Source organism: Anomalospiza imberbis, unplaced genomic scaffold (assembly GCF_031753505.1).
Source record: "Anomalospiza imberbis isolate Cuckoo-Finch-1a 21T00152 unplaced genomic scaffold, ASM3175350v1 scaffold_79, whole genome shotgun sequence".
In the NCBI taxonomy this organism is placed as follows: domain Eukaryota; kingdom Metazoa; phylum Chordata; class Aves; order Passeriformes; family Viduidae; genus Anomalospiza; species Anomalospiza imberbis.
In genome coordinates, this window is record NW_027100406.1 from 11089 (window position 1) to 153130 (window position 142042).

General features: G+C 53.1%; 2 protein-coding genes across 2 annotated transcripts; one reads left to right on the plus strand and one right to left on the minus strand.

Moving 5' to 3' along the window:
• Positions 1-62331: 62331 nt before the first annotated feature.
• LOC137467788 (maestro heat-like repeat-containing protein family member 9) lies at positions 62332-63626 on the minus strand. The gene is made up of 4 exons (XM_068179215.1): positions 63481-63626; positions 63011-63158; positions 62578-62765; positions 62332-62488 (listed from the first exon to the last, which is right to left on the minus strand). The coding sequence occupies exons 1-4, from the start codon at positions 63618-63620 to the stop codon at positions 62347-62349; spliced, it is 618 nt and encodes a 205-aa protein (XP_068035316.1). The 5' UTR covers positions 63621-63626; the 3' UTR covers positions 62332-62346.
• A 25657-nt stretch (positions 63627-89283) lies between these two features.
• On the plus strand, positions 89284-103045 carry LOC137467784 (serine/threonine-protein kinase pim-1-like; the record flags this gene model as incomplete). Its single annotated transcript, XM_068179211.1, has 5 exons — positions 89284-89870; positions 90512-90726; positions 102209-102280; positions 102452-102502; positions 102707-103045. Coding segments are annotated over exons 1-5 (933 nt in total), but the record flags the coding sequence as incomplete, so codon positions are not given.
• Between the last annotated feature and the right edge of the window lie 38997 nt (positions 103046-142042).

The following is a 142042-nucleotide window of genomic DNA, read 5'->3' on the forward strand; positions in this document are numbered from 1 at the left end:
ACAGGGGGAGGTGGGACCCACTGAGGCTCCCCCAGGTCACCCCAGGACCCCCAGGCCCCGTCCCAGCCCCCCCAGTTCCCTCCACAGCCCCGGCTGAGGGGGGCTCAGCCCAGGAGCCGCCGTCGTTCGGGGCTCCCCCGAGGGCAGCCGCCAACGGGAGAGCTCCCGGCTCGGAGAGGCCCCAGCAGAGGAGGGGATCTTGTCCCTCCTCGAGTGCCCTGAAGGGTCTTCAGGCCCCTCTGAAGAGGAGTTTTTCTCTTTTTAGGGATGTTTGGGGGGACCTCACCCCTCCAAGGGTGTTTTTTCCTCCCCATTTTCAGGTGTTTGTGGGGCCACAGCCCCACAAGCCCCTTTTCAGGGGTGATCATGACAGCTTTAAGTGACATTTTTCTGGGGGACTCACTCCAAGCCGCTGTAGGGGATGTTTTGCCCCCCAGGGTGGATTTTTGGGGTTTAAGGGCCCCCGCTCTGGTCGGGTCCCACTCTAACTCCCCTGAAGAGGCCAACACCACTCCTGCTGATTCCGGCAGCGGAGCCCTAGGAGGGTTGTAAGAGTTGAAATTTTTAAATTTCATTTTTATTCTATTTTATTTAAATTCAAATTTATTGATTTTTAGTTTTATTATAACTCGTTGAGAGGACAGCAAGGACATTCAAGGGCAGGAACATTTTTTCCTGGCTGGTGACTGGAATTTCAGACCCTGGCAGTGTGTGCAGAACCACACAGACTGGGATCAAACATGGGCTGGGATCACCTGGACTGAGATCCTATGGACTGGGACCATATGGAATGGGACCATAGGGATCAGGACGGTACACACTGGGATAAACTGGGTTGAGATTCTATGGACTGGGACCACATCGACTGGGATTGCACAGACTGGGATCCCATGGACTGGGAAAAAGCATTGGCTACCATTGGCTACCATCCACATAGAAAGGTGGCCACCTCAAGTTGTCTTGATCCTTTTTGGGTGTCCCATCCCCCTCTTTCCCCCGCCTTCCCCATCGTTCCCCCAGTCCCCGCTCCCCTCCCCCGTGTTTGGTTTTGGGGGTTCCAGGCCCCTCCTGCTCCGTGGGGGGGTCCCGATCCCTCTTTGGTTTAATTTGGGGCCCCCAACCCCTTCTCACCGCGACCCCCGCGGCCGGGGGGGCTCTCAGCACCACCAGTGCCACCAGTCCGGCCCCAGCTGCCCCCGCACGCCCCATCCCCATCCCCAGGGTCACCTCCCCCCTCCCCAAATTCCGCTCCCGGGGAGCGCTGGGCGCTGCGGGTCCGCCTGGCGACTGAGGAGTCATCGAGAACAAGCGCTCTGATTGGCTAGAAATGGCCCCGCGCAGTCTCTGATTGGCTAGCGCATTGAGAAGCGCTGTGATCTGCCTGGCAACCGATGAGCAGCGCTATCGCAGGCGCTGATTGCCTGAAAATCGCCGGCCCGGCAACTGAGTTGTCAGCAGCGCCGCGCGCTCTGATTGGCCAGGAGCTGTTTTGGGGTGGGGACGGGGGGAACTGGGGACCCCCAGGAGCCCCCCGGCTTTGGGGGTTTCCATCCCCCCTCGGCCCTCGGGGCGGCCCTGGGGCCACCCCAACACCCCCAAAGTGGGGAGGGTCCCCGGAGCCCTTTGGATCCCCCAAAAATGGGCTGGAAGCGGCAGGAGCCGCCCCAAAAAGGGATTGAAGGCTCCGGTCCGGGAATGGGGGAGGCTCCGGGGATGGCTCCGATCCGGATCGGGGCAGGCTGGGATTGAGGGAGGGTCCGTTCAGCGACTGGGGAGGGGTTTTGGGCTGGGTCAGGGGCTGGCATTGGGGAGGGTTTGGGAATTGGGGAGGGGTCTGGGATTGAGGGGATTGGTCCATCTCGGGATTGGGGCAGGGTCGCTCCCTGGGGGAGGGGTCCATTATTGGGCCAGGGCCTCTCCCCTTCCCGAGCCCAATCCCGTTCCTGATCCTGTTCCCGATCCCAATCCCATTCCCATTTCTGTTCCCGTTCCCGATCTCATTCCCGACCCCGATCCCACTCCCATTCCCGATCCCGATCCTGTTCCCAGTCCCGGTCCCGCCGCTGTTTCCAGGAAATGGCTCTGCTCTCAACCCCGACCCCAAACCCAGCGGGTCAAACACCCCAGATCCTGGGGTCAACTCCCCCCGACCCCAAATCCTGGGGGTTCAAACACTGGGGGGGTCAAACACCCTCAAACCCAAACTCTGGGATGTCAAGCCCTACCCCCCCCCCCCCCCCAGCCCCGAACCCCAAATTTTAGGATCAAACCCTCCAAATCCCAGATCCTGGGGTGTCAAACACTCCCCAATTCCCAAACGATGGGGTTAAATACCCCTGATTTTGCTGATGGAAAAAAAACTTCTTTTCAGGGTTGGACGACCTGGTTGCGACAGCGGAACCCTTCTAAAAGACGGATGCTAAGAGACATAACCGGTGCTGTGGGAACAGGATTGGGAATTCTAAATAGCATTGATTCAGAAGTATTAATGAACACATTGGCTGCCACCACTAGATTTGACCAAATTCCAACAACCACTGCAGTCGTCCTTCTTGGCCTTGGGAAGACATCAGCGCTTGCTATCAAACGTATTACCAAGTTGGGAGGAAGCAAGCGTAAATGATCACAAATTGGTAATTGATGCACTCGGTGCCACACAAAAGAACGTTTCTTTAGCTCTCAGCTGTATCCAGGCTCAATTAGGGATGCAGTCGGTTGCTGCCTCGATTATAAGAGAAGGTGAAGAAGGCACTTTTCCTACTGAGATTCGGAAAATAGTTTGGGACAGTGCCGCTGATTTTGAAAAGGAATTCCAATCCCGGTGGAACCTAGTGAACTTTACCTATGACCCCATCACAAACATAGCCACAGCTTTGGTGTTAACCGTACGTGATGCCTCAAGTGCGTTTTGTATTCCCCATCATTGCACTAGGACTGGGACACATATGGAGCCACTGGGAATGTGCTGGGGGCAACTGGGACCACGCTGGGGGCAACTGGGGACAAGGGTGAGTGACTGGGGCCCTGCTGGCAGAGACTGGGATCATACTGGACTCATACTGGGATCTTACTGGGAGTGACTGGGACTATTCTGGGGGCAAGTGGGAGAACTGGGAAAACACTGGATGGCACTGGGAACAACGGGAACAGTGCTGGGGGCAAATTGTATCATAACGGGGACTGACTGGCAGCAACTGGGCTCCTGCTGGGAGCAGCCCCTGGCGGCCCCGGGAGCCCCGCACCCCTTTCCCGGCCATGCCGCCCCTCCAGCCCCAGCACCCCCCATTGCCGGGGTGCCGGCACTGCCAGGGGTCCCCCCCTCTCGGGTTCCCCGCTGGGGCTTCTGGGGCTCTCCTCTCTCGGGGCTCCCGCTCAGGGCAGCCGCGGCTCTCCCGGGGCTCCCCAAAACCGGTGTCCCCCCGACGGGGCTCTGCCGCCACCCACACTGGGATCCCCCGAAAACACCTCTCGGGGACCCCCCGATGTCCCCCCGAGGGCCAGCTGCGGCTCGGCTTTGGAGCCCTGCCAGCTCCAAACATCCCTCCCAAAGAACCCGAACCCAGGCACCCCCCAGGATATTTGGGCCGAGCTCCCCCTCCCTGGGCACCTGCGGGATGGGGGCGATGCTCCCGGGGTGCTGCGAGCTCAGGCAGCGCCAGGGCCACGCGATTCCTTCTCTCCTCTCCTCCGGCTGCTCCCTGCTGCCGCTGCGCCTCTTCCTCCCTCCCTCCTCCTCCTCCCCCGCTCCGGGATCCTGAACCATGAGGGGAAAGGAGCGAGGAAAGGGCAGAACCATGAGGGGAAAGGAGCGAGGAAAGGGCGGAACCGTGAGGGGAAAGGAGCGGGGCCAGGGGGACGCGCTGTCCTAAAAAAGCCCGGTTTGACCCAAAATCACCCAAAAGGGCATCAAATGCAGCCTACATCCACATGGTTCGGCCTGACACCAACCAAATGGGATTAAAAGTATCCAGAGGGCTCTAAAATCCAACCAAAGGGGCTTAAAACTGCCCCAAGTGTTTTATAGCCCTCAAGAAATGGCTTAAGATCACCCGTAAATCTTTCAAATGTGACTAAAATCCACCCTGAAAGTATCTGGTCCAGCCTAAAATCATCCAAAGGTATCTAAAATCACCAAAATGTCCCTGACACCAACACAAGAAGACCTAAAATCACCCTAAAAAGGCTTGGTTCAACCTAAAATTGCCCAAAGCAGCAAAAAACCCTACTTAAATGCACCCAAAATACACAAAAAAGGGGCCTAAAATCACCCACACAGGATTAGGATTCACCCATATGGGCCCAGTTTTTCCTAAACTCACTCAAATGGGCCCCAGCCCCACCCACATGGGCCTAAAATCATCCAAAGGGGTCTGAAATCCCCCCTAAACCCCACCAGATTCGGCCTCAAATCAGCCACAGGGGCTGAAAATCCACCCAAAAAGGCTCGGGATCCCCGCAAGGGATCTGAAGCCCACCCTAAACCTGCCCGGTTCGGCCCAAAATCCCCCAAAGGCGCCGAGCCCGAGGCCGAGCCCGGGATCGGCTCCGGGGTCACTCCGGGACCTCCGCGTCCGCTCCGGGCAGTTTTGGCCGCGGCCCCGGACGGGCCTGGGCGGGACCGGGAGGGACCAGGGAGGGCTCGGGAGGGGTTTGGACATCTGGGGCTTTTTTGGGCTTTTGGGAATTGTGTTGGGAGTTTACAGGGAATTGTTGGGGTTTTTGGGGAGAATTATTGGGTTTGGAGGCAGTTGGGGGATTTTGGGGAGTTTGGTTTTGAGGGGTTTTATTGGTGCTTTGAGGGGGAAGTTGTTTTCCTGGGGGTATTTGGGGGTTAATTGAAATTTTTTGTGTTTTCTTTAGAATTTTGGAATGTTTTACTGGGATTTTGTGGGGATTTTGTGGGATCCTCTGGAATTATTTCTGGGTTTTATTGGGATTTTTAGGGGATTTGGAGGCAATTTATTGGAATTGTGGGGGCATTTAGTGGGATTCTTTGGGGATTTGGGTTTGTTAGGAATTTTAGTGGGGATTAGGGGGGGTTTTGTAGGTTTTTTCTAGGTTGTTGTCAAGATTTCTTTGGACTCGTGAGTATTTTGTGGGGCTTGTTGTGGTTTTGGAGACATTTTTGGGAGGATTTGTGGGGTTTAATTGGGATTTTGTGGGCTTTTATTGGGATTCGAGGGTGTTCTAATGGGAATTTGTGAAATTTAATTGCGATTTCATGGGGTTTATTGGGACTTTCAGGGGTTTAAAGGAGACTTTGGTGCCTCTCAGCCCTTCCCCACACCCTGGGACAACTCCAAAGCCCCCCAAAATTCCACTAAAACCCCCCAAAATCCCCCAAAAATCCCAATTAAAAACTCATAAACACCAAAGAATCCCACAAAATCCCAATGGAACCCACCAAAATTAAAAAAAAAAAAAAAAAAAAAAAAAAAAAAAAAAAAAAACCAAAAAAACGCCCAAAAATTTCAATAAACCCCCCAAAAAATAACCACCCCAAAACCCTAAAAAATCCCTAAAATCCAAAATCCTCAAAACCCACAAAACCCCCATAACCCCACAAACCCAGTAATTCTCTCCAAAATCCAATAATTCCCCCTAATCTCCCAACAAAATCCCCCAAAGCCCATACATGCCGCCAAAATCTCCCCAAAATCCCCCCAGAGCGCCCCAGACTCACCGGGGGCAGTCCTGGATCAGGGGGCACCGGCCGGTGGAACAGGAGCCACCTCAGGGGGCCCGCGGTGCTTTTTGGGGAGGGGGCACCATGGGAAACCCCCCAAAAATGGGGGGGGGGAACCCCTGTGGCACCCCCTCTTCAGAAAGCCCTCTCCCCCGGTTCAGGAATAGCCAAATTCAAGAAAATGTAAACCAGGCTTGACTTTCCAGAAATTATTTTTGGCCGGGTTTAGCTGCACCCTCCAGGCTCAGGATCACCGGTGTATTTGCAGGTTTTGCTCTGCATCATCAGCCTGCCCAGACTCTGCTCGGTGTTTCACAAATGGAGAAGACAATGGATATTGTGCCAAGCTTCCTTGCAAACAGCAACACCTGCATCAGCATGACAGAAAAGAAGGGAAAAAAAAAAAAAAATAAAATATTCAGCGGTTAGAACAGAGCCAGTGTCCCACCATCTTCCCCTCCACTGTTATTACAGAGGCAAACCTGGGCCTAAAGCTTCCACCTCTCAGTTCCTGATGCTGTTTGACTTCAGCCTTGACTCCCCCTGATCTACCTGACTGCCGTCCAAGTGGGGCTGGGGATGCTCAGCCTGGAAACAGGAGACACTGGGGAGGCCTCCCTGCAGCTCTGCAGGACTGGAAGGGTCCCACAGGAAAGACGGGGACAGTGTTCAGCCGGGCCCGTGGCAACAGGACAAGGGGGGATGGCTTTCAACTGCAGGAGGCTGATTGAAGTTGGATCTGAGGGAGCTGCTCTTTTACACGGAGGCTGCTGAGGCACTGGCCCAGGCTGTGGATGCCCCATCCTTGGCAACAGGGCTGTGAGCAGCATGGGCTGGGGAAGATTGCTCAGCTCGGAACAAGATGCTCTTTAGATCCACTGTGATGTCACAGATGTGATGTTCCAGCAGGAACTTCCAGCGTCCAGCAAAGAGCACAACACAACCACTGGCCCTTGTGTCAGCCCACCCTGTGCCAGCCCTCGTGCCAGCTCACCCTTCACCATGTTCCCTGTCACTCTTCTCGTCACCTGCGCCCTGATACTCCCATCAGTCCTGAAAGCTCTCTGTTGCCTGGATTTTGTCATCCGTCCCTGCAGGATGCTCACATTTGTCCTGAGGAAGGTACAGTGCCATTCCATGGAGGTGGACACCCCCCAGCTGCCCGGCTGGGCTGGAGTTCTGTGGGGATGGGGTGGGACAGGGACCCCACTCTGAGGTGTTGCTACCTCTGCAGGCTGTCACCGAGAGAGAGGACGAGATGGAGGTGGACATGCAGGCTGATAGAGAGGAGGACATGGAAGTGGATGGAGAAGAGAGTGGAGAGGAAGAGATGGAGGTGGACATGCAGATGGATACAGAGGAGGAGATGGAAGTGGATGGAGAAGAGAGTGGAGAGGAAGAGATGGAGGTGGACATGGAGATTGATACAGAGGAGGAGATGGAAGTGGATGGAGAAGAGACTGGAGAGGAAGAGATGGAGGTGGACATGCAGATGGATCCAGAGGAGGAGATGGAAGTGGATGGAGAAGAGACTGGTGAAGAAGAGATGGAGGTAGATGTGGAAGAGGAGATGGACGTGGAAATGGAAGAGTACCTTGAGGACATGGACATTGATGAGAAAGATGAGGAAGAGGCCATGATCTTGGGATGAAGAGCAATACCAGCAGCAGGACAGGCATGTGGTCCCCACAGGCAGAGCGGGTCCCCTGCTGCCAGGCTGGGACTGGGCTGGGTGGTCCCTGCTCAGGGATGTGGGACCCGGTGCATTGGGTTCTGGTGGCCATCCCCAGCCTGTGCTGCGCTTGCTGGGCCAGCCTGGGGGCACATGGAAGAGCCCTCTCTGCCTGATTGGAGTGACCGTGCCTCTTGCTTTTCCTCAAGGACCGATGGAGATCCCGGACAGAGATGCCACCCTTTTGTACATACCTTGTAGAGTTTGTTGTTGTCTTTAGGCTATAGGTTTTAGGGCTTCTTTTTGTCTTCTGTAAATACGTTTCATAGACTTTTGTTAGATATGTTCTTAGGTATATACGTTCCATAGATAGTTGTTGTTACAAATATTCTTACAATGTAAATGTGTTCTGTGTTTTCTTTGCTGTTTTTCTGAAAATAAACAAGCTTTATTTTTCACACCCCAGTTCTCTTTCCATTTGCTTCAGGCACAGGTAGCATTTGCAAAGTTGTGGTTTCCGCTTGCTCCAGGTTCCCAGGGCTGGAGGTCGGTGGGGGCACAGCCACAAGCTTTTGTTTGGGGGCAATATTGGGAAGGGGGTGGGAGAGGGGGCACAGGGGGAGGTGGGACCCACTGAGGCTCCCCCAGGTCACCCCAGGACCCCCAGGCCCCGTCCAAGCCCCCCCAGTTCCCTCCACAGCCCCGGCTGAGGGGGGCTCAGCCCAGGAGCCGCCGTCGTTCGGGGCTCCCCCGAGGGCAGCCGCCAACGGGAGAGCTCCCGGCTCGGAGAGGCCCCAGCAGAGGAGGGGATCTTGTCCCTCCTCGAGTGCCCTGAAGGGTCTTCAGGCCCCTCTGAAGAGGAGTTTTTCTCTTTTTAGGGATGTTTGGGGGGACCTCACCCCTCCAAGGGTGTTTTTTCCTCCCCATTTTCAGGTGTTTGTGGGGCCACAGCCCCACAAGCCCCTTTTCAGGGGTGATCATGACAGCTTTAAGTGACATTTTTCTGGGGGACTCACTCCAAGCCGCTGTAGGGGATGTTTTGCCCCCCAGGGTGGATTTTTGGGGTTTAAGGGCCCCCGCTCTGGTCGGGTCCCACTCTAACTCCCCTGAAGAGGCCAACACCACTCCTGCTGATTCCGGCAGCGGAGCCCTAGGAGGGTTGTAAGAGTTGAAATTTTTAAATTTCATTTTTATTCTATTTTATTTAAATTCAAATTTATTGATTTTTAGTTTTATTCTAACTCGTTGAGAGGACAGCAAGGACATTCAAGGGCAGGAACATTTTTTCCTGGCTGGTGACTGGAATTTCAGACCCTGGCAGTGTGTGCAGAACCACACAGACTGGGATCAAACATGGGCTGGGATCACCTGGACTGAGATCCTATGGACTGGGACCATATGGAATGGGACCATAGGGATCAGGACGGTACACACTGGGATAAACTGGGTTGAGATTCTATGGACTGGGACCACATCGACTGGGATTGCACAGACTGGGATCCCATGGACTGGGAAAAAGCATTGGCTACCATTGGCTACCATCCACATAGAAAGGTGGCCACCTCAAGTTGTCTTGATCCTTTTTGGGTGTCCCATCCCCCTCTTTCCCCCGCCTTCCCCATCGTTCCCCCAGTCCCCGCTCCCCTCCCCCGTGTTTGGTTTTGGGGGTTCCAGGCCCCTCCTGCTCCGTGGGGGGGTCCCGATCCCTCTTTGGTTTAATTTGGGGCCCCCAACCCCTTCTCACCGCGACCCCCGCGGCCGGGGGGGCTCTCAGCACCACCAGTGCCACCAGTCCGGCCCCAGCTGCCCCCGCACGCCCCATCCCCATCCCCAGGGTCACCTCCCCCCTCCCCAAATTCCGCTCCCGGGGAGCGCTGGGCGCTGCGGGTCCGCCTGGCGACTGAGGAGTCATCGAGAACAAGCGCTCTGATTGGCTAGAAATGGCCCCGCGCAGTCTCTGATTGGCTAGCGCATTGAGAAGCGCTGTGATCTGCCTGGCAACCGATGAGCAGCGCTATCGCAGGCGCTGATTGCCTGAAAATCGCCGGCCCGGCAACTGAGTTGTCAGCAGCGCCGCGCGCTCTGATTGGCCAGGAGCTGTTTTGGGGTGGGGACGGGGGGAACTGGGGACCCCCAGGAGCCCCCCGGCTTTGGGGGTTTCCATCCCCCCTCGGCCCTCGGGGCGGCCCTGGGGCCACCCCAACACCCCCAAAGTGGGGAGGGTCCCCGGAGCCCTTTGGATCCCCCAAAAATGGGCTGGAAGCGGCAGGAGCCGCCCCAAAAAGGGATTGAAGGCTCCGGTCCGGGAATGGGGGAGGCTCCGGGGATGGCTCCGATCCGGATCGGGGCGGGCTGGGATTGAGGGAGGGTCCGTTCAGCGACTGGGCAGGGGTCTGGGACTGGGTCAGGGGCTGGCATTGGGGAGGGTTTGGGAATTGGGGAGGGGTCTGGGATTGAGGGGATTGCTCCATCTCGGGATTGGGGCAGGGTCGCTCCCTGGGGGAGGGGTCCATTATTGGGCCAGGGCCTCTCCCCTTCCCGAGCCCAATCCCGTTCCTGATCCTGTTCCCGATCCCAATCCCATTCCCATTTCTGTTCCCGTTCCCGATCTCATTCCCGACCCCGATCCCACTCCCATTCCCGATCCCGATCCTGTTCCCAGTCCCGGTCCCGCCGCTGTTTCCAGGAAATGGCTCTGCTCTCAACCCCGACCCCAAACCCAGCGGGTCAAACACCCCAGATCCTGGGGTCAACTCCCCCCGACCCCAAATCCTGGGGGTTCAAACACTGGGGGGGTCAAACACCCTCAAACCCAAACTCTGGGATGTCAAGCCCTACCCCCCCCCCCCCCAGCCCCGAACCCCAAATTTTAGGATCAAACCCTCCAAATCCCAGATCCTGGGGTGTCAAACACTCCCCAATTCCCAAACGATGGGGTTAAATACCCCTGATTTTGCTGATGCAAAAAAATGTCTCAGAAATTCAGCCAGCTTGTTCACCTTTTTTGTCAACTTCTTTTCAGGGCTGGACGACCTGGTTGCGACAGCGGAACCCTTCTAAAAGACGGATGCTAAGAGACATAACCGGTGCTGTGGGAACAGGATTGGGAATTCTAAATAGCATTGATTCAGAAGTATTAATGAACACATTGGCTGCCACCACTAGATTTGACCAAATTCCAACAACCACTGCAGTCGTCCTTCTTGGCCTTGGGAAGACATCAGCGCTTGCTATCAAACATATTACCAAGTTGGGAGGAAGCAAGCGTAAATGATCACAAATTGGTAATTGATGCACTCGGTGCCACACAAAAGAACGTTTCTTTAGCTCTCAGCTGTATCCAGGCTCAATTAGAGATGCAGTCGGTTGCTGCCTCGATTATAAGAGAAGGTGAAGAAGGCACTTTTCCTACTGAGATTCGGAAAATAGTTTGGGACAGTGCCGCTGATTTTGAAAAGGAATTCCAATCCCGGTGGAACCTAGTGAACTTTACCTATGACCCCATCACAAACATAGCCACAGCTTTGGTGTTAACCGTACGTGATGCCTCAAGTGCGTTTGGTATTCCCCATCATTGCACTAGGACTGGAACACATATGGAGCCACTGGGAATGTGCTGGGGGCAACTGGGACCACGCTGGGGGCAACTGGGGACAAGGGTGAGTGACTGGGGCCCTGCTGGGAGAGACTGGGATCATACTGGACTCATACTGGGATCTTACTGGGAGTGACTGGGACTATTCTGGGGGCAAGTGGGAGAACTGGGAACACACGGGATGAAAGTGGGAACAACGGGAACAGTGCTGGGGGCAAATTGTATCATAATGGGGAGTGACTGGCAGCAACTGGGCTCCTGCTGGGAGCAGCCCCTGGCGGCCCCGGGAGCCCCGCACCCCTTTCCCGGCCATGCCGCCCCTCCAGCCCCAGCACCCCCCATTGCCGGGGTGCCGGCACTGCCAGGGGTCCCCCCCTCTCGGGTTCCCCGCTGGGGCTTCTGGGGCTCTCCTCTCTCGGGGCTCCCGCTCAGGGCAGCCGCGGCTCTCCCGGGGCTCCCCAAAACCGGTGTCCCCCCGATGGGGCTCTGCCGCCACCCACACTGGGATCCCCCAAAAACACCTCTCGGGGACCCCCCGATGTCCCCCCGAGGGCCAGCTGCGGCTCAGCTTTGGAGCCCTGCCAGCTCCAAACATCCCCCCCAAAAAAATCCCAAACCCAGGCACCCCCCAGGATATTTGGGCCGAGCTCCCCCTCCCTGGGCACCTGCGGGATGGGGGCGATGCTCCCGGGGTGCTGCGAGCTCAGGCAGTGCCAGGGCCACGCGATTCCTTCTCTCCTCTCCTCCGGCTGCTCCCTGCTGCCGCTGCGCCTCTTCCTCCCTCCCTCCTCCCCCTCCCCCGCTCCGGGATCCTGAACCATGAGGGGTGTCCTGGGGTGACAGGACATTTTCATGCTTTGTATCCCAATCGTGTATTCCTGTTCCCGTGCTCTCAGTTTGTTTTGTCTATAGCTGTGTCCCTCCCCCGGCTGCTTGCTATGGCTTGCTGCTGCTAGCTTTAGGCCTGCTTCGCTTGCTCTGCTCGCTTGCTTTTTTTTTGTTTTTTTCTTTGCTTGCCTTATTTTGCCATTTTTCTATTTTTGTTTTTCCCTTCCTTCCTCCCCTTCCCTGAAGACATCGGACCTGCTTCGGACCTTGATTCGGGAACGTCAAGGAACTCCTCCGGAGTCTGCACTACAGAGAAGCTCAGCACCCTCCTCAGCAGACTGCCCAAGCCGTTCGGTCTCTCTCGGACTGGTGAAAACGTTTGTTGTCATCTCGGGCTGTTTTTTCTTGTGTTGGGGAGTGTTTTTTTGTTCTTGCTTAATAAACAAGTTTTTTCCACTTATCCTCCGAGGAAATTCCTCCCGAACCCGGTAGTGGGGAGGAGGGAGGAGTTGTGGAGGTTTGTTTCCTTTAAGGGGCTCCTTCGGAGATTTTCCCCTAATTTGTCCTAAACCAGGACAATATATTCTTTGGTGGCCTGTATGGGGAAATCGACCAGACAAAGTGGAAAAAACTTCATTCTAAATAATATTTTGGTCTCAATTGTTTCGTGGGTACATTGGTATGTCTGTTTTTGAAGTTATAATGTCATTTGGATTGAAAGCCTGCCTCTATTTCTGGTCATTAGGGTTTTTTGAAGTTTTAATACCTTTGTGGTCCCTAGGTTTATTTTCTTATCCAGAAATAGCTCCGGTATTGTCCCTAATGCGTAGCTTTTGTAGCAGAGGGGCACTAACCAGAATATTTATCGGGTTGGGCTTGGTTGTGATGATTTGCAAGAGGTTTATAAAAATGTTGTTATCGGTTCCAGGAATGTATGGTTCGTGGTTGTGGCTGTGTACTCAGTTTGTTAGGGGAGAAGCAGGGGAGGAGGCTTTTCAGCCTTTGCTTTCCTTCTTCTCCTCTGAATTATTTACATCTCTATTAGAAAATGTTTGGTTCTCCCTGACTGCCAAGGACACCATCTTTCTGGCATTTAATTTAGTAAGCTTTCTTTATACTGTCTGCAGTTTATATAAGATGAAGGCTGAAATTTCTAGAGGGGCTGGTGAGACTCCTGATTTAGGAGTAAAACCAAGGGTGAGGAGTCCTGAGTGGTGTGGGAAATGGGAGGATATGGGCCAAATTTTAAAGGAGTTTTCTGATCCTATAGTCTGGGACTTTCCATCTGAACAAATTCAGAACCCAGCTGAGGTGGTAAAGTACCTGAAAGAGAGGTGCCATGGTAACACTAAGGAGGAAAAGATCATTGCAGTGAGCTGGGCCCTGGCACATGCTTATCGCACCCTGCTAGACACTGTAGGGCAGCAGACAGAGGAAAGGGAACAGGGAGATAAGTTAGTTACTATCCCAGTCACTCAGGCTGCAGCCAACATCCCAGGCTCCAGGCCAGTAGTTAAACCAGAGAGTAAGCCTCAACCAGTGGCTGTTGCTGCTAATACAAGAGGTGGAAAGTGCAAAAGCAAGACTGACCGAAGGGTGGAGGATGATGATGATGATCCAAGAGAAGGACCATCACCAAAATCAGAAACCACACCAAATGGCACAGATTCCGGAGCCAATATTGATTCCTTCTCCCTGAAGGACCTTCGAGGCTTAAGGAAGGATTATAGGCGACAGCCCGATGAATCTATAATTAGTTGGCTAGTCCGCCTTTGGGATGCAGCAGGGGAGGCTACCATTCTGGATGGCACTGAAGCGAGGCATTTGGGATCCCTGTCACACGATCCTGTGATCGACCAAGGCATGATGAGAGGGGCTAGCCCTCACAGCCTCTGGGAACGGGTCCTGGACAGCGTAGCACAAAGATACCTGTGTGCAGATGACCTCTATATTCAGCAGACACGGTGGAAGACCATAGAACAGGGGATCCAACGCCTGAGGGAGATGGCAGTGGTAGAGGTCATTTTTTCAGATGACATAACAACTAGGAATCCAGACTTCGTACCGTGTACACCTGTAATGTAGAAGAAACTTGTGCGACTTGGGCCACCTGAATACGCTTCTGCTCTAGCAATAATGAAGCGGGATGAGGTATATGAGACTGTACTCGATATGGCGAAGAAGCTTCGAGCATATGCGGATGCTGTACATGGCCCGACTCATGCCAGAATTGCAGCTGTGGAAACACGACTGCAGAAATTAGAAGACAAAATAGAGGAAAGTCGTGAGAAACTCAGGGAAGAGATTAAGGAGGACCTCCTCCAAATCTCAGCTGTACAAATTAGACGCCCTGGTATCCAACGCAAACGTTCCATTGTTGGGGAGAGAAGGTACACCCCACGAGCTGAGTTGTGGTTCTTCTTACGTGAGTCTGGAGAAAACATGAGGAGATGGGATGGGAAGTCTACTGCTGCTCTGGCACAACGGGTGCGTGAATTGAAGGAAGGTAAGAAAAGGGAAGCAGCTCCAGTTGCCCGTAGTCGAATTGTCAGGCATAATGATGACGATGATTTGTCGGATCCCCTGGAAGGAACCTCCAAGACATATGTCTCTGGAAAGAAGGATAACCAGGCTTAGAGGGGCCCTGCCTCTAGCCAGGTAGAGGTTAGGGAAAATCGAATCTTTTGGACGGTGTGGGTTCTATGGCCTGGCACATCAGAGCCACAGAAATACAGAGCTTTGGTTGATACTGGTTCGCAGTGTACCTTAATGCCTTCAGGACATGTGGGAACAGAACGTATTTCCATTGCCGGGGTGACGGGGGGATCACAAGAATTGACTCTGATGGAAGCTGAAGTAAGCCTGACCGGGAAGGAGTGGCACAAACATCCAATTGTGACTGGCCCCGAGGCTCCGTGTATTCTGGGCATAGACTATCTCAGGAGTGGCTACTACAAAGACCCTAAGGGACTCAGGTGGGCTTTTGGAATAGCTGCTGTGGAGGCAGAGGGCATTAAGAAATTGAACACCTTGCCTGGATTGTCAGAGAACCCATCTGCAGTAGGACTCCTGAAGGTAGAAGAGCAACAAGTACCTGTTGCCACCTCGACAGTGCATCGCCGGCAGTATCGAACAAATCGAGATGCTGTGATCCCCATTCACAAGATGATTCGAGAGTTAGAGAGCCAAGGGGTGGTTAGTAAAACCCACTCACCTTTCAACAGTCCCATTTGGCCTGTACGTAAATCTGAAGGAGAATGGAGATTGACCGTGGATTACCGTGCATTGAATGAAGTGACACCACCACTGAGCGCTGCTGTGCCGGATATGCTGGAACTCCAGTACGAGCTGGAATCCAAGGCAGCAAAGTGGTACGCCACAATCGATATTGCCAATGCATTTTTCTCCATCCCCCTGGCTACAGAATGCAGGCCTCAGTTTGCTTTCACCTGGAGGGGCGTGCAGTACACCTGGAACCGACTGCCCCAGGGGTGGAAGCACAGTCCCACCATCTGTCATGGACTGATCCAGACTACACTAGAAAAGGGTGAGGCTCCAGAACATTTGCAGTACATTGATGATATCATTGTGTGGGGAAACACAGCAGCAGAAGTGTTCGAGAAAGGAGAGAAAATCATCCAAATTCTCCTGGAAGCCGGCTTTGCCATTAAGAAAAGTAAAGTTAAGGGACCAGCTCGGGAGATCCAGTTCCTGGGGGTGAAGTGGCAAGATGGGCGGCGCCAGATTCCTACCGATGTCATCAACAAAATCACAGCTATGTCCCCACCAACCAATAAGAAGGAAACACAAGCTTTAGCTTTCTTAGGTGCTATAGGTTTCTGGAGGATGCATATTCCTGAGTATAGTCAGATTGTGAGCCCTCTTTACTTGATTACTCGTAAGAAGAACGATTTCCATTGGGGCCCTGAGCAGCAACAAGCTTTTGCCCAGATCAAGCAGGAAATTGCCCATGCAGTAGCCCTTGGCCCAGTCAGGACGGGACCAGATGTGAAGAACATGCTCTATTCTGCAGCCGGGAACCATGGCCTGTCCTGGAGCCTTTGGCAGAAGGTGCCTGAGGAGACCCGAGGCCGACCACTGGGATTCTGGAGTCGGAGCTACAGAGGGTCTGAAAGTAACTACACCCCAACGGAGAAGGAAATCTTGGCTGCTTATGAAGGAGTCCAAGCTGCTTCAGAGGTGATTGGTACTGAAGTACAACTCTTCCTGGCACCTCGACTACCCGTGCTGGGGTGGATGTTTAGAGGAAAGGTTCCCTCCACCCACCATGCCACCAGTGCTACATGGAGCAAGTGGATTGCCCTCATCACACAGCGTGCCCAAATTGGGAAACTAAATCGTCCTGGGATTTTGGAGGTAATTACAAATTGGCCTGAGGGTGAAAACTTCAGGCTCACTGGTGAAGAGGGAGAAGAGCAAGTGACCCGTGCCGAAGAAGCTCCACCGTATAACCAACTGCCGGCAGAAGACATACATTACGCTCTTTTTACTGATGGTTCCTGTCGCCTCGTAGGAATGAACCGGAAGTGGAAAGCAGCCGTATGGAGCCCCACACGACAGGTTGCACAAGCTATAGAAGGAGAAGGTGGATCGAGTCAACTTGCGGAACTCAAAGCTGTTCAATTGGCCCTGGACATTGCTGAAGCAGAGAAGTGGCCAAAACTTTACCTTTATACTGATTCCTGGATGGTAGCCAATGCTCTGTGGGGATGGCTGAAGAGATGGAAGAAGGCGAACTGGCAGCGCAGAGGAAAACCAATTTGGGCTGCTGAAGAATGGAAAGACATCGCTACCCGGCTAGAGAAACTACCTGTGAAGGTTCGCCATGTAGATGCCCATGTCCCCAGAAGCAGGGCTAATGAGGAGCAGCAAAACAATCAGCAGGTAGATCAGGCCGCAAAGATAGGGGAGTTGAAGATAGATCTTGACTGGGAGCACAAAGGAGAGCTGTTCCTAGCACGATGGGCCCATGATGCCTCAGGCCACCAGGGTAGAGATGCCACCTATAAGTGGGCACGAGACCGAGGGGTGGATCTAACCATGGACAGCATTTCTCAGGTTATCCATGACTGTGAGACGTGTGCCGCCATTAAGCAGGCTAAGCGGGTGAAGCCCCTCTGGTATGGGGGGCGGTGGTCCAAGTACAAGTATGGGGAGGCTTGGCAAATTGATTACATCACACTGCCTCAAACCCGCCAAGGCAAGCGCCACGTACTAACCATGGTAGAAGCCACTACGGGATGGTTGGAAACCTACCCCGTGTCTCATGCTACAGCCCGCAACACCATTCTGGGCCTTGAAAAGCAGGTCCTTTGGAGGCATGGTACTCCTGAAAGGATTGAGTCAGACAATGGGACTCATTTTAAAAATAATCTTATTAACACCTGGGCTAGGGAACATGGCATTGAGTGGGTGTACCACATCCCCTACCATGCACCAGCTGCAGGTAAAGTGGAGAGATACAATGGATTGTTAAAAACCACTTTGAAAGCATTGGGTGGGGAGTCTTTCAAGAACTGGGAGCAGTATTTAGCAAGGGCCACCTGGTTAGTTAACACTCGGGGTTCCACCAACAGAGCAGGTCCTGCCCAGTCTGAGCCCCTTAATATAGTCGATGGAGATAAAGTCCCAGTGGCCCATATCAGAGGTTTGTTGGGGAAGACGGTATGGATTAATCCTGCTTCGAGTACAGGCAAACCCATTCGTGGGATTGTCTTTGCCCAAGGACCAGGTTATACCTGGTGGATAATGCAGAAAGATGGGACAACCCGTTGTGTACCTCAGGGAGATCTGATTGTGGGATGATATCATTATTTGCTGAACGTTACCACCATTGTCTGTACGTTAGATCATACAGACATGAGACAGAAGGAAACGTGAAAGTGTCAAAGGTCTGAGCAAGTAAGATGGAAGGAAATGTGTTAAGTGTGGAAGGTTTGAGCACGTGAGATGAAAGGTTTTACATTGTGTTCATTAACATGTTCACGATATGGGATAAGGGGTGGAATGTCCTGGGGTGACAGGACATTTTCATGCTTTGTATCCCAATCGTGTATTCCTGTTCCCGTGCTCTCAGTTTGTTTTGTCTATAGCTGTGTCCCTCCCCCGGCTTGCTTGCTATGGCTTGCTGCTGCTAGCTTTAGGCCTGCTTCGCTTGCTCTGCTCGCTTGCTTTTTTTTTGTTTTTTTCTTTGCTTGCCTTATTTTGCCATTTTTCTATTTTTGTTTTTCCCTTCCTTCCTCCCCTTCCCTGAAGACATCGGACCTGCTTCGGACCTTGATTCGGGAACGTCAAGGAACTCCTCCGGAGTCTGCACTACAGAGAAGCTCAGCACCCTCCTCAGCAGACTGCCCAAGCCGTTCGGTCTCTCTCGGACTGGTGAAAACGTTTGTTGTCATCTCGGGCTGTTTTTTCTTGTGTTGGGGAGTGTTTTTTTGTTCTTGCTTAATAAACAAGTTTTTTCCATTTATCCTCCGAGGAAATTCCTCCCGAACCCGGTAGTGGGGAGGGGGGACGAGTTGTGGAGGTTTGTTTCCTTTAAGGGGCTCCTTCCGAGATTTTCCCCTAATTTGTCCTAAACCAGGACAAGGGGAAAGGAGCGAGGAAAGGGCAGAACCGTGAGGGGAAAGGAGCGGGGCCAGGGGGACGCGCTGTCCTAAAAAAGCCCAGTTTGACCCAAAATCACCCAAAAGGGCATCAAATGCAGCCTACATCCACATGGTTCGGCCTGACATCAACCAAATGGGATTAAAAGTATCCAGAGGGCTCTAAAAATCCAACCAAAGGGGCTTAAAACTGCCCCAAGTGTTTTATAGCCCTCAAGAAATGGCTTAAGATCACCTGTAAATCTTTCAAATGTGACTAAAATCCACCCTGAAAGTATCTGGTCCAGCCTAAAATCATCCAAAGGTATCTAAAATCACCAAAATGTCCCTGACACCAACACAAGAAGACCTAAAATCACCCTAAAAAGGCTTGGTTCAACCTAAAATTGCCCAAAGCAGCAAAAAAACCCTACTTAAATGCACCCAAAATACACAAAAAAGGGACCTAAAATCACCCACACAGGATTAGGATTCACCCATATGGGCCCAGTTTTTCCTAAACTCACCCAAATGGGCCCCAGCCCCACCCCCATGGGCCTAAAATCATCCAAAGGGGTCTGAAATCCCCCCTAAACCCCACCAGATTCGGCCTCAAATCAGCCACAGGGGCTGAAAATCCACCCGAAAAGGCTCGGGATCCCCGCAAGGGATCTGAAGCCCACCCTAAACCTGCCCGCTTCGGCCCAAAATCCCCCAAAGGGGCCGAGCCCGAGGCCGAGCCCGGGATCGGCTCCGGGGTGGCTCCGGGACCTCTGCGTCCGCTCCGGGCAGTTTTGGCCGCGGCCCCGGACGGGCCTGGGCGGGACCGGGAGGGACCAGGGAGGGCTCGGGAGGGGTTTGGGCATCTGGGGCTTTTTTGGGCTTTTGGGAATTGTGTTGGGAGTTTACAGGGAATTGTTGGGGTTTTTGGGGAGAATTTTTGGGTGTGGGGGTGTTTGGGAATGTTGGGAGTTTGGATTTTGAGGGGTTTTCTTGGTGCTTTGAGGGGGAAGTTGTTTTCCTGGGGGTATTTGGGGGTTAATTGATTTTTTTTGTGTTTTCTTTAGAATTTTGGAAGGTTTTACTGGGATTTTGTGGGGATTTTGTGGGATCCTCTGGAATTATTTCTGGGTTTTATTGGGATTTTTAGGGGATTTGGAGGCATTTTATTGGAATTGTTGGGGCATTTAGTGGGATTCTTTGGGGATTTGGGTTTTTTAGTTATTTTAGTGGGGATTTGGGGGGGCTTGTGGGTTTTTTTGGGTGTTGCCAAGATTTCTTTGGGTCTCGTGAGGATTTTGTGGGGCTTGTTGTGGTTTTGGAGACATTTTTGGGAGGATTTGTGGGGTTTAATTGGGATTTTGTGAGCTTTTTTGGGGATTCGAGGGTATTCTAATGGGAATTTGTGAAATTTAATTGCGATTTCATGGGGTTTATTGGGACTTTCAGGGGTTTAAACCAGATGTTGGTGCCTCTCAGCCCTTCCCCACACCCTGGGACAACTCCAAAGCCCCCCAAAATTCCACTAAAACCCCCCAAAATCCCCCAAAAATCCCAATTAAAAACTCCTAAACACCAAAGAATCCCACAAAATCCCAGTGGAACCCACCAAAATTAAAAAAAAAAAAACCTCCCAAAAATTTCAATAAACCCCCCAAAAAATAACCACCCCAAAACCCTAAAAATCCCCAAAATCCAAAATCCTCAAATCCCACAAAACCCCCATAACCCCACAAACCCAGTAATTCTCTCCAAAATCCAATAATTCCCCCTAATCTCCCAACAAAATCCCCCAAAGCCCATACATGCCGCCAAAATCCCCCCAAAATCCCCCCAGAGCGCCCCAGACTCACCGGGGGCAGTCCTGGATCAGGGGGCACCGGCCGGTGGAACAGGAGCCACCTCAGGGGGCCCGCGGTGCTTTTTGGGGAGGGGGCACCATGGGAGACCCCCCAAAAACGGGGGAGGGGAACCCCTGTGGTACCCCCTCCCCCGAATGCCCTCTCCCCCAGTTCAGGGATAGCCAAACTCAAGAAAATGTAAACCAGGCTTGACTTTCCAGAAATTATTTTTGGCCGGGTTTAGCTGCACCCTCCAGGCTCAGGATCACCGGTGTATTTGCAGGTTTTGCTCTGCATCATCAGCCTGCCCAGACTCTGCTCGGTGTTTCACAAATGGAGAAGACAATGGATAATGTGCCAAGCTTCCTTGCAAACAGCAACACCTGCATCAGCATGACAGAAAAGAAGGGAAAAAAAAAAAAAAGAAAATAATCAGCGGTTAGAACAGAGCCAGTGTCCCACCATCTTCCCCTCCACTGTTATTATAGAGGCAAACCTGGGCCTAAAGCTTCCACCTCTCAGTTCCTGATGCTGTTTGACTTCAGCCTTGACTCCCCCTGATCTACCTGACTGCCGTCCAAGTGGGGCTGGGGATGCTCAGCCTGGAAACAGGAGACACTGGGGAGGCCTCAGTGCAGCTCTGCAGGACTGGAAGGGTCCCACAGGAAAGACGGGGACAGTGTTCAGCCGGGCCCGTGGCAACAGGACAAGGGGGGATGGCTTTCAACTGCAGGAGGCTGATTGAAGTTGGATCTGAGGGAGCTGCTCTTTTACACAGAGGCTGCTGAGGCACTGGCCCAGGCTGTGGATGCCCCATCCTTGGCAACAGGGCTGTGAGCAGCATGGGCTGGGGAAGATTGCTCAGCTCGGAACAAGATGCTCTTTAGATCCACTGTGATGTCACAGATGTGATGTTCCACCAGGAACTTCCAGCGTCCAGCAAAGAGCACAACACAACCACTGGCCCTTGTGTCAGCCCACCCTGTGCCAGCCCTCGTGCCAGCTCACCCTTCACCATGCTCCCTGTCACTCTTCTCGTCACCTGCGCCCTGATACTCCCATCAGTCCTGAAAGCTCTCTGTTGCCTGGATTTTGTCATCCGTCCCTGCAGGATGCTCACATTTGTCCTGAGGAAGGTACAGTGCCATTCCATGGAGGTGGACACCCCCCAGCTGCCCGGCTGGGCTGGAGTTCTGTGGGGATGGGGTGGGACAGGGACCCCACTCTGAGGTGTTGCTACCTCTGCAGGCTGTCACCGAGAGAGAGGACGAGATGGAGGTGGACATGCAGGCTGATAGAGAGGAGGACATGGAAGTGGATGGAGAAGAGAGTGGAGACAATGCGATGGAGGTGGACATGGAGATTGATACAGAGGAGGAGATGGAAGTGGATGGAGAAGAGAGTGGAGAGGAAGAGATGGAGGTGGACATGCAGATGGATACAGAGGAGGAGATGGAAGTGGATGGAGAGGAGACTGGAGAGGAAGAGATGGAGGTGGACATGGAGATTGTTACAGAGGAGGAGATGGAAGTGGATGGAGAAGAGACTGGAGAGGAAGAGATGGAGGTGGACATGCAGATGGATACAGAGGAGGAGATGGAAGTGGATGGAGAAGAGACTGGTGAAGAAGAGATGGAGGTAGATGTGGAAGAGGAGATGGATGTGGAAATGGAAGAGTACCTTGAGGACATGGACATTGAAGAGAAAGATGAGGAAGAGGCCATGATCTTGGGATGAAGAGCAATACCAGCAGCAGGACAGGCATGTGGTCCCCACAGGCAGAGCGGGTCCCCTGCTGCCAGGCTGGGACTGGGCTGGGTGGTCCCTGCTCAGGGATGTGGGACCCGGTGCATTGGGTTCTGGTGGCCATCCCCAGCCTGTGCTGCGCTTGCTGGGACAGCCTGGGGGCACATGGAAGAGCCCTCTCTGCCTGATTGGAGTGACCGTGCCTCTTGCTTTTCCTCAAGGACCGATGGAGATCCCGGACAGATATGCCACCCTTTTGTACATGCGTTGTAGAGTTTGTTGTTGTCTTTAGGCTATAGGTTTTAGGGCTTCTTTTTGTCTTCTGTAAATACGTTTCATAGACTTTTGTTAGATATGTTCTTAGGTATATATGTTCCATAGATAGTTGTTGTTACAAATATTCTTACAATGTAAATGTGTTCTGTGTTTTCTTTGCTGTTTTTCTGAAAATAAACAAGCTTTATTTTTCACACCCCAGTTCTCTTTCCATTTGCTTCAGGCACAGGTAGCATTTGCAAAGTTGTGGTTTCCGCTTGCTCCAGGTTCCCAGGGCTGGAGGTCAGTAGGGGCGCTGGCACAGCCACAAGCTTTTGTTTGGGGGCAATATTGGGAAGGGGGTGGGAGAGGGGGCACAGGGGGAGGTGGGACCCACTGAGGCTCCCCCAGGTCACCCCAGGACCCCCAGGCCCCGTCCCAGCCCCCCCAGTTCCCTCCACAGCCCCGGCTGAGGGGGGCTCAGCCCAGGAGCCGCCGTCGTTCGGGGCTCCCCCGAGGGCAGCCGCCAACGGGAGAGCTCCCGGCTCGGAGAGGCCCCAGCAGAGGAGGGGATCTTGTCCCTCCTTGAGCACCCTGAAGGGTCTTCAGGCCCCTCTGAAGAGGAGTTTTTCTCTTTTTAGGGATGTTTGGGGGGACCTCACCCCTCCAAGGGTGTTTTTTTCCTCCCCATTTTCAGGTGTTTGTGGGGCCACAGCCCCACAAGCCCCTTTTCAGGGGTGATCATGACAGCTTTAAGTGACATTTTTCTGGGGGACTCACTCCAAGCCGCTGTAGGGGATGTTTTGCCTATCTAGGGTGGATTTTTGGGGTTTAAGGGCCCCCGCTCTGGTCGGGTCCCACTCTAACTCCCCTGAAGAGGCCAACACCACTCCTGCTGATTCCGGCAGCGGAGCCCTAGGAGGGTTGTAAGAGTTGAAATTTTTAAATTTCATTTTTATTCTATTTTATTTAAATTAAAATTTATGGATTTTTAGTTTTATTCTAACTCGTTGAGAGGACAGCAAGGACATTCAAGGGCAGGAACATTTTTTCCTGGCTGGTGACTGGAATTTCAGACCCTGGCAGTGTGTGCAGAACCACACAGACTGGGATCAAACATGGGCTGAGATCACCTGGACTGAGATCCTATGGACTGGGACCATATGGAATGGGACCATAGGGATCAGGACGGTACACACTGGGATAAACTGGGTTGAGATTCTATGGACTGGGACCACATCGACTGGGATTGCACAGACTGGGATCCCATGGACTGGGAAAAAAGCATTGGCTACCATTGGCTACCATCCACATAGAAAGGTGGCCACCTCAAGTTGTCTTGATCCTTTTTGGGTGTCCCATCCCCCTCTTTCCCCCGCCTTCCCCATCGTTCCCCCAGTCCCCGCTCCCCTGCCCCGTGTTTGGTTTTGGGGGTTCCAGGCCCCTCCTGCTCCGTGGGGGGGTCCCGATCCCTCTTTGGTTTAATTTGGGGCCCCCAACCCCTTCTCACCGCGACCCCCCGCGGCCGGGGGGGCTCTCAGCACCACCAGTGCCACCAGTCCGGCCCCAGCTGCCCCTGCACGCCCCATCCCCATCCCCAGGGTCACCTCCCCCCTCCCCAAATTCCGCTCCCGGGGAGCGCTGGGCGCTGCGGGTCCGCCTGGCGACTGAGGAGTCATCGAGAACAAGCGCTCTGATTGGCTAGAAATGGCCCCGCGCAGTCTCTGATTGGCTAGCGCATTGAGAAGCGTTTTGATCTGCCTGGCAACCGATGAGCAGCGCTATCGCAGGCGCTGATTGCCTGAAAATCGCCGGCCCGGCAACTGAGTTGTCAGCAGCGCCGCGCGCTCTGATTGGCCAGGAGCTGTTTTGGGGTGGGGACGGGGGGAACTGGGGACCCCCAGGAGCCCCCCGGCTTTGGGGGTTTCCATCCCCCCTCGGCCCTCGGGGCGGCCCTGGGGCCACCCCAACACCCCCAAAGTGGGGAGGGTCCCCGGAGCCCTTTGGATCCCCCAAAAATGGGCTGGAAGCGGCAGGAGCCGCCCCAAAAAGGGATTGAAGGGTCCGGTCCGGGAATGGGGGAGGCTCCGGGGATGGCTCCGATCCGGATCGGGGCGGGCTGGGATTGAGGGAGGGTCCGTTCAGCGACTGGGCAGGGGTCTGGGACTGGGTCAGGGGCTGGCATTGGGGAGGGTTTGGGAATTGGGGAGGGGTCTGGGATTGAGGGGATTGGTCCATCTCGGGATTGGGGCAGGGTCGCTCCCTGGGGGAGGGGTCCATTATTGGGCCAGGGCCTCTCCCCTTCCCGAGCCCAATCCCGTTCCTGATCCTGTTCCCGATCCCAATCCCATTCCCATTTCTGTTCCCGTTCCCGATCTCATTCCCGACCCCGATCCCACTCCCATTCCCGATCCCGATCCTGTTCCCAGTCCCGGTCCCGCCGCTGTTTCCAGGAAATGGCTCTGCTCTCAACCCCGACCCCAAACCCAGCGGGTCAAACACCCCAGATCCTGGGGTCAACTCCCCCCGACCCCAAATCCTGGGGGTTCAAACACTGGGGGGGTCAAACACCCTCAAACCCAAACTCTGGGATGTCAAGCCCTACCCCCCCCCCCCCCCCCCCCCCAGCCCCAAACCCCAAATTTTAGGATCAAACCCTCCAAATCCCAGATCCTGGGGTGTCAAACACTCCCCAGTTCCCAAACGATGGGGTTAAATACCCCTGATTTTGCTGATGCAAAAAAATGTCTCAGAAATTCAGCCAGCTTGTTCACGTTTTTGTCAACTTCTTTTCAGGGCTGGACGACCTGCTTGCGACAGCGGAACCCTTCTAAAAGACGGATGCTAAGAGACATAACCGGTGCTGTGGGAACAGGATTGGGAATTCTAAATAGCATTGATTCAGAAGTATTAATGAACACATTGGCTGCCACCACTAGATTTGACCAAATTCCAACAACCACTGCAGTCGTCCTTCTTGGCCTTGGGAAGACATCAGCGCTTGCTATCAAACATATTACCAAGTTGGGAGGAAGCAAGCGTAAATGATCACAAATTGGTAATTGATGCACTCGGTGCCACACAAAAGAACGTTTCTTTAGCTCTCAGCTGTATCCAGGCTCAATTAGGGATGCAGTCGGTTGCTGCCTCGATTATAAGAGAAGGTGAAGAAGGCATTTTTCCTACTGAGATTCGGAAAATAGTTTGGGACAGTGCCGCTGATTTTGAAAAGGAATTCCAATCCCGGTGGAACCTAGTGAACTTTACCTATGACCCCATCACAAACATAGCCACAGCTTTGGTGTTAACCGTACGTGATGCCTCAAGTGCATTTGGTATTCCCCATCATTGCACTAGGACTGGAACACATATGGAGCCACTGGGAATGTGCTGGGGGCAACTGGGACCACGCTGGGGGGCAACTGGGGACAAGGGTGAGTGACTGGGGCCCTGCTGGGAGAGACTGGGATCATACTGGACTCATACTGGGATCTTACTGGGAGTGACTGGGACTATTCTGGGGGCAAGTGGGAGAACTGGGAAAACACTGGATGGCACTGGGAACAACGGGAACAGTGCTGGGGGCAAATTGTATCATAACGGGGAATGACTGTCAGCAACTGGGCTCCTGCTGGGAGCAGCCCCTGGCGGCCCCGGGAGCCCCGCACCCCTTTCCCGGCCATGCCGCCCCTCCAGCCCCAGCACCCCCCATTGCCGGGGTGCCGGCACTGCCAGGGGTCCCCCCCTCTCGGGTTCCCCGCTGGGGCTTCTGGGGCTCTCCTCTCTCGGGGCTCCCGCTCAGGGCAGCCGCGGCTCTCCCGGGGCTCCCCAAAACCGGTGTCCCCCCGACGGGTCTCTGCCGCCACCCACACTGGGATCCCCCGAAAACACCTCTCGGGGACCCCCCGATGTCCCCCCGAGGGCCAGCTGCGGCTCGGCTTTGGAGCCCTGCCAGCTCCAAACATCCCTCCCCAAGAACCCGAACCCAGGCACCCCCCAGGATATTTGGGCCGAGCTCCCCCTCCCTGGGCACCTGCGGGATGGGGGCGATGCTCCCGGGGTGCTGCGAGCTCAGGCAGCGCCAGGGCCACGCGATTCCTTCTCTCCTCTCCTCCGGCTGCTCCCTGCTGCCGCTGCGCCTCTTCCTCCCTCCCTCCTCCTCCTCCCCCGCTCCGGGATCCTGAACCATGAGGGGAAAGGAGCGAGGAAAGGGCAGAACCGTGAGGGGAAAGGAGCGAGGAAAGGGCGGAACCGTGAGGGGAAAGGAGCGGGGCCAGGGGGACGCGCTGTCCTAAAAAAGCCCGGTTTGACCCAAAATCACCCAAAAGGGCATCAAATGCAGCCTACATCCACATGGTTCGGCCTGACACCAACCAAATGGGATTAAAAGTATCCAGAGGGCTCTAAAATCCAACCCAAGGGGCTTAAAACTGCCCCAAGTGTTTTATAGCCCTCAAGAAATGGCTTAAGATCACCCGTAAATCTTTCAAATGTGACTAAAATCCACCCTGAAAGTATCTGGTCCAGCCTAAAATCATCCAAAGGTATCTAAAATCACCAAAATGTCCCTGACACCAACACAAGAAGACCTAAAATCACCCTAAAAAGGCTTGGTTCAACCTAAAATTGCCCAAAGCAGCAAAAAAACCCCTACTTAAATGCACCCAAAATACACAAAAAAGGGACCTAAAATCACCCACACAGGATTAGGATTCACCCATATGGGCCCAGTTTTTCCTAAACTCACCCAAATGGGCCCCAGCCCCACCCACATGGGCCTAAAATCATCCAAAGGGGTCTGAAATCCCCCCTAAACCCCACCAGATTCGGCCTCAAATCAGCCACAGGGGCTGAAAATCCACCCGAAAAGGCTCGGGATCCCCGCAAGGGATCTGAAGCCCACCCTAAACCTGCCCGCTTCGGCCCAAAATCCCCCAAAGGGGCCGAGCCCGAGGCCGAGCCCGGGATCGGCTCCGGGGTGGCTCCGGGACCTCTGCGTCCGCTCCAGGCAGTTTTGGCCGCGGCCCCGGACGGGCCTGGGCGGGACCGGGAGGGACCAGGGAGGGCTCGGAAGGGGTTTGGGCATCTGGGGCTTTTTTGGGCTTTTGGGAATTGTGTTGGGAGTTTACAGGGAATTGTTGGGGTTTTTGGGGAGAATTATTGGGTGTGGGGGTGTTTGGGAATTTTGGGAGTTTGGATTTTGAGGGGTTTTCTTGGTGCTTTGAGTGGGAAGTTGTTTTCCTGGGGGTATTTGGGGGTTAATTGATTTTTTTTTGTGTTTTCTTTTGAATTTTGGAAGGTTTTACTGGGATTTTGTGGGGATTTTGTGGAATTATTTCTGGGTTTTATTGGGATTTTTAGGGGATTTGGAGGCATTTTATTGGAATTCTTGGGGCATTTAGTGGGATTCTTTGGGGATTTGGGTTTTTTAGTTATTTTAGTGGGGATTTGGGGGGGCTTGTGGGTTTTTTTGGGTGTTGCCAAGATTTCTTTGGGTCTCGTGAGGATTTTGTGGGGCTTGTTGTGGTTTTGGAGACATTTTTGGGGGGATTTGTGGGGTTTAATTGGGATTTTGTGAGCTTTTTTTGGGATTCGAGGGTATTCTAATGGGAATTTGTGAAATTTAATTGCGATTTCATGGGGTTTATTGGGACTTTCAGGGGTTTAAACCAGATGTTGGTGCCTCTCAGCCCTTCCCCACACCCTGGGACAACTCCAAAGCCCCCCAAAATTCCACTAAAACCCCCCAAAATCCCCAAAAATCCCAATTAAAAACTCCTAAACACCAAAGAATCCCACAAAATCCCAGTGGAACCCAACAAAATTAAAAAAAAAAAAAACCTCCCAAAAATTTCAATAAACCCCCCAAAAAATAACCACCCCAAAACCCTAAAAAATCCCCAAAATCCAAAATCCTCAAATCCCACAAAACCCCCATAACCCCACAAACCCAGTAATTCTCTCCAAAATCCAATAATTCCCCCTAATCTCCCAACAAAATCCCCCAAAGCCCATACATGCTGCCAAAATCCCCCCAAAATCCCCCCAGAGCGCCCCAGACGCACCGGGGGAAGTCCTGGATCAGGGGGCACCGGCCGGTGGAACAGAAGCCGCTTCAGGGGGCCCGCGGAGCTTTTTGGGGAGGGGGCACCATGGGAGACCCCCCAAAAACGGGGAAGGGGAACCCCTGTGGTACCCCCTCCCCCGAATGCCCTCTCCCCCGGTTCAGGAATAGCCAAACTCAAGAAAATGTAAACCAGGCTTGACTTTCCAGAAATTTTTTTTGGCCGGGTTTAGCTGCACCCTCCAGGCTCAGGATCACCGGTGTATTTGCAGGTTTTGCTCTGCATCATCAGCCTGCCCAGACTCTGCTCGGTGTTTCACAAATGGAGAAGACAATGGATAATGTGCCAAGCTTCCTTGCAAACAGCAACACCTGCATCAGCATGACAGAAAAGAAGGGAAAAAAAAAAAAAAGAAAATAATCAGCGGTTAGAACAGAGCCAGTGTCCCACCATCTTCCCCTCCACTGTTATTACAGAGGCAAACCTGGGCCTAAAGCTTCCACCTCTCAGTTCCTGATGCTGTTTGACTTCAGCCTTGACTCCCCCTGATCTACCTGACTGCCGTCCAAGTGGGGCTGGGGATGCTCAGCCTGGAAACAGGAGACACTGGGGAGGCCTCCCTGCAGCTCTGCAGGACTGGAAGGGTCCCACAGGAAAGACGGGGACAGTGTTCAGCCGGGCCCGTGGCAACAGGACAAGGGGGGATGGCTTTCAACTGCAGGAGGCTGATTGAAGTTGGATCTGAGGGAGCTGCTCTTTTACACGGAGGCTGCTGAGGCACTGGCCCAGGCTGTGGATGCCCCATCCTTGGCAACAGGGCTGTGAGCAGCATGGGCTGGGGAAGATTGCTCAACTCGGAACAAGATGCTCTTTAGATCCACTGTGATGTCACAGATGTGATGTTCCAGCAGGAACTTCCAGCGTCCAGCAAAGAGCACAACACAACCACTGGCCCTTGTGTCAGCCCACCCTGTGCCAGCCCTCGTGCCAGCTCACCCTTCACCATGTTCCCTGTCACTCTTCTCGTCACCTGCGCCCTGATACTCCCATCAGTCCTGAAAGCTCTCTGTTGCCTGGATTTTGTCATCTGTCCCTGCAGGATGCTCACATTTGTCCTGAGGAAGGTACGGTGCCATTCCATGGAGGTGGACACCCCCCAGCTGCCCGGCTGGGCTGGAGTTCTGTGGGGATGGGGTGGGACAGGGACCCCACTCTAAAGTGTTGCTACCTCTGCAGGCTGTCACAGAGAGAGAGGACGAGATGGAGGTGGACATGCAGGCTGATAGAGAGGAGAAGATGGAAGTGGATGGGGAAGAGACTGGAGACGATGCCATGGAAGTGGACATGGAGATTGATACCGAGGAGGAGATGGAAGTGGATGGAGAAGAGAGTGGAGAGGAAGAGATGGAGGTGGACATGCAGATGGATCCAGAGGAGGAGATGGAAGTGGATGGAGAAGAGACTGGTGAAGAAGAGATGGAGGTAGATGTGGAAGAGGAGATGGACGTGGAAATGGAAGAGTACCTTGAGGACATGGACATTGATGAGAAAGATGAGGAAGAGGCCATGATCTTGGGATGAAGAGCAATACCAGCAGCAGGACAGGCATGTGGTCCCCACAGGCAGAGCGGGTCCCCTGCTGTCAGGCTGGGACTGGGCTGGGTGGTCCCTGCTCAGGGATGTGGGACCCGGTGCATTGGGTTCTGGTGGCCATCCCCAGCCTGTGCTGCACTTGCTGGGCCAGCCTGGGGGCACATGGAAGAGCCCTCTCTGCCTGATTGGAGTGACTGTGCCTCTTGCTTTTCCTCAAGGACCGATGGAGATCCCGGACAGAGACGCCACCCTTTTGTACATACGTTGTAGAGTTTGTTGTTGTCTTTAGGCCATAGGTTTTAGGGCTTCTTTTTGTCTTCTGTAAATACGTTTCATTGACTTTTGTTGGATATGCTGTTGTGGTTTGACATGGAAGTGAATTCTTTCAGGAAGTTGGGTCAAACCAATCAGTAGTCAAGTTTGGATATTGGCACCTTAAGTGGCCACTAAAGGTGTGGATACGCCTCTGAGAACACAGGGGGTTAAAAGCAGGAACTCCCAAGTGCTCGCTCTCTTTGGTTCTGGTCAGGGTGCAGTGCAGATCTCCCCTGCCCAGCCATGGGGCTGGGTGGGGGAGGGGAAGCCATGTGGCCTGGTCGAGGTGAGCTGAGGGGTAGAAGGACTGGAACCGAGCCAGCTCCTGTGGATGGAAGGGTGGAGAGAAGTGGAGATGTCTTTGTCATCCCCCCCAGCGGGAAGAGGCAGAAAGTGCGGATGGCACCTGTAACTTTGTCGGCGCGGAGGAGAAGGAGAGGGGGGGGAATGCACCCAGCCTTGGCCTTGGGAATCGGCTGCTGGGCAGAGATATCAGCCGTCCAGGGAGTCTGAGCTTTTAACCCTTTCCTGAGAAATGAAGGCTTTGTAAAATATTAGTCCTCCTTGATTTGAAGTAGAAGACAGACAGTCTGGGATCCGAGATGATGGAAGAAGAAATTCTTGAGTTGGAAGGAGATGATGGAGTGGCTTGTGGCTGGACTTTTCTTGTTAGCCATAGACTGAACCAAATTCTCCTGACAGAAGCTGCACTTAGGGGGGTGCGTTGGTGAGCCAAGAGACTTGTATTAGTGATTACCAGCAGAGGATTAGAGAGAACAGAGGAGAGTTGGAGAAAGTGTGGAGAAGCCCTCTATCTTCAAGGAAGAAGAAGAGGAGAAGAAGACCTCTGTTCTTGGACCCTCAGCCCCAGGGGAAAATGGGGGGGACTGTAGTCCCGCAATGAGAAACTGAACTGTTGTCTCTTTTGGTCCATGGCAAAGCATCCTTAAAGGAGCCCTATGAGCAGTCTGTCCATGCATGGTGGTGAGAGCACTGTGACATGGAGAGGAGAGTTTCATCACGGCAGATTTTCTCTGGGCAGTTGCCATGTGTGACATGGAAACACAAGGGTGGCAATTGTGTTTCCTGGGGGGTCTGTGGCACAGGGGAGACTCCTGTCTCCCTTGAAAGATTGAGTATTTGAATATCTGAAGGGTGGAAACTTGATCAGGATCCCGGGTGGTGTCTCACTGTGGTTCCATTTGGAAATTAGGTGGGAATTAGTTGGGAGGAGGAAGAGTGTTCTGGAAGGTCTTCGTCCAGGATTGAGTGTCTGTGTTTTTATAGTAGTAGTAGTTTAATAAAGTTCTTTTCTTTGTTATTAAGCTTGAGCCTGCTCTGCTCTGTTCCTGATCACATCTCACAGCAATTATTTTAAAAAGTGCATTTTCATGGGAGTGCTGGCATCGCGCCAGCGTCAAACCATAACATATGTTCTTAGGTATATACGTTCTATAGATAGTTGTTGTTACAAATATTCTTACAATGTAAATGTGTTCTGTGTTTTCTTTGCTGTTTATCTGAAAATAAACAAGCTTTATTTTTCACACCCCAGTTCTCTTTCCATTTGCTTCAGGCACAGGTAGCATTTGCAAAGTTGTGGTTTCCGCTTGCTCCAGGTTCCCAGGGCTGGAGGTCGGTGGGGGAGCTGGCACAGCCACAACCATGTGCTGCTACCCAAACCAGGGTAAGCTGGACCACATGGTGTAGCTTAACGAGGTTTCTAGAGCAGCACACAAAAATTAGGTTCCTCAAGAACTGTTATTCCCTTTTCCTCTCGATGCCCTCGTGCTGCAGGTTGGGCACCAAAACCTGTCTTGGTTTGAAAAGACAGGTGTCCGCTAATGAAGGCAGGAGCCTTCCTGGAAATGGAAAATGTAAACCCCCTCCCTCCAAATTATTATAATTTTGAAATTAAAAGGCTCTCAGGCAAAGATATGGGAATGGGAATAACAGCTCTTTGCTAGGACAATTTAAAAGATAACTGCAAAAATACAAACAAACAAAAAACCCCAAACTGCTGACAGAGTCAGAACACGACCTGACACCCTGTGGGTCAGGGTGTTGGGAGCAGCACCCCCAAACCCAGCTGGGAGAGCGGAGGTTTGGGGGGAACAATGGGAAGGGGGTGGGAGAGGGGGCACAGGGGGAGGTGGGACCCACTGAAGCTCCCCCAGGTCACCCCAGGACCCCCAGGCCCCGTCCCAGCCCCCCCAGTTCCCTCCACAGCCCCGGCTGAGGGGGGCTCAGCCCAGGAGCCGCCGTCGTTCGGGGCTCCCCCGAGGGCAGCCGCCAACGGGAGAGCTCCCGGCTCGGAGAGGCCCCAGCAGAGGAGGGGATCTTGTCCCTCCTCGAGGGCCCTGAAGGGTCTTCAGGCCCCTCTGAAGAGGAGTTTTTCTCTTTGTAGGGGTTTTTGGGGGGACCTCACCACTCCAAGGGTGCTTTTTCCTCCCCATTTTCAGGTGTTTGTGGGGCTGCAGCCCCACAAGCCCCTTTTCAGGGGTGATCATGATGGCTTTAAGTGACATTTTTCTGGGGGACTCACTCCAAGCCGCTGTAGGGGATGTTTTGCCCCCCAGGGTGGATTTTTGGGGTTTAAGGGCCCCCGCTCTGGTCCGGTCCCACTCTAACTCCCCTGAAGAGGCCAACACCACTCCTGCTGATTCTGGCAACGGAGCCCGGGGAGGGTTGGGAGTCCTGGGAAGATTTAGGGATACCTGGGAGGGTTTGGGGGTCCCAGGAGGGTTTGGGAGTCCCGAGAGGATCTGGGGGTACCCGGGTGATGCCGATGATGGTGATGGGGACCCCGTGCTGGGTATAAATTTCATTATGAATTCCTTCCTGGGGGGGTTTTGTCTATCTCCAGGGTTTTTGGGGTCCTGGTGGATTTTTGGGGGGTTCCCAGGGGGGTTTTCAGGATTCCCAAAGGGGGGGATTGGGCAATCCCAGGGCAAACTCAAGGCTGGTTTGGGGTACCTGTCGGTGACTGAGATGGGGAGCCCCTGCCAGGTATGAACCTTCTCATGGGGGTCTGGGGGGTGCTGGGAGGTCTTGTGGGAATTTCGATGTCCTGGGAGGGTTTGGGGGGTATCTGTGTGGGGTTTTTGCAGTCTTGGGGAGTTTCTGGAAGGCCCAGAAATGGTTTTGGGGTCCCGGGGAGGTCGGGGTATTGGGGTTTGGGGGTTCCCAGGAGAGTTTGGGGGTTCCTGGGCAATGCCGGTGACAGAGCTGGGACCCCGTGCCGGGTATGAACCTTCTCACTGCGCACGGGCAGCGTCAGCGTGTTTAGGGAGATCCTGTAGGGCCCGGGGGTCACCCCAAAACCCAGGGGACCCGAAATGCTCAGGGATCCCCCCAAACTCCCCTCACCGCTCGATCTGCTGCAGGCAGGGGGGCACCAGCACTCGGCCCCCACCCCTCACCATCACAGGGGGCTGTGGAAGAAATCTGGGGGTGCATGGACAGGTCGGGGGGACCCCCAAAGTCCTGGGAAAGGGGGAACACAGGGGAACTCCCAGGAATCCCCACTGGGGGCTTAGGGGAGATCCAGGAGGAGTTTGGGCGAGCTTAATTGTGTCACTATCGTCAGCAAAGGGGACTCCAAAGGTCCCCGGTGTCCTCATTCCCAGCAAAAGGTGGTTTTGGGTTAAATCATTATTGGAGTACTGTAAGTAAGAGTTGAAATTTTTTAATTTCATTTTTATTCTATTTTATTTAAATTAAAATTTATTGATTTTTAGTTTTATTCTAACTCGTTGAGAGGACAGCAAGGACATTCAAGGGCAGGAACATTTTTTCCTGGCTGGTGACTGGAATTTCAGACCCTGGCAGTGTGTGCAGAACCACACAGACTGGGATCAAACATGGGCTGGGATCACCTGGACTGAGATCCTATGGACTGGGACCATATGGAATGGGACCATAGGGATCAGGACGGTACACACTGGGATAAACTGGGTTGAGATTATATGAACTGGGACCACATGGACTGGGATTGCACAGACTGGGATCCCATGGACTGGGAAAAAGCATTGGCTACCATTGGCTACCATCCACATAGAAAGGTGGCCACCTCAAGTTGTCTTGATCCTTTTTGGGTGTCCCATCCCCCTCTTTCCCCCGCCTTCCCCATCGTTCCCCCAGTCCCCGCTCCCCTGCCCCGTGTTTGGTTTTGGGGGTTCCAGGCCCCTCCTGCTCCGTGGGGGGGTCCCGATCCCTCTTTGGTTTAATTTGGGGCCCCCAACCCCTTCTCACCGTGACCCCCGCGGCCGGGGGGGCTCTCAGCACCACCAGTGCCACCAGTCCGGCCCCAGCTGCCCCCGCACGCCCCATCCCCATCCCCAGGGTCACCTCCCCCCTCCCCAAATTCCGCTCCCGGGGAGCGCTGGGCGCTGCGGGTCCGCCTGGCGACTGAGGAGTCATCGAGAACAAGCGCTCTGATTGGCTAGAAATGGCCCCGCGCAGTCTCTGATTGGCTAGCGCATTGAGAAGCGTTTTGATCTGCCTGGCAACCGATGAGCAGCGCTATCGCAGGCGCTGATTGCCTGAAAATCGCCGGCCCGGCAACTGAGTTGTCAGCAGCGCCGCGCGCTCTGATTGGCCAGGAGCTGTTTTGGGGTGGGGCCGGGGGGAACTGGGGACCCCCAGGAGCCCCCCGGCTTTGGGGGTTTCCATCCCCCCTCGGCCCTCGGGGCGGCCCTGGGGCCACCCCAACACCCCCAAAGTGGGGAGGGTCCCCGGAGCCCTTTGGATCCCCCAAAAATGGGCTGCAAGCGGCAGGAGCCGCCCCAAAAAGGGATTGAAGGGTCCGGTCCGGGAATGGGGGAGGCTCCGGGGATGGCTCCGATCCGGATCGGGGCGGGCTGGGATTGAGGGAGGGTCCGTTCAGCGACTGGGGAGGGGTCTGGGACTGGGTCAGGGGCTGGCATTGGGGAGGGTTTGGGAATTGGGGAGGGGTCTGGGATTGAGGGCATTGCTCCATCCCGGGATTGGGGCAGGGTCGCTCCCTGGGGGAGGGGTCCATTATTGGGCCAGGGCCTCTCCCCTTCCCGAGCCCAATCCCGTTCCTGATCCTGTTCCCGATCCCAATCCCATTCCCATTTCTGTTCCCGTTCCCGATCTCATTCCCGACCCCGATCCCACTCCCATTCCCGATCCCGATCCTGTTCCCAGTCCCGGTCCCGCCGCTGTTTCCAGGAAATGGCTCTGCTCTCAACCCCGACCCCAAACCCAGCGGGTCAAACACCCCAGATCCTGGGGTCAACTCCCCCCGACCCCAAATCCTGGGGGTTCAAACACTGGGGGGGTCAAACACCCTCAAACCCAAACTCTGGGATGTCAAGCCCTACCCCCCCCCCCCAGCCCCGAACCCCAAATTTTAGGATCAAACCCTCCAAATCCCAGATCCTGGGGTGTCAAACACTCCCCAATTCCCAAACGATGGGGTTAAATCCCCCTGACCCCAAATCCTGGGGTTTGAAACATCTGGGGTGCCCAACCGTCCTGATCCCAAAGTCTGGGGGTCAAACCCCCTGATCCCCAAATCCTGGGGTCAAAAACCCCAAATCCCAAACCCTGGTTTCAAACCCCCCCCAAACCCCAAATTTTAGGATCAAACACCCCCAATCCCCAAAGTTTGGGGTCATGACCCCCCCAGTCCCCAATCCCCCACCCCCCCCAAAACCCACTCCAGCCTGGGGGGCACAGTGGGGTTTGGGTTTATTTGGGGTCTGTTTGGGGTTATTTGGGTTTATTTGGAGTTTGTTTGGGTTGATTTGGGGTTTTTTTGGGTTTATTTGGGGTCTGTTTGGATTATTTGAGGTTTGTTTGGGGTTATTTGGGGTTTATTTGGGGTTTGTTTGGCTTTATTTGGGGTTTGTTGGTGTTTATTTGGGGTTTGTTTGGGCTTATTTGGGGTTTATTTGGGGTTTGTTTGGGTTTATTTGGGGTCTGTTTGGACTATTTGAGGTTTGTTGGTGTTTATTTGGGGTTTGTTTGGGTTGTTTGGGGTTTGTTTAGAGTTTGTTGGGTTTATTTGGTGTTTGTTTGGGGCAGCTCCAGGTGCAATGACTGCAGAGAGACCCTGGGTCCAACGCTGGGGAAAAAAGGGGGATTGGGTTGGGAATTGGGGGATTCAGGATGGGGAAAGATCCTGGGTGGGAAAAGGGGATTTGGGGTGGACAGGGAAGGATTTGGGGTGGTTTTGAGGGATTTTCAGGTGTTTCTATGGGATTTGGGAAGACTTCTATGGCATTTTGTGTGTTTCTACAAGATTTTGGGGTGGTTTTCAGGGATTTCAGGGTATTTCTATGGGATATTGGGCTGGTCTGGAGGGTCTTTAGGGTGTTTCTATGGGATTTTGGGGCAGCTTGAAGGATTTGGGGCAGCTTTAGGGTATTCAGGGGCAGTTTTGAGGGGTTTTGGGGTGGTTTGGTGGGATTTCAGGACATTTCTATGGGATTTGGGGGTGGTTTGGTGGGATTTGGGGTGCTTGGGGCAGTTTTTGGCTATTTAGGGGTGGGTTTGATGTGTTTTTTTGGGATTTTTGGGTATTTCAGGCCCTTTTTTTTTTTAGTTTGGGGTTATTTTTGAGGGGTTTGGGCATTTTGGGTAACTTTTTGGTGAAGATCTCCATGGCGTTGCTCTGGGTGATGCTGAAGCCCTGCAGGGCCTCGCGGGCGGCGCCTGCCTGCACCCCGGTGTCCAACTGCATCAAGGCGATGTCGCGGCGCCCGGGCACCAGCACAGCTCCTGAACCCGGGAACCTGGGATGGGAACGGGGTCAGGAGAGCCCGAAAACACCCGGGAACCTTCCCCCAGACAGCTGGGAACCTTCCCCCAGACACCCGGGAATGTTCCCCACAAATCCAGAAATGCTCTCAAAAAAAAAAAAAAAAAAAAAAAAAAAAAAAAAAAAAAAAAAAAAATTCCTGAAATATTCCCCCAGATATTCAGAAATTTTCCCCAAAGAAATCCAGAAATGATGCTCCAAAAAATCCTGGAACATTCCCAACAAACTAGGAAAATCCTCCAGAAAATCGAGAAATATTCCCCCCCCCAAAAAATCCAAATCAAACCCCGTTCCCCATCCAGAAACATTCCCAAAAAAATCCAGAAATTCCCCCTCAAAAAAATCTAGAAATACCTCCCCAAAAACTAGTAACTCCCCCCCAAAACGTTAGAAATTCCCCCCTAAGAAGTCCAGTATTTCCCCCCCCCCTCAAATCTGGTATTTTCCCCCCAAAATCCAGAAATTCCCCCCTAAGAACCCAGTTATTCCCCCCTCCCCGCCCAAATCTGGTATTTTCCACCCAAAATCCAGAAATTCCCCTCTAAAAACCAGATATTCCCCCCAAAAATCCCGATATTTTCCCAAAACATCCAGCCCCAAGCCCCCCTTATCCTCTCTCCCCCCCGAGCCCCAAAATCCCCAAGTGCCCTAAAGCCCGGCCGGAATCCCCGGAATGCCCGGAATGCCGGGACTGCCCCAGACCTCACTGGCTGAGGAGCACGGAGAGCATCAGCTCCTGGGGCTGCTCAGGGAGCCCGGGCAGGAACAGGATGTGCTTCGGGGCTTCCCACAGCTGGGGGAAACGGGAGAAAAACCCCAAAATCAGCCCCAAAGCTGCCCCAATCAGGCCCAAAATCTGCCCAAAGTCACTCTGGATACACACCAAAAAAATCTGTCCAAAATCCCCCAAAATCCTAAAAAAAACACCCACAAAAATCGCCCAAAATCCCCAAAAAAACCACAAAAATCACCCCAAAATCCCACAAAAGTCTTTCCCAAACCCCACAGAAACCCCACCTAAATCCAATAAAAATCTCCTCAAAATCCTCACCAAAAATCCCATCAAAAATCCCACTAAAAAATTCACAACAAAATTCCACAAAAATCCCCTCAAATGCCCGCAAAACTTTCACAAAGAATCCTCAAAAATCCCACAAAATCCACCCAAAATTCCAGGTAAAGCCCCACCAAAATTCCACAAAAGTGCCCCAAAATCCCCCATAGAATCCTCCCACTAAAAATCCCCACAAGAATCGCCCCAAAGCCCACACAAATCCTTCAAAATCCCAACAAAAATCACACCCAAAATCCCCCCTAAATCCCACAGAAAAATCTCTCAAAAAGTCCCACTAAATCCCCGTGAAAATCCCACAGAATCCACACAGAAAAATCTGCACAAAAATCCCCCCAAAAATCTCCAAAGCACACAAAATCCACACATAACATCCCTCCAAATCACCCAAAATATCCCACAAAAATTTCCCCAGAAACCCCCCAAACTCCACCAAAAATCCACTCAAAAAATCTGCACCAAAATCCCACCAAACCCCTCTCAAATCCCCCAAAAATGCTCCCAAGTCCCTTCAAATCCCACCCAAAGTCTGAGAAAATCCAACCAAAAAATCCCTACAAAAACTTCCCTCAAAATCCCACCAAACCCCAACAAAATCTCACAAAATCCACCCCAAAAATCCCACAAAGATCACTCAAAAAAATTCCTGCAAAAATCCTCCAAAATCCTCCTCACAATCCCCAATAAACCCTCCTAAAAATTCCAGTGAAAACCTCCCATAAATATTCCGCCCATAAAATCCCATATGTCTGGACTCAAGGGCTCTGACGGGAATTGGTCCCTAATCCCAATCCCTTAAATCCCATTAAAATCCCATCAGAACCCCAAAAAATCCCATCAAACCTCATTAAAATCCCATAAGATCCCATTGAAATCCCTTAAGTTCTCACTAAAATCCCATAAAACCTCTCTGAAATCCCACAAGTCCCCTCAGTCCCTCAGGTTTTGGGGTCACTTGTTGGGGAAGATGAAATAGGAAAACCTTATAAATATGATTGCCTGGCAAAAGATTTGGAAAATAAAGACATTGAGATGAGAACTAGATTTGAAATAACAAACCTTGACTACTGAATAACTAGAAAATAATAGTATAGCCAGGCTGAAAGCAACCCCCCCTTCTGATTAAACAACGCCCTTTACCTGCAGATGGGTCCAAAGGTCAAATGGAATGCTCTGTCTCACCCCCAATGTATGGTTCATCCCACACCTGTGACCCTCCCCTGAAGTATCAGGTATCTGTGACCCCATTGGCCCAAGTCCTGCTCCAGCCCACCTTGAAGCCCCCTGATAAGGTGTGCCTGAGGGACTGGATGCTCTCTTGGACCTTCCCCTGGGACCCTCACCTGGAACCCTCGCTCTCTCCCTCTCCCTCTCTCCCTGGGCCTGCCACGAGTTGGGCCTGGCAACTCCAAGCAGGGCCTTTCACCCCTTTTAATAAACCACATCTTCCAAGACCTGACTTCAGAGAACTCTCATCCATCCAAACCGTCCTGGAGTCCCGCGCTCTCTGCAGAGATGAAGATGGTCAGAGTAACAAGAAGACAGAGTGGCAGTGCTACAGATGCCCTGAGGAATTCAGTCTATGTTTGGCATCCTTTAAGGGAGATGAAAAAAATGAACTCTTGCTTTTTTCTTCACTGGCAATGGAACAAAGCTATTTAATTTTAGAACAAAGCCATCTCATGTCTTTCTTCTAAGGACAAGCAAAGGAAGGTTGGAAAGCCACAAATCCACAGGCAAAGCCATGGCTGTGTCACTGCTCATCACCAAGGAGTGGGGACAGGTGACAGGTCTGGAGTTGAATCCACCTCCACCATGCCAGATATATCCCCAGTGTGATGGCACTCTCAGGCTTGCTCCCTTGGCCAACATGATCCTAAAACTGCCAGAACAGGCAGCCAGGGGGGAGCTTTGCTCTGGTGCACCGTTGACTTACTGCACACACATCAGTCAGTGAGGAATGACTTTGCACTTGAGTTCAGATTCCTGTTGAAACTCCTGCTTTGGACACAAACCCATGTAACTGTCTCCAGATGCAAGGGTCACAGCTGTACAGTCATGCTGCCAGATGTCTACCATGGCCAGTTACCAACCACTGATTGATTCTCTTAATTCAAGTGCCAGATCCCTCCTATTACAGCTCCTCTCCCCCTTGATGCCTTGCATCACAGCCAGCAGACTATCCTTCATCCTGAGGATCTAGGGTGCTCTTTGCCAGCTGCATCCAATCTTGCATCTATTCTTCATCTCCATTGCCACTACCAAATTACTGTGAGATAGCTCTTCATGCAGATGAAGGCTGAATGTTAATTAATAGTGTTAATATCTGCCAATGTGTTTCCTTATCATCTCCACCAAGCTCTTTTACCAAGACATAATCAGCCTGTTTTACTTCTATCCTGGCTCTGATCCTCTGTCTGCATCTCTTGTTACCAGCCAGTGCTTCTACATCAGGTAAGTCCAAAATCCCCAATAGAACAAAACCAACATTCTTTCTCAAAAAGATCATGTTTCTCTCTTTGCATGAAATCAATTCAGCTATTTGCATCTAAAAGAGTGAAATGTTCTTTTTCTTCTAGAGTGACTTTTTAGCCAGTCCTGGATCTTAAACCACTATTAAAACCTATTATTTGGATTGTACTGCCCCAATGCACAAACCTCACCTCCTCCCACATTTCCCCCTGCCTGCTCCTTCATTTCTCTAGGCCATGTCCCAAAAACTTAGCTTTCTAACACAATCATATTATTCTTCTCCAACAGCAACTTCCATTTGCTGCCCCATCCCTGTATTTTCCAATCAACATCTCAGCACACAGTTTTCCAGCCTTATCCCCTCCCAGTTTTACTAGGTCTTCTCTCATTCTCCACATTGCCCCACAAAGAGAAAAGCTTCCTACCTGGTTAGAGCACATTTCTACCCCAGTACTGGTTCTTCAGTGGTAGAAAACATTTCAGACCACAGCAGATTTTCTTTCAATTGAGATAGCTCAACATCAGCTTCTCAAAGCTTACCAACAACCAAGGCTCAGCTTCTCTGCTGCAAGAAACTCAGCAGACTACTTAAAGCTTCACAAACTTCTACAAAAGACCCTCAGCTATCTACACATCCCTCATATCCCTTCCTGGTCATTAATCACTCCTTCCACCTGAGAGGGCAGGAAATTGCAGACAGATGGGTCCCTTTCAAGGGCCTCTTGACACCCTGAGAGCTTCCCTCATCTTCCTTCAAATTGCCTTCTTCTGCTTCTCCCCATACCCTAAAATCAGTGCTCATCTCCTGTGTTTGTGCCCATCTGTATCTTCTTCAACCTTTATTTTTTTTCTTCCTTTCAAAGGTAAATTGTCTAAATCACAAAAACCTTTACTTGGCTGAATGGAGTGATCGCATAATCAATGGATCTGTAAACCCCGTGTTTCTGCTGCTCCTTATCGCCTGTTCACACCTTTAAAACAGCAGCAAACATCCACCCTACCTCCTCCCTGAGCGGGGCCACTGCAATCCCGTTATCTGACTCCTACATAAAGCACTCCAGAGCATTCCTTGAGACACCTTCTGCCTCCCAGGTCATGGCTGAAACAGTTCTTTAAACCAGGAATCAAACACTTCTCTTTAAAGCATTTCAGTGCTTGATAGAGAAACATTGTACATCGATTGCAATTAACAGGGAGGAGACATCTCCTTGCTCCACACGAAAACGGTGTCAGCCATTAACATCTTCAGGAGGCTCTGCTTGAGTGGAAATCGTGCACCTTGGGATCTCGGCTATCAATCTGCTCAGCAGGGGAAGGGGTCAGAGTGGTGAAAAAACAGCTATTTGGGCCTTCAAAACAGTTTCTCTTGCAAGTCATTCTCCCCTTGAGTTTCTGTTCTAGTTAACAAATGGTGAAGCTGCCACACTTCTGATTTTCCACAGAGCTATCCTCAGTAAAAGCTGTCATGTCAGTGTTTCCACGACATACCCCTGGGTGCTGCGGGGCAGCGGCGTCTCCCGTTCCCGAGCCTGCGTAGCCTGCTGGGCGTGCGGCGGCAGTGGGAGCCGCCGGAGCCGGGGCGCTGGCCGCTGTTCCGTCGGGCCCCGGCCCAGCAGGCGGGCAGCCCGCCCCGCTCCGCCCGGCGGGGGCGGTGCCCGCTGCGCGGCTCCGCGGCACGGCTCCGCCGCTCCTCGGGCCGTGCCGGGCTCCCTCGTGTCGGCCCGCGGTGCCGCGGCTCCGCACACCGCGTCTCTCTCTGCGCCCCATCCCTGCCCCGCGCCGGGGGCGGGGGGCGCCGCGCCGGGTCTGCGTTCCGCGCCGGCGCCTGTGTCCGCCGCGGTGCCCTCTGCCAGCGCTGCGGCGGGCGGCACCGCCGAGCTGCCGGCTGCTTCGGCCCCGCTCCCCCGCCTGCCGCGGGGGCTGAGGCTGCGGCGGGGCGCGGGGCTGTTTACCTTGAGCGCGGCTGCTGACGCGGCCGGCGGGAGACCGGTGGGTTCCCGTGGCCGCGGACCCTCCCCGTCGGCTTTGTGGACCCTCCCCGCCTGCCAGGTGACCGTGCGTCCGAGGCACCGCGGGCGGTTTTGGCAGGAGGTCCTGGATAAGGCTGAGGAGATGTGCGACTCTGCCTCCTCGCAGCGCCTGCAGGATCGCGGAGGAGGCTCCTCTGGCTCTGCTGATGCTGCGGGGAGCGTGGTGTCAAGTGATGCTGCGCTGCCCCGCAGTCTGGCGGCTGCTGCTGTCCCTGTGGAGCCCACGGGACGGGACACGGCAGGTGATGCGACCTTGCCAGGGGGTCCCCAGGCTTTCCCTGTGCTTAGGGGCGTTACTCACAGCACCCATCAGCCTTTATCGTTTAAGATAGTGAAAGAAATCCGTGACACCGTTGCCCAGCATGGTGTCGGGTCTGCTGAAGTTATGCAGACGATCGGAATGCTCGTTGCTGAGTTGCTGACACCTTCCGACAACCGTTCTGTGGCACATGCTCTTTTTGACTCTGTTCAGTTTGTGGTTTTTGAGGCCAAGTGGGCTCGTTTGGCGGCCAGCGCAGTGCAAAGGAATGCTATGCTCGGGCCGCAGGATCCCCTCGTGAGGATGACCTCATGCAACAAGCTCTGTGATGTCACAGCCCAATCTGTGACCTCACACAACCCACGCTGTGCTGTCACACAGCCCCTCTCTGACATCACAGCTGCTCTGTGCCTCCATGACACAGCCACAGAGGTGCTGCTGTCACAGATTGGGCTATGGCATCACAGAGTTTGTTGTGTGAGGTCATCAAGCAGCTAAGGCGTGATAGAGGGGACAGTGTGACACCACAGAGCAGGCTGTGACATCATGGCATGGCTGTATGACATCATAGAGTGGGCTGTGAGGTCAAAGTGTGTGCTGTGACATCACAGAGTGGCAGTATGACATCACAGGGAGGGTTTTGTGACATCAGAGAGTGGACTGTGACATCATAGAGTCGAGTATGAGGCCATAGAGCAGATTCTGCCCAAGAGCTTACAGAGCTCAAACTTAACAGGACTTAAATTATACCTTAACCTTAACTTCCACCTTCAACTTCACAATTTAGCAAAAGAGCAGCACTCTACAGTATTTAACCTAACTTATAACCTATGACTTTGCAATTTAATTGAGAAATAACATTTAACAATATTCAACCTGACTTATATTTTAAAAGTAAAAACTCAGCAAAGAACAACTCCTAGCACAAATTAACTTAGCTTAGACCTTGTGATTTAACCCTACTGACAGGCCTGACTGGCTCAGCTCTCCAAGGCACTCAGACCCCTCAGAGAGCAGCATTTCTGCCACATTTCCCAAGCACAGGCACTCCTGTGTGCACACAGACACAAAGAGTCAGTGCAAGGCACCTGTGAGAAATTCCCCTGAGGGCAGGGAAATGCTCCCTGCCGATACTTTGGCATCTCCCCAGCGGGGGAAGGGTTGAGCCTGGAGGAGTGGGGGGATCGGCCCAGGCTCCCTCGTTGTTGGGGATCCCCGAGGGCAGCAAACGGGAGAGTTCCCGGCTCGGAGAGGCCCCACTCCGAGGGAGTCGCTGGCCCAGGAGAGCTCCAAGGGGCTCCTTTTGGAGCGCTGTCTGTAGGGCCCCAAGAGAGGGGCTTCAGTGCCAGCAATGTTTCATCCTGGCCGCACTTGGCATCCACAGCTTTCTTTGGCAGGGTGAGAACAGAGCTGTTGTGTCACTGAGGGAACAAAAACACTTCCCGGGGCTGCTCCTAAAGCAGCCAGGAGCTGGTTGGGCAGCAGCAGTGCCTGGAGCAGACAGTGTTTGTGATGAGCTCCAAGGAGCTGAGCCCAGGGGCTGTTGGCCAAGGCCGAGGCCCAGCGAGCATTTCTCAGCTGGCAGGGCGGCCGGAGAAGGTGGAGGCGGGGGAATAATTCACGCCCTCAGTGTGCTCCCAGTCGCTCCCAGTATTTCCATGTCCGTGCCCCAAGTGCTGCTCCCAGCCCTGATCCGTGGGGATGGGAATGTCCCGCTCCCTTGCCGGGGCAGGGTCACACCTGAGCCAGGTGTGCAGGGCAGGCCCTTGCCCTGACCCCCAGCACTGTCCCAGCTGCAGGATCTGCTTCCCACCAGCCTCTTCCTCCTGCGGCCCCGAGCCCAGCTTGGTGCTGAACAAAGGGGCTGGGCCGGGGCCATCCCCCGGCGGGGGCTGCACACCCCCCTGCCCCCTCCCCAAATTCCCTCTGGGGGAGCAGGAGCTGGGGCTGGAGCCCTGTGGGGAGGGACAAGGGGGTGACAATGGGATGGGGGGTGTCACACACGCTCTGGGAGGACACACACGGCCCCGGGGACCCCCCCATATCTTCTGCAGAGCCAGGACAATGAACCCCAGCATGGAGCCACTGACCTCTGGCAGTATCTTGAGGGTGGGGTCTGGTGGAAGCTTTGGGAGTCTGGGGGAGTCACAACCACCCAAAAACGCCCTCCCAGCCCCACAGCCACTCCCAGACTCCTCAAACCACCCCACAGCTCCCAGCCAGGACCCCCCCCCCCCCCAACTACTCCCTGCAAGATAAATGACCCCAAGAACCACCAAAACCCGTTTCTATCTCCCCCAGGACCCACCCAAATTCTCTGCAAGCCACACAGCCCTGTCAGGGACCCAAATCTCCCTCACAGAACCTGCCAAGCCCCCTCCCAGCACCACAAATGCCCACAGGATTGACAGAAGCCCTTCCCAGTCCCCCCAAGAGCCCCTAAACTCCCACCTCCCATGGCACTGACCAGGAGAGGTTGGTGGACAGGAACATTTACAGCCAGGATCAGCTTGGGCACTTCAGCAGTGATTTGGGCACTTTGGGGGAACATCCCGGCTAGGGAGACCCAGGCCAGGCACTGGGACAGACAATTAGAATTCTTGGAGAACAGGCGGGCTCAGGTGGACACCTTTTGCCGGCACACCTATGAGATTGTGGACATGTCCCCTGCCTTTGATAGCTTCAGAACACCCAAATCCTCCCAAATATTCTATTGAACCAACCCCAAATTCACCCCCAAATCCTGGTAAATGGTGCAGCTTTAGATCTCTTTGCTCAATTTCTTTATTTTCACCCCAGTTTTGGTTGTTTAGAGAGGGTGAAGAAAGAAATTATTGAAATGGAAAAGACCTCCAAGATCATGCAGCACTGCTTGATGCCACCAGAAGAAATAACTGGACAGAGCGGGTGAGATTTTTTGGGGTGTAAAGTCAACAAATCGCTTTCTGCCAGTGAATTTCCAGTTTAGATCAGAGTCCTGATGGATCTTCCTGCCCCTGTGTTCATCCAGGTGCCTATGGGGATCCAGGAGGACGAGGAGACCACCTTCCAGGTGTCTTCTCAGCAGGGATCACTGGGAATGTGGGTCACCAGGGCTCTGACCAAAGTGGGTCCTCCCATGGGGGATGGAGTTGGAGCAGGGCACGAAGCTCTTCCCACAGCTGAGGCATTTGCAGGGCTTCCCTTACCGGTGCCTCCGTTGGTGTTGGGTCAAGGTAGAGCTCCTGGAGAAGCTCTTCCCACACTGGGGACACTCGTAGGGCCTCTCTCCAGTGTGGATGCGCCGGTGGGTGATGAGGTGGGACTTTTGTTTGAAGCCCTTTCCACAGTTAGGGCAGCGGAAAGGCCTCTCCTCCGTGTGAATCCGCTGGTGCCTGAGGAGACTGGAGCTGGTCTGAAACCTCTTCTGACTCTCGGGACACTCGTAGGGCCTCTCCCCAGTGTGCATGCGTTGGTGGTTGACGAGGTGGGAGCTGCAGCTGAAGCCCTTCCCACACTCCCCACACTCATAGGGCCGTTCCCCGGTGTGGATCATCTGGTGCTGGATCAGGTGGGAGCTCTGCCTGAAGCTCTTACCACACTCCAAGCACTTGTAGGGCTTCTCCCCATGGTGAACCTGCTCATGGCCCACCAGCTCCGAGCTCTGGCTGAAGCTCTGTCCACCTTCCTGGCACAGGATGCCAGGGCTTTTTGGCCTCCCGGGGTCCCTTCTCCCCTCCTTCTCTGCTTTGGGCTGCAGGGGCTCCAAGGAGTCCCCCCTGCCCCTCTCCAGGCTGTTGAGGGTCCCGCCAATGACGGCGCTCCCCCCTCTCTGGGCTCCCCACTTTGGGCTCCTGGGGGACACAGGGCTCTGCTCCTCCAGGCTTCCTCTGCTGGCAGCTGCCACCGGGACCCCCCATTTTCCCCCAAGGGGCCTTTTCCACTCAGCTTTGCAGTTCTTCATTCTCCAAACATCCCCCCAAAAACCCAACCCAGGGACCCCCCCAGGATATCTGGGCCGAGCTCCCCATCCCTGGTCACCCATGGGATGGGGGCTGATGGTCCCAGCGGGGCTGTGAATTCAGGAAGGGCTCGACCTCCTGGGTCCTTTTTTCTTTCCCTGATCCTCCTTTGTCCCTCCTCTTCCTCTTCGTCCCAGTCCTCCTCTTCCATCCCTCCTCCTCCTCCCTAAGCCCACCTCCTTCTCCTACTTCCATCCCTTCTGGCTGTCCTCCTCCATCCCTCTTCTTCCCTCCCTCCTCCTCCTCCCCCAGGAGCAGCGACACCCTCGGTGCCCCGTTCCCGCAGCCCTGACAGCCTGCAGCAGGAGCGGGGATGGAGCCGGGACAGGTTGGGATGGGCAGCGCGGGGCTCTCGGCTGCTCCCACCCGCTGGGGGCGGGGGGAACCCAGCCTGGGCAAAAGGAGAGGCACACTGGGAAAACTGGGGGCTGCACATCCAAACTGGGCCTTGTTGGGGACCCTGCCAGGGGACTGCCAGCACTTGGGGCTCCTCTCGGGAGATCTGGGAGGGGGGAATGCAGAGAGGGCTGGGGGAACCCAGGAATGGCAGCAGTGGGAGTCACTTTTTTATACTGGGATTGTACTGGGATCATACTGGGAGCAGCTGGGCCCATGCTGGGGCAGACTGCGGTCACACCAAGGGAGACTGGGATCATATTGGGATCATACTGGGATCACACTGGGACAGAGTAGGAGCCTGCAGCGGACAATTGAGACCATGCAGGCGCAAATAGGATACACTGGGAGTGACTGGGATCATTCTGAGTTTGACTGGGAGCAACTGTGAGCAACTGGGATCATGCTATGAGCAAGTGGGAGGAACTGGGAGTCACTGGGTGCATGCTGGGGGTGACTGGAAACAACTGGGCTTCTACTGGGATCAACTGGGATCATGCTGGAGGTGACAGGGATCATATTGGCAGTGAGTGCAACTACACTGAGGCTGACTGGGAGTGGTTGTGAACAAATGGGATCATGCTGGAAGGAACTGGGAGTGACTGGGAGTATGCTGGAAGGAACACTGGGAGAGACTGGGAGTGACTGGAACAAAAGTGAGGGTGAAAGGGAGCAACTGGAACCATGTGGGGCACAACTGGTTCATACTGGCAGTGACTGGGAGCACACTGGTCTCAACTCTGGACCATACTGGGAAGGACTGGACTAATACTGGGAGTGTCTGAGAGTGACTGGGAACACACCAGGCACATCATCCCCCATACTGGGTGTGACTGGGAGCAACTGGGCTCCTGCTGGGAGCAGCCCCTGGAGGCCCCGGGAGCCCCGCACCCCTTTCCCGGCCATGCCGCCCCTCCAGCCCCAGCACCCCCCATTGCCGGGGTGCCGGCACTGCCAGGGGTCCCCCCCTCTCGGGGTCCCCGCTGGGGCTTCTGGGGCTCTCCTCTCTCTGGGCTCCCGCTCAGGGCAGCCGCGGCTCACCCGGGGCTCCCCAAAACCGGTGTCCCCCCGACGGGGCTCTGCCGCCACCCACACTGGGATCCCCCAAAAACACCTCCCGGGGTCCCCCCGATGTCCCCCCGAGGACCAGCTGCGGCTCGGCTTTGGAGCCCTACCAGCTCCAAACATCCCTCCCAAAAACCCCAAACCCAGGGAGCCCCGGGATATTTGGGCCGAGCTCCCCCTCCCTGGGCACCTGCGGGATGGGGGCGATGCTCCCGGGGTGCTGCGAGCTCAGGCAGCGCCAGGGCCACGCGATTCCTTCTCTCCTCTCCTCCGGCTGCTCCCTGCTGCCGCTGCGCCTCTTCCTCCCTCCCTCCTCCTCCTCCCCCGTTCCCGAAGCCTCCACAGCCGCGGGAGGGGCGGGGATGGAGCCGGGACAGGTCGGAACGCAGAGGGCTGGGGGGGATGCCAGGAGTGGCAGTGCCTGGGCTGTGCTGGGATCATACTGGGATCGTACTGGGAGTGAGGAGGAGTAGCGCGGTGGCTCCAGCGCTGGGGCTGGGGGCGCTCCTGGGGCCCCGGGGGGACAGCGAGAGGTGAGGGGGACCCACGGCGCCGTGACTCTTTGGTCGCCCATTCCGGAGCACCGAGGGGCCCCTGAACCACCATTCCCGGGCGCCGCCATTCCCCGCACCCCCATTCCCGGCCTGGATTCCACCCCGCACCCCCTTATCCGGCACCGGCAACCCCCGCACCCCTTTCCCGGCCATGCCGCCCCTCCAGCCCCCAGAGCCCACTTTTCCTTCACCCAGAGACCCCCTGGACCCCTATTCCTGCCTTTCCCGGCGCCCAGCCCCTCCTTTCCTCAACACCGAGGACACCTGGGACCCCTATTCCCAGCCAGCCCGGGTTTTCCCACCTTTTGCAGGGAATGGGGACACCGGGGACCCTTGGAGTCCCCTTTCCTGACGATAGTGACACAATTAAGCGTGCCCAAACGCCTCCTGGATCTCCCCTAAGCCCCCAGTGGGCATTCCTGGGAGTTCCCCTGTGTTCCCCCTTTCCCAGGACTTTGGGGGTTCCCCCGACCTGTCCGTGCACCCCCAGATTTCTTCCACAGCCGCCTGTGATGGTGGGGGTGGGGGCCGAGTGCTGGCGCCCCCCTGCCTGCAGCAGATCCAGCGGTGAGGGGAGTTTGGGGGGGTAGCTGAGCATTTGGGGTCCTTTGGGTTTTGGGATGACCCCCGGGCCCCCCAGGATCTCCCTGAACACGCTGACGCTGCCCGTGCGCAGTGAGAAGGTTCATACCCGGCACGGGGTCCCAGCTCTGTCACCGGCATTGCCCAGGAACCCCCAAACCCTCCCGGGAACCCCCAAACCCCCCGGGACACCCCGACCTCCCCGGGACACGAAAACCATCCCTGGGCCCTCCAAAAACTCCCCAAGACCGCAAAAACCCCACACAGACACCCCCCAAACCCTCCCAGGACATCAAATTCCCACAAGACCTCCCAGCACGCCCCAGACCCCCATGAGAAGGTTCATACCTGGCAGGGGGTCCCCATCTCTGTCACCGGCAGGTACCCCAAACCAGCCTTGGGTTCCCACTGGGATTGCCCAATCCCCCCCTTTGGGAATCCCTAAAACCCCCCTGGGAACCCCCAAAAATCCACCAGGACCCAAAAAACCCTGGAGATAGACAAAACCCCCCCAGGAATTCTTCATGAAAGTTTATGCCCAGCACGGGGTCCCCATCACCATCATCGGCATCACCCGGGTACCCCCAGATCCTCTCAGGACTCCCAAACCCTCCTGGGACCCCCAAACCCTCCCAGGTACCCCTAAATCCTCCCAGGAGTCCCAACCCTCCCCGGGCTCCGTTGCCGGAATCAGCAGGAGTGGTGTTGGCCTCTTCAGGGGAGTTAGAGTGGGACCCGACCAGAGTGGGGGCCCTTAAACCCCAAAAATCCACCCTGGGGGGCAAAACATCCCCTACCGCGGCTTGGAGTGAGTCCCCCAGAAAAATGTCACTTAAAGCTGTCATGATCACCCCTGAAAAGGGGCTTGTGGGGCTGTGGCCCCACAAACACCTGAAAATGGGGAGGAAAAAAAACCCTTGGAGGGGTGAGGTCCCCCCAAACATCCCTAAAAAGAGAAAAACTCCTCTTCAGAGGGGCCTGAAGACCCTTCAGGGCACTCGAGGAGGGACAAGATCCCCTCCTCTGCTGGGGCCTCTCCGAGCCGGGAGCTCTCCCGTTGGCTGCCCTCGGGGGAGCCCCGAACGACGGCGGCTCCTGGGCTGAGCCCCCCTCAGCCGGGGCTGTGGAGGGAACTGGGGGGGCTGGGACGGGGCCTGGGGGCCCTGGGGTGACCTGGGGGAGCCTCAGTGAGTCCCACCTCCCCCTGTGCCCCCTCTCCCACTCCCTTCCCATTGTTCCCCCCAAACCTCTGCTCCCCCAGCTGGGTTTGCGGGTGCTGCTACCAACACCCTGACCCACAGGGTGTTAGGTCGTGTTCTGACTCTGTCAGCAGTTTGGTTTTTTTGTTTGTTTGTATTATTGCAGTTATCTTTTAAATTTTCCTAGTAAAGAACTGTTATACCTATTCCCATATCTTTGCCTGAGAGCCTTTTGATTTCAAAATTATAATAATTTGGAGGGAGGGGGTTTGCATTTTCCATTTCCAGGAAGGCTCCTGCCTTCCTTAGCAGACACCTGTCTTTTCAAACCAAGACAGATTTTGGTGCCCAACCTGCAGCACGAGGGCATCGAGAGGAAAAGGGAATAACAGTTCTTGAGTAATCTAATTTTTGTGTGCTGCTCTAGAAACCTCGTTAAGCGACACCATGCGGTCCAGCTTACCCTGGTTTGGGTAGCAGCACATGGTTGTGGCTGTGCCAGCTCCCCCACCGACCTCCAGCCCTGGGAACCTGGAGCAAGCGGAAACCACAACTTTGCAAATGCTACCTGTGCCTGAAGCAAATGGAAAGAGAACTGGGGTGTGAAAAATAAAGCTTGTTTATTTTCAGAAAAACAGCAAAGAAAACACAGAACACATTTACATTGTAAGAATATTTGTAACAACAACTATCTATGGAACGTATATACCCAAGAACATATCTAACAAAAGTCTATGAAACGTATTTACAGAAGACAAAAAGAAGCCCTAAAACCTATAGCCTAAAGACAACAACAAACTCCACAACGTATGTACAAAAGGGTGGCATCTCTGTCCGGGATCTCCATCGGTCCTTGAGGAAAAGCAAGAGGCACGGTCACTCCAATCAGGCAGAGAGGGCTCTTCCATGTGCCCCCAGGCTGGCCCAGCAAGCGCAGCACAGGCTGGGGATGGCCACCAGAACCCAATGCACCGGGTCCCACATCCCTGAGCAGGGACAACCCAGCCCAGTCCCAGCCTGGCAGCAGGGGACCCGCTCTGCCTGTGGGGACCACATGCCTGTCCTGCTGCTGGTATTGGTCTTCATCCCAAGATCATGGCCTCTTCCTCATCTTTCTCATCAATGTCCATGTCCTCAAGGTACTCTTCCATTTCCACATCCATCTCCTCTTCCACATCTACCTCCATCTCTTCCTCTCCAGTCTCTTCTCCATCCACTTCCATCTCCTCCTCTGTATCAATCTCCATGTCCACCTCCATCTCTTCCTCTCCAGTCTCTTCTCCATCCACTTCCATCTCCTCCTCTGTATCCATCTGCATGTCCACCTCCATCTCTTCCTCTCCAGTCTCTTCTCCATCCACTTCCATCTCTTCCTCTGTATCAATCTCCATGTCCACCTCCATCTCTTCCTCTCCAGTCTCTTCTCCATCCACTTCCATCTCCTCCTCTGTATCAATCTCCATGTCCACCTCCATCGCATTGTCTCCACTCTCTTCTCCATCCACTTCCATGTCCTCCTCTCTATCAGCCTGCATGTCCACCTCCATCTCGTCCTCTCTCTCGGTGACAGCCTGCAGAGGTAGCAACACCTCAGAGTGGGGTCCCTGTCCCACCCCATCCCCACAGAACTCCAGCCCAGCCGGGCAGCTGGGGGGTGTCCACCTCCATGGAATGGCACTGTACCTTCCTCAGGACAAATGTGAGCATCCTGCAGGGACGGATGACAAAATCCAGGCAACAGAGAGCTTTCAGGACTGATGGGAGTATCAGGGCGCAGGTGACGAGAAGAGTGACAGGGAACATGGTGAAGGGTGAGCTGGCACGAGGGCTGGCACAGGGTGGGCTGACACAAGGGCCAGTGGTTGTGTTGTGCTCTTTGCTGGACGCTGGAAGTTCCTGGTGGAACATCACATCTGTGACATCACAGTGGATCTAAAGAGCATCTTGTTCCGAGCTGAGCAATCTTCCCCAGCCCATGCTGCTCACAGCCCTGTTGCCAAGGATGGGGCATCCACAGCCTGGGCCAGTGCCTCAGCAGCCTCCGTGTAAAAGAGCAGCTCCCTCAGATCCAACTTCAATCAGCCTCCTGCAGTTGAAAGCCATCCCCCCTTGTCCTGTTGCCTCGGGCCCGGCTGAACACTGTCCCCGTCTTTCCTGTGGGACCCTTCCAGTCCTGCAGAGCTGCAGGGAGGCCTCCCCAGTGTCTCCTCTTTCCAGGCTGAGCATCCCCAGCCCCACTTGGACGGCAGTCAGGTAGATCAGGGGGAGTCAAGGCTGAAGTCAAACAGCATCAGGAACTGAGAGATGGAAGCTTTAGGCCCAGGATTGCCTCTATAATAACAGTGGAGGGGAAGATGGTGGGACACTGGCTCTGTTCTAACCGCTGATTATTTTCCTTTTTTTTTTTTTTTTCTTTTCTGTCATGCTGATGCAGGTGTTGCTGTTTGCAAGGAAGCTTGGCACATTATCCATTGTCTTCTCCATTTGTGAAACACCGAGCAGAGTCTGGGCAGGCTGATGATGCAGAGCAAAACCTGCAAATACACCGGTGATCCTGAGCCTGGAGGATGCAGCTAAACCCGGCCAAAAATAATTTCTGGAAAGTCAAGCCTGGTTTACATTTTCTTGAGTTTGGCTATCCCTGAACCGGGGGAGAGGGCATTCGGGGGAGGGGGTACCACAGGGGTTCCCCTCCCCCATTTTTGGGGGGTCTCCCATGGTGCCCCCTCCCCAAAAAGCACCGCGGGCCCCCTGAGGTGGCTCCTGTTCCACCGGCCGGTGCCCCCTGATCCAGGACTGCCCCCGGTGAGTCTGGGGCGCTCTGGGGGGATTTTGGGGGGATTTTGGCGGCATTTATGGGCTTTGGGGGATTTTGTTGGGAGATTAGGGGGAATTATTGGATTTTGGAGAGAATTACTGGGTTTGTGGGGTTATGGGGGTTTTGTGGGATTTGAGGATTTTGGATTTTGGGGATTTTTTAGGGTTTTGGGGTGGTTATTTTTTGGGGGGTTTATTGAAATTTTTGGGAGGTTTTTTTTTTTAATTTTGGTGGGTTCCACTGGGATTTTGTGGGATTATTTGGTGTTTAGGAGTTTTTAAATGGGATTTTGGGGGGATTTTGGGGGGTTTTAGTGGAATTTTGGGGGGCTTTGGAGTTGTCCCAGGGTGTGGGGAAGGGCTGAGAGGCACCAACATCTGGTTTAAACCCCTGAAAGTCCCAATAAACCCCATGAAATCGCAATTAAATTTCACAAATTCCCATTAGAATACCCTCGAATCCCCAAAAAAGCCCACAAAATCCCAATTAAACCCCACAAATCCCCCCAAAAATGTCTCCAAAACCACAACAAGCCCCACAAAATCCTCACGAGACCCAAAGAAATCTTGGCAACACCCAAAAAAACCCACAAGCCCCCCCAAATCCCCACTAAAATAACTAAAAAACCCAAATCCCCAAAGAATCCCACTAAATGCCCCAACAATTCCAATAAAATGCCTCCAAATCCCCTAAAAATCCCAATAAAACACAGAAATAATTCCAGAGGATCCCACAAAATCCCCACAAAATCCCAGTAAAACCTTCCAAAATTCAAAAGAAAACACAAAAAAAATCAATTAACCCCCAAATACCCCCAGGAAAAAAACTTCTCACTCAAAGCACCAAGAAAACCCCTCAAAATCCAAACTCCCCAAAATTCCCCAACTGCCTCCAAACCCAATAATTCTCCCCAAAAACCCCAATAATTCCCTGTAAACTCCCAACACAATTCCCCAAAGCCCAAAAAAGCCCCAGATATCCCAAACCCCTCCCGAGCCCTCCCTGGTCCCTCCCGGTCCCGCCCAGGCCCGTCCGGGGCCGCGGCCAAAACTGCCCGGAGCGGACGCGGAGGTCCCGGAGTGACCCCGGAGCCGATCCCGGGCTCGGCCCCTTTGGGGGATTTTGGGCCGAACCGGGCAGGTTTAGGGTGGGCTTCAGATCCCTTGCGGGGATCCCGAGCCTTTTTGGGTGGATTTTCAGCCCCTGTGGCTGATTTGAGGCTGAATCTGGTGGGGTTTAGGGGGATTTCAGATCCCTTTGGGTGATTTTAGGTCCATATGGGTGAATCTTAATCTTGTGTGCATGATTTTAGGTCCCTTTTTTGTGATTTAGTGTCCATTTAAGTAGTTTTTTTTTGCTTCTTTGGGCAATTTTAGGTCAAACCAAGCCATTAAGGTGATTTTAGGCCAAAGCAGGTACTTTCAGGGTGGATTTTAGCTGCATTTGAGGGATTTAAGGGTGATTTTAAGCCATTTCATGTGTCTTTTAAAACATTTGAGGCAATTTTAGACCCCATTGTTTGGATTTTAGAGCCCTTTGGATACTTTTAATACCATTTGGCTGATGTCAGGCCGAACCATGTGGATGTAGGTTGCATTTGATGCCCTTTTGGGTGATTTTAAACCAAACCGGGCTTTTTTAGGACAGCGCGTCCCCTTGGCCCCGCTCCTTTCCCCTCACGGTTCTGCCCTTTCCTCGCTCCTTTCCCCTCATGGTTCAGGATCCCGGAGCGGGGGAGGAGGAGGAGGGAGGGAGGAAGAGGCGCAGCGGCAGCAGGGAGCAGCCGGAGGAGAGGAGAGAAGGAATCGCGTGGCCCTGGCGCTGCCTGAGCTCGCAGCACCCCGGGAGCATCGCCCCCATCCCGCAGGTGCCCAGGGAGGGGGAGCTCGGCCCAAATATCCTGGGGCTGCCTGGGTTTGGGGTTTTTTGCGGGGGATATTTGGAGCTGGCAGGGCTCCAGAGATCAGCTGTGGCGGGCCTTAGGGGGACATCATGGGGTCTTGAGTTCGGGAGCGGCTACACCCGGTATGAGACCAGTCACTCCCAGTATGAGCCTGGTTAAGGTCTTTCAGCTCCTGCCAAAGGTCTGACAGCTCCTAGTGAAGGTCTGACAGCTTCTGCTGAAGGTGTGACACTTCCTGGTGAAGGTCTGACAGCTCCTAGTGAAGGTGTGACAGCTCCTAGTGAAGGTCTGACAGCTCCTGGTGAAGTTATGAAACCTCCTAGTGAAGGTCGGACAGCTTCTGGTAAAAATCTGACAGCTCCTGCTGGAGATCTGACAGCTCTTGCTGAAGCTGTGACAGCTCCTTCTGAAGGTGTGATGGCTCATCCTGGTGGTCTGACAGCTCCTGGTGAAGGTCTGACAGCTCCTACTGAAGGTCTGGCAGCTCCTGCTGAAGGTCTGACAGCTCTTTCTGAAGGTGTGACAGCTCCTGGTGAAAGACTGAAAGCTCCTCTTGAAGGTCTGGCAGCTTCTGGTGAAGGTGTGACAGCTCCTGGTGAAGGTCTGACAGCTCCTCCTAAATTCTGACCATTCCTGCCAAAGGTCTGACAACTCCTGCTGAAGGTCTGACAGCTCCTACTGAAGGTCTGACAGCTCCTGCTGAATTTGTGACAGCTCCTAGTGAAGGTGTGACAGCTCCTGGTTAAGGTGTGACAGGTCCTGCTGAAAGTGTGACAGCTCCTTCTGAAGGTCTGGCAGCTTCTGGTGAAGGTGTGACAGCTCCTGGTGAAGTTCTGACAGCTCCTGGTGAACATGTGAAAACTCCTGGTGAAGGTCTGACAGCTCCTGCTGAAGGTCTGACAGCTCCTTCTGAAGGTCTGACACCTCCTGGTGAATGTTCGACAGCTCCTGCTGAAGGTGTGACAGCTCCTGGTGAAAGTGTGACATCTCCAGGTGAATGTTTGACAGCTCCTGCTGAAGGTGTGACAGCTCCTGCTGGAGGTCTGACAGCTCCTTCTGATAATCTGACAGCTCCTGCTGAAGGTGTGACAGCTCCTGGTGAAGGTGGGACAACTCCTAGTGAAGTTGAGACAGCTCCTGCCGAAGTTCTGACAGCTCCTGCTGTCGGTCTGACAGGTCTTGTTTAGGTCTGATAGCTCCTCCTGAAGGTCAGAGAGCTCCTGGTGAAGGTGTGATAGCTTCTGGTGAAGGTCTGACATCTCCTGGTGAAGGTGTGACAGCTCCAGGTGAAGGTGTGACAGCTCCTAGTGAAGGTCTGACAGCTCCTGCTGAAGGTCGGAGAGCTCCTTTGAAGGTCTGACAGCTCGTGAATGTCTGACAGCTTCTGGTGAAGGTCTGACAGCTCTCAGAGCGTCAAATTTACGTGGCTAGAGGGTGGTGTGCAGAAAGGAGACAGAGGAGTCCTGTAAAAGTCCCTTGATTGGCATAAAGGGAGAGCGTGCATCAGGCGTGTGTCCAACGCAGTCTCCCAACCACTTGGATCAAGTAGCCTTCTTTTCTTCTTTCCCGGCTGCATTTTCTTTCATTCCCTTTCCCCCTTGGCTGAGCTACTTGGAAGGTACTCGGGACTTCCCGATCTGCCCATCATGTCCCCCTCATTACGTGCCCTCTATAAAACACACGATCCACGATCATTTCAACTAGCTAAATCAATTGATATTTTTAGTGAGCTTTACTGATTGACATGGACTGCTCCTCAGCCAAGGCCATGCTAAACTCCTGAACTTAGGGAAGAAGAACAAAGACTTTATAGGGTTGTGAGAGACGAGGTGACATTTTGCTGAAGCCAAAAGATTATTCAGCTAAAGAATGAAAGCTGTTGGTTCTATGTGTTGTTGTTTGTGGTTTGGATATATTCTGGTTGGTTTGTTGGGTGTTGCTGGAGAGGGGCGGGGTTGAAGCCCTGACTAAAAAGGAATTCAGATGATGGGGGAGTAGACAGAAAAGCAGGTGGTCAGGAGAGAATGGAAGTGCCCCAGTACCGAGCCAATGGGAAAGGGGACAGGGACTGCCCCAGCCGGGAAATGCCCGAAAATTTTCCACTTTGTTGGAAGGTGTGTGTGTTCTGCTCTCGGGAGGGACATGCAAATTCGGCTCGGCTGAATCGGTATGAATGAACAGTTGTTGCCCTCATTTTTAAAAGTGTTAAGTTTTCTTTTATAGTTCTTTTGAAAGTTTTAAAGTTCTCATAAAACTTTCTTAGCCTTCTGATAATGTTTACATATTTCTACTAAAGTTCTCATGCACTGTTCATGCAAATAATGATTGTTTTACATTCTTCTTTGTGGGAGGAGAAAATTAATAGACTGTTAGTTTGACCAGTGTGGTTACAGAAGTGGCAATTTCATCCTCCAATCTACTGCCACTTTTAGAATTCTATATATTGCAAAGTCAGAAATAAAATTAACTCTTTTTCTCTCTTGAACTCATCAAGCTTCTGTGTACTCCTTTGGTGCCAAATAGCAACAAAGTTTCTTTTTGCTTTGAAGACTTTGTCCCCATTTAATTGTGTCAAAAAGCCTGTTCATTTCTAACAGGATTATAAATATTAAGTTCTTCACCCAGGGCAGATTTAAAGCCCAAACTCCCATGTCACGTCCCCCAGACTTCCGGAACATCGCCAGAGCTCCCCCAAACCCTCCTGTCAGCCCCTGGAAACGCCCCAGAGACCTCCCAATCCCTGTTTCAACCCCGCAGCTGCCTGTAACTCCCCCAGACCCCACCCCAGCTGCCCATAACTTCCCCAAAGCCCCCCCAAGCCCCATATCACATTCCCTGACCTCAAACAAACCCTTATTCTCCCCCCTGCCCCCCTGCAATTTCACTCACACACGGCCATGGCCTGAGGGGACACGCTGGTGGTCTTCAGGTGGGAGCTGGCCAGGGCATCCTGACCAAAGACCTGCGGAGCTTCAGCCTTTGCAGGGGAGGCTGGCAGCAGCTGCACCCCCAAAACAGCCCCTGCAGCCCCCTCAGCCATGCAGCTGCACTGCTGGATGACTGGCTCTACGTGTCTGGAGGTGCAGGGGGGGCTCGGGGCATCCTAGGGTGGGCTGGTGGGATTTTCAAGAGGCTACAGGGCCAAGGGGCCTGGAGGATCTGGAAGTGCTGGGGGAATTTGGGGAAAGGGGAGGTTGGAGGGTTTTGGAGAGCTGTGTCATGACTGGCTCTATGTGTTTGGAAGTGGGAAGGGGTATCAGGGGGTCCGGGGCAATTTCTCGGGGGGCTTTGCAGGGACTATAGTGGCTGGGGGAGCTTCAGGGCATCTTGGGGGTGTGGGAGCATTTTGGAATGAGAGGGTATACGGGAGGGCTGGGGGGCAACGTGTTCTATGTCTTTAGAAGTGGGGAGGGGACTGGGGGCTGATTTTGGAGCCTCCACTGATTACTGGGTGCCCCCCTCCAGCAAAGGGCCAAGGCTGTTTTCTCCTCCCATCTGGGAGGGGGGGTGAGCTTTGAGGATCCCATCTTCAGTCGGGGGGGTCCCTTTGTCACTGAAACTGTGTGAAAATGAAACATCTCCAACAGCAAATTCAGGGTTAGAGAATCAAAGGCGTTACTTTATACTGGTCAGGACGTGCAACAGAAATCATTGCATCTACACATTGCCCGGGTGTGCAGCCAGCAACACACGGGCAGGAGGACACAGATGGCGCTTCCTGGCTGGGAGAGGGCTTGTGGCCATCTCCAGGCACCGGTCTGACAGGGATCCCCACAGCTCCAGCCCTGCACAGCCACTCTGTCGCCAGCACAAAGGCTTCAGCAGAACCAGCAAAGGCCAAGGGGCTACTTTTCCCTTCCCCACTGCTGGCCTGGGCCGCTTGCTGAGCACAAGGACCCGTTTTCCCCTCTACCCCTGTGCTCTGCAGACCCTGGGCAGCAAATGAAAGATCCTGGGAGTCTGTCTATTACAACATATCCTACATTTTTATGCTAAGGAAAAAGGAAAATAAGGAAAGAACAATGTTGAACAAATGAAACATTGCTTCTGGCTCAGGTGACCCCAGCAGACAGAGCTTCTGGGATCAGCTCTCTGCAGAGCTCCAGCAGTGCAGCCAGCTGAGCCCTGAGAGACGAGGCCGTGTCCTCCATGCCCTGTGGAGCTGATCACGCAGGCTGTCGAAGATGGAATATTGAGCTCTCTCTACTGCCTGGAGGACGTACAGTGTTTGAATTGCCAGGCTTCCGACGGCGACGCTGATGTCATCTGCCATGCCTTCAAGGGCTGAAAGAGAGAGGAACAGAGCCATGGTCAGTTCCCGGATCTGAGGGGACCCGAGGAGACCCCCGTTCCAGGGCCGTGCCAGCCGGCTCTAGCCATGGCCAGCAGGGAGCAGGGACCAACAGGATCAGCCCGAAGCTGCTGGCCACGAATCCCCCAGGTGGCCCTGACGTCTCTGTGTGCTCTGCCCACACCGCCCCTCGTCCGCACAGGGAGCAGAGCCCTCGGCAGCCGGGGCAGGGCTTGCAGCTCCCCCGCCAGCCCCCGCTGACAGCCCGCTGCCCTCACTCACCCTCACAGATGAGCTGGAGCTCTTCCTTCTTCCCCCTGAGGTGCTGCCCGGCCATCCCTGTGAACACAGAGCCTGTCACGGCCCAGCGGCACAGCTCCCTGCCAGCGGCGCTGCCAGCCCTGTGGCCACACGGCCTCCTGGCCCGGCAGGGCTCAGCCCGGGCCCTTGCCGCACGCTGCCGGCCCAGGGCACGGCTGCGAGAGGGCGGCAGCAGCGCCGAGGCCAGGCGGGGCTCCACGGCGCCGGGCCCGGATGGCGCTGCCGGGGCAGCAGCCGGGGCTGGGGCCGAGCTGCGGCGGGGCGGGGAGGGAAGGGGAGCCCGGGCTCACGGCTCACCGATGAACCTGATGGCCTCCTCTCGCAGGGACTGCTGCGGGCTGTCCAGGTACTGCAGGGCCCGGCGCAGGTGCTCGGCCGCTCGGCTCCTGTCGTCGGCCAGCTGCAGAGAGCGGCAGGAGGGAAGGGTTGGCGCGGGCTCAGCCCCTGTGCCGGGCGCTCCCTGCGCCCAGCCCCGGCCTCCCCTGCCCGCACAGCCCTGAGGCGCGGCCAGCAGCCGCGGGCGCCGGGCTCTGGAGGGGGCAGAGGGGCGGCTGCTGCCCCGGGAGCCGCGGCGCTGCCCCGCCCCGCGGCCCCGCCGGGCCGGGGCTCCATCGGCCCCGGCTCGGGCCCACGGGAGCCTGGAGAAGAGCCCGCGCAGCCTCTGGGTGCAGCAGCGGGCAGGGGCACAGCTGCCAGCCCACACACTGAGCACCGCGCTCAGGGGGCTTCTCCAGCCTGAGGCTGGCACTTCCAGGCCGTCCTTACCAGGCACTCGGTGAACTTCCACAGCTTCTTGTTCTTCACCAGTTTTTGAAGATCCCTCCTCTTCAGGAACTCAGCCACACAAAGCAGCGTTTCCTGAGAAACCTGGAGAGCAGCAGAGATGCGGAGATGGCCCCACAGCCCAGGGCGCAGGACCTGTGTCCCTGTGTCCCTGTGCCAAGGCCTGGAGGAGGCTGCAGCCCACGAGGCGCTAGGGCAGGAGGCAGCTGAGCCCCCTCCCAGGGGGACAGCAGCAGCCCATGAGTCCTCACCTGTGCCACATGCTGATTCTCATCATGGCAGTGGAAGAAGAGTGGCAGCAGGCTCTGGCGCACGTGTGTCTTCAGGGCCTTCTCTTCCTTTTCCAGTGGAAGAGACACCAATGTTTGGAAGAGCAGTATGGAGAGCAGCTGCACATGGCTATTGTCCTGTATGAAAGGAAGAAAAAAAGACCTCAGCATCGGCTGCACGGGGCTCAGCTTGGCTCAGGCCTGCAAATCCACAGGGCACAAAGTGTCCAGGCAGCAGTCAGTGGCCGTGACTGGGGGCAGCGAGCCTTACGTGGTCAAAGAGTGGCAGGAGCGCCTCAACCAGCTGCAGTGCGATGGGGCTGGGTATCAGCATGGCCTTGTCCCAGAAGATAAAGCTGAGGAGCCTGACTGTCATGCTGACTATCTCTCCATCTGCGTCCCACAGGAGCTCCACAAGACTTTCAGTCAGGCTCCACATTTTTTCGCTCTGTGCAGAACACAAGTTTGTGAAACGCCATCCTGCTGCCGCAGGGCCTAGGGGCCAAAGGGCTGTTCCGAAGCACTTGGGCAGTTGAACCAGGAGGCAGGAGAGCTGGGAGCAGCTGCCCCAGCGCCCAAAGCCCAGCCAAGCCCAAGCGACTGCATTCCCAAGCGCAGCCTCAGCCGCTGCCCCCTTCTCACCATCAAGGGATCATCGATGAGCACAAGAAGGGCCCTGAGCGCCAGGCGACGCCTCTCCCTGCACTCGCTCCGCAGGTGCCTTGACAAGATTTGCAGGATTCTCTTAGCACCGCGTTCACTCAAGTTCAGGCACTCAAGAACCTGAAAGGCACAGGGCAGTGACAGGGGACCTGGCCGGCAAGAGCCCGGAACAGCACAGGGCTGGGCCCAGGCAGCAGCGCAGGGCGCGGGCACCGTCCCAGGCAGCTGCGGCTACGAGAGGGCAGAGAGCTGGGAGGCAGCTGAGCGAGGCAGTGCTGGCCATCAGGCTCACCTCCACAAGGAACGCCAGGGCGGGCAGTTCCCAGCGTGGCTCCTGTGTGCTGAGCAGCCGGAGCAGGTCGCGAGCGATCCTTGAGCACAAGGGGATGGAGACACAGGACATCTCCCTGGCAGGAGAAAAAGAAACCAAGACTTTGGGCCGGGGGACAAACCTCTCCCAGGACTGACTCACAGAGGTCTGGCCTTTCCCCAGCATCCTGTAAGGGCCCTGGGCTATTTGGGAGGTGGCTCCTTGTGGGCTCCCTCCTCTCCCAGCCTTTTCCAGTCGGCTTGGCTGTTCCTCGGTGACAAGGCCCTCTGGCCCACGACCACGGGGACTGTGTGGGGCACCCTGGGCACTGAGCACAAATGTCAGAGGCAGTGGGGAGAAGGGGGTCTCACCTGGCCAGCAGACCCACGGCATAGTGGTGGGTGTCAGCACACAGCAGCGTGTCCCAGCCACACTTGCGTTCTATTGCCACCACCACATCCTCGTGCTGCATTTGGCAGAGCAGGGACTTCAGGGTCCGCACTGCAAACCTGCATGCAGAGCAAAGCCCAGGTCACGCTGGGAGCACTGGCTCCTGCCCTGGGCACCTGGCAGGGACAGGAGGACTGGCATGGAGCACCTGTTGGGGTTGGTGGCAAGGCCGTATTGCTGCTGGCATCCCTTCCAGAAGGTATCGACCTCCGCTGGCACATCCAACGTGCTGAAGAACACTTGGAAGAGCAGATGCACAAAGAGGCGGGGGAAATACACGGTCACTACATGTGGGACACAGGGCATCTGGAGGATCTTCCACATCACCACAGTTGCCTGCAAAGGACAGAGCAGCCCGAGACAGTGCTCAGTGCCGAGGTGTCCGTGTGGCAGGGCCCGAGCATGGGAGGGAGAGGCCCGGAGAGACACAGGGGGAGCACCGGGCCTGGTGGCCCTGAAGCTGCCCCGAGGCCAGGTTTCAGCCCAGCGCCTGAGGCAGGGAGATGCAGTGGGGGAAGGAGGATGCAGAGCTGCTGGACAGGTGGCCTTGGGGCCAGCAAAGGCCAGTGTCAGAAACTCACAGCCAGGACAAAGACACCCGTTTTGTCCCCATCGGAGGTGCACGTGCTGTGCTCTGGCCAGCTCCCCAGCACATCGAGGAGTATCAGCTGCGCCGGCTCCGCAGTCCTGGGCGAGCACATGATGCTCTTCCACATGGTCAAAGCAGCTCTGTGGGGTCAGAGCTCTGTCTCAGAGGAGTCTGGGACACAGCACCGTGGCCTGGGCGGCAGCGGGGAGCTGAGCTGGCTGCCAGCCCTGCCTCTGCCCACTGCCCCTCGCCAGCAGCACCCAGACAGCCCAGCCCTGTGGGGACAGGTCCCTGAGGGCCAGCGAGGAAGCATGGCAGAAGGCTCGGGGGCTGACGTGCCAGGGCTGGCAAAGGGAGCAGCCAGAGGGCCCTGGAACTCTCTGTTGGTCAGACACCTGGGACAGGCTGTATAGGCTGATGGGCTGGGGAGCCCTGAGCCCTCTGGGCAGGTGGGCCCCATACCTGTCACAGGATGGGGCCACACGCAGGAGCGTCATTACTACGTCAGCAGGCTGCTCTTTGGTGAGATCCAGCAGGGCCCTGTTCAGCCTGTGCTCAGCAAACTGATTGGCCATGAGCCACTGGTGGATGTACCTCACCATGGCAGGCACCTGGAGAAGGCACGGGGAGACTTGGAAAGCTGCCAGAGGGAGGAATGTCCCCAGCTTCCCCAGAGAAGTGCTTCCCTTGCCACCCCACTGCCATGGCCCTCAAAGCCAGGGATGTTCCACAGAATGCTCCAAGCGCGGTGCTCGGCTGAGCAGTGACAGCAGGCCCAGCCCAGGTGGGGATGGCTGCAGGTACCTGCGCTGTTCTGCGGAAGAGGCCACGGGTGCGTTCCTGCTCTTGTGTGCGCTGCACGGCTGCATCTGGCAAAGAGCGAGCGCAGCCTGAGCTGAGGGGCTGCGGGCGAGGCCGGAGAACACAGCCCAGCCCTGCGCTCCCCAGGTAGGAACAGCCCCGGGATGTCCCAAGGGATGGAGCACGGCTCTGGGGTGTCTGTCCTGGCCCCTATTCCGTCCTGTCCATGGGCATGTCCCCAGGGGATGGGATGGGATGGGATGGGATGGGATGGGATGGGATGGGATGGGATGGGATGCAATGGGATGCAATGGGATGCAATAGGATGCAATGGGATGCAATAGGATGCAATGGGATGGGATGTGGCCAAGCTGGCTGCAGCCACCAGCCCTGCAGCCCAGCAGCCCAGCTCTGCCACTCACCCTCCTGCAGAGGCTTGAACCGCACCACCTCTTCAGTCTCCTGTGCTGGGCCAGCTCCAGGGCCTTCTTCCTCTTCCTCCACCCAGGCCAGCTTGGGCACTCTCGGGGATCTCTGCTCCATGTCAGTGACTGGATTTGTGACGACTCACAGGAGAGATGTCTCAGAAATCTCCGAGTCAGCAAGGCCTGCAGTCGTGCCTGGAAGGCACCTTCAAGAGAGAAGCCTCAGGAAGGCTACAGGACAGCAAGTCCTGCACTCTGGTCTCGAGGGCTCCTTGCCACAAGGACAGGAGACTCCTGTCAAGGATTGTGGTCTGGCCTCGAGGGCACTGGTGGCAGGGATGGGAGATGCCTCTGGGGCACCAAGTCCCACGGTCTGCCCTCGAGGACACCTGCAGAAGAGAAGCCTTGGGAAGGCCACGGGTCACCAAGTCCTGTGGTCTGGCCTCGAGGTCAGCTGCAGGAATAGCACCTCGGAAAAGCTCTGGGTCAGACACGAACAAGTGTGCTGTGCGGGGGCTCCTCACGGCACCGCTCTGTCCCGTCCTGTCCCGTCGCGTGCTCCGAGCACTGTGGTGTGGCCTTGTCACCACCAGCTCCTATGTCACCCCGTGTCACAAAGGGCCCTTGGACACGCTGTCCCGTTCCATGCCACGGTGACCATGCTGCACCATGTCACAAAGGGCCCCTGCACACACTGCCCCCTGCCCTGGGACCACCCCCAGCCCACCCAAAGTGGCTCAGGTTGGAAGGAATCCCTCACCCCAAGTGTCTAAGACACCCCGACAGGATCTTTAGGAACGGCTCAAACCATCAGCAAACGCTGCCCTGCTCTGCGGGCTCAGGGCAGCAGAAGGAGGCCCCAGGGCTGCTGACGCAGCTGCGCTGGGAAGGGCATGGGGCCTTCCACAGAAGCTGGCACGGCCTCCTTGGGACACGTCCTGGCTGGTGGCCATCCTAAGCGTGGCCGTGTGACACAGACGAGGAACGTGTGGGCCAGGGCAGGAATGCTGCTCTGACCCCTTGCGCCCGGGGAGCGCTGACATCAGCAGATGTGGCAGGGTCCCTGCCCAAGCAGACCTGCCACCCCCGAGCCCTGGCAGCACCAGTGCCTGTCTCCTGCCCCAGAGACCTGTGCCTGTGGGGGGCTTCTGTGCCAGAGGGAGCCAAAGCCCACGTGCATTGGGGGCTGCACTCCTGCCTGCAGGGGCTGTTGGCAGGAGCACCTGGAGCAACTGCTGGCAACACTTGGGTCTCTGTCAGAAGCTCTTACTCCATGCTGAAATTATCTTCTCATTGAAGTTATTGCCTTCAGCACAAAACCACCTCAGCGGCGAAGGCACAGAAGAATCTGGCAAGTAAGAATCCTCAGTTCAGGAATGCTTTACTTCCCATTGCTCGACTCAAGTAGTTCCAAAAAGTTGCAAACTTCCCAAATTAATTGGGATGGCCTGAGGAGGTGAAGATTTGTAATTTTGCTTCCCATCTCAAAGCAGCAACTCATTTGCCTTAACTTCATCCACTGAGGGTCACTTTACAGAACATAACACTACACAAAAAAAGGGCAAAAAACAAGGGCCATGCTTTGGTTTTCTAGGAAGGGATGATAATATCCTAATTCTCTTAAGGAATAAAAGCTCTCAAGAAATGAGAGTCCACTCAGTGGTACAAAAGTAGCCCAAAGAAATGAGTAGATTACAAAAGGGCTAATCCTCCCCCTGGTACAGATTTCTAAGTGGCCAGTAAAGTACAGCTCTCCCCTCTTGTTCCCTGCAGGAGAATCAGGACCATGAAGAGGAAAAGTCACAGATATTCTTTCTGCCCTCCCTAACCAAAACTGTGCCAAAGCACAGATGCTGCCTTCAAACTGACTCAAATTCCAGCCTAGACCTCTCACCTTCCAGACAACTCCTTCTCCAACACCCCCCCAACACCAACCCCCCCAGACTCCCACACAGAAGCCCTCAACACCCCGCCAGGAGCCCCAGCTGTCCCCATCCCTCCGCAGAGCTTTCCCACCCTCCAGCAAACGCCCTGGTTCCCTGCAGGTGCCGTGGGATGGCACTCAGGAGGATCTGCTCCAAGGCCTTCCCCTGGAGCACGCTCAGGCTGCCAGGCCTATGGATCCTGGATCATCCTTCCCACCGAGCCTTCCCGTGCACGGCTGTTCCATTTGCACCTTTGCGCTCAGCTCGGACTTCTCCACTTCACCAGGAGTGCTGGGAAAGGATGGAGAGCAGCCGGGCAAGCTCTTTCTCCAGCTCCCTCTTTACCCTTGGGGAGGGAGAACATTCCACAGGAAAGCAACTGGTGCCACAAGGAGCGGGTGGCCTCAGGCACCTTTGGGGATGAAACAAGGCCTTTGTTTGACATAAGTAAGCACAAGCAATGCACATGAGTAAACAAGTAATTAGCACAGACATACCTAAGTACTTAGCACCAGTTAGCATAAGAAGAACCTGGTGGCCTAACTTGACATGAGAGTGACCTGACAAAAAGCTTTAGACATAGTCTACCAGAAGAACTAAGGGCAAGTGTGGAATCAGCCCTGTGCAGGGAAGCTGTGATGAAGACTTTGTGCTGCTTTGGGGCATCGAGACCCCTCCTGGCCAGCGCCTGGAAATCAGCTTCAAGTTTGGGAATCAGACACAATGTATTTCTAACCCCCTGCCTATCAAATCACCACAGCCGTGTAAAGAAGGACGGTATGTTTGATACATTCCTACATCAACCCACTTAAATTTATATGTGGCAGAGAAACATTTTAGTGGGTGCAGACCCCTGCCCTCCCGCCAGGTCAATAAAAGGGCTTTTGGTAGACCATACATTTGGCTGCCGATTTGTTTGAACGAGGGAGACCCCTCAGGACTGCTGTATCCTGAGGGAACACCATTGGCCTTGGCCTGTAGGCACCTGCACAAGCTTAAAATCAGCTGCCTCAGCTTCCAGGACCTCTCTTGGCCAGCATCCTGACGTGGATGCAGGACTGCTGTGAGGCACTGCTGGGACCCAGCGGGACAGGACCGGCTGTCTCGTGTCCACGCAGCACCCCTCACACAGCCAGGGCCATCCCAAAACCAGACAAACACTCACTTGTCAGCAGAGGGGAGCAAGGAGCACTGGGCTCCTCTCAGGGTATCTCAGCTGGGCTGGCTCCACAACATGCCCCCACTCTCAGGCCTGCTGATGCCCAGCTGCCAGAAATGCCTACCTTGTTCTCTCCAGGATGTACAGGGAGAGCCAATGAGCAGGACGCCTTGGGAGGCAAACCTTCCCAGCCTTTTCTGAGGCCAGGGACACACCAAGATCAGCCAAGACTCTCCACGCTGCCTGGCCCACACAGCCCAGCTCTGTGCTGGCTCTGGGCCACAGCAGCTTCCACTAAGCAAGAGGCAAATGCACATTGCCAAGAGTTGAAACACAGCAGACAGGGAAGAGGTGAAAAGTGTGTGTGTAAAGGCCTTTTAATTCACAGCTCTCAGAGAGAGCTCTGGGGCTCACGGCTGGACAGAGATGCTCCTGCTCATGCCTCTGTCCAAAGGGGGAACACACCCTGCTGCAGGTGCTTGGGTTGGTCTCTGCAGGTCCAGGCAGATGCCAAACCCGCTCTTCACAGCCTTCTCCCTTCCCTTGCCACTCTGCCACAGAGAGCCAAAGGGGGACCCTTGCACCTACCTCACTGGGAGCTCCCTGGGAAGCACTTTCCTTGAGAAGCAAGCCCTTTTCCTCCAAAGGCATTTCCCCAAATGAAGCTTTCTTGGGCAACACCAACACACTCTTAAGAAAAGCTGGAAAGGCTTAATGACTTCAGGTCCTTTCAGGACAGGCACTCCAGCTGTAGCTCATATTCTCCCAAGTGTGTTTCCAGGTGGAGGTTCAGAGGGGCAGCCCCAGGCCCTCTACAAACACAAGCTGCCTGCTGCCTCTTCACCTGCCTCAACTCCTGCCTGCGGTCACGGCACCAAAACCAGGCTGTTCCAGCCAGAGCCCAGAGCCCTGTTCCCGCAGGAAGCTGTTGCCAGCACCTTCCAGGACTCTCCGCTGTGCATGCAGAGCTTTTCATGCCCGCTCCCAACAGGCTTTGGAAGGCAGAGCACAACCTGGCTGGCTCTGCCACCAGCACAGCCCAAACACTGGTGGAGGAAGAAGTAGCAGGGGTTGTTTTGCGGCCATGCCCAAGAGAAACTGGAAGGGTGCCCTCCCTCTGGTCTCACTTGGTTGGCTTTCTGACTGGCTCTGAGCCTGGGGCTGCCATTGCTCAGTTGTGGGGACCAGAACCACACCCGGGATCCCGGCACTGCCTGACCGTGCTCCAGGCACTCTGTGCAGAGATAAACAGTGTGTATCAAGCTTAAAAGGGGCCTTGACCAAAAGGGCTGCTGGTAAGCTGCTCAGAGACATCTGGTGCACAGCTCAGTCCCTGTGTGAGTAAAGGTTTGGGGCTTGCAAGCAGTCGCCAACCAAGCATGGCCGGAGGGAGGGGGAAGGGTCCATTTGCCAATAGAGCGGCAGGAGGAAGGGATATTTACTGTTCAATTCTGTGACCACTAGTGATCCTGGGGGTGGGTCAAGTGAATCTGGACCTTAATGCTGTGATTCTACTTACTGCTATTGTGCGCTTGTGGTGTCTGGACATTGTGGTTAATGTAGGTGGGTTTTTGTGATTGTGTGAGTGAGTGCCTTTGTGGGCTCAGTTATACGAAGGAGGGGGCGAGTGAGTGAGTGTACCCATGGTGCGGGGCGGGGAGGCTCTGCCCACTAGTGAGGCGGCCAAGTGAGGCCCAGGGTGCCGGCTGGGAGGCTGTGTGGGCAGATAGCGTCCTGCGGGGAGGCAGCTGGGGAGAAGCAGAGCAAGCAAAGAAGTGTGGGTGAGGATACGTGGCATGTTTGAATGTGTTTGTGTAGATTGTGCATGTTTTAACTGTGGCTAGACGAACTGAGAGGATTCCACTGCCTCAGTGGTTCGGGTTTGACCCCTGGGAGTTTGTAAATCCAGTGAATCACTGGATAGATGAAGGGGATGAACGGGTTTATTTAGAGGGACTTTATTGGACCTCAGCTAATGGTAACATAAAGGTAATTTACATCATTTCTCTAGATTGGAAGCAACCCACTGTGGAGAATTTAGAAATTCACGAAGGAGTAAGTGGAATAGCCTGCCTTTGTGGGCAATTCTTGGGAGCCTTGGGCACCTCGAGAGACTGGCACCCTCCATGGGCACTATTGCAGTGCGGAGTTTGTGAGAAGCGTTGGTATTGCTGTTCAGCAGGCGGCGGGGCATATGCTCTGAGTGTGGATGGATGTTTCCTAATTGAGCCCATTTTGAACCTCAGATTTTAAAGCTTGTGTGTGGAAAATCACATCTGGTACCTGTAACCTGGGGTTGCACGTGGGAGGAGAATTGGGAAAGGACTGTGAGGCTTTGTGAAGAGAGTTTTGGGTGGAAGTGAGAAGGAGAAGGAGATAATGGGAACGCACCAGAGCAAAGAAGTTACCCCGAGCTAGCTCTTTAGGGTGTATCTTAACCCACTGGAAAGAAGTCACCAGTAGGGGGGGATTGGAGAACAAGATTTAATCCAACACTGCATGCGGTGGTGGCCATTATACAGGCTGGAAGATTGAGCCAAGTGGCCACCGGCAGGAACTTTAGATTGTAATACCTTGTTGCAGTTAATGCGGTTTTTAAGACAGGAAGGAAGTAGGATGAGGTCTCTTATGCTGATATGTTTCTTGCCTTACGAAATCATCTGGAATGGGAGAGGCACTGTGGGCTCAGCGCTCCCTCAGACCCACTGGTGTTAGCCCTTGAGAAGGAAAACAAAGGAAATAGAGGGCAAATTAAGCAATGTTGCTCAGCGTGCAGCATAGGACAGCCATGTACCAAATCAGATAAGGTCTACTGTGCTGCAGCTCAAGAACAAGATACAATAGATTTGCTGAAAGTGCCTCCTAGGAGACGGGAGGATGAGGATGAGGATGAGGATGAGGATGAGGATGAGGATGAGGTGGACTTTCCAAAAAAAGAGGATGCAGGCTTGGAAGGGACATCTACTCAAACCCACTCCCCTCCTGGCAGTCCGGTTTTGTCCAGAACCAGGAGACAAGCAGTGTTACAGGCCGCTCTGCGAGAGGCAGTGGGACCAGAAGGAGGGAGACTGATGGTTAAAGTACCATTCTCCACCCCTGATCTAGAGGCGTGGGAAAGGATTGCTAAAAATTACCACAGCAACCTGACACTTATTGCGAAGCATTTACAATATGTTATCAAACAACACAACCCAGATTGGAGAGACACCCAGGTATTACTGGATACTTTCACTGAAACAGAAAAGCAGCTGATCCTGAGAACAGCGGGGGCTTTGGCAGAGGATCACCGTAAAAGCCAGTGATTGGATGTAAGAGAATTTTTCCCTCTCCAAGGGATCCTAAATGGGATCCAAATATATCGGCAGAGTTTCAGAAATTAGCAGATTATCAAGATTGGATAGCACTGGGAGTGGAGAGAGCTATCCCAAACACCAAAAAATGGTCTGTCCTGTATTCTATTAAGCAGGGGCCTTCCGAGACTCCATCTGAGTTTCTAGAGTGTCTAAGTGATGCTATACATCGCCATGCATCATTAGACCTGGGGTCTGAGATAGGAATTGTGGTGCGGAGAATCACAAATGGGACATCTCGCCATGATCAATATGATCAAGTGAAGCCAATTTTATTGTACAGAGGCCTGTATTTAGAATCAGTTCTGCTGTGCAAGAGTCTCTAGCTAATACATGATTGGTTAATCCTAGCTGTTTATGCGTCTAAAATTAAATGCTGGTTGGATCACCCGATTCTTCATGCGTCTTGCTTTGGTTGTCTGGCCCACCCTGAGTTCTCTTTTTTATTTTGCTGACAACTTTGCGGATTCCTCTGACTTCTTCTTTTCCTGTCGTCAAGGATTCACTGACCCCGTTTCTAGAACTGGTTCCTTTGTTACCAGAAGGCTGGACTGTGCATCTGCTGAATGTGTCCATTGTCCTGCAAAAAATCCTCAACAGGGGATGTTCTATTAGTTCCAGAAGCAGGGTGAAATCTATTAGGGTGGGATTTACAGGTGCAGTTAGACATTGGAGTACTGCCAGAGGAAGGAAAAATGGTGGTTAAACTTCTCCAATTAACAGAAGAGAATGAGGACAAAATTCATGAGATGGTGCGGGCAAAACCAAAAAATTAAGGTAAATTGAACATGAAACCTGTAGTAATAAAAACAGTTGATGAGAACCATCCAGTTCAGGTATGACAATACCCACTCTCCCTGGAAGGGAGACAAGGACTGCAGCTGGCCACCCAGGACCTACTTGAGTAGGGTGCCTTAGAACCATGTATGTCCCCCAAAATGCACCTGTTTTACCAGTAAAGAAGTCTGATGGGACTTACAAGCTTGTCCAAGATTTAAGAGAAGTTAACAAAAGAACAGTGAATCAGTACCCAGTAGTGCCTAAGCCCTATACACTACTGAGTAATATCCCCCCAGCACACCAGTGGTTTAGTGTGACAGACCTTTAGTGGACAGACCTTTTGGGCATGTCCACTGGCAGGAGAAAGTAGGGATATGTTTGCCTCTGAATGGGAGGACCCCGATTCAGGGAGAAAGCAACAGCTTCGGTGGACTAGGTTACCACAAGGGTTTTCCAAATCCCCAAACCAAACAATTCTCCATCAAACCTGAGATAAAGATCATCCAGTATGGAGATGATTTGCTTCTCTCAGGACGGGAAGAAAACAAAGTTCGAGAATCCACCATAGCATTGTTAAGTTTTCTGGGGAGCCAAGGACTTTGAGTATCAAAAGGGAAACTCCAATTTGTAGAGAGGGAAGTAAAATGCCTAGGACGTGTGATTTGTCAAGGGAGCCAGTGGCTGAACCCTCAGAGAATTGCAGGGATTGCCTCACTCCCACGGCCAAAATCTAAGAGAGAAGTCAGAGGGCTTTTAGGCCTGTTGGGATAGTGTAGGCTATGGATTGAAGGATACATGCAGGCCATCAGGTTCTTGTTTGAAAAGTTAATAGAAGAAGAGATAAGGTGGGAAGAAGACGACAAGCAAATTTTGAAGCTTTAAAGAAAAAATTAGTCAGTGCAGCAGCACTGAGTCTTCCTGCCTTAGACAAATCCTTCTATCTGTTTGTGGATATAGAAAAAGGGGCAGCACATGGAGTGTTAGCCCAGGACCGGGGAGGATCCAGGAAACCAGTGGCCTGTTTATCAAAACTGCAAGACCCTGCCAGCTGGGGGTGGCCAACCTGTATTCAGGCGGTGGCAGCGAGCGCCCTACTCGTAGAAGAAAGCAAAAAATTAACCTCTGGGGGAAAATTGAAAATATATACCACTCACTCAGTAAGGAGTATCCTCAGCTAAAAGGCTGAGAAATGGCTCACTGATTCCCAAGTGCTAAAATATGAAGCCATCCTAATAGACAATGGATAATTAGAGTTAATTGTGAGTAACCAACTGAACCCTGCCCAGTTTTTAGATGGAAATCCAGGTGAGGAATTAATATATAATTGCCTAGAGGTTATAAATTATCAAACTAAAGTAAGAGAGGACCTAACACATCAACCATTCCAAGGAGGGAAATGATTGTACATTGATGGATTTCCACAGGTAATCCGGGGACAATGGGTATCAGGATACATTATAGTAGATGAAGAGTTAGTGGCCCTAGAAAAAGGAAAGTTACCTTCCAACTGGTCAGCCCAAGCATGTGAGTTGTATGCCCTAAAGCAAACTCTGGAAATATTAGCACAGAAAAGAGGAACAATATATACAGACTCAAAATATGCTTTTGGAGTAGTGCATACCTATGGGAAAATCTGGGAAGAGTGTGGGCTATTAAATTCAATGGGGAAAGGAACTAAAAACTTATTTTAGAAGTGATAGAAACCTTACAAATACCAGAAGAAGTGGCAGTAGTATATGTTAAAGGACATAAAAAAGGGGTGACTCAAGAAGAACAGTGGAACCATTTAGCAGATTTAGACGCTAAGAATTCAGCCAAATCAGGGTCAGAAAAACTAATGATAGCATTAACCCCTATGGGAGAAATAGAAGAAGTTCCCGTATTCAGTGAGACAGAAGAGAAAGAATTCCTTAGAATAGGAGCTAAGAATGATAACAAAGGGAAGTGGAGATTAGCAGATGGGAGACAAATGTTGAATAAACTCCTTGCCAGGAAAATGTTAGAAGGCATACATGGAACAACACATTGGGGTACACAAGCGCTAAGTGATCAATTTCTAAGGGACTGGGGCTGCATTGGAATTTTTTTGGGATAGCTAAGCAAGTAACTGAAAGGTGTGTGATATGCCAACAAGTGAGTCAGAAAATCATGAGGAAAACACCCAGAGGAGGGCAAGAACTAGCCTTAAGACCCTGTCAAAACATCCAAGTAGACTTTACCGAGCTTCCCCATGTACAACGGTGGAAGTTTTTACTAGTGATAGTAGGCAACTTGACTCACTGGGTAGAGGCGGTACCCACGGTTAAAGCCAATGCCAATGTTGTGAGTAAAACACTTCTAGAATCAATCATTCCCCAATATGGGATGGTGAACAGGATTGATTCAGACCAAGGAACTCATTTCACCTCTAAAATATTGCAAAAAGTTGTTCAAACCCTGGGAGTAAATGGGAATTACATACTCCATGGCATCCACAGAGTTCTGGTCACACTGAGAGGATGAATCAAACTCTTAAAAGAGCTCTAGTTGAGCTGATGACTGAAACCCACGTCATAGATAAAATGTCTCCCTTTGTCCTTATTAAAAATTAGAAACCAACCCCGGTCAGATCTGGGGGTGTCACCCTATGAAATGACATTTGGTTACCCTTTTTGACCTCACCCCAGAGCATTGCCATCTATGAGGAAGGGGAAGCCAATGCCAAGAAATATGTTATGTCTATAGGAGAAACCTTACAAGGGCTATAACATAAAGGAGCAATTCCTCAAACTAACACCCTGGATTTCAGAATCCATAATGTTAATTCTGGGGATTGGATCAAGTAATGATCAAGTCATGGAGAGATCAACCTCTAACTCCTCAGTGGGAAGGTCCCTTTCAGGCACTGTTCATCACCGAATCAGCCGTGTGAACTGCAGAGTGGGGATGGACTCATGCCAACAGATGGACTCATGCCAACAGTTAAAGGCCCGGTAGAAGAACCCAAAGAGTGAACTACAACATCCAGACTGGGTGAAACGAGATTGACTCTTAAGCAGAGACTGAAAGACAACCAGAAAGACACCAAGATGCCCAAAGTCAAGCTTCCACCAACCAGTTTGAGGACTGTCTTCCTGTGTTAATGGGTGAGAATTATCAGCATCTGTTGATGGGAAGTACACAAGGGTCTGTAAAAGGTGATGGGACAGCTTCTTTAAGAAAATAAGACAAAGGAAGCAGGGCAAGACCCCTTTGTTCACTACCAAGAAGACCCCATAGCCCTGCTGTGGGTAGCAACCCCGTAGGCATGGTAAGGTAGGGACAAAAGGCCATACTGGGCCTCTGTAATTCCCCAACTGTCTTTGAATACAAAAGGGACTGGAGGGCGAGACCGAGCTGGCCTCTGGACCCCTAAGACACAATGACTATGGATCGCAACCACATAGGCACGGTAGATGGGAGTCAGAGCCATACTGGACCTCTGTAAGGCCCTTTTGTCCATTCCAAATAAGTGTGTCTAAGGAAAACCTGAGATTTTTCTCCTGTTCCCACTGTCCTTGCCCACATCAACAGCTGCTAGTATGACTCATTCAAGAGAGAGAGAATTTTTTTAATGTAATTGTTCAAGCAAAATGACTTATAGAAAAAGAAAAGGGGGTTTGTTATAGATGGGTAATCCTATTGTTGACTCTCACAATTAAGGGGTGAATATTAAGTATATGTTAAGAGAAGTTGTGTAGGTGGATCGTTATCTTTCCCCTCCCTCTTGCATTGTTATCACGGGATGCCCTCAGTAGTCAAGGCATTTGGGAGGGTCGGCTTGTTGCTATGGCAGCGCCTGACCTCCAGTCAAGCTGTAAGAAAGTGATCTCCACCACTGGACAGTGAAGAAGAAGTGGATTGACAAGACTTTGGGAGGGGCTAGAGGTATAAAAGATAGAGCATCCATTTTGTAGATGAGCACAGGGTGACTGAATGCTTTGCTTCTGGCACTGTATTTATTCTTTATTCACTCTTCTGTTGTATTTTGATAAGGTCGTAATAAACCATTTACATTTGTGAAAGTGAAAATAGTTTCTCACATGGGGTTAGGGAATGTGGGGCAAGGTGTCCACACTGGGTCAGACCTCAAGTTAAACTTCTCTGACCTGGCCAGACCTCTTTAGGAGCGGCCCTACATCAATATCAATCACAGAATGCTGCAATCACCTCTTCTCTAATGAGAACAGTAATAAAAGACACTCTTTAAAATAGGAATACATATTTCTTAGAAGCTCTTTGAAATATTTCTCCATAACTGTATAAGGAAACCTTCTTAATGAACTACATTAGAGCAGAGGGAAATCAAGGCAGAGCCATGGTTTGTCAGAAGTTGCTTGATCCTAATGAGCCCTGTGGTGCATTTGGAGCTGAGCCCTGGAACCTCAAGGCCTGAGAGGAGATTGCACAAACCTTTCCAGGAGTCAAAGTCAGAGGAAAAACCCAAAATGTCTCAAAGCATTAATGGGTGCCACTGAGGTCCATCCCAAACACAGGCTCCTCATGGACTCCTTGGAGGAGAGAACTGGAGGCCAGGATGGTAAAAAAAAAAGTCTCAGAAACTCAGTGTGGAAAGGAAAATCCAAAGTACCTTAAACTCCTTGAGTATCTCAAAACATCAATGAGCCCCACTGAGTGTCAGTACAAAGCTCTCAAGGGACACGTTAAAGCAGATAATTGGGGCCATGATTGCACAAACCTCTCACAGAGTCTGGATCAAAAGGGAAACACCAAGTACCTTAAAAGAACTGAAGTACCTTGAAGCATTAATGAGCCCCACTGAGTGTTGTTCCTGACAAAGCCTCTCCAGGGACTAATTACAGCAGATAATTGGAGGCCATGATTGCACAAAGCTCTCAGAGACTCCAAGGCAAAAGCCAAAGCCAAAGTGCTTTGAAAAACCTGCAGTCCCTGGGAGCATGAAGGAGCCCCCAGGGCCATTCCTGAGCAAGGCTCCCCAGGGACTCCTTCCAGCAGATCCTTGAGGCCACTGGGATGTGGGCTAGGGGGGGATGCTGAGGGCAGGAAAAGGGGGTGACAGTGCCCAGCCTGGCTGGGGCTGTGCCAGGAGGCCCCAGCCTCAGGACAAGGTGTCTCTTCACGGCCCTTGGTGGCACGGCCCTTGGTGGCACAGATGCTGCTGTGCCCCAGGGCACCAACACTTGGCTTCTCTTTGTCCCCACCTGTCATCAGTGCCTCCAGTTCTCTGCTCTGCCTGGGGCCTGGGGACACTTTCTCAGTCGTGTCCCTCAGTGGAACCCATTAAAAGTCAAAGAAACTTTGGAGTTGGATTCTGTCTTGGAGTTCTGGAGAGGTTTCTGCAGCTCCCTCTCAGGGCCTGATGTTCAGGGCCTGAGCACAAAGCCCCAGAGGGTCATTAAAGTCCTTGTGCTGTGTCTGTGCTGCTGAGCTGGGCCGGGCTCCTGGCACAGAGGGTGATCCTGGTAACCAAGGAGAGCTTCAAAAGCACATTTCTCTGGATGAGCAGCTCTGCTCCCAGCCCAGCAGGGCTGGGGCACTGCCTGCAGCCAGCCCGGGCACAGCACAGAGGCACAGAGAGCTTCCATCAGTCAGGGCTGGGAAGGTGCTGAGAAGTGCCTGGGGCAGAATCAGTGCCAGCCCTTGGCACAGGAACCTCTGGCTGCAGGACAATGCAGCTGCAGCTCCTGGAGTGATCTCCTACAGCTGGAACATCCCAATGCCCACAGACCCTGTGAGTACATTCTCTGATCATCTCTTATGCAGAGCAGCCAGGGGTGCCCAGGGCTGTCCTGCAAAGCAGGGTCCTGCAGCTCAGGGCGCTGTGCTGGGCCAGGGACTCTGCTGCCTGCCAGGGACAGCTCTCAGCCGGCCCGGGGAGCTGCTCCCAGCGCTGGGGGACAAAATGTGGGTGGAAGGAGACAGCTGGAAAGGCTGGAAAGTGTTCTTCTTGTGTGGTGAGGATTCTGTATTGCTCAGGATTGCTCCCAGCATGACATTTACCTCCAGAACATTTCCAAGCATATTAAACAGGGAGCACAGCCAGTCATGGGCTACAAAATGGGAAAATCCTGCATTTTTAGTGTACTGATCTGTGTTGCCTGTATGGGAAATTGCACATAGATATTCATTTCTCAGTTCACCATGAGAAATATAAAAAAAATTGTCTCAGATCTGAATAAACCAGGCAGTGACAGAAACGAGCACAGGGCCCCTTAGAGGCAGCATCAGTGTTGCTTTTCCAGCCTCCTCAGGGTTGCTCTGACATTGCCATCAGAGCCTGCAGAGCCAGAGCTGCCCCTGGGCAGTGCCTGAGCTGGGAGGGGTCTGCAGGGCAGAGCTGAGCCCCCAGGGCTGGGCTGGGCTCTGGCAGCACTGGCAGGGCCCAGCCCTGGGCACAGGGGAGCAGCTGCTGGCAGGGCCAGCTCCAGGCAGCAGAGCCCTGGGCAGGCAGTGGGGGGAAGTGCCCCCAAGCTGTGCTGGGATATTTAAAGTCCTCTCCAAACCCAACTATTCCATGATTACTTTTATTACAGAACCCCATGTGCAGCCACAGCCAATGTCCAACAGCAGCTCCAACAGCCACTTCCTCCTGCTGGCACTGGCAGACGCGCGGCAGCTGCAGCTCCTGCATTTCTGCCTCTTCCTGGGCCTCTCCCTGGCTGCCCTCCTGGGCAACGGCCTCATCATCAGCGCCGTAGCCTGCGGCCACCACCTGCACTCGCCCATGTTCTTCTTCCTGCTCAACCTGGCCCTCAGCGACCTGGGCTCCATCTGCACCACTGTCCCCAAAGCCATGCACAATTCCCTCTGGGACACCAGCACCATCTCCTACATGGCATGTGCTGCACAGCTTTTTCTGATTATCTTCTTCCTTGGGACAGAGTTTTCCCTCCTGACCATCATGTGCTATGACCACTATGTGTCCATCTGCAAACTCCTGCACTACGGGACCCTCCTGGGCAGCAGAGCTTGTGCCCACATGGCAGCAGCTGCCTGGGCCAGTGCCTTTCTCAATTCGCTGCTGCACACAGCCAATACATTTTCCCTGCCCCTGTGCCATGGCACTGCCCAGGTCTTCTGTGAAATCCCCCAGATCCTCAAGCTCTCCTGCTCCAAATCCTTCTTCAGGGAACTTTGGCTCATTGTGGTTAGTGGCTGTTTAGCTTTTGGCTGTTTTGTGTTCATTGTTTTCTCCTATGTGCAGATCTTAAGGGCCGTGCTGAGGATCCCCTCTGAGCAGGGACGGCACAAAGCTTTTTCCACCTGCCTCCCTCACCTGGCTGTGGTCTCCCTGTTCCTCACGACTGCCACATTTGCTCACCTGAAGCCCCCCTCCATCTCCTCACCATCCCTAGATCTGGCCTTGTCAGTTCTGTACTCGGTGGTGCCTCCAGCCCTGAACCCCCTCATCTACAGCCTGAGGAACCAGGAGCTCAAGTTTGCAGTGAGGAGACTGATGACTGGATGCTTTCAGGAACATTAAACTGCTGGCCAATTTCTGCAAATCACTTGTAATAAAAGTTATCTTTGATGCTTCTTGTTGGTTTCATTTTGGAGGTTCTTTTTCTTTGTTTTACATTTTAATGTTGTCCACAAAGAAATGTCCTTGTTTGTGCCATTTCTCATTTTGTTTCTCTCCACCTTCCCTGTGGCCACAGACTGTGTCAATGAGGGGCTGTGCTCTTGGTGGATTTAAAGGAACTAAAGGGTCTGCCAGCAGAGTTTTCAGCAGAGATGCCCTTTTGTTGCCTTCTCTGGAGCTGCAGCAGCAATGTCTGTGTGCAGAGCGGGGGACAGAGTGGCTGGACAGCAGCCAGGCAGAAAGGGACCTGCAGGGACTGATGAACAGCAGGCTGGACATGAGCCAGCAGCGTGCCCAGGTGGCCAAGAAGGCCATTGGCTCCTGGCCTGGATCAGGAACGGTGTGGCCAGCAGGACCAGGGCAGTGATTCTTCCCCTGTGCTCGGCACTCGTTGGGCAGCATCTCGAGTGCCGTGTCCTGGCACTTGGACTTGTTAAACCTCACCTTGCTGGATTTGGGCCCTGGATCCAGCCTGTCCAGGTCCTCGTGCAGAGCCCTCCTCCCCTCCAGCAGATCAACACTCACAGGCAGCTTGTCATCTGCAAATTTCCTGATGGTGGACTCAGTCCCCTCATCCAGATCATGAATGCAGACATTTAAATCCAAGCTGGCTGGCTCTGACCCCTCGGCCATCCTGTGGGTGCCCTGTGATGGCACTCAGGGTGATCTGTTCCATAACCTTGCCAGGCACCAAGGTCAGGCTGACAGGCCTGGAGTTCCCCAGATCCTCCTTCCAGCTTTTCTTGGGGATGGGCTCACACTGGCTCCTCCAGTACTCTGGGACCTCCCTGCTGAGCCAGGACTGATGGTAAATGATGGAGAGCAGCTTGGCGAGTTCATCCACCAGCTCCCTCATCCCCCTAGGATGGATCCCATCTGATCCCATACACCTGTGAGCATCTGAGTGTCTCAGCAGGTCCCCAACTGCTCCCTCCTGGACTACAGGGGGCTGTTCTGCTCCCTGTGCCTATCTACCAGCTCAGGAGATTTCTTGTCCTGAGGACAACCTATCCTAATATTGAAAATTGATACAAACAAGGTGTTAAGTTACTCAGTCTTTTCTTTGTCTTTACTTACTATATTCTCCACTGCATCCAATAAAGATGTTCTCCTTATCCCAGATTTTGCTATTAATTTATTTACAGAAACCTTTTCAATTTTTTTTCACAGAAGTGGCCAACTTAAGCAGTAGTTGAGTTTCACCTCTCAACTTTTCTTTCTCCATGACCTAATAACATCCTTTAACACTTCCAAAGTTGCCTGACATTCTGTCCAAAGTTAATGCACCCTCTATTTTTCCTTTGAGTTCCCACAGAAGCTCCATGGGCAGTCAGGGCAGTCATTTTCCTCACCAGCTCATCTTTTGCTACACTGGCACAGGCTGCTCCTTCCCCTGTAAGATTACTTCCTTGAAATGTGTCCATCCTCCCAGGACGCCTTTGTTTTAAAGGGCTGTTTCCCTTAAAAAAATCAGTACCTTATTCGGTACTCCCCAAATCTGCATCCTAAATAGGCCAAAGTCTGCCCTTCCTAATTTCAATGTGGAAGTTTTGTTGCTACCCCTCCTTCTTTCACAAAACATTGAAATCTTGATTATTTCATGGTCACTGTGCCCCAGGCAGCCTCCGACCCCCACATCTGCCACCAGCGCTTCTCTGTTTGTGAGCAGCAGGAGACAGAGCTTTCCTTGGCAGTGGAGTGTTTCCAAAAATTCAGTAAAACAGAAAACTCCTTAACCCCAATGCAGCATTAAGAAGCAGCATTCTTTATTCAGCCGGATGCACGGGGGATAGCTCCTCCCAAAGCCGAGCGTGCTGAGTACAGGAAAGTTTCTGTTCATATTCTGTATTTTGCACACATATTCATTGATTGTCCTGGACTAAACACACATCTGATAATCATTCCCCCAGAATCATTAACGTATTTCCCCTCCCCTTTTGCATGCTCTCTTCTGTTCTGGGGGTCTCTCTGGTGGTCCCTGGTGGTCGTGGACCCCAGTGTTCCAGTGGGCCTGGCTGAGCTGGCAGGACACTGAGGCTGGTGAACTTCCAGTTCCCCTTCTGACACAATGAGCATTGTGTGGTTTCCATAGGCCTGGGGTTTTGGAGAACAAGCTCCGGTGTTAACTCACCTGGTGTAGATAATTTATCATCTGGTAACATGAGGTCACAGAGTTATGTGAGGTCATCGAGCAGCTACAGCATCATAGACTGCCTCTGTGACATCCCAGAGCCTGCTGTGACATCATAGGGCAGAGGTCTGATATCCCAGAGCAGGCTGTGACATCACAGAGGGGCTGTGTGACATCCCAGGAGGGCTCTGTGACGTCACTGGGTTGGTCACTCCGCCCCAGCTCCCCCTCACAGTTTCTCCCAACAAGTCCAATGCTGTTCATGCCCAGCGGGGTCCCTTATCCCCTGGTATCCCCCCGGTCCACCTGGAGCCACAGCCCCCACCAAAGGACATTCCACAGGATCCCCCCCAGAGCCTGACATGGGGAAAAGGGGCCAGGGCTGTGTGACCAGGACATCAAGGATGTGGATTATCCAGGTCCCTGTGGCCTGGGTTGGGTTCCCCAGGGCAGGAAAGATGTCTGGCAGCTGGAGCAGGGTTAGGGAAGGGCCTCCAAGGTGGGGCTAGAGCCCTTGGGCTGTGAGCAGAGGCTGAGGGAGCTGGGCTTGTCCAGCCCAGAGCAGGGAAGGCTGAGGGGCTCCTCATCCCAGCCTGGCAGCGCCAGCAAGGAGGGGATGGAGAACACAGAGCCAGGCTCTTCACCCTAAGACAGCTTTGTGGCTGCCCCGGCTTTGGGATGGGCCCTGGGCCTGGAGCAGGAGCAGCTCTGGAGGGCCCCAAGGCCGGGGCTCTTGTGCTGGCCTGGGCAGATGGGATGGCAGCAGGGGCTGCAGAGCTCTCAGCACCTCAGCCCGAGGGGAGCAGGGCACCCAGGGAGCCTCCTTTGGCCTTGGCCAAGCCCCTTCCCCCATGGCTGGGGCTGAGTCCTGGCTGAGCTGCAGCTGCTGCTGTGCCCTGGCCAGGGGCTGAGGCCGTGGGGCCAGTGGCCAGAGCAGCCTGGGCTGAGCAGAGCTGTGGGGCCAGAGCCGGCTGGGCTGTGCTGGGGAGAGGCCCTTGGTGCTGCACAGAGCTCAGGGCAGCTGGCAGAGCTTGCAGGGAGCTGGGCTGGGCTCAGAGAGCCTGGCACAGGAACCATCAGTGTCCATCCCAGCCTGGCTGAGCGTGCAGGGCAGGACTCAGCCCAGGCCTTGTGGGGCAGGGCCAGCGCCTGTGCAAGGCATGGAAAACAGGCAAGTGTCTGAGAGAGGAGGCTGCTCTGTGCCCTTGGGGGCATGGACACAGCAGGGAGGGGGCCCAGGACATTTGTCTCCGCCCGCCTCTGTCCCCAGCCCTTGGCAGCCCTGGCTGCTGAGCCCAGCTTTGCCCTGGGCTGAGTTTGGCTGTGGCCCAGCTCCATCCTCCTGCGGGGCTCAGGGCCTGTTCCCGGCCATGGCCAGCCCTGGCCGGCCTCTCTGCTGGCCCAGAGGCCGGCAGAGCCCGGGGCAGGGCTGTCTGTGCAGCCCCACAGGTGCCACGGGCTCTGCAGGAGCTGGCAGAGGCTGCCCAGCAGGGAGGCCATGGGGCACAGAGCCCCAAGGCTGCTGTGGGCACCACGGCACAGGGGCCGTTCCCAGCCGCAATGCTCCTGTCCTGGGCTGGGCCTGCACAGGGGCTGTGGCACCATGGCCGGGCCAGCACAGGGTCACAAAGGGGCCACGCAGCCGCTGCCGGGGCTGGCAGCAAGGCCGGGCACAGACAAGGAATTGCTGAGCATGGCCTGCGCTGGCCAGGGCTGACTGTGCCAAAGGCAGAGCTCAGCTGCCCTTGGTGGCTGCAGGAACACTCAGGAGCCCAAAGAGCCTCCATGGCTGTGCTGGAGACCAAGGCTGGAGCAGGGAAATGCAGGGCTGCTGCGCCATGGGGAGGGCATTGAATTCCAGCACACACCTCAGCTCTCTGATGATCCCGGCACCATGCTGGGCCCTGTTTCAGACTGGAGCAGAGCAGATGTTGATGGCACAGGAGCCCTGCGGGGCTGGCAGGGACCTGCAGCTTGCAAGGTGCTCTGCTCTCCCTCAGCTCCACTCTGAGAGATCCAATCCCAGTTTGGCACCTCAGGGCACAAGTGGCACTGCCTGTCCATGGGCACACAGCTGATATCTGCCTGGAAAGGGGCACAGGTTTAAATTATTGTACATTTCATAATATACAAGGACATTTTTATTATCTGGGTCACTTGAGTACTTTTAAGAAATACCAAAGTCTTCCCTCCAGGAACAGGAATTTCCTGGAAGTGTATTGATGGGAGAAGGAGAAGAAATACTGATCTTCCCCTTTACTTGAGTCACCAATATTGTTTATTACATCATCTCTCTCTTCCTTCAGGTATTTCCACCTCTTCTGTTGAAATGGCCATGTCTAAGGACATCTCTTCACTAGACCAGCTGGATCTATGTCCTTCCTGTTACTCCCAGATTTCCTCCTCCAGATGCTCTCTGGTCACACAAGGGCCTCTCAACTGACTGGTTACATGCTTTGAGCTTCAGGGAGTTGCCCAGTCTTTAAGAAGTTCAAAAATAAATATCACATTAATCAACACCTTACTTATATTAATATCTGTCACAGTATTGCCTTTTCTTATGTCTCTGTCTAAAACTGTTCCTGTATGGAAATCCCTTGGGGATGGGGGACATGTCAGATGCTGCTGGGACATCACAGAGCTGAGGGAAGAGCTGTGATGGTTATTAAACTGTTCAAATGTTCAACTTGTGTTTGTTGGCAAGAAACCTTTCTGTGCTTCTGAGTGTCACCAGTCCCTGAGCCCAAAGGACACAAACCTGATGAGTTGTGGTTCCCTGCAGGGGCCCTTGGACCTTGGCTCTGCCCAGGAGAGCTCTTCATCCACTTTCCCGCTTTTCCTCCCTCTGGGCATGGAAGGAGCTCGTGCCTTCAGTGTGTGACTCGTGTGTGCAAAGAGCAAATCTGGGCAGAATTGGGGCAGGGAGGGTTTGGGGGGACCTTGGGACCTGTGCTGGGCACAGAAGGTGTTTTCCATTGCTCTGAGACTGTCTGCTGTGCAAAGTGGATTTAATATCCAGCAGAGGAATGAGTTTTGCATTTGATGGAGCTGTGCCTTCCCTTGGCTTTGCTGACTGACAAGAAATGAACATCCCTCTAGGTCTGGGGCAGCTCCTTCTCCAAGGAAAGCAGGTGGGAGTTGGAGCCAAGGAGCTGAAACTTTGGCAAAAGGTTTAATAAGACATTCAATGAACACAAAACACTTCTCAAAGCTGTATATTGGTCCATTCAACTTCACAAACTCTAAGCCATCTGAGTTTTAAGTTGCTCAACATTTTCAAGAAGTCAGAAATAAAAGAACGAGAGACAGAAATAGAGAATGATGAAAAAGATTTGGAGAAGCACATACAGAGCTACCAACTCCTGGATTCCAGCACTGTTCAGATCGGAATTCCAAGAGGAGGTAGGGTCAAGATGTGTGCTCGCCTTGTGCTCAGCCTTAAATATCCCTTGTTCTTCCTGGGCCCTTCCCCCAGGTGGGACTTGGGGTCATTTGGTCACTCAGGAGCTGGGCTGGGGGCTCCAGAGGTGGCTGTGGAGCATTGCCTGTGCTGTGCCAGGGACTGGCAGACACTGCTGGGCTGGGATAGAAGCCCTGGGGGGATTGGGGTTCCAGGGCAGGGCAGGGCTGGGGTTCCAGGGCAGGGCAAGGCTGGACCTGCCCCTTCCTCCCCCACACACAAAATGTTTCCAGCCCACAATCTCCTCCAGTCTGTCACAACAGGCAGTGTTGGAGGTGAAATCCCAGTTGTGGCCACGGGCATCTGCAGGAAGAAGGACAGTTCTTTTCCATAGGAATGAAAGCCCCAGTTCTCAGTTTATTTCTGATTTAATTGCCTGGATTCTGTTTGGTTTTGTTGTTGCTTTGTTTCCTGTTTTGTGCCTGAAGTGTCCAGTCAAGAGCAGAGTGACTCTTGCCAAGGAACTTTGTGGTGCTGTTGCTCAATATTAAATCTGGTTTTTGCTGCTCCCTTGCTGGGGATTTTTTCAGCGCTCTCAAGCCCTCGTTGGCAACAGGGTGAAGGAGCCCTGGGCCAGGCTCTGGCCCTGGGGGACACGGGGACGCTGCCGGGGGGTCCCTGTCCCCTGTCCCGCCCCCCATGGCCCTGTGTCAGGCTCGGGGGTCAATTTCGTGGAACATCCTCTGGGGGAGGCTGAGGCGCCGGGGGCGGGGGGACCCGGGGGGACAGGGGACCCCGCTGTGCACGAGCAGCGTTGGACTTCTCTGGGGGAACTGGGAGGGGGGGCTGGGGCAGAGTCACCTCCCCAGTGACCTCACACAGCCCCTGTGATGTCACACAGCCCCTGTGGTGTCACAACCCACCCTTGGATGCCACATAGCTCCCTTGTGATGTCATAGGCCCAACTCTGCGATGTCACTCTGTGATGTCACAAAGCTGTGCTGTTACAGAAGATTCTGTGATGTCAGAAATTCACCCTGTACTATGACGTCACAAAGTCATCCAGTGACATCACAGTCTGTTCCATGATGTCATAGCCTGCTCTATGATGTCACACAGCCAACTCGGTGATGTCACAACCCACACTCTGATGTCCCAGAGCCACTCTCTACATGACGGCAGAGTCTGCCCTATGGCCTCACACTATGATGTCACACCCTGCTGTGTGATGTCACAAGCCCCTCAGTGATGTCACAAAACCCTCCCTGTGATGTCATACTGCCACTCAGTGATGTCACAGCACACACTTTGACCTCACTGCCCGCTCTATGATGTCATACAGCCATGCCATGATGTCACAGCCTGCTCTCTGATGTCACACTGTCCCCTCTATCATGCCATAGCTGCTTGATGACCTCACACAACACGCTCTGTGATGTCATAGCCCAGTCTGTGACCTCACACAACCCACGCTGTGCTGTCACACAGCCCCCCTCTGACATCACAGCTGCTCTGTGCCTCCGTGACACAGCCACAGAGGCGCTGCTGTGACACAGCCCCCTCTGGGACACCCCACAGCCCCTGCCAGTGCTGAGCCCCTGTGAGCTCTGTCTGTGCCCTGCTCGTGTCCCTGCGATGCCCTGGCAGTGCCCCAGCCCTGCTGGGCTGTGCACAGGAGCTGCTCCTGGCCACAGCTGTCTCTCTGCAGCGCTGCCCTTGCCAGGAGCTGCCTCTGGGCCAGGAGCCCGGCCCAGCTCAGCAGCACAGACACAGCACCAGGACGTTAATGACCCTCTGGGGCTTTGGTGCTCTTTGCATCGGACCCAGACCTCAGAGTGTGCTCAAAGAACTTCTCAAGAACTCAAAGTCAGATTCAAAGCCCAGACTTTCTTTAACTTTTAATGGGTCCCACTGAGGGACACAACTCATGTGAAAGTGTCCCTGGGTTCCAGTTAGAGCAGAACACTGGAGGCAGTGATGACAGCTGGGGACAAACAAGGCAAAGGTGTCTCTGGTGCTGAGCAAACCTGGATATCACCATGGTGTCCTTGGACCTGCATTGTCACACTGACCCACGGTTCCATGAGGTTCCCCAGTGTCACCATGGTCACTGTCAGAGGCTGGATGAGATCAGTGTCCCGAGACACCTTGGGTTGAGCTGTCAATCAGTCCCACAGCTGGGACAGCGCTAACCCGGCTCTGAACGCCCGAGCAATCACAAATCCCAGCTGGGGGGAGGCCCACGAAGGCCCAGGGGCTTAAAACCAAGGAGCACAAGGTCAGCCCCTGCTATGGACTCTGCCTTCTCCTGGGGCTTGTGTCTCACCCACACTGGAACCCCAGGAGCTGGGAGCCACATGTGTATCTTTCTGTGGAGCTTCTGTCTCTCTGTCTCTCTGTCTCTTTCCTCTCCTTCTAATGCTCTTTCTATGGAACATTTTTGGGTCCCTGAACAACTGAAGTGTTTAAGGCTGAGAGGTCCAGCTTGTTCTGGTGCTTTCCATGAACTGATTGAACTCTTGATTTATGAACCAATGCACTAGATGTGGAATCCTCTACACTGAACTCAGAAACAAACGCCCTCTGTCAGAGCATTTTCATCTTCTAGATCACTTCCAAGATGCCCATGGCGATGTTGCAATGATTATCACACAGCTCTCCATTTCTGGATGCAGGCTCTGCAGATTCTTTCTCTGCATTCAGTCAGGCTTGCATTCCCTGACAATTCCTGGTAGCCCGTCATGGTTTCTTAGGGCAGAACAGTAACAATGAAAACCTTACCAATGGCACAACTGCCCAGCCCACAAGGAAAAGAAAGAACAAGCTGTCAAGTTCTTCAAACATTTGTCCTGCTGTGCTGCAAGAGTTGAGCTGCACACAAGGTGTGGAAAGCCAAGAGAAGCTGCAGTTGGTGCCACATCTTGTGACAGAAGCTGCACCTCGTTCTCCAGGAAAGGTTCCTGGAAAGAGCAAACAGGAGTGTGGAGAAGATTCTGGGAAAACTGAAACAGCTTTTAAGAAATGAAATTAAAATGGAAAGAAACAACTGAAGATGTTTTTCTCTGTTTATTTTTATGCTCCTCTTTTCCATCTTGCACTACTGCTCCATCCCCTTAATCCAAATAGATCTCATCTCTAAGATCCATGACTTGGCGAATTTTAGACACTCTAAAATACCATGAGCTACACACAGTTTGCCTTCCCCGTTTGTTTTTTTGGGGTTTTTTTTGTGTTGTTTTTTTTTTTTTTTTTTAACCATTGCTGGAGATGTAAATGCAGTGCCTGGGTCAGATACAAATTCTGCATTCAGGGAATGTGCCCCGATAGGGTTTGATCCTCAGCGGGGACAATGCATGGCAGCGACCGAGGGGATTCCTGTTCCCCTGTGTAGGAGTCCAGACTCTGAGTCTGGGCTGAACAGGGCAAAGTTCCCGTGTTTGGACAGGCTCAGGGGCTGCCCCCGGGGAGCGGGGGGCTGGGCGCGGGGGCGAGCAGGCAACGGAAAAACGGACACGGGGACAAACGGCCCCGGAGCTTCAGTTGCAGCGGCAGCAGCGGCGGCGGCAGTCGCAGCAGCGGCAGCAGCAGCGAAAGCAGCAGCGAAAGCAGCAAAACCAGTCACTTTGAGGACTCCCTCGCCCGCTGTCCCGCACCCTCTCCCGCTCTCCCTTTCCCGGTGTCCCCTCCTCTCCCAGTCCCCCTCTCCCCTTGCCGGGCCATGTCCCCAGCCCGCCCCCGGCCCCGGGCGGGGCGGCCCCGTCCCCGCCCCGGTTCCCGGCCCCGTCCCCGCCCCGGTTCCCGGCCCCGTCCCCGGCCCCGGACCCGGCCCCGGCCCCGCCCCGGTTCATGGCCCCGTCCCCGTCCCCGTCCCGGTTCCCGGCCCCGGCCCCGTCCACGTCCCCGTCCCGGTTCCCGGCCCCGGCCCCGTCCCCGTCCCCGCCCCGGTTCCCGTCCCCGTCCCCGGCCCCGGCCCTGTCCCCGTCCCGGTTCCCGGCCCCGGCCCCGTCCCCGTCCCCGGCCGTCCCGCCGGGGTCTCGCCTCCGCCCGGCTCTGGTCGTGCTGGCGGTGGCGCTGCTGGGCGGGCATCAGTGCCTGGAGCTCGGGCGGCACCGCCGCCCTCTGGCTCCGCCTGGCCCGAGCCCGGCCCCGGCCTCGACGTGGGCTCCAGTCCCGGCCCCGGCCCCGGCTCCTCCCGGGCCCCGCGGAGGACACACGCGGTGCGGCCGCTCCCGCCGCCCCCGCTGCGGCTTCCCCGGCCCGAGCTCCGCCGCTCGGCAGCGCGGCCGTCGGCCCCGAGCCGCCGCTGTCCCGTTCCAGGGACAGAACGCCTGGGGAGGGCCGGCCCGGGGCGCTCGGGGAGCGCTCGGGGGCCGCTCCTGGCCCCGGGCCGAGCGCTGACAGCCCCGTCCCGCCCGCAGGGAAGGCGCAGGAGGAGGCCCTGCAGGAGCGGTACCGGCTGGGTTCGCTGCTGGGCAGCGGCGGCTTCGGCAGCGTCTTCGCAGCCACGCGGCTCTCGGACGGCGCCCCGGTGAGCGGCGGGGCCGGCGGCGGGCGCAGGAGGAGGGGGCGGAGGTGGAGGAGGAGGAGGAGGAGGTGGAGGAGGAGGAGGAGGTGGAGGAGGAGGAGGGGGATGGGGCTGCGCAGGGCAGGCGGGCGAGCTCAACTCGCTGCTCTCCCTTGCTCGCAGGTGGCCATCAAAAGGGTGCCACGGAACCGCGTCCGGCACTGGGGCGAGCTGGTGAGTGAGCGGGGCCAGCGGCAGAAGCTGGGCAGGGATGAGCCGAGGCCCGGCAGGGTGGAAGCCACCAGGACACCTCGAGGGAGAGCGGGCGTAGGGCCAGCGCAGGGCGCAGAGCATCCCGGGCTGGGTGAGGGGTTCCCGACCCCCGGCACGGCATCAGCCCCACTGATGGCATCGCGCTCCTCCCGCAGCCCGACGGCACCAGCGCACCCCTGGAGGTCGTGCTGCTGGACAAGGTCTCCACTGGCTTTCCCGGTGTCGTCCAGCTGCTGGAATGGCTTGAGCTCCCCAACGACATCGTGATGGTGCTGGAACGCCCAGAGCACTCTCAGGACCTGCACCATTTCATTCGGGAACGGGTGGTCCTGTCCGAGGAGTTGGCGCGGGATCTGTTCCGCCAGGTGCTGGAGGCCGTGCGGCACTGCACCAGCTGCGGGGTCCTGCACAGGGACATCAAGCCCAAGAACATCCTGGTTGACCTGGCCACCGGGCAGGCCAAATTGATTGACTTTGGCTGTGGCACCTACCTGCAGGACACAGCCTACACTCGCTTTGCAGGTGAGCCCACACAGGGGTGTGCTCTCAATCCCGTCATCTCATGGCCCAACACCTCACAGCCCAAGCTGGGTGTGGCAGCGGGGATTCTCCCTTTTGCTGCCCTTCATGGCACTGAGATTTCAGCTGAGCTGCTTTTGAGCAGGGCTGGGTGGGGAGCCAGCTTCCAGCCCTGCTGGCAGCCTTTGCCCACCACTCTGGGCAGGACTGAGGCTAGGGCTGGGCAGCCAGCCCAACAAAAACACCCCTGGGTGGGGTAGCAGAGAGGGGTGGCCAGAACCTGTGTCCCAGCCGGTTTGGGGTGCAGGTGAGAAAGGGCTTGGACTGCTCCACTCACCTGGTTTCTTTTGGCTTCATAATGGTTTTTGGGGCAGTGCAGGCAGGGAGGATGAGGGCATGGTTTTCCCAAGCACTGAGTGGGATTTTCCTCCTCATGGTCGGGCCTTGCCAGGGCTTCCACTGCTCTCTTCCAACCCCAGTGGCTTCTTTTCCATCCCCGAGTCTGTACACAAGTCCCAGGTGCTGGCGAGAGGGCAGCGGTCACCCCGTGTGCCACTGGGGCGGCCCCCACACACCCAGGGATGCTGGAGCCAGGCTCAGGGAGCAGCAGCGTCCCCCTGATGAACCCCATCTGTATTCCATAGGAACATGGTCATACAGCCCCCCGGAATGGACCCAGTTTGGCTGGTACTACGGCAAGCCAGCTACCATCTGGTCCCTGGGCATCCTGCTGCACCAGATGGTCTGCGGGGAGCACCCTTTCAGGAGGGGCTGGAACATCAGCTGTGACCATGAGCTCTCGCTGCCAGGACGGCTCTCTCAAGGTGGATCCTCATCTCTGGCCACGGGGGCAATACCAGTGCTGGGAGACAGCAGCAGCTCGTGAGCATCCCTCTCTGGCAGCTGCTGAGGAGGTGGCACATGTCCTGCTCTCCTGCTCTCCTCCAAAACAGGGAATTGATGGGGAAGTTTAGGCCCAGCTCTGAGCACATCCAGCATGGCCTGGGCACGGGAATAGTGGGGCAAAGCCAACAGGAGCCTTCTCCAACTGACCGGTGGTTTCTGGTTTCTCTGTCCAGAGTGCCAAGATCTGATCAGGCGGTGTTTATCCATGCTGCACTCGGACAGGCCCTCATTAGAAGAGCTGTTCCGTGATCCCTGGCTGCAGGATATTGATCTGCCCTAGAAGAAGGGAGAGAGCCACAGGCACACTTTGATGCAAGGCCCTGGTAAGTTACAGCTCCACACATGCCTTGGCAATCAGAAGCAAAGGAACCCGGACATTTTGTCCTGCCTGTGTCACTGCCCAGGGGTCATCAGATGGGAACACGCAGCCCTTGTACTGGAGCTCAGCTGCTCTGCCTAGCACTGGTGGCCACCATCCGAACTGGTTTTGCTTGTCCTGGTTCCCTGACAGCTGGGGCCCTGGGCAGAACCCTGACAGCCTGGGCTCACCCCAGGGAAGGAGAAGAAGCCCCTGGAGAAGCTGTACCAGGTGGGGCTGTTGCTGCTGGGGACAGTGAGGACGACATCAAGGATGACAACCTCTTCCTCCACCTGGTCACCGGCAGCTGAGGATGATGGACTTTGATTCTGACACCTTCTCCAAAGCCAGGCTCCACAGGGAATTTGCAGGTGAGTCCACACGCAGGGGGATGCTCCCAGATTTGGGCATTGCACAGCCTGGCCGGGAACCAAAGGTTCCCCCATTGCTGGGGCGGATGCAGCTGATCCTTCAGTCAGCTGCCAGGCTGCTTTTGGCAGGGCTGGGGGGATGGGCTGGGGTGCTGATGAAATGGGAGTGGGCTCCTGGCCCTGCCAACAGCCCCAGCACCCACCGTGCCCCGGGCTGGGGCTGGGGCTGGGGCAGCCAGCCCGACACAAAGAAACCCCCATGGTGGGAGCAGAGGTGGGACTCCAGAACCTGTGCAGGGGCTGCTTTGCTTTGCAGGCAAGGAAGGGCTTGGGCTGCTCCACTGCCCCTGTTTGCTTTGGGATCACCGTTATTTTGGAGGGCAGTGAAGCGGGGAAGGGAGACAGCCTGGGCTTCCCTCACCTGTGGGTGGGTTTTTCCCTGGCCTGCAGGGGTTGGGCCTTCCTTAGCCCCTGACAGAGATATGATTTTTGACCTTTTTTCTTGTTCCCCTTTTTGTCTGTAATCTATTTTCAATAATTTGTTGTGTGTTTTTCTAGAGGAAGCGTTCCAGGTGGGGTCCAGTCTGGATGGGGAAGTGCTTGGGAGCAGCTGTGGCGTGGATGGGCCGTGCCCTGGGAGAAGGATGAGGACATCGTTTGGGACCAGCTTTTCTTCCAGCGAGGGATGGCGTGAGGTGGGTCCTGTCTGCTTGGCATGGTGGGATCAGAGCTTTGGGGAGATGGCAGCGAGCACAGGAGCATCCTGCTCTGGGCAGCTGCTGAGGGCTGGATGTGCCGTGGCCGGCTGCAGGCTGGGCACATGTCCTGCCCTCCTGCTCTGCTCCCAAAGGCAGCAGGGATGGGCAGCTCTGGGCACAGCTCTGGGCACGGCCATCATGGCCTGGGCATCGCGGGCGGCTGGGACAAGGGGACAGGAGCCTTCAGCTGACGGGCGCTTTCTGGTTTCTCTCCTTGCAGCCGGGCTCTGCGGGTGCTGAGGCTGCTCTGGGCTCTGCCAGGGCTCTGCTGGAGCTCAGCACCGGGCTGCAATCAGCCAAAGAAGAAATGGGGTGACCTGCAGCACAGACCTGCTTGAGCATTTCAGCATCACAGCTCAAGTTTGCAGAGTGTACACCTCCAAGGGCAAACATGACACCACCCAAAAATTAAACTTGTTCAATAGCTTCTGAAATGAAATCAATCTGGGATGACCCCAAATGATATTTTGCAACTTGCTCAAGCTGTAGCTCAGCCCTTCTCTGAACTGTTCTCTCCCCCACCTGCCTTTTACTTCCCAACTGCTCCCTCTTGTCCCCCAGGGAGTTCCCAGCCCATGGCAGTCTCCATCACACTGTTGCCTTCCTTGGTGCCCCTCACCATGAGGAAGGCCGAGCCCCAGGCTTGGGGACTCATCCTGTCACTGGATGAGGAGCAGCAATGTCTCAGAGGTCCAGTGGGATTTTAGTGTCATTCAGAGCTGCTTTCCAGCCCTCAGCTGTCCTCACTGCTGAGTTCCCACTCCCTTTTCCTCGTCCTTGCAGCAGGATGAGCTCTGTGAATCCCCTTGAGCCTCCCCACTCTGCCCAGCCCACGCACCCACCTCAGTTATGCTGAAGCTGCAGCTTCTCTGTCTCCTGTGGCACACCAGTCCAGTCCCCTGTGCGGGGAGCCCCAGCCCCAGAGCACAGCACTCAGCTGTGCACTCCGGGCTGGAGCAGCTCCCTCCCAGCCCCAGCCCAGGGACCCCTCCAGCCCCGGGGCTTGGGGCACCGTCAGCACCCGCTGCTCCAGCCACCGCTTCTGCTGGTCCTGACAGCAGCACCCAAAGTGGGGCTGATCCCGAGGGAGCAGCAGCAGGGCCTGGATCTGATCCCTGACTCTGGGGCAGGGCTGGACAAATGACACCCAGCAGCAGCAGCAGCACATGGAGCTGACTCTCAGCACAGCCCCTGCCACTCTTGCCTCCCGTGTGCAGCGGTGTCACAGCAGCCTGAGGCACCTGGGAGCACCCTGAGCCATGCCAGGGTCAGTGCCAGGAGCATCCCCTGGCGCTGTTTAAAACCGGCTCAGCAGGAACTGGGGATGCAAACAGGATGAACCTGAGCATCTCCCACCAGCAGATACCTCAGAGCTTACACAGTAACACGGCCGTGACTCTCCCAAACTGGATTTAGGAATGGCACACCTACTGCAGCCATTGGATCATGAGCTGCCCAGATCCCTTTGGGACTCCTGCTTTTGGTGTCTCTGCCTCCTCTCCCTGCCCCAAGGAGGCTCCTCTCTTCCTCTCCCTGCCCTGACAAGACAGTCACACAAATAAAGACATGGGATTACCAGGTGCTGAGGAGCTGTAGAAGGAGCCTTCTCTAGGTCTGGCCTGTTTCCAAAACCCGCACAGTCTCCCTCAGCAAGGAACCTCCTTGTCCACCCTCTCCAAGGGTGTCAAGCTCAGGAAGGGATTCCTGACACCCTGTCCAGCTGGGAGAGCTCCCGTGTCTCCATACCAGGGGATAAAACCAAACCCAGGAACCCTGGGGGGACTGAGATTGTGGCATGGGGACATCTGTATTTATTTCCCAGTGGCAAACAAAAATGTGGAATGGTGCCAGAGCTTGTTTTGATCTACATCAACTTTTGATAATTGTCCCTCCTCCTGACAGCGACTCCTCTGCAGCTGCACTGGGAGATCTCTGGGGCTGAGTCCACTAAGAGGAGATTTCAGTGGGGCTGAGGTGCTCGAGGGGGCCCATTTCAATGCTCTGCTGAAGTCCAAGGACATTGTGTTTCCCCGAGGAGCAACGCTCCTTTCTGGCACTCACTGCCCCGTGAGGGACATTATTCAGTTGCTGCCATTGGGTGAGTTCCAGCCACAGGGAGAGGGAGGAGGAGATGATCCCACCCATGGCTGCTGCTGGGTCCAGACTCTGGGTGAGATAAAGCCGAGACAGAGCTTCAGCATCTCCCCCAAAATCACAGAATCACAGAAGGGCTTGGCTTGGAAAAGACCTTCAAGTTCATCTCCTTCCATGCCCCCTTCCACTATCCCAGGCTGGTCAAAGCCCTGTCCAACCTGGCCTTGGACACTGCCAGGGATCCAGGGGCAGCCACAGCTTCTGTGGGCAAGCTCTGATCTCTGCCCAGGTGAGCAGGGACAAGACCCAAGGGAACGGCTGGAGCTGGGCCAGGGCAGGGCTGGGCTGGAGATCAGCAAAAGCTTCTTCCCCCAGAGGGGGCTCAGGCACTGCCCAGACTCCACAAGGAATGGGCATAGCCCAGAGGCTGTTGGAGTTCCAGGAGCCATTGGACCCCGCTCCCGGGGCTGCACAGGCTGCGATTGTTGGGGCGTCTGTGCAGGGCTGGGGGCTGGACTTGATGATCCCAATGGGTCCCTCCCAGCTCAGCCCCTTCTTAAATTCTCACCCTTTGGATCAGCCTTTGTGTCCCTTCGAGGCGCTGGCAGAGCTGCTGGGGACAGGGCAGGAGCGGGGCAGCCCCAGCGTTCCCCTGTCTGTGACACCCAGAAGTGACAGCCCCAGCGCTCCCCTGTCTGTGACACCCCAGAGTGACAGCCCCAGCGCTCCCCTGCCTGTGACACCCCAGCGGTGACAGCCCCAGCGTCCCCTGCCTGTGACACCCCAGCGGTGACAGCCCCAGCGTTCCCCTGTCTGTGATACCCCAGAGTGACAGCCCCAGTGTTCCCCTGTCTGTGACACCCCAGGGTGACAGCCCCAGCGTTCCCTTGTCTGTGGCACCCCAGTGGTGACAGCCCCAGCGTTCCCTCCCTGGAGTCGCTCCAAGGGAAGCGTCCAGAGCCGCGTCCAGTCAATGGAACTGTCCGGCCACTGACCAGCCCAGCCTGGGCTGATGTGGATTGCTCTGCAGACAGCTCGGGGAAGGTGTAAGAGGCCGTCTGAAGCCCCCACATTTGCCTACCGGTTGCCACAAGCAAAAACCCCTTCCCCCATTACAGTACCGGCTTGGAGAGAGCGGCAGTGCAGGTGCAGTTGCTGTACCGTTACGTTAGCTGTTCTGAACAAGGCCTGGCAAGGAGTTGGCAAGGAATTGGCAAGGACTTGGCATGAAGCCACCAAGGAACGGCCTACTGCATATTTGCCCACTCTCCTCCTGAATCTGAATGAACTTTTAGGGTGACCCTAATCATCTCTCACTGAAGACCTCTCATCTGCCCCGTGACCACTGTGACAGACGGACGGAGATGGAAAACCCTCCTCCCAAGGACTGAGACTGAGACCCCTCCCACAGGGAGAGGGGAAACCACTAATGACACGACCTGTTCTTCTTCAGTAATTCCAACGGACTTATTCTTCATTGTGTTCGTCCTGCCTTGGTGGTTTCAGTGGACTCACCTGTTCCCCCACAGCAATCACAAGAGACTCTCATTGTCCAGCATGTTCCCCCCTCTTTCCTCTGTGGACTATAACTGTGAGGATCTCGCCTGTGTTGGTAGCTATTCCTATCCCCCTCTTTTCTCTCTCTCTCTCTCTCTATCCTTTTATCTCCTTTCTGATCCCCACTATCGCATTTACTGTTTTGGCCCTTAATAAAGGCGCATTTGTTGTGATTAACTGATAGTCTCTTGCTGTTTGCCGTTTTGCACTTTTGGGATTGGTGAAAAGAACCATCACGACACCCCGCACAAGCAGATCGTGACAGATGGCCAGGGTGTCAGACCCAGCCAGCAGGAGTTTAGGAGGGCTAGGTCGTGTTTGACCAACCTGGTCTCCTTTCATGACCAGGTGACCCTCCTGGTGGATGCAGGACAGGCTGTGGATGTGTCTGTTTGGACTCCAGCAAGGCCTTTGGCACTGTCCCCCACAGCACACTCCTGGAAAAGCTGCAGCCCACGGCTGGGCCAGGAGCACTCTGTGCTGGGTTCAGAACTGGCTGGATGGCCGGCCCAGAGAGTGGTGGTGAGCAGTGCTGCATCCAGCTGGGGACAGTCACCAGTGGTGTCCCTCAGGGCTCTGTGCTGGGCCAGCTCTGTTCAATATTTTTATTGACCACATGGATGAGGGCATTGAGGTTTTCATTGGTAAATCTGCAGATGACACTAAGCTGGGAGCACGTGTCCATCTGTTGGAAGGCAGGAGGGCTCTGCAGGGACACCTGGAACAGTTGGATGGATGGGTAGAATCCAATAGGATGAAGTTTAATAAATCCAAGTGCCCAGTCCTGCATTTTGGCCACAATAACCCCCTGCACTGCTCTAGGCTGGGGTCGGCGTGGCTGGACAGTGCCCAGGCAGAAAGGGACCTGGGGCCACTGGTCGACAGCAGGCTGAACACGAGCCAGCAGTGTGCCCTGGTGGCCAAGAAGGCCAATGGCTCCTGGCCTGGATCAGGAATGGTGTGGCCAGCAGGAGCAGAGAGGTCATTCTTCCCCTGTACTTGGCACTGCTGTGCTTGGCATTCCTCCCCTGTACTGGCACCCTACCTCGAGTGCCGTGTCCAGTTCTGGGCTCCCCAATTTGGGAAGGACATGGAGGGGCTGGAGCGTGTCCAAAGAAGGACAACAAGGCTGGTGAGGGGTCTGGAACACAAGTCCTGTGAGGAATGCCTGAGGGAGCTGGGGTTGTTTAGCTTGGAGAAGACTCAGAGGTGACCTTATCACTCTCTACACTCTCTGAAAGGTGGTTGCAGTCAGGTGGGGGTCGGTCTCTTTCTCCTCACAGCAACTGACTGAACAAGAGGACACAGTCTTAAGCTGCACCAAGGGAAATTTAGGTCAGCTATTAGGAAAAAAGTTTTTTTATGGAAAGGGTGATAAATTACTGGACTTGTTTGTCCAGGGAGGTGGTGGAGTCACCATCATGGGATGTGTTTAAAAAAAGACTGGATGTGGCACTCGGTGCCATGGTTTAGCTGAGGTGGTGTTAGGGCATGGGTTGGACTTGATGACCTTAAAGGTCTCTTCCAACCCAGCAATTCTGTGATTCTGTCATTGTGTGACATCACAGACCAGGTTGTGGCATCATATAGTTGGCTGTGACATCTCTGGTTTATTATGCGACATCACAGAGCAGGCTGTGACATCAGAGCATGCCTGTATGACATCACAGAGCAGAGCAAGCTGTGAGGTCAAAGAGTGTGCTGTGACATTATAGAGTGGCTGTGTTCCATCACTGAAGGTGTTGTGACATCACACAGTGGGTCTGTGTGACCACAGAGGTGCTGTGTGACATGTTAAGTGAGTTCTGCCATCACAGAGCAGGCTGTGACATCACAGAGCAGGCTGTGACATCACAGAGGAGGTTGTGATGTCACAAAGTTGGCTGTGACATTACAGGCTGGCTGTGTGACATCACAGAATGGGCTGTGAGGCCACAGAGAAGACTCTGCCATCATAGAAAAGGGCTCTGTGACATCACAGAGCAGCGGTGTGATGCCACAGAGAAGGCTGAGACAATAGAGAGTGGGTTGTGACATCACAGAGCTGACTGTGAAATCACAGGGCAGGCTGTGACATCACAGCGAGGCTGCATAACATCACAAAGGTAGCTGTGCCATCATAGAGCTGGCTGTGACATCACAGGGTGGCTGTGACATCACAGCCTGGGCTGTGACATCACAGGGCAGATGTTGTGACATCACAGAGCACACTGGGACCTCAAAGAGCAGGCTGTGACATCACAGGGCACCTGTATGAAATCACAGGTGGCCTGTTACATCTCCGAGTGGGCTGTGTGACATTACAGGGCAGCTGTGTGACATCACAGGGGCTGTGTGACATCAGAGGTGGCTGTGTGACATCACAGGAGGTTGTATGACACCACAGGGGCTGTGTGGCATGGGGTTCCAGGGCAGGGCAAGGCTGGACCTGCCCCTTCCTCCCCCACACACAAAAAGTTTCCAGCCCACAATCTCCTCCAGTCTGTCACAACAGGCAGTGTGGGAGGTGAAATCCCAGCTGTGGCCATGGGCACCTGCAGGAAGAAGGACAGCTCTTTTCCAGAGGAATGAAAGCCCCAGTTCTCGGTTTATTTCTGATTTAATTGCCTGGAATTTATTTGGTTTTGTTGTTGCTTTGTTTCCTTTTTTGTGCCTGAAGTGTCCAGTCAGGAGCAGAGTGACGCTTGCCAAGGAACTTTGTGGTGCTGTTGCTCAATATTAAATCTGGTTTTTGCTGCTCCCTTGCTGGGGATTTTTTCAGCGCTCTCAAGCCCTTGTTGGCAACAGGGTGAAGGAGCCCTGGGCCAGGCTCTGGCCCTGAGGGACACGGGGACGCTGCCGGGGGGTCCCTGTCCCCTGTCCCGCCCCCCATGGCCCTGTGTCAGGCTCGGGGGTCGATCTCGTGGAACATCCTCTGGGGGAGGCTGCGGCGCCGGGGGCGGGGGTAACCGGGGGGACAGGGGACCCCGCTGTGCACGAGCAGCGTTGGACTTCTCTGGGGGAAATGGGAGGGGGGGCTGGGGCAGAGTCACCTCCCCAGTGACCTCACACAGCCCCTGTGATGTCACACAGCCCCTGTGGTGTCACAACCCACTCCTGGATGCCACATAGCTCCCTTGTGATGTCATAGGCCCAACTCTGCGATGTCACTCTGTGATGTCACAAAGCTGTGCTGTTACAGAAGATTCTGTGATGTCAGAAATTCACCCTGTACTATGACGTCACAAAGTCATCCAGTGACATCACAGTCTGTTCCATGATGTCATAGCCTGCTCTATGATGTCACACAGCCAACTCGGTGATGTCACAACCCACACTCTGATGTCACAGAGCCACTCTCTACATGACGGCAGAGTCTGCCCTATGGCCTCACACTATGATGTCACACCCTGCTGTGTGATGTCACAAGCCCCTCAGTGATGTCACAAAACCCTCCCTGTGATGTCATACTGCCACTCTGTAATGTCACAGCACACACTTTGACCTCACTGCCCGCTCTATGATGTCATACAGCCATGCCATGATGTCACAGCCTGCTCTCTGATGTCACACTGTCCCCTCTATCATGCCATAGCTGCTTGATGACCTCACACAACACGCTCTGTGATGTCATAGCCCAGTCTGTGACCTCACACAACCCACGCTGTGCTGTCACACAGCCCCTCTCTGACATCACAGCTGCTCTGTGCCTCCGTGACACAGCCACAGAGGCGCTGCTGTGACACAGCCCCCTCTGGGACACCCCACAGCCCCTGCCAGTGCTGAGCCCCTGTGAGCTCTGTCTGCGCCCTGCTCGTGTCCCTGCGATGCCCTGGCAGTGCCCCAGCCCTGCTGGGCTGTGCACAGGAGCTGCTCCTGGCCACAGCTGTCTCTCTGCAGCGCTGCCCTTGCCAGGAGCTGCCTCTGGGCCAGGAGCCTGGCCCAGCTCAGCAGCACAGACACAGCACCAGGACGTTAATGACCCTCTGGGGCTTTGGTGCTCTTTGCATCGGACCCAGACCTCAGAGTGTGCTCAAAGAACTTCTCAAGAACTCAAAGTCAGATTCAAAGCCCAGACTTTCTTTAACTTTTAATGGGTCCCACTGAGGGACACAATTCATGTGAAAGTGTCCCTGGGTTCCAGTTAGAGCAGAACACTGGAGGCAGTGATGACAGCTGGGGACAAACAAGGCAAAGGTGTCTCTGGTGCTGAGCAAACCTGGATATCACCATGGTGTCCTTGGACCTGCATTGTCACACTGACCCACGGTTCCATGAGGTTCCCCAGTGTCACCATGGTCACTGTCAGAGGCTGGATGAGATCAGTGTCCCGAGACACCTTGGGTTGAGCTGTCAATCAGTCCCACAGCTGGGACAGCACTAACCCGGCTCTGAACGCCCGAGCAATCACAAGACCCAGCTGGGGGGAGGCCCACGAAGGCCCAGGGGCTTAAAACCAAGGAGCACAAGGTCAGCCCCTGCTATGGACTCTGCCTTCTTCTAGGGTTTGTGTCTCACCCACACTGGAACCCCAGGAGCTGGGAGCCACACGTGTGTCTTTCTGTGGAGCTTCTGTCTTTCTGTCTCTCTGTCTCTTTCCTCTCCTTCTAATGCTCTTTCTATGGAACATTTTTGGGTCCCTGAACAACTGAAGTGTTTAAGGCTGAGAGGTCCAGCTTGTTCTGGTGCTTTCCATGAACTGATTGAACTCTTGATTTATGAACCAATGCACTAGATGTGGAATCCTCTACACTGAACTCAGAAACAAACGCCCTCTGTCAGAGCATTTTCATCTTCTAGATCACTTCCAAGATGCCCATGGCGATGTTGCAATGATTATCACACAGCTCTCCATTTCTGGATGCAGGCTCTGCAGATTCTTTCTCTGCATTCAGTCAGGCTTGCATTCCCTGACAATTCCTGGTAGCCCGTCATGGTTTCTTAGGGCAGAACAGTAACAATGAAAACCTTACCAATGGCACAACTGCCCAGCCCACAAGGAAAAGAAAGAACAAGCTGTCAAGTTCTTCAAACATTTGTCCTCCTGTGCTGCAAGAGTTGAGCTGCACACAAGGTGTGGAAAGCCTAGAGAAGCTGCAGCTGGTGGCACATCTTGTGACAGAAGCTGCACCTCGTTCTCCAGGAAAGGTTCTTGGAAAGAGCAAACAGGAGTGTGGAGAAGATTCTGGGAAAACTGAAACAGCTTTTAGGAAAAGAAATGAAAATGGAAAGAAACAATCCAAGATGTTTTTCTCTGTTTATTTTTATGCTCCCCTTTTCCATGTTGCACTGCTTCTCCATCCCCTTAATCCAAATAGATCTCAGCTCTAAGATCCATGACATGGCAAGTTTTAGACACTGTAAAATACCATGAGCTACACACAGTTTTTGCCTTCCCCTGGTTTACTTGGAAAGCAGTGATGGAGACTAAGTGCAGCCCTTGGTTCAGGTACAAATTCAGCATTCAGGGAATGTGCTCCCCTAGGGTTTGATCCTCAGCGGGGACAATGCACAGCAGCGCTCAAGGGGATTCCTGTTCCGCTGTGCAGGAGTCCAGTCTCTGAGTCTGGGCTGAACAGGGCAAAGTTCCCGTGTTTGGACAGGCTCAGGGGCTGCCCCTGGGGAGCGGGGGGCTGGGCGCGGGGGCGAGCGGGCAACGGAAAAATGGACACGGGGACAAACGGCCCCGGAGCTTCATTTGCAGCGGCAGCAGCAGCAGCAGCGGCAGCGGCAGCGGCTGCAGCAGCGAAAGCAGACAAAGCAGTGATTTTGTCGCATTCCTCTTGATTCTCCTCTCCCTTTCCCGCTGTCCCCTCCTCTCCCAATCTGTCTCTCCCCATTCCCGGCCGGGCCATGTCCTCAGCCCGCCCCCAGCCCCGGGCGGGTCTGCCCTGGCCCCGTCCCCGTCCCCGGCCGTCCCGCCGGGGTCTCGTCTCCGCCCGGCTCTGGTCGTGCTGGCGGTGGCGCTGCTGGGCGGGTATCAGTGCCTGGGGCTGGGGCGGCACCGCCGCCCTCTGGCTCCGCCTGGCCCGAGCCCGGCCCCGGCCCCGACGTGGGCTCCAGTCCCGGCCCCGGCCCCGGCTCCTCCCGGGCCCCGCGGAGGACACACGCGGCGCGGCCGCTCCCGCCGCCCCCGCTGCGGCTTCCCCGGCCCGAGCTCCGCCGCTGTCCCGTTCCAGGGACAGAACGCCTGGGGAGGGCCGGCCCGGGGCGCTCGGGGGGCGCTCGGGGGCCGCTCCTGGCCCCGGGCCGAGCGCTGACGGCCCCGTCCCGCCCGCAGGGAAGGCGCAGGAGGAGGCCCTGCAGGAGCGGTACCGGCTGGGTTCGCTGCTGGGCAGCGGCGGCTTCAGCAGCGTCTTCGCAGCCACGCGGCTCTCGGACGGCGCCCCGGTGAGCGGCGGGGCCGGCGGCGGGCGTAGGAGAAGGGGGCGGAGGAGGAGGAGGAGGAGGAGGAGGAGGAGGAGGGGGAAGGAGGAGGAGGTGGAGGGGGCGGAGGAGGAGGGGGATGGGGCCCGGCGGGGCGGGCGGCGCGCTCAACCCACTGCTCTCTCTTGCTCGCAGGTGGCCATCAAAAGGGTGCCACGGAACCGCGTCCGGCACTGGGGCGAGCTGGTGAGTGAGCGGGGCCAGCAGCAGAAGCCGGGCCGTGCCGGGTGGCGAGGAGCCGGGGCCCGGCAGGGTGGGAGCCGCCGGGAGCCCTGCAGGGAGAGCGGGCATGGGCTGAGCGGGGCATGCAGAGCATCCCGGGCTGGCTGAGGGGTTCCCCTACCCTGGCACGGCCTCAGCCCCACTGACGGCATTGCGCTCCTCCCGCAGCCCGACGGCACCAGCGCACCCCTGGAGGTCGTGCTGCTGGACAAGGTGTCCTCTGGCTGCACTGGTGTCATTCAGCTCCTGGAGTGGCTTGAGCTCCCTGACAGCGTCGTGCTGGTGCTGGAGCGTCCGGAGCGGTGCCAGGAGCTGTCGGGTTTCCTGGCGGAGCGGAGGTTCCTGCCGGAGGAGGAGGCGCGGGGGCTGTTCCGCCAGGTGCTGGAGGCTGTGCGGCACTGCACCAGCTGCGGGGTCCTGCACAGGGACATCAAGCCTGAGAACATCCTGCTCGACCTGGCCACCGGGCAGCTGAAACTGATTGACTTTGGCTGTGGCGCCTTCCTCCAAGACACAGCCTACACCCAGTTTGCAGGTGAGCTCTGCCGGGGGATGCTCCTGGGCATCTCATGGCCCAGCCGGGGTGCAGCCCCAGGGCTCCCCCTATTGCAGCCAGGATGGGATTAATGCTGGAGCCAAGCTGATTTGGGTGGGGGTGTGAGGGGGACCAGCTCCAGCCCTGCCGACAGCCTTCAGCACCCACTGTGGCCTGGGCTAAGGCTGGAGCTGGGGCAGCCAGCCTGACAAAAACCCCAGTGGGGGTAGCAGAGAGGGGCGTCTGACCCTGTGCCCTGGATGGTTTGGTGTGCAGGCGAGAAGGGCTTGGACTGCTCTGCTCCCATTGTTTGCCTTGACTGGTTAACATTTTTGGGGGGCCGTGCAGGCGGGGAGTAGAGCGGGCTTTCTCCACCACTGGATGAGTTTTGCTTTTGTGTGTCATGGCTGGGCCTTCCCAGGATTTCTGCTGCCCTCTTCCAACACCAGTGGCTTCTTTTCCAGCCCCAAGTCTGTACACATGTCCCAGGTGCTGGTGAGAGGGCAGCAGTCACCCTGTGTGCCACTGGGGCAGCCCCCACATGCCATGGGGTGCTGGGGTCAGGCTCTGGGAGCAGCAGCGTCCCCCTGATGAACTCTGTCTGTGTTCCACAGGAACCCTGTCCTACAGCCCACCAGAGTGGATCCACCACCAATGCTACCACGGCGAGGCAGCGACGATCTGGTCCCTGGGCCTCCTGCTGTACCACCTGGTCATGGGGAAGCACCCGTTCAGGAGGGGCCAGGAGATCATCTGGGGGCGGATCTTGTTCCCACGACGGCTCTCTCAAGGTGGGTCCTCATCTCTGGCCACGGGGGCAATACCAGTGCTGGGAGACAGCAGCAGCTCATGAGCATCCTGCTCTGGCAGCTGCTGAGGAGGTGGCACATGTCCTGCTCTCCTGCTCTCCTCCAAACACAGAATCCATGGGGAAGTTTAGGCCCAGCTCTGGGCACACCCAGCATGGCCTGGGCATGGGAACAGGGGGGCAACTTCTCCAACTGACTGGTGATTTCTGGTTTGTTTCCCCAGAGTGCCAGGATCTCATTAAGAGGTGTTTGTCCATGCAGCCCTTGGACAGGCCATCCTTAGAAGAGCTTTTCCGTGATCCATGGGTGCAGGGTGGTCTTCTGCCCTAGAAGATGGGAGAGATCCACGTGCACAGTTGGATCCAGGGGCCTGGCAGGTAACAGCTCCACACATGTCCTGGCAATCAGTGGCAAAGCCAACCAGACTGGTTTTGTCCTGCCTGTGTCACTGCCCAGGGGGCATCAGATGGGAACACGCAGCCCTTGTGCTGGAGCTGAGCTGCTCTGCCCAGCACTGGTGGCCACCATCTGAGCTGGTTTTGCTTGTCCTGGTTCCCTGACAGCTGGGGCCCTGGGCAGAACCCTGACAGCCTGGGCTCACCCCAGGGAAGGAGAAGAAGCCCCTGGAGAAGCTGTACCAGGTGGGGCTGCTGCTGCTGGGGACAGTGAGGACGACATCAAAAATGACAACCTCTTCTTCCACCTGGCCACCGGCAGCTGAGGATGATGGACTTTGATTCTGACACCTTCTCCAAAGCCAGGCTCCACAGGGAATTTGCAGGTGAGTCCACACGCAGGGGGATGCTCCCAGATTTGGGCATTGCACAGCCTGGCCGGGAACCAAAGGTTCCCCCATTGCTGGGGCAGATGTAGCTGATCCTTCAGTCGGCTGCCAGGCTGCTTTTGGCAGGGCTAGGGGGATGGGCTGGGGTGCTGATGAAATGGGAGTGGGCTCCTGGCCCTGCCAACAGCCCCCGCACCCACCATGCCCCGGGCTGGGGCTGGGGCTGGGGCAGCCAGCCCGACACAAAGAAACCCCCATGGTGGGAGCAGAGGTGGGACTCCAGAACCTGTGCAGGGGCTGCTGTGCTTTGCAGGCAAGGAAGGGCTTGGGCTGCTCCACTGCCCCTGTTTGCTTTGGGATCACCGTTATTTTGGGGGGCAGTGTAGGGGGGAAGGGAGACAGCCTGGGCTTCCCTCACCTGTGGGTGGGTTTTTCCCTGGCATGCAGGGGTTGGGCCTTCCTCAAGCCTCTGACAGAGATAAGATTTTGGACCTTTTTTCTTGTTCCCCTTTTTGTCTGTAAGCTATTTTCAATAATTTGTTGTGTGTTTTTCTAGAGGAAGCGTTCCAGGTGGGGTCCAGTCTGGATGGGGAAGTGCTTGGGAGCAGCTGTGGCGTGGATGGGCCGTGCCCTTGGAGAAGGATGAGGACATCGTTTGGGACCAGCTTTTCTTCCAGTGAGGGATGGCGTGAGGTGGGTCCTGTCTGCTTGGCATGGTGGGATCAGAGCTTTGGGGAGATGGCAGCGAGCACAGGAGCATCCTGCTCTGGGCAGCTGCTGAGGGCTGGATGTGCCGTGGCCGGCTGCAGGCTGGGCACATGTCCTGCCCTCCTGCTCTGCTCCCACAGGCAGCAGGGATGGGCAGCTCTGGGCACAGCTCTGGGCACGGCCAGCATGGCCTGGGCACTGCGGGTGGCTGGGACAAGGGGACAGGAGCCTTCAGCTGACGGGCGCTTTCTGGTTTCTCTCCTTGCAGCCGGGCTCTGCGGGTGCTGAGGCTGCTCTGGGCTCTGCCAGGGCTCTGCTGGAGCTCAGCACCGGGCTGCAATCAGCCAAAGAAGAAATGGGGTGACCTGCAGCACAGACCTGCTTGAGCATTTCAGCATCACAGCTCAAGTTTGCAGAGTGTACACCTCCAAGGGCAAACATGACACCACCCAAAAATTAAACTTGTTCAATAACTTCTGAAATGAAATCAATCTGGGATGACCCCAAATCACATTTTGCAGCTTGCTCAAGCTGTAGCTCAGCCCTTCTCTGAACTGTTCTCTCCCCCACCTGCCTTTTACTTCCCAACTGCTCCCTCTTGTCCCCCAGTGAGTTCCCAGCCCATGGCAGTCTCCATCACACTGTTGCCTTCCTTGGTGCCCCTCACCATGAGGAAGGCCGAGCCCCAGGCTTGGGGACTCATCCTGTCACTGGATGAGGAGCAGCAATGTCTCAGAGGTCCAGTGGGATTTTAGTGTCATTCAGAGCTGCTCTCCAGCCCTCAGCTCTCCTCACTGCTGAGTTCCCACTCCCTTTTCCTCGTCCTTGCAGAAGGATGAGCTCTGTGAATCCCCTTGAGCCTCCCCACTCTTCCCAGCCCACGCAACCACCTCAGTTAGGCTGAAGCTGCAGCTTCTCTGTCTCCTGTGGCACACCAGTCCAGTCCCCTGTGTGGGTAGCCCCAGCCCCAGAGCACAGCACTCAGCAGTGCACTCCGGGCTGGAGCAGCTCCCTGCCAGCCCCAGCCCAGGGACCCCTCCAGCCCCGGGGCTTGGGGCACCGTCAGCACCCGCTGCTCCAGCCACCGCTTCTGCTGGCCCTGACAGCAACACCCAAAGTGGGGCTGATCCCAAGGGAGCAGCAGCAGGGCCTGGATCTGATCCCTGACTCTGGGGCAGGGCTGGACAAATGACCCCCAGCAGCAGCAGCAGCACGTGGAGCTGACTTTCAGCACAGCCCCTGCCACTCTTGCCTCCCGTGTGCAGCGGTGTCACAGCAGCCTGAGGCACCTGGGAGCCCCCAGGGCCAGCACGGACTTGAGATGGCAGCCCTGGGCTCCTGGAGCTTGTGCAAGGAGCGGGGCTGGGGACTCCCTGTCCATGGGGAGCTTCCAGATGGAAAAGGCTGCTGTGCCCAGCCAGCTCCAAGGGCAGAGAAAGGAGGGTCTCGACCACGGGATCTGTGCCAGTCCCACAGTCCTGGGCAGCAGCCACCGAGCCCTGGGGGAGCAGAGGGCACAGCAAGAGGGACAAAAGCAGGCAAGGTCAGAGACTGGAGAGAGCCAGACCCGGCAGCAGGAACAGCTGCTCCATTGCACTCTTGGAGAAAGCTCTTGGCTGCTTCAAAGCGCTGAAAGGCGTGCAGGGCAGAGAGGAGGCCACACCAAACACTGCTCCTGTTTGCACAGCCTCCCCTCTCCGTGTCCCAGAAGGAATTGGATGGACTGTGCTCTTCTCTCCGAGTGTCTCGTTCAGCACGAGCGGCTGAGCACCAGGAGCTGAAGGAGCTGAAGCCTCAGGCCTCAAGAGCTGGGCCTGAGGAGACACTGTGAGCAAATGAATGCTGCTAACATGGACCTGGCTGAATGCAGCAGATGGAATCATGGAATCACAGAATCCTTTCTGTTGGAAAAGACCTCTGAGCTCATCCAGTCCAGCCGGTCACCCAGCAGTGTCGAGCCCAGCACTAAACCACGTCCGTGAAGTGCCAAGGCCTGGACAACAGCCCTGAGTGAGGCCCTGAGCCAAAGGTGGCCTCTGGATGAACCTTCCAACCAAAGGTTATCTTTGTATCTGCTCACTAATGAAATATGCATGGTCATTAGCGCTGTGATAGATGTATCCACTCATTAGTGAAACATGGATTGACCTTTCTGTGTTTAGAAGCCAGACAAGGCCATGAAATCTGACATCTGGCCTTGTCTGGGGCTGAATGGTCAAAGTCACCTCCCTTGGTTCCTCTTGGGCCCTGGCCAGGCTTTGGGAGGAACCCAGGAGGAGGATGAAACCAGATGTTGCCGCACCAGAAGCGCTGTCAGTTTGTTCATTCAGCACTGTCAGAGCTGGGCCCTCTCCCAGCGAGGCTGGAGCCCCACCTGTGGCTGGAGGCACCTGCAGGAATTCCCAGTGTCCAGGAGTGGCTCTGCAGCCCTTGGCTGTGACAGCTTCCCCAGCTGCTGTGTGGATCTGGGGCATGGTAAAGCCTGAGGGTAACTGGGGCTGGATCTTTCTTAATCACTGCTGCAATCTCTGGTGCTGCTGGCTGGGTGCATTGCTGAGCTGCTCCTTTTGTGATTCTTTGCTGCTTTGAGCTACAGTCAATGACACTGAGTCCTTCAGTTGGTGTCTGTGTCTTTGGTGCTGACCCTGCCCACTGGGGAAACAAAACTGGCACAGTCTGGCCAGATCACAACAAAATGTCACTTTTTAAATGTAAATGTGAGGAATCAGTCCCATCAGAAATTCCCAGATGGGAAGCCCTTCCCTGGAGTTCCCTGCCTCTGGAGTGGGCTGAGGTCAGAGCACCCTGTGAGACGTGGGGCACTCGGTTAATAGAGGCTGAACCCCTGGATGTCTTCAAATGCATCCCAAAATTGCATATGGAAGAAGGAAAAGAACTTGTGGGTTTGGGAAGATGAGGGAGAATTTTCTTAATGGCACATTGGAAACAGCACCAACAGAAGGAAGAATTGGTTTTGGAATGCTCCCACATGGAGGGACAGAGGAAGGTTTAAATCTTGGGCTCAGGTTCATTTGTGCAAGTGAAATATAACATTATTATTATTGTCATTAATAACAGTTATATAAAAAATATAACATGATTATACATTTTTTCAGATAGAATTAAAAATTGATACTGTGAAATAAAGGCTGACAATGCCAATATGTTAGTTTTGGCTGCTGAGTGTAACACTAAATACCCTACAGAAAAGGACTGGCCAAGACCCAAATGTCACAATTGAACTTTGTGAATTGTGTATCATGAAGAAAGGAGGAAGGGATGATGTGGAAACCCAGGACACCGGGAGTATTTCTCTGTCTGCCCTGTGTTAAGTATTTATTCTCTATCTATTGATATGATTGATAACATCTTCCACTTACTACCATACTGTAAAATAAGCAATTAAGGCTCGATCAGGATTTCAGTTTCTTCCCAGAAGTAACAGTGATTTTATTTTTCACAAGCCCACAAGATTTCAGGCGAGCTATGTTCAGTGTCCTAAAGAATTCTTTTCTCCAAGGGCTATCCTTGAGGTCCAGTATTTTTTCTGGCTCCCATTAAAAAATACCAGAAGCCTTCTGCCTTGTTATTTACCTTCTTGCTTTCCACAGAGCAGTGACATTGCAGTAGGAAAGCCAGCACCAGCTGTATTCATGCTTTAAAATCTTTAGGAATTAATTGCATTTATATAAGTGCCAAGAAATTTTATTCTTAAGACTGTATTTTACTACCCTTTCTGCTGGAGCCAATCTTTGCACCCCACACGCACACACACAAGCCAAAACCCAGAAATGACTGTACTCAGCAACGTGGCTACAAACCTCATCGGGAAAACCAAGTACATTATAAACATTAATTAATTTCAGCCACATGCCCTCCTCAGTGAAGTGGGTAATTACTACCCCCATTCAGCACAAGTGGGAAAACTAAAGGAGAATGATTTGCCCAGGTCAAACAAGGTGCATGGCACAGAACAGAGCGCCCATAACCCTAGCCAGCAGCCATCCTTTTCATCCTATAACCCACCTAACTAAATTCTTTCAGTCCAGTAGGCAAATTACCAGAAGTCCATATGATAAAAGCAAGGCTACAGTTTCTTCCTCAAATATAACTAATATGTCCATCTCCTCACTTGCCTACTTTAAGTATTCTCATGAATATTCACAGCAGAGTTTCCCCCTCAGAATGTTCTGGAGAAAGAAAAAAAGAGGAACGACCTACTTAAAAAAATCTATATCTAATGACCTACTGCAACCTGGAATCTTTAATTGGCTGTAAGGTGATTAACTGTGTATGCACAGCCTAAAAGGCAAAAACCAAAGTTTGTGGACTGGCCTGCAGTAAGGAGGCTTGAACTGGCAACCTGACAGAAGCTTAAGAGATTCACCTAATTTACATATATATTCGGATTTTTTGCTTTTCAGGGGGGGAAAAGGGAGGGACAGGGTACATCATAAATAAGCCCAGTTTCCTTACCACAGCAATAGAAGCACTTTGTTAGCTGATTTCATCAGCAGTATAAACCTGCACCTAATTGTTTCTCTCTGCACCCTGGGCTTAAAGGAAATAAGTTAGCTGATGGGTTAATTCAGGAGAATTAACTCCCATAAACACAAAGAACAGTTGGGTTGGAAGGGACTTGAAAGATCACCTGGTTTCATACCATGCTTGCCACCCTGTTCCCTTCACAGTCTCCACTTCCCTTCAGCCTGTCTCAACTCCTTCATGGGTTAAAGTGGAGGGCACTAAAATTTTTTATAGGGCTGGGTGGAATAAAAAAAGCCCACAGTGCTCTCCAGAATCACTAGAAGAAGTCAGAGCCTGCTGTGCTGACTCTGCCACCAAGCTTTTTCCATCAGCCTCAGGAGCCCCACCTCACATCCTTTTATCACTACTTTCCATTTCCTTACCTCAGCAATTGTGTCAGATGTGAGCAAGGGATATGTGGTGGTCACACTATCTCAGCTCATCAGTCCACCACTAATGCCTTCCTGTGTAAAGACATCCCTTGGTTACATAATATATCCTTGACACCATTTCTGTTTACATTAAATTAAAATTAATCAGCCAGGCACTTGCCACAGCAATCCATGTAACTCAGCTTGGCAGCTTGATATTATCAGTGGCTCAGCAACATTAGCTTTGTAGGGTTAGGATCTCCTGGGGACTCCTTCCACGAGAGGACTGCAGGTGTTGTAGTCATAAAACATTATGCTCCCTCCTAAGCATCTGTATGACAGTCTCTTCCAAGAACAGCAGAGAAAACTGCAACGGCAGCTCAAACCTGATTTATTAGCATGGGCATCACAGGTACACAAGTCCTTAAGCTATCAACTCACCCTCCAGCAAGAAATGCTACAGTTCATTAACCCTTTCAGTAGGTGTCCCAGTGCAGGTCTGCCTACTGTCAGACATCAGACTGAGTCACATCAGGGAGGCTTTAATCAAGTTGGCCTTTTCCTTACTTATTCTGCCCCCAAGATGTTCAGTTCTTCAGACTTTTGATGCAAATTATTCCCAAGTGTTTACTAGCATTTTAGTTCCTAACTACTGTAGGAGCAACCCTGCTTTGCTGTTGTCAGATCAGTTGCCCACGCTGAGCTGCTGGGTATCAGCTGGCAAGGGCAGACCACAACATCTTCTGGTGACCTGCTTATTTACTAGAAATAAATATCTGTAAACATCCCTGAACCCATGCCAGAGTATTCAGATAAACCATTTTGGGACAAAACTAAACAAAAAAGACACCAATGCATGAAAAGAAACTCTTTAGAAACTAGGTTTTCGGTCTCTGCTGCTTTCTTAAAGATTGGCATGGTCATTTCAAAGCCTGTTAAGGATAGCATCAGAACAGTCAGGACAAACAGTGACAGTCTTTGCACCCAGACAAGTAGATTGTCCCAGCCAGAGGAAAGGCTGCCTAAAGGTACAGCTTCTGCCAGAAGAGAGAGCAGCTGTTGCACTGGAAACAGAATCAACTTCAGCATTAGATTACAACCAATGTGACAGGGTTTTGTTTTCCCTTTACATTTTCTGTTAGCCAAAGAACATTGCTGTGCTTAGGTTTCATCCCATCTAAAGGCAGGCTATTAACCAGGATGGTTTCCCAGGAAAAGGGCAAAACACACATACAAACAAACAACACTTTTTTTTCAAAAAAAGAACATTTTTCCTACTACTATTTTCAGTGCAGTGAATAACCCAAGCCAACCTATACATTAATAATTTTCCTAGAGACAGATATGCTTCACTCTTGACCTGCAATTGCTAACTTGTCTAGACACTTGTGCACATGTGTACATGCATGCAAAAACATTTATATAAATCTATACTTGTGTGTGAAAAAAGACTTGTTAAATCAATGCAAACCCCACTGACATCCCTCCTTTCCATGTTCATGGAAAAAAAAATAATTTTCCCATCTGAAACAATTCATTTCCCTGCCAGCACTGCAGTGATAATTTTTTTGTAGTTTTAAAGATAAAACTTTTTTGTTTTTCTGGTGTGGAGAGATTTAGAACAATTTGTCAAAACCTTAATTAACTTGAGAAACCATGGGAGTTGCCAGACAAAAACTATTCTTTTTAGAAAAAGCCAGGAAAATATGAATACTTTCTTCCAGCTTGGAAGTCTGCTGCTTCATTCTTTAATTAGTCATATTGCTGAAGGTTGGATTACTCATGGAATTACCTAAAAGGTGTCATAAAAAAGATTTGCAATTTTACTACTGAAGTTACACATAGGTTCTAAGATTTGAAGAACCTGACATTCATATCCATATATTATGATGCTGAGGAAAACTCGAGACAATACCTGCTACCTTTAAAAGGCTCCTATACCTGAAAAAGGAGGAAAAAAGATTGTTAAATTATGCTAAACCTAGCCAAAGAAGAAGGATGTTGAAAGTGAATTTTCAGTAAGATCTGAAGATGAGAGAAAAGGGCTAAACTCTGTGCTTATGAAGAACAAGCGGTTCACAGTCATTATTAGGCAGCAAAAAAATCCAGGGATTTCACAAAGATCTGATTCAATCACATTCAGTAGAAGTGCAGTGTTTTCACTGCTGCCTTTGCCACTCTGAGTGCACAGGTGGCTACAGGGGAACAGGCTGAGGCTGCACTCTGACCTGAGATCTGTTTAAAATCTTCCCCAGTCTTGTTATTGTTACAACTGGACCCAGCCAGCGTGTTAACTGTGCTACTGAAATAAGGGTTTAGAGAAACAGAATCAAATCAAGCATGGGATATAAATCACTCTGCTTAAAAGCAAGTGCTTTTATTCTCACTGTTAGAGTCCTAGATCAATTCAGCAGATCTTTCACACCCCCAGCAGGAATGGGCACAGCCACTTTTTGTGTGGTTTCATCGTAACACGCACAGGATTTCAGTAGATCATCCGTAAACCTGAGCTGCTGAGAAAGAACCAAATGTGTCAATGCACAGTGCAGTGCCCAGGAAAGGTCAAAACGAGGGACCAAAGGCAGTGTGGACCATCAGCCATCATGAACCATGCTGAGAACACTTTTTTTGCTTCTAGAGTACCTGCACCATGTTGGTCTTTCTTAGCCACAATAAGAAGAGATCAGAGGGATGAACATTAAAGTGCCCCCTTCTTTAGGAGTTCCAGCATTCTCGCAAGTATTTTCCTACAGCAATTATCAAGACAGCATCCTCTGCTGCCATGTTTTATTATGGCTCTAAATCTGCATTCCAAAACCAAACTGCTAGTACCAACAAGATCTCTGTGTGAGTGGCTGTGGGGGCGTGAGAGTTAAGGAATGGCAACAGAATCACCCAAAAAGAAAAGCTTTCCATTCTGCAGTCCCAACCTACCCACCACTGACTGTACCTGTTAAAAGCAATATAAACCAGTAAACTCAGTACCAGCAGACCACACTCCTGTAAAATACTAAAATAGCAATGCTGCAAGTACTAAAGACTAGAAGAGGATGTGAAACTGCCAGCAAACTGCATTTAAGCTGGAAGAGAAGAGACTTGTGTTTGTCCTTATTACTGTGAGGGAGAAAAAAATAACATATTCAATGTAGCACATCCAAAGCAACTCCATTTTATCATCTCAGGCTTCATCTTTGCAGCCAAAGAAGGATTTCTGCTGATTGATTGAAAGCATTACCTAGAGATTGTGCTATACTTTATTTATTCATTTGCAAGGAAGGAGTCTCAGCGCTCATTAGGTATTTATTCCATTGACCCGTCTTATCAAGGCTTTTGAAGTGCTATAAAACAGGCTAATCAGGTGAGCAACATTTATATTCATGGTCAGAGTGGCTACAAATGAATTGATCAGGTCCAAGGAAGCTTTCAATGGACGAGGTTTGAGGTTTTGCAGCCCAATACTCCGAGATGCTGAGGCTCTTCTAAACGTTACCTTAGGGATAATAACTGGGAACCTCCCTGTGTGAAAATGAACTGCTCAGCAAGTTTGGTTTTCCCCAGAGAGGGTGGCAAACTTTGAAGAGCGTGATTCCAGTATCATGGAACTGGTACATCTCTAACCCACGGACGGGAGGAGCAAATTTGTGTTTACAATAATGACAGGAGAGTCACTACAGCCACTGGGCACACCTGCAAGGACAAGGGTGACCAGCTTCAGACACGTTGTGGTATTTAGAAACATGTCCATAAGAACACAGTGCAACTGCAAGAGCAGGACAGAGCAAAGGCACCGTGCATGTCCAGCTGCCAGCTGGGATGGAACACGTCCAAAAAGGCATGGCAGTACTTCACTTGGTGTTTCCTTCCAGTACCCTGCAGTGTAAGGACAGCCAGCAGAATTTTTAAATTTTTATTTACAAAATAACGGCATCATTTTTTCATCCAGTGCTGAACCAAGCCATCTTGTGCTGTGCTTCAGGAATTGTTACCTTTCAGATCAGATGTAAAGCCAAGCTAATGCCCCAATCCCAAGAAGCATTAAAGATCACTCCTACTGCATTTTTTCATTAATGGTAATCCTGATGCCCTGGCCATATTCCCACCGAGATCATTGCTATTTACCTCTGCAAATTCCTCCCTTTGTTTCTACAGGGCCTAAGCAGACAAAAATCATCCCTATGTAACAGCACCAGCATGTTTATTCTGTTCTTCCCCCAGGTTCTCTGCTTGCTGTATTGGGAACATGGTGCACTCCTGTGTCTTTTAGCAGCAGCATTACCCTGTGTCATTTCAGCAGGGGATGGTGCAATGCCACATGCAGAGTGGAAAGAGGGCTTTTGTCAACACTAGACTGAATATCCTCCAGGTGCTAAGAATTTCCTGAGTAAGCTGAAGCAAACACACATTAGTCAATGTTAAGTTCGAATCTCCCCAAGCACAAGAAGGAAAAAAACCCAAGCCTGAGACCAATGTGACTTTTACCAGAGAGAGTACAGAAGACAAATCCTTGGTGAGGAGTGAGTGGCACTCGAGTGTGCAGACACCACACTGCACCATCCAGGACTCTGGCACCAAACCCCAGCTTCAAGGTTCAGGGAGATGGTACACTTGCATCTTCCCCCCTTCAGCCTCATTTTTAATTGCAATTATTTTATGTACAGGTAGGTTGTTATTCACTAAGGCGGAATTCATCTCTTGGAAATTAAGCTAAACTTCAGGAATGAAACCTGGTCATGTGGACATGACCAGGAAATTGGTGAGGCACTCCTAGAGGGAAAAGTCTATAAAGAAACATTTAAGACATTTCCTGGCTCACCGTTTGCAAGTTGCATCACCTCCTAGCAGGAGCTCAGGCACTAGTTTTTACAGTACAGACGTTTTTTCTTCCCTACTTTTAAACACAGAAGAGGTGTTTTACTTTAAAAAGGTATTTGTCCAGAGCAAGTGTAGCAGAGATTAATCTCTCCATTCTTCAGAGCTGGCAGCACAGTCCCTCCAACAAACATGAGAGATGTGGGAACTATTTAAAGGAACGCTCAGCCAGCTGCATGCAGCACACTGCATGAAACAATATTCCAATCATTAAATACACCCCATGGAACATCCTTTCCTTGACATTACTGTTTAATGGCACAAGGTAATAGCCATCAAGTTACTGTATGAAATCCCAAAATATTCAAAACAGAGGGAAGCGACAAGGGGGTAAACCTATCAACTGTGACCTGTTAATGGGGCGTTGGCTTCTGCTCAGGTTCCAGTAATCCATGGGCACAGGGGGTTCACTTTTTACCCCTTTAAGCTGGCATAGGCCAGAGAGACCATGCCCCCCTTCGTGGGTCACCAGGCTGCAGGTGCCAAATACTTTTTATTTTCTGGGCAAGCAGCAGGTCTCGAATCTGCACATGGCATACTCAAGACTGCTCAATGCATATTAAAGTACTTTCTTTTTGCAACCTCATCTCTCCTTTAGGCAAAGCATGGACAATTTTAAGGAGCAATTTTCAGATTTTTTCTCTCACTGCTGAGCTAGCACAGCCAATGGATCATCACTCCCATTTTCCTCCTTCCATCATGGCTTGTCAGTCACAATTAGAACCATTGCTCAGCTCCTGGATTGCTGCTTATGAACAAAGGCAACTTTGAAAAACAAAAAAAAGTCAACTTCAAACCATCTGATCTCTGCTTTCATCCTTAGCCAACAGCAAACAACACTAAAACACAACAAATCCAGATGTTCATGCATTCAACAGAAATGATCAGAACATGTCACTGTCCTAATCCAAGCATTAAAACTGCAACAATCAAAATGAGGTATTAACAAGGGACAAAAGGATTTAGAGAGTACCCAGTGGCGTTCCTATCATTACCCAGAAATTATTTTTACAGTTACTGTGCTTTTTGAAAGTTTTGTAACAGATCATTAATTTGACACAGAGCAGAAACTTCCCAAAAACAGTCCTAGTTTTTGAGCGGCACTAATCCAGCTGTACAATTTGTCAAAATTTTATCCAAATTTATGAAAACAAATTCTTTACTATATTCCAGAAGATGAAAAACACTCTGCAGATGGAATGCTGGATATAATTCAGTCAGTAAAGACAGTCATGTTCATCAGAAATCAAAGGTATTAAATGAGGTTCAGCTTTGCACAGGATGTGCAGAAAAACATCACCTGCCTCATGGGAATTGTGTAGCTAACGCTCCACCCAAAAACACTTATAATTTGAACACAACATGACAACTTGCTTTTCATCACTTCCCATGAGCCTTCTGGCTGATGAGACTCTCCAGGATTTGCAGCAGAGACTGATGGTAATACCTGGCCATGGCTTAAGGTTGGCATTGGAGAGACATGTTGTAGTTTAACTTCTGTTTTAGAAAGAACATCCAAAGCTGGACTAGAGCTACTAGAACCTAACTTCTTAAACCAAAGCAGGACAAAGCTCTACTCATGGTGCTCACACTGTGTCTGTGTTTCCACAGCAGGGGCATTAAATTCAGCAGTTGGTTCTGGTGGATGTTGGGTATAAGGTCACAATTAGAGATTCAGCCCGTAGGTTGCTGTTCTCCTTCCCCTTCATCCTCACCAAAACTAGTTCATCCAGGTCTTAGACATGGTCTCCCAGTTCAGAGAAAAATTTAGGAAAGAAACTGTCAGGAAAAAAATTTCCTCCTATCCCAACAAACTGGTACTAACACCTGAGGGATATAAAACCCATGACCACACATTAATGATAACCAGCACATCTACAAATTCAAGATTGCAAATATTTACTATCTCATTTCAAAATAAGGAGAGCACCCAAACAATGCCAAGGGAAAAGGGAAAGGAAACCCTTCCACAAGCTCCCTGAGAGCAATTGGTGTCACAAGGACTAAAATGTTGGGAAAACTTCTGTGTTGATGGGAAAACAACATCAGAGGTCAGAGATGCTCTGTATGCATGTCACTACCTGCAACACCATTTCAGTGCAGCTGACATGTCTACAGAAAGGATTTCCAGCTGCCGATGTTTACTGAGCTGAAAAAGGTCAAAGAAATAGAAGTGACCTTTTCATGTGAGCCTGCTGGGTAAACATGAGGCATTGCTAGGCTTGAAAATGGATTAAAGGGGGCAGAAGGGGAGAAAAGCTCTTGAAAGAGCCTCCATGGATAACATCCAGCAGTGCTTCCCTGCTCCATCTAGTGAGATCTCAGCAGTCATATGGGCTTCACTTTGTTGCATTTTCAGAGTAGGGGCTTTTGGCCAAGTGTCACATCTGACAGCATATAAAGACTGGAAAGCTCTCCTGCTCAGTCACCTAGGAAGGCAGACCCAAATGAGGCTGCAGGTGCACCCTGTGCTTTACTGCTATCACCACTTGAGAGACACAGAAACAATTGCATGAAAACTTGATTTCCCCATGGTCCTTCATCTAGGGAAAAGGCAGCACTTTGTCTCTTTAGGCCAGGGACAGAAGCTGCCTTAGCTTTGCATAGCCAGGATTTCAGCAGTGATCTCCTCTCACACCCCAGCTCTTCAGCAGTAAGAGCTAGCCAGGCCCTGGCTCTCACTTCAACACACAGCACCACCTTATCTCTTCTGTCACTGCTACTAAGACCTCTTTAAAAAGTGTCAATAGAACAGGATTGCAAAGAGCTCTATTTACCAGACACACTGAACATGCATGATCCAACATCAGCATGCTGCTTCAGCAGCATGCACTGGAAACACTGAGCAACTCCAAAAAGCTCAAATTGCATGAAGGCAAGCTTAGTCCAACCCTCCGTATTTTCAAAAAAAAATCTCAGACCAAGAGCTGAAACCATAGTGAAATTTGTAGAAGTACAACTACTCAACTTGCTCTGGTCATATCAGCACGAAACTGCTCTTGTGAAGTCATAAATAAAAATGGACAGCAGCCAACAATATGAAAGCTTCATAATTCCTTGGTTTTTAATATAGCAAAGTATTGTCTCAAAAAGCATATTTGTCCTAACTGTAGCATTCTTCCATATCACGTTAAAATTCAACATTTTGGTGACTTAAAAGCCTGCTGAGGCAAGTGACTATCACCATGTGAAATGGACATGAAAAGAAACAAGCAGGAAAAGAAATACAGCCTGACCAGTAACACATTTAGAACAGTCCTGCCATTTGAAGAGAACGTGTCATTTCACAAGACAGAGCAGTATTTCCCTTTGTGTGCATTCTTTTTTTAATTTTACTTTTGTCCTAGAACATTCAAGTGCATCTTTAATGTATTATTCAAACAGAAGCCATGATTAATTAATCAAAACTCCGTTGTATAGGGAGAAGAAAACTGGGCTCTTGTGCAACACCCGGCCAGATGCTCCAACTTAAAGGGAATCATAAGGGAGGATGTGTCAGCAAAAGTGCTTAATTATGCAGTAAAAAACGATTGAATTTCAGAGACAGCTTTTAGGGTTTTCGCAGCATCTCTTTTCAGTGCTTCTCTTGACCATATATAAACCGTGTGCCCCTGTGCATATCCCATCTACCAGAGATACTGCAAAGAGTCTTGATCCAATCTCACGGAAACCGGCTCACACAGAACCACGAGCAGCTGGATTCAAAACTGACCAATGTCTCTAAATTATGCTGCTTTAAATGACAAGTGTCCCTTGTGAGAAGCTCAGTACTTCTTAGGTAAGGAAGATGGTCTGTGTACCAAACCAGGAATCAAATCTGCAGTTAAGAAGGCTCTTCTCTGCTTTTGGCTTTGTTGAGCTGTATAAGCCTGCTCAGTTCTTGGTGCTTCTCTTTTCTTTCCCACACTGCATCTTCTTAAAGCTGAGTATTCAGCCCGCAAAAAAAAAGGAATTTAGAATTGTTTCAAATGCTTTAAATCATCCTAATATATTATCCTAATCCCATCTAGGTCGGGTTTGAGCAGGGCTGTTTCAAAAAGGGAACAAATTTCTTTTCAGGTTTGTCATGGGCAGGAGAGGAATCAAAACCTGCAGTACCTACAAAGAAAATGCAAACTGAGTATTAAGAGAAAAGTTCCTGACAGCAATAGCAATGATGTGTGAGAACAGGTTCCTGAAATTTTCTATTCTCAGTAGGCCAGACCTTCTGAAGCATAGGCTGGATACATTTCTGTCCAAAATAGTTCAGGTTGAGTTGCTCTTGCCACAGGGAAGAAATCAGCAGTATAAGCTCTCATGATGTCTTCCAGCTCTACTTTTCTACAATTCCACATTTTTTTAATATCAGAAATTTAAAAGTTTCAAATCAGCATATCTTTATCAAAGGACTGAGCTCTTATCTGTTTCCATTCATCAAAATATTTGTATTTGTCCTAATTCAACTATACATAAGAAATAGGTTCATCTTTTTTTTTTTTTTTTTAGTGTTTTGCACAACATAACCTTTTTTCCTCTGGTTAATACACCAAATCAGAAGCTACAGGAAAACAACAGCCCAAATAACTGATTTTTTCCCCTGTCATTTAAAGCACAAAGTAAGGTTTTAAGAGATTAAAAATAATGTAACAAAAACATGGAATGAAACAACTATTCACTACTCATCAGTCCTGGAGCTCAAGGACCACCAATTTTGTTTCCAACCAGTGTTATTTCTCTTGAGAATAACTATCTGAAGCCCATAAGACAGAAAAAAAAAACAGACCAAAACAAAAAAACCCACCCAAAAAAACATAAAACAACACAAAAAAATACCCCCCAAAAAAACAAACCGAAAACAAGACCAGCTAGATGTAGATGGACGGTGCACATGCATACAAAATCTCAAGGCAGAAAATGTGTCGTTTTGAAGATTCATATTTACTCACAATTCTTTATTGTCCCCTCAACTCCATATTTCTTTCCCTCTCCTTCTGCATCCTTCTCAAGGTCACACTTTTCCACTTTCACAATCACATGCATTATCAAACTGCAATGTCGTGACATGGTAAGGATGCAGACAGCAATGGCAGCAGACTCAAGAAGAGTTATCCACGAGGAAGAGTCCACCATAGCAATTCTTCCTCAGCCACACAGTCAAACTTTCTGATTTGACTACCTAAACAGGCAATATGGGTTTTGTTTTTCCCAAGAAAACATATACCAGTATGCAGAACACAACCACCAAAAATTTAATGCCAAATTAATTACTCAAAAATATGCAATATGAGCAAAGACAAGTGCTTGCTGGATACTTCTCCTAGGTGAGAAGTAACTGGCAGATGCACCTGTCCATCCTGAATTTAAAGAAACCGCTCTGCTTAGGTCCCTTAGAACAATCAGTCTGTAAAAAAACTGAAGCCAATTACTCGTTGTTTGTTCTTTTTCTGAAAGCTGACAATTGCTAGGGGCAAAGCTCCATGATACACAGGTATCTGAACCCACTCTGCTTCAATTAGCCATTATGTCCAAATGGCCTCAGGTGAAACCAAGGGGCCTGAGGAGGCCCCTGGAAGGCAGGTAGCCCTTCTGCACAACTCTTGAGCTAATTAGCCCTTTCAAGAAACAGGAATAATTAGTGTAATTTGAGTCCCTTGCTACAAAGGGCACATTCCCTGCAGGTCCCTCTGCCTGGTGCTGCAGCAGGCAGACCTTGAAAGCTGGACAGCTGTGCTTCTGCCAGAGCTGTGTCTATAACATATTGATGCTAGCAAATCCTTCTCAAAAATTGATTCCCATGCTTACTTCTACTCCTTCTCCATTTTGTTGTTAAAGATTAATTTTTTCAGACCTATGTCCCTGGGGCTGTGGCTAGTTTCATTTTTAGCACTTACATTCACATGGATGATACAAAATGGGTTGTTAATGGGTATACTATGGTGCAAAATGGGTTAGTTACATCATCTTTCTTTGATCAGTAATAGTTAATACTAGTTATGACAAAAGATAACCTACAGGTTTCCCTATCACCTGATTTTTTTTTCATCTCACTGAATCAGAAATAACTGGGGAGCAGGTGCCAGCAAGACTGGTCCTGTCATTGGTTGGGAACACTAATGTATCTTAATCCAGCTGGCCTAAACTCTTCCATTTTTTAGAAGTTGGGCATCTCCCTTCAATATCTCCCCTGAACTCCCCTAGAGATACAAGTCCAATCAAGTGTGTGTATGATTGTGCCCTTTCTTCCAAGCATCCTCTCTGCTGCCCAAAACATTGTGCACCATTAGCATCAGAGTCCAGACAACCCTCAAACTAATAAGGACAGTCCCAAGAAGCAGCTTGAGCTGATTTCCTTTGCCCTAGTCACTATGTACAGCTCTTTTTACATTTGCTCCACCATTCTGTGAGGTGTATGACCAGGAGGTATCTGTCTCACTCCACTTTGTGAGCAGCTCAGGAAGGAAAAAAAAAACAACTCACCAACATGTTTTCCCATTTCCAATAGAGCAGAGCAGTTAAAAAGAATCAGCAATTAGCCATTATAAACCCAAGCCTTGCTTTCCACATTTGCACATCAAATGTGGTGATGAAGATGGTCAGAGTAACAAGAAGACAGAGTGGCAGTGCTACAGATGCCCTGAGGAATTCAGTCCATGTTTGGCATCCTCTAAGGGAGATGAAAAAAAATCAACTCTTGCTTTTTTCTTCACTGGCAATGGAACAAAGCTATTTAATTTTAGAACAAGAGCCATCTCATGTCTTTCTTCTAAGGACAAGCAAAGGAAGGTTGGAAAGCCACAAATCCACAGGCAAAGCCATGGCTGTGTCACTGCTCATCACCAAGGAGTGGGGACAGGTGACAGGTCTGGAGTTGAATCCACCTCCACCATGCCAGATATATCCCCAGCGTGATGGCACTCTCAGGCTTGCTCCCTTGGCCAACATGATCCTAAAACTGCCAGAACAGGCAGCCAGGGGGGAGCTTTGCTCTGGTGCACCGTTGACTTACTGCACACACATCAGTCAGTGAGGAATGACTTTGCACTTGAGTTCAGATTCCTGTTGAAACTCCTGCTTTGGACACAAACCCATGTAACTGTCTCCAGATGCAAGGGTCACAGCTGTACAGTCATGCTGCCAGATGTCTACCATGGCCAGTTACCAACCACTGATTGATTCTCTTAATTCAAGTGCCAGATCCCTCCTATTACAGCTCCTCTCCCCCTTGATGCCTTGCATCACAGCCAGCAGACTATCCTTCATCCTGAGGATCTAGGGTGCTCTTTGCCAGCTGCATCCAATCTTGCATCTATTCTTCATCTCCATTGCCACTACCAAATTACTGTGAGATAGCTCTTCATGCAGATGAAGGCTGAATGTTAATTAATAGTGTTAATATCTGCCAGTGTGTTTCCTTATCATCTCCACCAAGCTCTTTTACCAAGACATAATCAGGCTGTTTTACTTCTATCCTGGCTCTGATCCTCTGTCTGCATCTCTTGTTACCAGCCAGTCCTTCTACATCAGGTAAGTCCAAAATCTCCAATAGAACAAAACCAACATTCTTTCTCAAAAAGATCATGTTTCTCTCTTTGCATGAAATCAATCCAGCTATCTGCATCTAAAAGAGTGAAATGTTCTTTTTCTTCTAGAGTGACTTTTTAGCCAGTCCTGGATCTTAAACCACTATTAAAACCTATTATTTGGATTGTACTGCCCCAATGCACAAACCTCACCTTCTCCCACATTTCCCCCTGCCTGCTCTTTCATTTCTCTAGGCCATGTCCCAAAAACTTAGCTTTCTAACACAATCATATTATTCTTCTCCAACAGCAACTTCCATTTGCTGCCCCATCCCTGTATTTTCCAATCAACATCTCAGCACACAGTTTTCCAGCCTTATCCCCTCCCAGTTTTACTAGGTCTTCTCTCATTCTCCACATTGCCCCACAAAGAGAAAAGCTTCCTACCTGGTTAGAACACATTTCTACCCCAGTACTGGTTCTTCAGTGGTAGAAAACATTTCAGACCACAGTAGATTTTCTTTCAATTGAGATAGCTCAACATCAGCTTCTCAAAGCTTACCAACAACCAAGGCTCAGCTTCTCTGCTGCAAGAAACTCAGCAGACTACTTAAAGCTTCACAAACTTCTACAAAAGACCCTCAGCTCTCTACACATCCCTCATATCCTTTCCTGGTCATTAATCACTCCTTCCACCTGAGAGGGCAGGAAATTGCAGACAGATGGGTCCCTTTCAAGGGCCTCTTGACACCCTGAGAGCTTCCCTCATCTTCCTTCAAATTGCCTTCTTCTGCTTCTCCCCATACCCTAAAATCAATGCTCATCTCCTGTGTTTGTGCCCATCTGTATCTTCTTCATCCTTTTTTTTTTTTCTTCCTTTCAAAAGTTAATTGTCTAAATCACAAAAACCTTTACTTGGCTGAATGGAGTGATCGCATAATCAATGGATCTGTAAACCCCGTGTTTCTGCTGCTCCTTATCGCCTGTTCACACCTTTAAAACAGCAGCAAACATCCACCCTACCTCCTCCCTGAGCGGGGCCGCTGCAATCCCGTTATCTGACTCCTACATAAAGCACTCCAGAGCATTCCTTGAGACACCTTCTGCCTCCCAGGTCATGGCTGAAACAGTTCTTTAAACCAGGAATCAAACACTTCTCTTTAAAGCATTTCAGTGCTTGATAGAGAAACATCGTACATCGATTGCAATTAACAGGGAGGAGACATCTCCTTGCTCCACACGAAAACGTTGTCAGCCATTAACACCTTCAGGAGGCTCTGCTCGAGTGGAAATAGTGCACCTTGTGATCTCGGCTATCAATCTGCTCAGCAGGGGAAGGGGTCAGAGTGGTGAAAAAACAGCTATTTGGGCCTTCAAAACAGTTTCTCTTGCAATTCATTCTCCCCTTGAGTTTCTGTTCTAGTTAACAAATGGTGAAGCTGCCACACTTTTGAATTTCCACAGAGCTATCCTCAGTAAAAGCTAAGACCGTTTCAGGAACAAAAAGCAGTATCTGATATTCAAGTTCCCTTCACCGTACCTTTACAGCAGCCAATGAAGATCATCTTATGGCAAAATATTGCCAAGATTAATTTTAAAACCACTTTCCTAGCTACATTCTCCATCTAAATGTGTCAGAAGCCAGCATTTCTGTTCTGAGGAATTCAGACAGGCTTGGTTTCAGTCCCAAGAGGGAAAGACAAGATCATTAAATTTCCCATGAGTATCAGTAAATATTTTTCACCTGATAGTCAATAACACTAAAGCATTTCCTCTCTATAATGTCAGAACATTAAACATTAATTTCAAACATATAGAGAGATGTCACTTTGGACACTTCAATGATTATCAGTGATAAAATCCCCATAATTGGTTCTGAAAGGAAAACATTTGTGCCTTTGAGGCACACTTGCCTCCCTGCAGCACCTTCAGTACCCCAAGAACCTCAGCAAAAATCCTACGGTAATGCCCTCCATGCAACTGAGGAGACTCAGCAAAGAGGAGAGACATGGAACCCAAATCTCTCCAGGACAGAAAAATACCACTTTGAACAGACAGGGCCCAGGAATACACAGGGCCCATTACCAGAAGTGAGGGTCAAAGAGGACAGAGGAACAAGGAACTTTTACACTTCTTGTTCTACATTTGGTATAGAATATGTGTCCACCATGTTGTCATTATCTTGGTGCCAAAGCAAGTCAGTTGGCAAGGTTTCTCATCACAGCCTTTGACACTGTCAGAATGCAGACAATTTTGGTTGATATTTTAGTGTAGAAAATGTCACTGAAAATGACATATCTCCAAGAAACTTTCTGATTTTGACTAACTGTATTTTCTAACAGAAAATTCTTCTGACAACTTTCTTCCCCCTGACAACTTTCTTTCCCCAAGTGGCTCTAATATTAGTATTTCATGACTTATGTGTCTCAGTGGTGTTTTCAGTTTACTGACGTCATCTGTCCTGTGTAAACTCAACACAGAGGGTGAATATTTATGTGTCATCCATCTTCTTCTGTCCTTATTGCACTACTGCATTCATTCCCCATCCTTCATTATACCATGTATTGCTACAATGAAATATTTTCATCTCCTAGCAGCTGCTACTGCATCATGTATTTCTGGATCATCCGAGTAGCTTGTTAGCAGGAAAATTTACTAATGAGTTAAAATTTAATTTGTCTTGTGTCATCCCAGTTCAGACATCAACTACACAATACCATATATTTAAGCAGAAACCCAAAATTACAGACATCTCTTCTCTTCTTTGAACTCTCTCCAGCAACAATCTCCACATATGTCCTTAATTTAACAAAATGATCTCTATATGAAGGATTAAATGCAGGTTTCCTGAATGACATTTTGTAATGAGATGCTGATTCTTTTGTACAATATTCTCTGCTCCTCATAAAATTTCTCAAAGGATTTCTTTCCCCTACTTGCTCATAAAGGTTTGTTTCACACCAAAATTCACCTTGCCAAATGCAGGATTTCTCAGAAATTACTCTTTCTGTCTGGCCTTTCAATACCTCAGTGTCAAAAAGGAATAGAGATGGATTCTTCTTCTGCTTGCCTCAAAGCAGTTCTTGGCTTAGATCAATACTGATTTATGTGAGTGGAAAAGGCACAGACTCCACATTTCTCCTCAACTACTTCATCCCGAGAGAGTGCCAGGTGCAATGGAGATAGGAGATATGGGAAGGATAGAGAAAGGCAGGCAATGAAATTTTCTGAACTTCCCCCCTTCTTCCATCTAAATCTCCACCTGTTTCCTCAAGCCCCTGCTCCCCCCTCACCCCACATCAGGGGCACCTCAGCACGGCTGCCCTGAGCATGTGCCCCGCATGGCAGCACAGGGGAGTCCAGAGGCAGCTCCAACAGCCAGTGTGCACTCACAAGAGAACACTCCTCCACTGAGGGACACGATGGGAGGTTAAATTAAGTTCTTACACACCCTCTGAAAGGAAGAAATTACATTTTAGGACACATCCTAAAATATCCTGCTCCTTCTGAAAGTACTTTTCTTTCATGTTCCCCAAGGAGAGAAAGTACAGTACTGAGTAAAAGTGTTATTGTGTTACCAGCACTGAGAATTAGGGATTAAGGGGTCTTACATTAACTGTTGTTTGATTTAAGATATAGCCAAAAAAAATTCCAAGTGGCTCAAAAATCATTTTACTGCATCAACTTTTATATGCATTGAAAATTCCAAAATACTTACTTTATCACCCAGTGCTGCCATTTGAATTGGAATCAAGGTCCATTTTCATTTAACACAGAAATGTCAATTAGAGCTGAGGGAGTCATTGATTTTTTTTGTTTGCTGGCCAGGTAGAAAAAAATAATTGAGGAAAAAAAGCACCTTGTGTCAGTCTTAATTTTTTTCCTCCTTGGAAATGCAAACCTGAATGCAGCTTTGCATCTGGATGAACAGGATCCAGTACACACAGCTTTTAAGATAACAGCAGTTACCTAAACAGTTTGAGATGCTGTGCAATTCCCATAAAAACAGTTTGAGATGCTGTGCAATTCCCATACCTGGACATCAGGCAGGACACGTTTCCCACAGGAGGCCCTTACTCTGTGAAGCAGCAGCCAGAAGTAATGCCATCTCAGGTGTCCAGCACACTGAATCAAGGTTTTTGTATCACGGGATCATTTTAAAATGTAGAATATAAGAATCAGAAATCCGTTCCAAAAATGTTGCCTGATTCAAAACAAAAAATGTTGCATTTAAACTTTCATGATTTGGGCTTGTTGAGGGCTATTTCTCAGGAGCCTTGGAATCAAAGGAAAATCAATATGAACCTACAAAATGCTCTGGCCAAGCTACAATAGCATTTTCCAGAGAAAGAAGTCTTTAATGGGGCAGTTTCATTCCCCTCGCTGGAGCTCTGCACAATGCGAGCGTTGTATTCACTCAACTGTGGTATGAAAGGCCCAGAGGGTGTGAGATTGTCCAAGGCCAATGCTGGCTTGCAGCCCTTCATACGTAAAGCTGTGTCACAACTCAATAGGTCTCTAACCCCTCCAGAATGAATTAAGGACTTCTGATCTCCTTGCTTCTCCCTCTGGACTGACTTCACTGTGGTTGCCACATTAGGGAAATACAGACATCTTATCTGAAGTCAGGAGGAAAGGGAGAAATCCATTTTCTATTACAAAGTACCGTATTAGGAAGATGGAAAGCTATAAACTGTCACCCTGATTTTTTAAGATTTTCTAAAGCCTTCTGAGTTTTCATCCTTGTAGAGAACTTTCTCACGCAACTTTCTGTAAACAACCTATTGTTTTACATTCTTTCATAGAGGCGGAGAAATTTGCTGTACTGGTAGTTTGTCCAGTGTCGTTGGAGAGTTGGCATGTTCTCCCTCCAATCCACTGGCACCTTTTGAGAACTATAAATGATTGGAGCCAGAGGAAATAAATTAGTCTCTTCATGGTGACCAAAGATGTGGTGCGTCATTTTTTTTCCCGGTGTCCTCTGGTGACATCTGGGAGCCGCCGGAGCGTACTACAGCTTAGATCGGGTCAGAGTGTGCTCACCCCCCCTCCTCTTTGGCGTTTTGCCTGCTGTGTTAGTGATGGAAACCTCTATGGGTTTCGGGATGGAATCTCTGATGTTGGATCTCTGGAGGGATGTCCTGGAGAGGAAACGTGATTCCGTCTCCTGGAGTGATTTTGAAAGGCTGTTCTTGTGGGCGAGGCAGCAGGGGTTCTTTTCCGACCCTAGGGAGGCGCTGTCCCGAGAGATGTGGTCTCAAGTGAGCTGAGCCCAGGGGCTGTTGGCCAAGGCCAAAGCCCAGCGAGCATTTCTCAGCTGGCAGGGCGGCCGGAGAAGGTGGAGGCAGGGGAATAATTCACGCCCTCAGTGTGCTCCCAGTCGCTCCCAGTATTTCCATGTCCGTGCCCCAAGTGCTGCTCCCAGCCCTGATCCCTGGGGATGGGAATGTCCCGCTCCCTTGCCGGGGCAGGGTCACACCTGAGCCAGGTGTGCAGGGCAGGCCCTTGCCCTGACCCCCAGCACTGTCCCAGCTGCAGGATCTGCTTCCCACCGGCCTCTTCCTCCTGCGGCCCCGAGCCCAGCTTGGTGCTGAACAAAGGGACTGGGCCGGGGCCATCCCCCGGCGGGGGCTGCACACCCCCCTGCCCCCTCCCCAAATTCCCTCTGGGGGAGCAGGAGCTGGGGCTGGAGCCCTGTGGGGAGGGACAAGGGGGTGACAATGGGATGGGGGGTGTCACACACGCTCTGGGGGGACACACACGGCCCCGGGGACCCCCCCATATCTTCTGCAGAGCCAGGACGATGAACCCCAACATGGAGCCACTGAGCTCTGGCAGTATCTTGGGGGGTGGGGTCTGGTGGCAGCTTTGGGAGTCTGGGGGAGTCACAACCACCCAAAAACACCCTCCCAGCCCAACAGCCACTCCCAGACTCCTCCAACCACCCCACAGCTCCCAGCCAGGACCCCCCCCCCCCCCAACTACTCCCTGCAAGATAAATGACCCCAAGAACCACCAAAACCCGTTTCCATCTCCCCCAGGACCCACCCAAATTCTCTGCAAGCCACACAGCCCTGTCAGGGACCCAAATCTCCCTCATAGACCCTGCCAAGCCCCCTCCCAGCACCACAAATGCCCACAGGATTGACAGAAGCCCTTCCCAGTCCCCCCAGGAGCCCCTAAACTCCCACCTCCCATGGCACTGACCAGGAGAGGTTGGTGGACAGGAACATTTACAGCCAGGATCAGCTCGGGCACTTCAGCAGTGATTTGGGCACTTTGGGGGAACATCCCGGATAGGGAGACCCAGGCCAGGGACTGGGACAGACAATTAGAATTCTTGGAGAACAGGCGGGCTCAGGTGGACACCTTTTGCCGGCACACCTATGAGATTGTGGACATGTCCCCTGCCTTTGATAGCTTCAGAACACCCAAATCCTCCCAAATATTCTATTGAACCAACCCCAAATTCACCCCCAAATCCTGGTAAATGGTGCAGCTTTAGATCTCTTTGCTCAATTTCTTTATTTTCACCCCAGTTTTGGTTGTTTAGACAGGGTGAGGAAAGAAATTATTGAAATGGAAAAGACCTCCAAGATCATGTAGCACTGCTTGATGCCACCAGAAGAAATAACTGGACAGAGCGGGTGAGATTTTTTGGGGTGTGAAGTCAAGAGATCACTTCCTCCCAATGAATCTCCAGTTTAGATCAGAGTCCTGATGGATGTTCCTGCCCCTGTGTTCATCCAGGTGCCTATGGGGATCCAGGAGGATGTGGAGACCACCTTCCAGGTGTCTTCTCAGCAGGGATCACTGGGAATGTGGGTCACCAGGGCTCTGACCAAAGTGGGTCCTCCCATGAGGGATGGAGTTGGAGCAGGGCACAAAGCTCTTCCCACAGCTGAGGCATTTGCAGGATTTCCCTTACCGGTGCCTCCGTTGGTGTTGGGTCAAGGTAGAGCTCCTGGAGAAGCTCTTCCCACACTGGGGACACTCGTAGGGCCTCTCTCCAGTGTGGATGCGCTGGTGGGTGACGAGGTGGGACTTTTGTTTGAAGCCCTTCCCACAGTTGGGGCAGCGGAAAGGCCTCTCCTCGTGTGAATCCGCTGGTGCCTGAGGAGACTGGAGCTGGTCTGAAACCTCTTCTGACACTCGGGACACTCGTAGGGCCTCTCCCCAGTGTGCATGCCTTTGTGGGTGACGAGGTGGGAGCTGAAGCTGAAGCCCTTCCCACACTCGCCACACTCCTAGGGCCATTCCCTGGTGTGGATCATCTGGTGCTGGATCAGCTGGGAGCTCTGCCTGAAGCTCTTCCCACACTCCAAGCACTTGTAGGGCTTCTCCCCATGGTGAACCTGCTCATGGCCCACCAGCTCCGAGCTCTGGCTGAAGCTCTGTCCGCCTTCCTGGCACAGGATGCCAGGGCTTTTTGGGCTCCCAGGGTCCCTTCTCTCCTCCTTCTCTGCTTTGGGCTGCAGGGGCTCCAAGGAGTACCCCCTGCCCCTCTCCAGGCTGTTGAGGGTCCCGCCAATGACGGCGCTCCCCCCTCTCTGAGCTCCCAACTTTGGGCTCCTGGGGGACACAGGGCTCTGCTCCTCCAGGCTGCCTCTGCTGTCAGCTGCCACCGGTGTCCCCCAGTGTCCCCCCAAGGGGCCTTTTCCGCTTGGCTTTGCAGTTCTTCATTCTCCAAACATCCCCCCAAAAAACCCAACCCAGGGACCCCCCCAGGATATCTGGGCCGAGCTCCCTATCCCTGGTCACCCATGGGATGAGGGGGTGATGGTCCCAGGGGGCCTGCGAATTCAGGGAGGGCTCCACCTCATGGTTCCTTTTTCTTTCCCTGATCCTCATTTGTCCCTCCTCTTCCTCTTCGTCCCATGCCTCCTCTTCCCTCCCTCCTCCTCCTTCCCCAGGAGCAGCGACACCCTCAGTGCCCCGTTCCCGCAGCCCTGGCAGCCCGCGGCAGGAGCGGGGATGGAGCCGGGACAGGTCGGGATGGGCAGCGCGGGGCTCTCGGCTGCTCCCACCCGCTGGGGATGGGGGGAACCCGGCCCAGGCAAAAGGAGAGGCAAACTGGGAAAACTGGGGGCTGCACATCCAAACTGGGCCTTGCTGGGGACCCTGCCAGGGGACTGCCAGCCCTTGGGGCTCCTCTCGGGAGATCCGGGAGGGGGGAACGCAGAGAGGGCTGGGGGATCCCAGGAATGGCAGCACTGGGAGTGACTTTTTTATACTGGGATCATACTGGGATCATACTGGGAGCAGCTGGGCCCATGCTGGGGCAGACTGTGGTCACACCGAGGGAGACTGGGATCATATTGGGATCATACTGGGATCACACTGGGACAGAGTAGGAGCCTGCAGCGGGCAATTGAGACCATGCTGGCGCAAATAGGATACACTGGGAGTGACTGGGATCATTCTGAGTTTGACTGGGAGCAACTGTGAGCAACTGGGATCATGCTATGAGCAAGTGGGAGGAACTGGGAGTCACTGGGTGCATGCTGGGGGTGACTGGAAACAACTGGGCTTATACTGGGATCAATTGGGATCATGCTGGAGGTGACAGGGATCATATTGGCAGTGAGTGCAACTACACTGAGGCTGACTGGGAGTGGTTGTGAACAAATGGGATCATGCTGGAAGGAACTGGGAGTGACTGGGAGTATGCTGGAAGGAACACTGGGAGAGACTGGGAGAGACTGGAACAAAAGTGAGGGTGAAAGGGAGCAACTGGAACCATGTGGGGCACAACTGGTTCATACTGGCAGGGACTGGGAGCACACTGGGCTCATCTCTGGACCATACTGAAAGGACTGTACTAATACTGGGAGTGTCTGAGAGTGACTGGGAACACACCAGGCACATCATCCCCCATACTGGGTGTGATAGGGAGCAACTGGGAACACACTGGATGAAAGTGGGAGCAACAAGGACTGTGCTCGTGCAAATTGTATCATAACGGGGAATGACTGTCAGTAACTGGGCTCCTGCTGGGAGCAGCCCCTGGCGGCCCCGGGAGCCCCGCACCCCTTTCCCGGCCATGCCGCCCCTCCAGCCCCAGCACCCCCCATTGCCGGGGTGCCGGCACTGCCAGGGGTCCCCCCCTCTCGGGGTCCCCGCTGGGGCTTCTGGGGCTCTTCTCTCTCTGGGCTCCCGCTCAGGGCAGCCGCGGCTCACCCGGGGCTCCCCAAAACCGGTGTCCCCCCGACAGGGCTCTGCTGCCCTCACCGCCCAACGGGACCCCCGGAAAACACCTCCTGGGGATCCACCGATGTCCCCCCGAGGGCCAGCTGCAGCTCGGCTTTGGAGCCCTACCAGCTCCAAACATCCCTCCCAAAAACCCCAAACCCAGGGAGCCCCGGGATATTTGGGCCGAGCTCCCCCTCCCCGGGCACCTGCGGGATGGGGGCGATGCTCCCGGGGTGCTGCGAGCTCAGGCAGCGCCAGGGCCACGCGATTCCTTCTCTCCTCTCCTCCGGCTGCTCCCTGCTGCCGCTGCGCCTCTTCCTCCCTCCCTCCTCCTCCTCCCCTGTTCCCGAAGCCCCCGCAGCCGTGGGAGGGGCGGGGATGGAGCCGGGACAGGTCGGAACGCAGAAAGGGCTGGGGGGGATGCCAGGAGTGGCAGTGCCTGGGCTGTACTGGGATCATACTGGGAGCGGCTCCTGGGTGACCGAGTTCTACTGGGATCATACTGGGATCGTACTGGGAGTGAGGAGGAGCAGCGCGATGGCTCCAGCGCTGGGGCTGGGGGCGCTCCTGGGGCCCCGGGGGGGCAGCGAGAGGTGAGGGGGACCCCCGGCACCGGGACTCTTTGGTCGCCCATTCCGGAGCACCGAGGGGCCCCTGAACCCCCATTCCCGGGCGCCGCCATTCCCCGCACCCCCATTCCCGGCCGCGATTCCACACCGCACCCCCTTATCCGGCACCGGCAACCCCCACACCCCTTTCCCGGCCATTCCGCCCCTCCAGCCCCCAGAGCGCACTTTTCCTTCACCCAGAGACCCGCTGGACCCCTATTCCTGCCTTTCCCGGCGCCCAGACCCTCCTTTCCTCAACACCGAGGACATCCGGGACCCCTATTCCCAGCCAGCCCGGGTTTTCCCACCTTTTGCAGGGAATGTGGACACCGGGGACCCTTAGAGTCCCCTTTCCTGACGATAGTGACACAATTAAGCTCGCCCAAATGCCTCCTGGATCTCCCCTAAGCCCCCAGTGGGCATTCCTGGGAGTTCCCCTGTGTTCCCCCTTTCCCAGGACTTTGGGGGTTCCCCCGACCTGTCCGTGCACCCCCAGATTTCTTCCACAGCCCCCTGTGATCGTGAGGGGTGGGGGCCGAGTGCTGGCGCCCCCCTGCCTGCAGCAGATCCAGCGGGGAGGGGAGTTTGGGGGGGTAGCTGAGCATTTGGGGTCCTTTGGGTTTTGGGATGACCCCCAGGCCCCCCAGGATCTCCCTGAACACGCTGACGCTGCCCGTGCGCAGTGAGAAGGTTCATACCCGGCACGGGGTCCCAGCTCATTCACCGGCATCGCCCAGGAACCCCCAAACCCTCCCGGGAACCCCCAAACCCCCCGGGACACCCCGACCTCCCCGGGACACGAAAACCATCCCTGGGCCCTCCAAAAACTCCCCAAGACCGCAAAATCCCCACACAGACACCCCCCAAACCCTCCCAGGGCATCAAAATTCCCACAAGACCTCCCAGCACGCCCCAGACCCCCTGAGAAGGTTCATACCTGGCAGGGGGTCCCCATCTCTGTAACCGGCAGGTACCCCAAACCAGCCTTGGGTTCCCACTGGGATTGCCCAATCCCCCCCTTTGGGAATCCCTAAAACCCCCCTGGGATCCCCCCAAAAATCCACCAGGACCCAAAAAACCCTGGAGACAGACAAAACCCCCCCAGGAATTCATCATGAAATTTATACCCAGCACGGGCTCCCCATCACCATCATCGGCATCACCCGGGTACCCCCAGATCCTCTCGGGACTCCCAAACCCTCCTGGGACCCCCAAACCTTCTCAGGTACACCTAAATCCTCCCAGGACTCCCAACCCTCCCCGGGCTCCGCTGCCAGAATCAGCAGGAGTGGTGTTGGCCTCTTCAGGGGAGTTAGCGTGAAACCCGACCAGAGTGGGGGCCCTTAAACCCCAAAAATCCACCCTGGGGGGCAAAACATCCCCTACAGCGGCTTGGAGTGAGTCCCCCAGAAAAATGTCACTTTAAGCCGTCATGATCACCCCTGAAAAGGGGCTTGTGGGGCTGTGGCCCCACAAACACCTGAAAATGGGGAGGAAAAAACACCCTTGGAGGGGTGAGGTCCCCCCAAACATCCCTAAAAAGAGAAAAACTCCTCTTCAGAGGGGCCTGAAGACCCTTCAGGGCCCTCGAGGAGGGACAAGATCCCCTCCTCTGCTGGGGCCTCTCCGAGCCGGGAGCTCTCCCGTTGGCGGCTGCCCTCGGGGGAGCCCCGAACGACGGCGGCTCCTGGGCTGAGCCCCCCTCAGCCGGGGCTGTGGAGGGAACTGGGGAGGCTGGGACGGGGCCTGGGGGTCCTGGGGTGACCTGGGGGAGCCTCAGTGGGTCCCACCTCCCCCTGTGCCCCCTCTCCCACCCCCTTCCCATTGTTCCCCCCAAATCTCCGCTCTCCCAGCTGGGTTTGGGGGTGCTGCTCCCAACACCCTGACCCACAGGGTGTCAGGTCGTGTTCTGACTCTGTCAGCAGTTTGGGGTTTTTTGTTTGTTTGTATTATTGCAGTTATCTTTTAAATTTTCCTAGCAAAGAACTGTTATACCTATTCCCATATCTTTGCCTGAGAGCCTTTTAATTTCAAAATTATAATAATTTGGAGGGAGGGGGTTTACATTTTCCATTTCCAGGAAGGCTCCTGCCTTCCTTAGCAGACACCTGTCTTTTCAAACCAAGAAAGATTTTGGTGCCCAACCTGCAGCACGAGGGCATCGAGAGGAAAAGGGAATAACAGTTCTTGAGGAACCTAATTTTTGTGTGCTGCTCTAGAAACCTCGTTAAGCGACACCATGCGGTCCAGCTTACCCTGGTTTGGGTAGCAGCACATGGTTGTGGCTGTGCCAGCTCCCCCACCGAACTCCAGCCCTGGGAACCTGGAGCAAGCGGAAACCACAACTTTGCAAATGCTACCTGTGCCTGAAGCAAATGGAAAGAGAACTGGGGTGTGAAAAAAAAAGCTTGTTTATTTTCAGAAAAACAGCAATGAAAACACAGAACACATTTACATTGTAAGAATATTTGTAACAACAACTATCTATAGAACGTATATACCTAAGAACATATGTTATGGTTTGACGCTGGCGCGATGCCAGCACTCCCATGAAAATGCACTTTTTAAAATAATTGCTGTGAGATGTGATCAGGAACAGAGCAGAGCAGGCTCAAGCTTAATAACAAAGAAAAGAACTTTATTAAACTACTACTACTATAAAAACACAGACACTCAATCCTGGACGAAGACCTTCCAAAACACTCTTCCTCCTCCCAACTAATTCCCACCTAATTTCCAAATGGAACCACAGTGAGACACCACCCGGGATCCTGATCAAGTTGCCACCCTTCAGATATTCAAATACTCAGTCTTTCAAGGGAGACAGGAGTCTCTCCTGTGCCACAGACCCCCCAGGAAACACAATTGCCACCCTTGTGTTTCCATGTCACACATGGCAACTGCCCAGAGAAAATCTGCCGTGGTGAAACTCTCCTCTCCATGTCACAGTGCTCTCACCACCGTGCATGGACAGACTGCTCATAGGGCTCCTTTAAGGATGCTTTGCCATGGACCAAAAGAGACAACAGTTCAGTTTCTCATTGCGGGACTACAGTCCCCCCCATTTTCCCCTGGGGCTGAGGGTCCAAGAACAGAGGTCTTCTTCTCCTCTTCTTCTTCCTTGAAGATAGAAGGCGTCTCCACACTTTCTCCTCCAACTCTCCTCTGTTCTCTCTAATCCTCTGCTGGTAATCACTAATACAATCTCTTGGCTCACCAAACCACCCCCCCTAAGTGCAGCTTCTGTCAGGAGAATTTGGTTCAGTCTATGGCTAACAAGAAAAGTCCAGCCACAAGCCACTCCATCATCTCCTTCCAACTCAAGAATTTCTTCTTCCATCATCTCGGATCCCAGACTGTCTCTCTTCTACTTCAAATCAAGGAGGACTAATATTTTACAAAGCCTTCATTTCTCAGGAAAGGGTTAAAAGCTCAGACTCCCTGGACGGCTGATATCTCTGCCCAGCAGCCGATTCCCAAGGCCAAGGCTGGGCACCTTCCCCCACCCCTCCTTCTCCGCGCCGACAAAGTTACAGGTGCCGTCTGGACTCTCTGTCTCTTCCCTCTTGGCGGGGGGAACGACAAAGGCATCTCTGCTTCTCTCCACCCTTCTGTCCACAGGAGCTGGCTCGGTTCCAGTACTTCTACCCCTCAGCTCACCTCGACCAGGCCACATGGCTTCCCCTCCCCCACCCAGCCCCATGGCTGGGCAGGGGAGATCTGCACTGCACCCTGACCAGAACCAAAGAGAGCGAGCTCTTGGGAGTTCCTGCTTTTAACCCCCTGTCTTCTCAGAGGCGTATCCACACCTTTAGTGGCCACTTTAGGTGCCAATATCCAAACTTGACTACTGATTGGTTTGACCCAACTTCCTGAAAGAATTCACTTCCATGTCAAACCACAACAGCATATCCAACAAAAGTCAATGAAACATATTTACAGAAGACAAAAAGAAGCCCTGAAACCTATGGCCTAAAGACAACAACAAACTCTACAACGTATGTACAAAAGGGTGGCGTCTCTGTCCGGGATCTCCATCGGTCCTTGAGGAAAAGCAAGAGGCACAGTCACTCCAATCAGGCAGAGAGGGCTCTTCCATGTGCCCCCAGGCTGGCCCAGCAAGCGCAGCACAGGCTGGGGATGGCCACCAGAACCCAATGCACCGGGTCCCACATCCCTGAGCAGGGACCACCCAGCCCAGTCCCAGCCTGGCAGCAGGGGACCCGCTCTGCCTGTGGGGACCACATGCCTGTCCTGCTGCTGGTATTGGTCTTCATCCCAAGATCATGGCCTCTTCCTCATCTTTCTCATCAATGTCCATATCCTCAAGGTACTCTTCCATTTCCACGTCCATCTCCTCTTCCACATCTACCTCCATCTCTTCCTCTCCAGTCTCTTCTTCATCCACTTCCATATCCTCCTCCGTATCCATCTGCATGTCCACCTCCATCTCTTCCTCTCCACTCTCTTCTCCATCCACTTCCATCTCCTCCTCTGTATCCATCTGCATGTCCACCTCCATCTCTTCCTCTCCACTCTCTTCTCCATCCACTTCCATCTCCTCCTCTGTATCAGCCTGCATGTCCACCTCCATCTCGTCCTCTCTCTCGGTGACAGCCTGCAGAGGTAGCAACACCTCAGAGTGGGGTCCCTGTCCCACCCCATCCCCACAGAACTCCAGCCCAGCCAGGCAGCCGGGGGGTGTCCACCTCCATGGAATGGCACCGTACCTTCCTCAGGACAAATGTGAGCATCCTGCAGGGACGGATGACAAAATCCAGGCAACAGAGAGCTTTCAGGACTGATGGGAGTATCAGGGCGCAGGTGACGAGAAGGGTGACAGGGAGCATGGTGAAGGGTGAGCTGGCACGAGGGCTGGCACAGGGTGGGCTGACACAAGGGCCAGTGGTTGTGTTGTGCTCTTTGCTGGACGCTGGAAGTTCCATCTGGAACATCACACCTGTGACATCACAGTGGATCTAAAGAGCATCTTGTCCCAAGCTGAGCAATCTTCCCCAGCCCATGCTGCTCACAGCCCTGTTGCCAAGGATGGGGCATCCACAGCCTGGGCCAGTGCCTCAGCAGCCTCAGTGTAAAAGAGCAGCTCCCTCAGATCCAACTTCAATCAGCCTCCTGCAGTTGAAAGCCATCCCCCCTTGTCCTGTTGCCACGGGCTCGGCTGAACACTGTCCCCGTCTTTCCTGTGGGACCCTTCCAGTCCTGCAGAGCTGCAGGGAGGCCTCCCCAGTGTCTCCTGTTTCCAGGCTGAGCATCCCCAGCCCCACTTGGACGGCAGTCAGGTAGATCAGGGGGAGTCAAGGCTGAAGTCAAACAGCATCAGGAACTGAGAGGTGGAAGCTTTAGGCCCAGGTTTGCTCTGTAATAACAGTGGAGGGGAAGATGGTGGGACACTGGCTCTGTTCTAACCGGTGAATATTTTCTTTTTTTTTTTTTTTTCCCTTCTTTTCTGTCATGCTGATGCAGGTGTTGCTGTTTGCAAGGAAGCTTGGCACAATATCCATTGTCTTCTCCATTTGTGAAACACTGAGCAGAGTCTGGGCAGGCTGATGATGCAGAGCAAAACCTGCAAATACACCGGTGATCCTGAGCCTGGAGGGTGCAGCTAAACCCGGCCAAAAATAATTTCTGGAAAGTCAAGCCTGGTTTACATTTTCTTGAGTTTGGCTATTCCTGAACCGGGGGAGAGGGCTTTCTGGGGAGGGGGTACCACAGGGGTTCCCCTCCCCCATTTTTGGGAGGTTTCCCATGGTGCCCCCTCCCCAAAAAGCTCCGCGGGCCCCCTGAGGTGGCTCCTGTTCCACCGGCTGGTGCCCCCTGATCCAGGACGGCCCCCGGTGAGTCTGGGGGCTCTGGGGGGATTTTGGGGGGATTTTGGTGGCATGTATGGGCTTTGGGGAATTTTGTTGGGAGATTAGGGGGAATTATTGGATTTTGGAGAGAATTACTGGGTTTGTGGGGTTATGGGGGTTTTGTGGGTTTTGAGGATTTTGGATTTTAGGGATTTTTTTAGGGTTTTGGGGTGGTTATTTTTTGGGGGGTTTATTGAAATTTTTGGGCAGTTTTTTTTTTGTTTTTGTTTTTGTTTTTTTTTTTTGGTGGGTTCCATTGGGATTTTGTGGGATTCTTTGGTGTTTAGGAGTTTTTAATTGGGATTTTTGGGGGATTTTGGGGGGTTTTACTGGAATTTTGGGGGGCTTTGGAGTTGTCCCAGGGTGTGGGGAAGAGCTGAGAGGCACCAAAGTCTCCTTTAAACCCCTGAAAGTCCCAATAAACCCCATGAAATCGCAATTAAATTTCACAAATTCCCATTAGAACACTCTCGAATCCCAATAAAAGCTCAAAAAATCCCAATTAAACCCCACAAATCCCCGCCAATAATGTCTCCAAAACCACAACAAGCCCCACAAAATACTCACGAGACCAAAGAAATCTCGACAACAACCTAAAAAAAACCTACAAAACCCCCCCAAATCCCCACTAAAATTCCTAACAAACCCAATTCCCCAAAGAATCCCACTAAATGCCCCAACAATTCCAATAAAATGCCTCCAAATCCCCTAAAAATCCCAATAAAACCCAGAAATAATTCCAGAGGATCCCACAAAATCCCCACAAAATCCCAGTAAAACCTTCCAAAATTCTAAAGAAAACACAAAAAATTTCAATTAACCCCCAAATACCCCCAGGAAAACAACTTCTCACTCAAAGCACCAATAAAACCCCTCAAAATCCAAACTCCCCAAAATCCCCCAACTGCCTCCACACCCAATAATTCTCCCCAAAAACCCCAACAATTCCCCATAAACTCCCAACACAATTCCCCAAAGCCCAAAAAAGCCCCAGATACCCAAACCCCTCCCGAGCCCTCCCTGGTCCCTCCCGGTCCCGCCCAGGCCCGTCCGGGGCCGCGGCCAAAACTGCCCGGAGCGGAGGCGGAGGTCCCGGAGCGACCCCGGAGCCGATCCCGGGCTCGGCCTCGGGCTCGGCCCCTTTGGGGGATTTTGGGCCGAACCGGGCAGGTTTAGGGTGGGCTTCAGATCCCTTGCGGGGATCCCGAGCCTTTTTGGGTGGATTTTCAGCCCCTGTGGCTGATTTGAGGCCGAATCTGGTGGGGTTTAGGGGGGATTTCAGACCCCTTTGGGTGATTTTAGGCCCATGTGGGTGGGGCTGGGGCCCATTTGGGTGAGTTTAGGAAAAACTGGGCCCATATGGGTGAATCCTAATCCTGTGTGGGTGATTTTAGGTCCCTTTTTTGGGTATTTTGGGTGCATTTAAGTAGGGTTTTTTGCTGCTTTGGGCAATTTTAGGTTGAACCAAGCCTTTTTAGGGTGATTTTAGGTCTTCTTGTGTTGGTGTCAGGGACATTTTGGTGATTTTAGATACCTTTGGATGATTTTAGACTGGACCAGATACTTTCAGGGTGGATTTTAGTCACATTTGAAAGATTTACAGGTGATGTTAAGCCATTTCTTGAGGGCTATAAAACACTTGGGGCAGTTTTAAGCCCCTTGGGTTGGATTTTAGAGCCCTCTGGATACTTTTAATCCCATTTGTTTGATGTCAGGCTGAACCATGTGGATGTAGGCTGCATTTGATGCCCTTTTGGGTGATTTTGGGTCAAACCGGGCTTTTTTAGGACAGCGCGTCCCCTTGGCCCCGCTCCTTTCCCCTCACGGTTCCGCCCTTTCCTCGCCCCCTTTCCCCTCACGGTTCAGGATCCTGGAGCGGGGGAGGAGGAGGAGGGAGGGAGGAAGAGGCGCAGCGGCAGCAGGGAGCAGCCGGAGGAGAGGAGAGAAGGAATCGCGTGGCCCTGGCGCTGCCTGAGCTCGCAGCACCCCGGGAGCATCGCCCCCATCCCGCAGGTGCCCAGGGAGGGGGAGCTCGGCCCAAATATCCTGGGGGTGCCTGGGTTTGGGGTTTTTTTTGGGTGGGATGTTTGGAGCTGGTAGGGCTCCAAAGCCGAGCCACAGCTGGCCCTCGGGGGGACATCGGTGGATCCCCGGGAGGTGTTTTCTGGGGGACCCGGTGGGCGGTGAGGGCAGCAGAGCCCCGGTGGGGGGACACCGGTTTTGGGGAGCCCCGGGAGAGCCGCGGCTGCCCTGAGCGGGAGCCCAGAGAGAGGAGAGCCCCAGAAGCCCCAGCGGGGACCCCGAGAGGGGGGGACCCCTGGCAGTGCCAGCACCCCGGCAATGGGGGGTGCTGGGGCTGGAGGGGCGGCATGGCCGGGAAAGGGGTGCGGGGCTCCCGGGGCCGCCAGGGGCTGCTCCCAGCAGGAGCCCAGTTGCTGACAGTCATTCCCCGTTATGATACAATTTGCCCCCAGCACTGTTCCCGTTGTTCCCAGTGCCATCCAGTGTTTTCCCAGTTCTCCCAGCTGCCCCTAGAATAGTCCCAGTCACTCCCAGTAAGATCCCAGTATGAGTCCAGTATGATCCCAGTCTCTCCCAGCAGGGCCCCAGTCACTCACCCTTGTCCCCAGTTGCCCCCAGCGTGGTCCCAGTTGCCCCCAGCACATTCCCAGTGGCTCCATATATGTCCCAGTCCTAGTGCAATGATGGGGAATACCAAATGCACTTGAGGTATCACGTACGGTTAACACAAAAGCTGTGGCTATGTTTGTGATGGGGTCATAGGTAAAGTTCACTAGGTTCCACCGGGATTGGAATTCCTTTTCAAAATCAGCGGCACTGTCCCAAACTATTTTCCGAATCTCAGTAGGAAAAGTGCCTTCTTCACCTTCTCTTATAATCGAGGCAGCAACCGACTGCATCCCTAATTGAGCCTGGATACAGCTGAGAGCTAAAGAAACGTTCTTTTGTGTGGCACCGAGTGCATCAATTACCAATTTGTGATCATTTACGCTTGCTTCCTCCCAACTTGGTAATATGTTTGATAGCAAGCGCTGATGTCTTCCCAAGGCCAAGAAGGACGACTGCAGTGGTTGTTGGAATTTGGTCAAATCTAGTGGTGGCAGCCAATGTGTTCATTAATACTTCTGAATCAATGCTATTTAGAATTCCCAATCCTGTTCCCACAGCACCGGTTATGTCTCTTAGCATCCGTCTTTTAGAAGGGTTCCGCTGTCGCAACCAGGTCGTCCAACCCTGAAAAGAAGTTGACAAAAAAGGTGAACAAGCTGGCTGAATTTCTGAGACATTTTTTTGCATCAGCAATTTTACTTGTTTGAGAGACCACGCTGGATTAAAGAATATTTGTTGTTGACCTGTTTTCCTGATTATGTATGATCCAATTCCAAAAATTTTCAGGCCAAGCGTAACTGGTGGTTGGGTGGTAGGTGTCACAACATTAACATCAAGTTCTCCCCAGGATTTAAATCAATACTTTAAACTTAAAAAAAAAAAAAAAAAAAAGCCATTCAGTATTTTTAGACCAAAGCCAAAATTCTTCTAGAGTTTGTGTTAATGTGAAATTGTGCCAGTCCTGTACGCTTGGGTGCGTACAAACCTTTTTGTGCTTCAAAAGATCCTTTCACTTTTTTTCTGCATGCTACCACAATTATTTCAGACCACTAAGCTGGTTTCTGGCCATGGGGTTGTGGCAGGATGCAGAAAAGTATCACC

Coding starts and splice junctions, on each gene's coding strand:
- LOC137467788 (XM_068179215.1), bottom strand. CDS start 63,620: ATGGTGAGGTACATCCACCAGTGGCTCATGGCCAATCAGTTTGCTGAG. Junction 63,159..63,480: donor GTGGCCCCATCCTGTGACAG/GTATGGGGCCCA, acceptor CTGACCCCACAG/AGCTGCTTTGACCATGTGGA. Junction 62,489..62,577: donor CTTGCCACCAACCCCAACAG/GTGCTCCATGCC, acceptor CTCTGCATGCAG/GTTTGCAGTGCGGACCCTGA.